The 129,849-nt window shown below is 36.2% G+C and overlaps 10 protein-coding genes, 2 long non-coding RNA genes and 1 other non-coding gene across 17 annotated transcripts; 4 read left to right on the top strand and 9 right to left on the bottom strand.

The window, feature by feature from the left end:
* Positions 1–14,694: 14,694 nt before the first annotated feature.
* Positions 14,695–15,499, bottom strand: LOC121246994 (60S ribosomal protein L26-1-like). Its single transcript, XM_041145325.1, has one exon. The coding sequence runs from the start codon at positions 15,371–15,373 to the stop codon at positions 14,933–14,935; it is 441 nt and encodes a 146-aa protein (XP_041001259.1). The 5' UTR covers positions 15,374–15,499; the 3' UTR covers positions 14,695–14,932.
* Positions 15,500–21,112: 5,613 nt separating this feature from the next.
* Positions 21,113–23,158, bottom strand: LOC121247552 (protein SHORT-ROOT-like). The gene has a single exon (XM_041145912.1). It carries the CDS (start codon positions 22,750–22,752, stop codon positions 21,295–21,297), a length of 1,458 nt encoding a protein of 485 aa, XP_041001846.1. The 5' UTR covers positions 22,753–23,158; the 3' UTR covers positions 21,113–21,294.
* Positions 23,159–36,101: 12,943 nt separating this feature from the next.
* On the bottom strand, positions 36,102–41,367 carry LOC121246870. 2 transcript variants are annotated; one of them, XM_041145178.1, is made up of 3 exons: positions 41,022–41,367; positions 39,589–40,199; positions 36,102–37,095 (listed from the first exon to the last, which is right to left on the bottom strand). In XM_041145178.1, the coding sequence occupies exons 2-3, from the start codon at positions 40,141–40,143 to the stop codon at positions 36,235–36,237; spliced, it is 1,416 nt and encodes a 471-aa protein (XP_041001112.1). In that variant the 5' UTR covers positions 40,144–40,199; positions 41,022–41,367; the 3' UTR covers positions 36,102–36,234. The 2 variants fall into 2 exon arrangements, with proteins under 2 accessions (XP_041001112.1, XP_041001113.1); XM_041145179.1 differs by having other exon boundaries at positions 39,589–40,091.
* On the bottom strand, positions 37,304–38,843 carry LOC121246871. Its single transcript, XR_005937177.1, has 2 exons — positions 38,303–38,843; positions 37,304–38,098 (listed from the first exon to the last, which is right to left on the bottom strand). It is a non-coding gene; the product is annotated as an uncharacterized LOC121246871 (long non-coding RNA).
* An 11,412-nt stretch (positions 41,368–52,779) lies between the features above and the next one.
* On the top strand, positions 52,780–58,377 carry LOC121245920 (ADP-ribosylation factor-like protein 8a). Its single transcript, XM_041143833.1, has 6 exons — positions 52,780–52,979; positions 54,144–54,225; positions 54,321–54,353; positions 54,519–54,640; positions 57,644–57,805; positions 57,969–58,377. The coding sequence occupies exons 1-6, from the start codon at positions 52,942–52,944 to the stop codon at positions 58,084–58,086; spliced, it is 555 nt and encodes a 184-aa protein (XP_040999767.1). The 5' UTR covers positions 52,780–52,941; the 3' UTR covers positions 58,087–58,377.
* A 12,020-nt stretch (positions 58,378–70,397) lies between these two features.
* On the top strand, positions 70,398–77,720 carry LOC121245919 (pentatricopeptide repeat-containing protein At5g67570, chloroplastic). The gene is made up of 10 exons (XM_041143832.1): positions 70,398–70,431; positions 72,101–72,754; positions 72,909–73,100; positions 73,242–73,323; positions 73,421–73,609; positions 73,703–73,816; positions 74,327–74,420; positions 74,497–74,654; positions 75,858–76,295; positions 76,563–77,720. Exons 2-10 carry the CDS (start codon positions 72,171–72,173, stop codon positions 77,421–77,423), a joined length of 2,712 nt encoding a protein of 903 aa, XP_040999766.1. The 5' UTR covers positions 70,398–70,431; positions 72,101–72,170; the 3' UTR covers positions 77,424–77,720.
* Positions 77,721–78,654: 934 nt separating this feature from the next.
* On the bottom strand, positions 78,655–88,297 carry LOC121247850 (telomere repeat-binding factor 2-like). Of its 3 annotated transcripts, none has more exons than XM_041146312.1 (7): positions 88,020–88,297; positions 87,043–87,243; positions 86,617–86,831; positions 84,807–84,891; positions 80,524–80,607; positions 79,730–80,076; positions 78,655–79,069 (listed from the first exon to the last, which is right to left on the bottom strand). In XM_041146312.1, coding segments are annotated over exons 2-7 (882 nt in total). In that variant the 5' UTR covers positions 87,193–87,243; positions 88,020–88,297; the 3' UTR covers positions 78,655–79,068. The 3 variants fall into 3 exon arrangements, with proteins under 3 accessions (XP_041002246.1, XP_041002245.1, XP_041002244.1); XM_041146311.1 differs by having other exon boundaries at positions 87,043–87,237; XM_041146310.1 differs by having other exon boundaries at positions 87,043–87,223; positions 88,020–88,294.
* A 1,470-nt stretch (positions 88,298–89,767) lies between these two features.
* On the bottom strand, positions 89,768–95,813 carry LOC121247848 (nuclear envelope integral membrane protein 1). 2 transcript variants are annotated; one of them, XM_041146307.1, is made up of 10 exons: positions 95,597–95,813; positions 94,690–94,906; positions 94,022–94,179; positions 93,778–93,923; positions 92,893–92,955; positions 92,715–92,807; positions 91,466–91,627; positions 91,140–91,327; positions 90,588–90,766; positions 89,768–90,487 (listed from the first exon to the last, which is right to left on the bottom strand). In XM_041146307.1, the coding sequence occupies exons 1-10, from the start codon at positions 95,691–95,693 to the stop codon at positions 90,228–90,230; spliced, it is 1,563 nt and encodes a 520-aa protein (XP_041002241.1). In that variant the 5' UTR covers positions 95,694–95,813; the 3' UTR covers positions 89,768–90,227. The 2 variants fall into 2 exon arrangements, with proteins under 2 accessions (XP_041002241.1, XP_041002242.1); XM_041146308.1 differs by having other exon boundaries at positions 91,221–91,327; positions 95,597–95,801.
* A 1,557-nt stretch (positions 95,814–97,370) lies between these two features.
* TRNAD-GUC lies at positions 97,371–97,442 on the bottom strand. Its single transcript has one exon. It is a non-coding gene; the product is annotated as a tRNA-Asp (tRNA).
* A 3,964-nt stretch (positions 97,443–101,406) lies between these two features.
* On the bottom strand, positions 101,407–104,264 carry LOC121247849 (ruvB-like 2). The gene is made up of 2 exons (XM_041146309.1): positions 103,332–104,264; positions 101,407–102,258 (listed from the first exon to the last, which is right to left on the bottom strand). Exons 1-2 carry the CDS (start codon positions 104,078–104,080, stop codon positions 101,613–101,615), a joined length of 1,395 nt encoding a protein of 464 aa, XP_041002243.1. The 5' UTR covers positions 104,081–104,264; the 3' UTR covers positions 101,407–101,612.
* Positions 104,265–115,501: 11,237 nt separating this feature from the next.
* On the bottom strand, positions 115,502–116,229 carry LOC121244987. The gene has a single exon (XM_041143251.1). It carries the CDS (start codon positions 116,096–116,098, stop codon positions 115,610–115,612), a length of 489 nt encoding a protein of 162 aa, XP_040999185.1. The 5' UTR covers positions 116,099–116,229; the 3' UTR covers positions 115,502–115,609.
* A 5,373-nt stretch (positions 116,230–121,602) lies between these two features.
* On the top strand, positions 121,603–128,469 carry LOC121247541. The gene is made up of 2 exons (XR_005937254.1): positions 121,603–121,781; positions 128,083–128,469. It is a non-coding gene; the product is annotated as an uncharacterized LOC121247541 (long non-coding RNA).
* Positions 124,934–128,469, top strand: LOC121247540. The gene is made up of 5 exons (XM_041145896.1): positions 124,934–126,567; positions 126,689–126,774; positions 126,872–127,482; positions 127,580–127,665; positions 127,749–128,469. The coding sequence occupies exons 1-5, from the start codon at positions 126,470–126,472 to the stop codon at positions 127,789–127,791; spliced, it is 924 nt and encodes a 307-aa protein (XP_041001830.1). The 5' UTR covers positions 124,934–126,469; the 3' UTR covers positions 127,792–128,469.
* Positions 128,470–129,849: the final 1,380 nt, after the last annotated feature.

Here is a 129,849-nt window from a genome sequence, read left to right as displayed (position 1 = left end):
ATGCTGTAGGGCCAAACCTCATTTGGAGGGCTTCAGTAAACGTCTGCCAACACTGAAACTATCCTGTATCAACAGCATCTTGATACCATACCAGAGCTTCACCATTCATGTGATAAGAGGCCATGAGGAAACGGTGAGCAGGAGCTGTTTTGTGATACTCGAAGTAAAGAGAAGCCTTGAAGATCCACCATGCCGGATCTATACCCTCAAAATGTGGAAACTCGAGCTCGATACCGCGCTGTAAGGACCTTCGAAAATCCGTATCACCTTCTTGTGGTGGCTTCCGATGAGCCAACTGAGTTTGGAGTTGAGTCTGCGTAACCATTATGGTTCAAATCATGTCATTCATTTGCTTCATCTGCTCCTTTAATTCATGTATACTCTGGTCATGGTTGTGTAGTATTTCTTGGGTTTGCTTGTTTGTGCGTGTGTTTTCTGTCATTAGAATCATAGGCTCTGGATACCAATTGTAAGGGTTCTGTGGTGTTTTACTATAAAAAAAATGGAAATGGAAGATAGAGTGTGTGTGTGGATCCAGGAGAAAATGAAATGGTGGACCAAGTATTTAATGAAATGGCACTGAAAACTCAGAATGCCAATAGGGTACTTCGAGGGATCCCTTAACCTCCAATGATGAACAAGTTCTCAATAATATTCCAGATACCTCTCTCTATGCTCTGGACGTACATAAAAGGGTTGTAGCCATAACAAACTAATCTAATGGCAATGCAACACATGGAAAGCCAATTAATAGAATGCAATTTGTAACGGAAAACAAATAACACAATAAACAACAAGTAGTTTTATTTATTAATAAACTGAGCTGAACGACTGGTAGCCTTCACTTGCACTTGATGCCCTTGCTTCAAAATGGTGTGCTTCATCCTTACGTTGTGTTTTGAGTTCCCATGCCTTAAACACTTTAGACTTCACTTCATCCCGACAGAACCCTAAGTGCTTAGTTCCTTTCCTCTAGCTCTCTGTGCCGACTTCATCTTCTTCTCCAGAGGGTCTCCTAACATAAACATAACCCAAACCAAAAACAAGATGGAAAATTAAAAAAAAAAAAAAGGTGCCGAGCTTATGATCATACTTGGGTACAATGGATCCGCAGGGCCAAAAGTGACCCTTCTCCACCTTTATTAAAAAATTCCTCACTTATGGCGGAAAAAAACCTTAACAATGTAACTAACTCACTCAAGAATTTATCCAAGAACACTAAAAACGCAACATCCCCAAAGTCATCACTAAACCAATTAAAATCTATGTCTTACATATGCCGTACCCATTAATTCCAACCTGTATAGCCCTCTCCACATGTGGTAATTCCTTAGACTCTAAAATCAACAAATCCTCCCCCAACACACCCACCCTTGCCAACTCATCGGCCACTTTATTCCCTTCCCTAAATATATGCTTAATAGAGAAATCAAGCCCATTCAACAAGGTCAACACTTGATCCCAAAAATTCCATAAATACCACACTGTACAAGTTTTATTCATCAACCAAGAAACCACAATCAAATAATCACATTCAATATCAATGCAAGAACATCCCTACTGACGGCAGATTTTTATTCCCTCTACAACTGCTTGAAACTCCGCTTCATTATTAGTACAAGAACCAAATAATCTTGAAAAAGCAAAAACTAACCTCCCATCATGATCCCAAAGAACTCCACCTCCCCACCAGGTCCCAAATTCCCAAATGAACTGTCATCTAAGTTCAACTTCCATCTACCAACTGTAGGTTTAATCCATCTAACACTTAGAGCTTTGATTTGCCTCAACTCCATAGATGTGATCCCTAACCGAGTCAGAACCTGCAAGTTAGCAACCACTAGCCTCTTCACCTTAGTTACTTCGGATATAAGAAATTGCACCCAATAATTAATCACACTCCACACTTGCTGGACAGATTCGCATATGCCTTACATGCGCACAACACAACACCTTTTCCACACCCTCCATGTAATAACTACAGGTATTAAACCCAACAGAGTACCAACTTGGGAATTTTTGGATACTCTAGAAAACCAAAGCTATAAGGAACTCCACCCACACCCCCTCAGTTTCTTGTTTTTGAAGGGGAACCATCAAACGCATCAGTTCAAAGCTTTCTATAGAATTGTTGAGGCTATTTTGGGGTAACAGATATACTTTTAGAGACATTTCCCAATAGGATAGCTAATTGATTCCATTTTAGGTACTTAAGCTTGACAACAAAGACTAAAATGCTTCCAAAAATGTGTAGACTGGTGAGGTGTCGGATCTCAAACATACCCACATCTAAATTACCAATTCTCCAATCCTCAAACTCCTAATGCCGCATCTTCGCATTCACTGTAGCCACACATTCAGGAGCGCGGATGATTTGCTCAAGTGAGGGTGGATGTTTTGGAAAGAAATAGGTGGTTTATTAGTTATCTTGTGTTACACATTCCCATGTCCTCGATACAATTGTGCTTAACGTGTGGGGTTCCAAAACTATACTACTTCAAGGGACTTGCCAGCCATTTTGAATCCATACGAGCTAGCGATCGAAGGACTTGAGTGTAGTAAGAGGGAATCATGAAAAATTTAAAAAGAAGATTATTGTTCTTGTAAAGATTTATTCAACAATCCCTTTTGTACATAATTCAACTAACGAAGTATGATAGTGAATATACACTGACAGAACCAAACAAGATTTGAAAAAATACAAATCTCATCTCAGAACCAAAAACATCAAGAAAACAAAACAACATCAAGAACAATAATCAAAGAAATAAAAGAATAAAAGAATAAAGAAAATAGAGAATCAACACAACCAATTTACGTGGTTTAACCCTAATGGTCTACGTCCACAGTAGAAATGGCCTCAGAGCTTTATTGATGATCAATGTCCTCCACAAAGAAGCCTCAGAATCACTTGTATTTACAAAGCCCTCACTCTCTCTCAGAAAATCGCAGTGATTTTTCCCTCCAATTGAAAACCCTAACAAACCCTAGATTCCCCCCTCTCTGTTCTCTCTCTCTGTCGAAGCCTCTCAAAAACAACAGAATGCCCAAATGACATGAATTAGCATTTACAACACGGTAGCTATGAATATATATGATAAAACAGATGCCAACACGTGTAATGATCCAGCGGCTTCAACCACTTGATACAACAGTTGCAGACACGAGCTTCTCACGTGATAACAAATAACTCAGCCTTATTAACTTCAAGGGTCATGATTTTGCCGCTTGTCTCTCATCCATTCATTCAAACTAAGAGAAACATATTAGTAAAATAAATGGCAAGAGATAAATGTATTGACACATCTTATTACAAATCTCTACATTGGCAAAACATTTATTTGCAAGGTGTTCATCAACCCTCATCATTGGCTTATTCCTGCATTGTCCCCCTAATGGGGACAGACTCTAGACTTCCATACCAACTATCGAACAAGGGAGAGATTTAGTCATCATATATGAGGGGTTATCCTCAGTTAAGACCTTCTCCACACGTACAATCTTTGATTCTATAACATCCCTAACAAAATGAAGCTTTATATCAATATGTTTGGACCTTTCATGGAAAACTTGATTTTAAGTGTAGTGTACTTTGGTTATCACAATATACTGTGATATTGCCATTGTAAATATTTAACTCATTTGCACTACCTTTTAACCATATGGCCTTTTTTATAGCTTCAGTCAATGCTATATATTCATGTTCTATGGTAGACAAAGCTACAATAGATTGTAAGTGTGGTTTCCAGCTAATAGCTCCCCCAAAAGCAGTAAACACATACCCAGTTAAGGACTTCCTAGTGTCTACATTTCTAGCAAAATCAGAGTTTATAAAACCAGTCAACTCATACCCTTTTTTCAATATTATTCCCAAAACTGAGACCTAAATTAGAAGAGCATACCAGGTACCTTAGTACCCATCTAATGGCCTGCCAATGAGTTTTTCCTGGATTCCCCATAAATCTACTAACTACACTCACAGCATATGTTAGGTCAGGTCTAGAACAAACCATTACATACATTATACTTCCCACCATGCTAGCATAGGAAATTTGTTTCATAAAGCTAATATCAAGTTCTGTTTTAGGAGCTTGATCTATAAACAATTTAAAATGCTGACCTAAGGGGGTGTTAACAGGTTTCACATATTCCATACCAAATCTCTTAAGAATTTTAGAAATGTAATTTTTCTGAGATAAGTATAGCACTCTTGCACTCCTGTCGATTTCAATTTCCATTCCTAAAATTTTCTTAGCGGGATCCAACTCCTTCATTTCAAACTCTGATTTTAGTATGCATTTAACTTCTTCAATTAAATCAGTGTCTTTACAAGCAACTAGCATGTCATCAATATACAAAAGAAGATAAACATAAATTCCTTTTTCTTCCTTGTAATAGACACAACTATCATAGCAGCTCCTTTTAAAATTGTTACTAATCATGTGTGTATCAAATCTTTTATACCACTGCCTAGGTGATTGTTTAAGGCCATATAAAGTTTCTTTAAGAAGACACACTTGATCATTTTTTATTTCATTAGCAAAACATTTAGGAGGTTGCATATAAATTTCTTCTTCAAGTTCTCCATGCAAAAAAGCAGTTTTAACATCTAATTATTCTAGATGCAAATTTTCAAAAGCTGTGTAAGCTAGCAGTAGCCTAATTGAGCTATGTTTAACCACAAGAGAGAATATTTCATTAAAGCAAATTTCTTCTCTCTGTGTAAAACATTTTGCTACAAGCCTAGCCTTATATCTGGTCTCTTCTATCCCTAGTATGCTTTCATTTTTCTTATAGATTTACTTTGATCCAACTAGTTTCACTCCTTGAAATTTAGGCACTAGAACCTATGTTTTATTCTTATTAAGAGATTACATCTCCTCATGCATGGCTAGTATCCATTTAGAGGAGTCCTTGCTAGTCATAGCCTCTTTATAAGATCTAGGTTCCTAATTAACAATCTCATCAACTACAGTTAGAGCAAACATGGTAAGTTCAGCTTAACCATACCTTATAGGTGGTTTAATAACTCTCTTTTGCCTATCTCTAACCAAGTTATAGGAGCAAATTCCACCTTGATCCATGTTCCCTGAGGTTTCTCCCTCAGAGTTACTACCTTCCCCAACTTCAGGTTCAGGTTGGGTGTTAACCTGCTCCTCCTCAACCTATAACCCTTTTAAGGATTTATCAACTTCTAGGTTTGATATATCTCCTTGTACTTGAGTCATTTGTGACTCATTAAAGGTCACATGCCTGCTCACAATGCACCTATACCTACCAGGGTCCATTTACCCAAAGTTTGTATCACTTAACCCCTTCAAGATACCCTATAAATATGCACTTTAGTGCCCTAGGTTCCAGTTTATCAATTTTTGAATGTGCATAGGCAACACACCCAAAAAATCTAAGATGGTCACAAGAGGAGGGTTTTCCAAACCACAATTCTTGGGGGTTTTAAACCCTATTGCAGAGGAGAGACACTTATTTATGAGGTGGACAACAGTAGTGGTAGCTTCTACCCAAAAGGTCTTGAGCAGCCTGAATTTGACAACATGCACCTTACCCTTTCTAAGATAGTCATATTCATTCTTTTAGATAAGTCATTCTGTTGACGGGTTTCCCTCAATGTCTTATGCCTAAGGATTCCCTGCTTTCTACAGTGCACGTTGAACTCATTAGACAGAAACTCTAAGCCATTGTTAGTCCTTAGAACCTTGAGTTTTCTACCTACTTGATTCTCCACTAAAGACTTCCACTCCTTGAATTTTTCAAAGGTGTCACTTTTATTCTTTAAGATATAAATCCAGACGTTTCTAAAGTAGTCATCCACAAGGGATAGGAAGTAACTCCCACCATTGTGGGAATTTACTCTTGCAGGTCCCTAAATTTCAAAATGGACATAGTCTAAGGTTTGTTTAGTGTTATGAGTGGCTGACTTAAAACTAACCCTCTTGGCCTTCCCATAAATGTAATCTTCACATAAGGGTAAATTGCTTAGGTTCTGGTCATTTAACAGCCCTTGTTTTTGCAATTCTAAAAGCCCCTCTGACTTACATGTCCAAGTCTTCTATGTCATAGCACAGATTGGTTCTTTACAGTATTCTGTGTAGGGGATGCTTCATCAACCATAGTTTTTCCAAGTAGTGTGTACAATCCATTTTTAATTACCCATTTCATAATAACTAGAGAACCTTTTGCAACCCTACAAACCCCTACCTCAGACTTGAAGGTATAGCCTGATAAATCAAGCATGCTAAGAGAAATTAAATTTCTCTTTAACTCAGGTATAAATCTGACTTCTCTCAAAACCCTTTCAATACCATCATGCATTTTCAGTCTAACTGACCTTATATCCATGATTTTGCAGGACTTATTATTTCCTAGAATTACATGTCCCCCATTTAACTCATTGATTGTTTCAAACCAGTCTCTGATTGGACACATATGAAAGGAACAACCAGAATCTATTATCCAGTCTGTTTTTTAGTCAACTTCACTCACAATGAATACCTTAGCACTCTCATATCCCTCTAATACCACAGAGGCATCCCCTGCCTCTTTAAGCTTATTCTCAAAGTTTTTTTTTTTTTTTCTTTCAGGACAATCTTTCTTAAAATGTCATTCCTTGTGACAATGAAAGCATTTAAAATGTTTTCCCTTTGACTTAGACCTAAATTTCTTTATATCATTCTTGCCCCTCTTCTCTCTCTTTTCTGTTTTGCCCCTAACAGACAAGCCTTCCCCATGATTTTGTTTAGTATCTCCTCTGTTTTGAAATTCCCTCGTGTGAAGTACAGATTGTACTTCATCTAATGTAAGTGAGTCTCTACCAAACATCATAGTTTCTTTTAGGCTTTGGTATGATGAGTCCAAGGAACTCATCAAGAGGATGGCCTAATCCTCATCTTCCACCTTAATGTCTATGTTTACTAAATCTAGAATGATCTTGTTAAACTCATCAAGGTGCTGCCCTATTGGTGTTCCAGGGATCATCTTAAAAGTGTACAGTTTGGTTTTCTTATGAAGTCTGTTAGCTAAAGATTTAGTCATGTAAAGATTCTTCAATTTCAACCATGTACCCGCAGCAATGTCCTCACTGGCCACCTCTCTCGGGACTTTATCACCAAGAGAGAGGATTAGGGCATTGTGTGCTTTTTGGAGAATGTCCTTCTGGACAATCTCCTTGTCTTCCTCTTTCAAGGAAGATCATTTTCTTTTCTCACCAAGGAAGGCATATTGCAGTCCATGTTGGACTATCAGTGCCCTCATCTTAATCCTCCATAACCCAAAATCATTTTCCTCGTGAATTTTTCAATATCAAACCTCATGGTCCCCATCGACTTAGGGTTTAGATACCATTTGTAAAGATTTATTCAACAGTCTCTTTTGTACATAACTCAAATAACAAAAGTATGATAGTAAATATACTCTGACAAAACCAAACAAGATTCAAAAAAATACAAATCTCATCTCAGAACCAGAAACATCAAGAAAACATAACAATATCAAGAACAATAATCAAAGAAATAAAAGAATAATGGAAATAAAGAATCAACACAACCGATTTACGTGGTTCAACCCTAATGGTCTATGTCCACGACAGGAATGGCCTCAGAGCTTTATTGATGATCAATGTCCTTCACAGAAAAGCCTCAGAATCACTTGTATTTACAAATCCCTCACTCTTTTAGAAAATCGCAGTGATTTTCCTCTCCAAGTGAAAACCCTAACAAACCCTAGATTCCTCCCTATTTGTTCTCTCTCTCTCTGTCGAAGCCTCTCAAAAACAACAGAATGCCCAAATGAAATGAATTAGGGTTTACAACAAGGTAGCTATGAATATATATGATAAAAACAGATGCCAACACATGTAATGATCCAATGACTTCAACCACTTGATACAGCAGCTGTAGACACGACCTTCTAACGTGATAACAAATAGCTCAGCCTTATTAACTTCAAGGGTCATGATTTTGCCGCTTGTCTCTCATCCATTCATTCAAACTAAGAGAAACATATTAGTAAAATAAAAGGCAACAGATAAATGTATTGACACATCTTATTACAATTCTTAACGTTGCACAGGTCTAAAAAGGGTACCATCCAGGTTGAGTGCATTGCCTGACTCAAACTGCTTGACATGTTTAAAAATGCCAGGAGTTCAAGACAAGACCGGGCAACAGCCAGGTGCACAAAGTCAGGAAATATAAAAAGTCAGAAAGTACTGGGGAAAAAATGGGATCCCACAAAGTGATGTCAGGTATTTTTTTTGTTAATGTTTTATTTCATTCATTTTTTATTTCACTCGTGCTCTCAGTTCCCCTCTCCCAACTTTCATTTTTTTATTCTCTCTCTCACTCCCCCACTTCCGCCCAGTCTCCCTCCCCCCACTTCACCATCTCGGAGCGAGCCATCCTCCAGACAGAGACCCGTTCGTCAGCTCATCCGTGCCTCATTCCTGTCGAGTCTCTGACAGCCCAAACGACGTCGCCGACAGCTCTCTACCACCGTCTCTATGTTTGATTGTTGAGAAAATGAAAGGGAATATTTTGTTTGGTTGTTGAGAAAATGAAAGGAAAATAATATTTGTTCTCTATTTAGTTGTTGAGAGGGAAAATCGCAACTTGTTCTTGTTAGGTTGTTGAGAAAATGAATGGAAAATAACATTTGTTCTGTGTTTGGCTGTTGAGAGGGAAAATCCTAATCTGTTTGGTTGTTGAGAAAATTGCAAAAGAAAATAGAGTGAATATGAGAGAAAGAGAGACCAAGAGAGAGAGATCTATTGTTCGTTGCTGGTGAGGGATGGAAACGGCGGCAATGTCAATGTCGATTGTTTTCTGGGATTGGTTTCAAAAAACGCGTTGGCTGGAAAGGGAAAGGGGGATTGGGGCTGGAAAGGGAAAAAAAAATAGCAATGCTACACAACCTTCCCAATCTCCACACATCACATTTTTTTAAAATTTTTAACTTTTTAATTTTTTTTTTTAGTTTATTCTTTTTAAACTAATTCAATTCTTCTATTCATTATTCATATATTAAATATTTGATAAAAGAAAAAAAAATTAAAATTAAAAAAAGTGTAATGTGTAGAGGTTGTGTAAATAGTAAGAGATTGTATAGATTTTTTCTTCCTATATATATCTCTGGCAGTCTTCTAAAAAGACCACACCCAAGCAGCTTTTTCAACGTGAAAAAATCTACTTGAAAGCCGGTTCTCTTCAGCGCGCCGAACACCTGTTTACATGGCAAACTGGGTCTAATTGAAAACGTAAACTTCGGTGAAGGACAGCTTCAAGTTTGAAACGAAATCCTCTCTTCTCGAGTCTCTTTTCAGTTGCATAAAGAAATCAAGTTCTTCCCCCTTTGCTACTCTCTCTATCTCGTCGCTTCTCCCATTTATCTTCTGCATCTGTTCTCTGTTGCATAAAGAAATCAAGTCCTTCCCCCTTTGCTTCTCTCTCTACTCTGTTGCTTCCCCCATTTATCTTCTGCATCTGTTTCCTGTCATATTCTAATTATTCTTTTTTTTTTTCCTTGAGTATGGAAAGGGACAACTTTTTTCTTGTTTATCTCATGGGGCTCTGGTCAGCTTGCATAAGCAGAATCAAGAAGCACTTGAAGAGAATTAGCTCTCATGATGGGGGATATGGTTTGGAGTCAGCTTGCTTGCATGATTTTCTTTTTCAATCAAGGAACAACTGTGAAGGAGAAACTCTCACAAGCAAGGTGCTGATTAGGAAAAGGAACTCTACCTCTAGAAATTTTCCTAGTACAAACAAAGAAAGTCTCGCACCTTTATAGAAAAAGAATAAACTCTTATGAGGAGTAGTCTCCCTGGCTTGTCATCAGACTCTCATCATATCGGAGGAGATTTGAGATTTTGTTGGATTTTACGTTGCATGGATGTTTAACTTAAAAATAAAAAAGAAGTGATTTGTACAAATCTCAAATATACAAGTTTCATGCAAGCCCTTGTAAAACAGTGGACATCACCTTAAAAAAGTGTAAAAAAAAAACTATTCTTTATTAGTGGAAGCCACCTTTTTACAAAAAAATTTGTATGAGAATTATCTATTTGGAACTTATACCTAATATTACTCAAAATAAAAATACACGCCAGCAACCATTTAAAAGGTGTTCGGTGTATGAGATCTCGGTATAGCATAACTCTTATAAAACTGTCAGTTTAGACCTTATCTAGTAAAAATTCATGTAGTGACTTGGATAAAAATATGCCTCTACAGATTCTATGTTGGACTGAAATGCCCTTGTTACAGATGGTGATCTAACGAATGTGCCCCTACAAGAGATCCTAGTTAGGTTAAAATGCCCCTTCCACATATCCAAGCTAACTAAAATACCCATACAACAAAGAATTAGAGGCCCTGTTTTGATGCTAAGAGTATCTCAGAATATCTGTGAATTAAGATGTTTAAGTTTTGTGTAAAAGTGTGGATCTCATTGAAAAAGTGAATAACAGCGAGTTTGGATGTATGAAATAAATTGAGATATATTGAAAGAAGATGAAAAAGTGGTGGATCCCATCAATTGAGATGAAATATGTTGTGTTTGGGATGTGGATATTCTCATCCGTACGAAAACATATGAGATGATCTCAGATATTCTCTACACCCAAACACAACAAAAAACAATTATAATCCAAATCAAACCAACCAATCACAACAAGAAATCTCTAGAACCAACTTCATCTTCATCCTTTCTCGCACTTCCCACTGTTTATCTATCATGTTCTGTGATCTTCATTCCTATGTCTTTTCTCTTCTCCTTCTAGTTCAGACTTCTTCTCTATAGAATTTTGGAGACATGTTTGTTCATCAACCATGGCACAAGCCACGATAGAGATGGACGACCACGTCAACATGACCAGATCTGACCACAGCAAGACATGCAGCGCCACAGTAGAGATAGAAATATAGAGAAACAATTGGAAAAATATCTTCACTTTCACACGAAAGACCCACGACGTTACCGTGGGTCTGAGATGAAGATTTATGGTGTATATTTCTATCATCGGCTTGATAGTTCTAAGATAGAGATTTCCATTTGGAATTTATATTGTGGACTTGATTAGATACTATTGACGATCTAGAAAGCTTTATATGCTCGAGAGCCAAGCTCCCAATGTAATTCGACTAATTTCTTCAAGGGGTCAGATACTTATGAAGATTGGATATGCTTTACATGTTCGAGAGTCGGGCTCCCATGTAAGCATTAGATCTAGTGGAGCTGATATGATTTGCACGAGCTCCCACAACCATCCTTTTAGATTCCCGAGCATGTAATGCGATCAAAGTGTTCGCCCCACGAGTGTGAAATGTTATTGCTCACCTTGGGTGGCAAGCACTCTTTACTTCTAAGTGCGGGATGAGCACTTTGGCAAACATCACTTTAGTTATTTTTTTGAATGCTTGCCCTTGAGAGGAGCACTTGTTGCTCACTCTGATGGGATACTCTTTCCTCATCTCGAGATGCGAGCACTTTTTCTTGATTAGGTTTGAGCAATCTTTAGTCGCCCCTGGGATTGGAGCAGACTTTGGTCACCCCGAGGTGCAAGCTCCCTATGCTTCATTGAGCAAAGTGCTCACCTCCTAGGTGCAAGATCATTTCAGTTATTTGTTTGAATGCTCACCCATGAGAGAGGAGCACGTTTCAGGACAAGTTTTCCAACCTACTTTCATTTTTCCATCCTACCTTCAATATCCATTTTGAGTTTATTTTGCCGTCTACCTGATTTTTCGATCCTACCTCTTCTCTTCGTCCTATACCTTCATTTTTCAACCTAGCTTTATTTTTCCGTTTTACCTTCAATTTCTCGTCCAAGCTTCATTTTTCTGACCAACCTACCTTCAATTTTTCGTCCTACCTTCATTCTCCTAGTATAGGTTTATTTTTTCGTCCTACCTTCACTTTTCAACCTATCTTCATTTTTTTGTCTTGGGAGTAACACTTTTAGTGGTCACACAACACTTTTTCTCAACACTCCATTAGGTGAGCTTTCTTAGCTCCTAGCCAAACCTTCATGCTTTGTCACGATGCTCATCTCGAGAGCGAGCACTTTCGATTGCCTTGTGTAGGAGTTGTCGTCACCCTCCCAGGCATTCGAACTATTTGTACTCACCCTAGTGTTGAGCACTTGTTACTTGACCTGGGTTTGAGAACTCTTTGCTTGCCTGGGTGCAGACACTCTTTGCTCGCACAGGGTACGAGTACTCCTTGCTTGCCCCTAGTTTAGAGCACTTTCACTTGCCTTGTGGGAGCTTCTGTTGCTCACCTTGAAGTTCAAGAACTCCTTGGTCGCCCTTGGGTCTGAGCACTACTTACTCATTCAAGTGCGGACACACCAATGGTTCAAGTAATTTTGCTCACACCAGAGTGTGAGCATTGTTTGGTCATCCCTGAATCCGAGCACTTACCTCTCATGGTGTTTCAAAAACATCACTTTTTGTTTTATTTTTCTTCAAATTTCAAATAATCTTTGTAGGAGGAACCGGATACTTGCACGTGACCTCCTACTAGTACTCTTTATAAACACAGCACCCTAATGAAGTTCTGAATCAAGTCATCTAACATGTATTGGATGATCATGAATTGCTATGCCATCAATAGACAGTTACATCACCGAGTAAGATTAAAAAAATGAAAAAAAAAACCATGAAGGATGGAGCACACATAACATATCACTGCAAAATACAATTTCCTTAACAGCAGTAAGAACAATAACCAACCGCACAGGATATTGAAATGCAAAAGAATATTTCTATTTCGTAGAGACGTAAACAATAATTGAAAAGAACGTCTAGAAGCCACAAACTTGTCTATTAGTGCCTCCAAAGAAAATACCTAATAATAACCATCGAACAAATAAGGTTGTAGAAATATTGAAAATTAAACACAGACAACTTAAATCCATATTAAGAAAGAATTCCATTAGATAATATTACTCATTGATGTCGCCAAGCGCACTTAAGTGCAAAACCCGCCTAGAAACTTGGGCACATGGCATAAAGCATAAGCACACGATTGATTGAAGTAGAGAGGGCATTTTCTTTTTTAAAAAATAACGTATAATAACAAAATATTCATAACATTTTTTTTTTTTTTTTTAAATAATGGCATCTTTGGGTAATTATCTTCATTTAATGAATTATTGTGCAATACGATATTCAAGATATGGACTAACTACATGAAATTTAGACAAAAACATTATACAATTCTCTTGTGCTTTACAAAACATATACAACCATGATATTTAATATCCATAATTAAAAGAAAGTACATGGTAGAGTAAGAATATACCCATAATGAACCAAGAAGCACAACGATTGTAGGTAGATCCCAGAAGGCAGTGAACAAAGAAGCACAAGGAACTGTAGGAATTGAGCTCTATGCTAACATAAGCAATACAATGCAAACTTGAAGTATATAATCATCCTCATCATTAATAATAGGACCATCATCATTGTCAACAAAAGACTTCTAATCCTAACACGTCCCTCATCCACTTCAAAGATATTAGTAGTCTAAACAAACAATAATAGTTAAAACATATATTTAATATTTTTCGTAAGACCTACAGAAAAGGAGTTTTTACACGCTAAGATCACAAAAAAATGCGTGCTTAAGGCACACTTTTGTAAATGTGCTTCACTTTTAGTAAGTGAATCACCTTGACCTTGGCACTTTGCGCTTAACAACACCACTTTTACCAATACTGACCAGGCTGCATCAACCACCTTTATAAACAGGGTTTTTTCCCACAAAGTACAACACGCACATGAGGAAGAATCATGCCATAGCAAGCATAAAAAAACATATGTGCACTACCGATCTATTATAGGTGATTTAAATAACCTATAATAAATTATATTACTGGTTTTTTCCCACACCTGTGTCCTTACGTTTACCAAAGACATCAACCACACCTTTCTAACCATGGTTTTTCACACAAAGTACAACACGCACACGGGGAAGAATAATGCCATAGTAAGCATAGTAACATATATACATTAATGATTTATTATAGGTGATTTAAAAAAGGGAGCAAGACCTAACAATGCAAGAATAATCTTGCTTGATAATGTCCCATCATCTATTTAATGTCTTACGTTTACCGATCTCATGAATCGACGAACTAACCAAAACAAGTTTCAGAATTGTCACTAACAGAAGATTCAAGAGACATCAGATAGAATAACCAAAAGATTCAATATCTAATAACATGCTAGACAGCGCACGACAAACCTTGGTTGAGAATACAAAAAAGTCGTTGCCGACATTCAAGACTCGAAAAACTTAAAAATCAACCAAGTACATGGTAAACAAGACCAACAAAAGCATCTAACCAAGTATCATATCAGACAATACATCACCAATTAAGGTACAAATAGCCCTCATGAATTTAAACTAAAACCAATGTCTCTCAAACATCAACTCCAAAAAAAAAAAAACACACAAAGCCATTGCATGCCCAGTGTACCCATTGATAAACAAAATCAAATCCCAATGCACATCGATAAACAAGAGAAATTGAAAAATTGATAGAAATATCCGTCCCGAAATCACAAATAGCCAACCAAAGCATCATAATCAAAAGCCATATGGTTAAGATCAATTGACTTCGCGCTATAACGGAAGCACAAAACCCACGGAAACATTGCAACACGAAAAAGAACATTATCAGCAGAAACCCAGAAATATCGCATTGATCGATAAAACATCTCAAAATCCAGGTCACTGATAGACCTAAATATCCAGACCCAACACAACAGTTAAAAGCATACTAAATGTAACAACGTACTCTTCCTCTTAGTAACCCCATCGACAACAAAACAACCTAGCTAAAACGATATAAATAAACACAGAAGAAAAACATAAATTTGTAGCCCAGAAAAATGTTTCACCATTTATTGAATTAATCGACGGCCTGCATGATATCCTCGGCGGTGAACTTGGAGCCCTTGTCCTTGTCAGCAGCGGAGCGACCCTTGGCCTTGCGATCGAGAAGGGACTTGCGGTCCTTGTCGAGACGGAGCTTAGTGATGACCACCTTGGAGGGGTTGATGCCGACGTTAACAGTGGAGCCGTTCACCTTCTCACGGGTGATCCGCTCGATGTGGATGACCCACTTCCGGCGGTACACCTGGACCACCTTTCCCTCGCGGCCCTTGAAGGTTCCGCGCACGACCTGGATCTCGTCGTCCTTGCGCACTGGCATCGACCGGACGTTGTACTTGCTCCTCAGGTCGTTCGAGAGCGGGGCGCTCATCAGCACGCGCCTCACGCTCGACGGCGCCGTGAAGTGGGCCTTCCTACTCTTGCGGCGAGAGCTGGAGACTCTAGGATTGTACTTCATCTTCTCTCTCTCTCTCTCTCTCTCTCTCTCTCTGAGGAAACGGCAGGGCAAAATGGGAGAGTCAGAGAAGCTAGGGTTTATGGGTGCGCGTTTATAGATAGAGAAAATGGTGTCGATAGGAACGGCGCCGTATAAGGGTAGGGTTGGGCAGGGTTTTGTTCCAGCAACCGAGTGGGCGGCTGTGTTTGAGCTTTGCTGGGGGCCCAAATTTATAGTGTTATTGAGCTGGGTTCTTTCTTATCCGCCCATATATCTTGGACCAGGCTTTTACTCTCACCGGCCCACATTTTGAAGAAACGTTTATGAAGAGTCTTTAGAGCACTCACATTGGCCTAACTAAATGTCAGTGTCTAGTCTTTAATGCTCTACTTTTGAACTATAGTAAATTCATCATTTTTTTTTAAATTTGGTCAGCCACTATTTATCTCTAAAATAATATTTTAATCTAAAAATATTCTCAATGGCTACTATTGGATAATTAGGTTGAAAAAATAATAATTGAGAAATAATAATTTCAAGTAAAAATTAAATTAATAATTAATATATGGAGTGTATTTGTAAAATATAAAAATTAAAAAAATTATTATTAAAATATCTAATATTATATTATTATTTTAACTTCTAAATGGATAGTTTAGCGTGGATTAACCTATCCAATAGCCAAAACTTCAACTTTTAGTCAAATTTTAGACTTGATAATAACTAGACCATTGCCAATGCTTAAACTTATATTTCATGAATATGTAGGATGCATATTTTATAGTGTTGACATGAAAAGATCATACTAATAAGAAAATTAAATCAAATATTGTCATATCACTTGTGTAAGAAGTGTGTCACTCAACATGTTAAAAATTCTAAATTATAGAATAGCGGAATCGATATCAATTCTAAGTGAAAAAATAAAATTTTTACCAAGATTTCATGAAAATTCTAAATTCAAAATTCTAGTTGTTCGACGAGCATGTTGCATGGTTATTCTTCCTTTGATTTCATTTTTTAAGATGGTGAAATATGTTACACGGTAAAAACCAGAGCATGATATCCATATCCTAATTGTTTTAGATTAGCGTCAAACAAAATTGAGAGAGAGACACGTGTAGCCAGTGACATAGTGCAGCCCCGCACCAAAAGTCCTTCCTCATGAAATACATGGGTAGGCATGATGCCCTATCAAGGCCAGCATTCAATTAGGCAAGTGTAACACCTTGGTTTACCGCTCTAATTGACAACTTGTGAGGAGCTAGTGGGCATTATCCATGGGCACCTCCTCTTGACATAAAAATAAAATAAAATAAAAAACTCAACCTTAATTTACACATAAGCAGCTTGCATAGGAAGATAGTTAATGATTTTCTTTACAATAAAAATATTTATAAAATGTTGTCATGAGGATCAGAATGCAAATGCAAAGATTGACTATTGCATATTGCAAAATATCATGGAGTTCATAATATAATTAAATCTCCATATCGATCATCCATAAATTTGAACATGCCGAGCTAGCTAGCTAGCTCATGAGTTACAATATTAATTTTCTTCTCTTCCTACATGCATCACTACCTAACTGTACATTAAGACTCACCAATAGATCTTTCATCTGATCTAAGTTAAAAGGGTTAATTTTGTTTGGAACGAGTTAGAGACAAACTAAGTGTATCCATAGTATACAAAGACTAGAGCTGACGAGACCGATCTACAACTCCACCCTATCATGAAGCACGAGACACTCAAGACTTCGTCTTCGTGCTCCTATTTCAAACCCGGTCGATACCAGAGAGATGGACACTCGGGAGATTGTTGAGTATCGGCCGATGAGACATCCACGCAGGCCAAGGCATCACGCACAACTACTCATGAGGAGATGGCTGATATAGTGAGTGCAGAGATCAGCGGACAGACATTAGCGGTGATCGAGCAGTGTGTACGGAGATACGTACTGCCATGTTTGATTTACGTACAGAGATTAATGCTAGCATCTCTGATTTACATACAAAGATTGATGCCATGTCTACGACTCATGTCATGATCAGTACTCGACTGACACAACTAGAGACACGCCTAGCTATAGTCGATAATGTGTTCAGAGAGTTGAGATTTTAGTAGTTTCTATCTTTTATTTACATTTTTTTATTTATTTTTGGTATGAACAATATTTGGTGTTTTGTAAATTTAATTTAATTATGAACTAAATCTTTTTTATCTTTTCTAAATTAATTATTGATTTTTATTATTTCTATTATTTAATTGCTAACTTTTATATAAATTAAATATTTCTCCATATATAATAAAGGCATTTTGTTACCATCAATAATTGTAAAAATTCTATAACCATTCAAACAGAATATGTCATGGACTCACGTTCGAACGTTTCTAATCTCCGTTCGAACACTTTATTTTACGTTCGAACATTGATAACTTATTAGTTTGAATGATATAATAATATGTTCGAATGATAAGTCAATGTCCTGCTAAATTTATTGACTTAACCCGCCAATTTTTCGTTCGATCATATATAATATGTGTTCGAACCTTGATTATCTTTGACATTCGAATGTGTTGTATGTTGTTCGAACAGTAAGTCAATGTCCTGTCAAATCTTAACCCACCAATTTCTCATTCGATCATATATAATATCTGCTTGAATATTGATTAACCTTGAAGTTCGAACGTTATAGTATGTTGTTCGAACGGTAAGCCAATGTCCCACTAGATTTTGTCACTTAAAGCGCCAAATTGTCGTTCGACCATATATAATTTTCGTTAGAATATTTATTTTATTTTATTTGAACGTTTTTTGTGGATATTCGAACGATTATTTTACTATGGACGAATTTTTTCATCCTTACATATACCGTTCGAACGATAAACACCTTTCATCATTTTTTAGGAAAAAAAATTTGAAATTTGTCCCTACATCTCATTTTTTGGGACGATTTTCGTTTTGTTCAAAAAAAAAAATCATCCCAAAAATGAATTTTTGTTGTAGTGAATATCTTTTGATTTGAGCGATGAAAACATATATAACATGCTATAGCCATCGCTGGGGGCTCTCGATAGTACATTTCATCTGAGTTTCTTTTTTTTTTTTTTTTTTTTTTTTTGCTTTTTTTTTCACATTTATTTTTTTAACAATTTTAAATATTTTTTTTTAAAATTCACAACATAATTAGAAATATTTTTTAATTATTAAATAAAAAATAATTAGATAAATCCCAATGGGAGCTCCAGCGGGAAGAGTAGTATTATTCATATAACATTATAGATATAGCAACAGTGACAACTAGGACCATATAAGATGATCGATGATGATATGCACCTCTCACCAAATATGGTCCCCCCGTAAGGTCTATGAGAATCGAATGGACCACGATCGATTGTGACCCACATCATCATCATCATGGAGTGGTTAATTTGCTAATATATATCAATCCAAATTAGTATTAATCTAATAGAACAATATTAATATTAATGCTACGTACGTACGTGTATTATTATTTTTCATGACTTGGCAATATTATCATGTATGACTTGCATATATATATTATCGTTGGAGTAGACAATTAATTAATTCATGATGATGCAAATTAATTAAGTATTTGTTGGAAATACGTATAACTCTATGCATTTCATATATATATATATATATATATATATATATATACACACCGCGAGCGAGAAATTAATTAAGGTCATGATCATGCTATATATTGATCTGATGATCATTTCCCTAGCTAGCTAGCTCATTAATCTTCCAGTACTACAGCACGATCAGAAACCAATTAATTAATTAATTAAAGGAAGAATTAGCTAGCTAGGGCTTGGGCTTTTCATTTTCCATGGATGCACGGCCTTGCTCGCGCTAGCTGTTGCATGATTTATCAGAAAGTCTGGAACTATTTTGCCCAGATCACACTAATTAATAATAGTACTGTTTCAACGTGTGTTCGATGATCTGTACGTACATTTCGGCCACCAGAGACGACGACTATAATGGTCCTATATATATATATATATATATATATATATGAAACTTTATATAAAAGCAACATTAACATGATCAGCTGCATGCATGGTCCTGTCAATTATTTTTCTGCTAAAAGGAAAACCAAAGCTCAAAGCTAAACAAGCTAAAGGGCGGGCGGGCCATGTAGTATATATATAATAGTACTACAAAGACAGCTCCCCTTCCCTTTAGAATAACCCACATAAAGACACACACATTCATTTAAATATAAGCTGCTAGCTAGCTACCTAAAATGTTTGATCAATAATTAAACTAAAACACGATTAAACAAATTCAAGAGGTGGATGCAGGGGTGATAAAAAAGAGCGTAAGCATGATAGCGTGGAGAGGGGGGAAGTCTCATCAAAGCGATCTAAGATATATCTATCTATATGCAAACCCTGAAACCATGCCACTGTATATTATGCCTGCCTCTCTTTTAAAATAGTTTTCTCCTCCTTCCGTGGGCCAAAAACGTCGTACCACGCACTTCTTTTACGCTACCATGAAAGTTAAATTGCTTCTGCTTCTGCTTCTGCTGCTTCTTCTTCTGGTGGTGGGGGCCTGGGCGGCCTATATAACATTATAAGCTAAGGTGGGGTTTGGAATGAGATGAAATGATTTTAAATGAAAGTTAAAAGTTAAATAAAATATTGTTAAAATATTTTTTTAATAATATTATTATTTTGAGATTTAAAAAAGTTGAATTATTTATTGTATTTTATGTAAAAATTGTAATGATGAGATTGGTTGATTTTGATATCCAAACTGAATCAAAGTTTTTCTTCAATTGAAAGGCGACTAGGGCTTTAAACAAAAAAAAAAGAAAAGAAAATGGAGATCAAGACCATGTCAACATAGCGTGCTGGGCACTGAACTGCAACCTCCTGTGTGCCACTATTGGCTAAACACCTTTTTATGAGATTCTCCTTACACAGCCCAACTCAGTCATGGCCGTCCAAAGATTCTATCACCCAAACTTTGATTACGACCCTAGCTTTTGACTTCATTAGCTATTTGTACTTTAAGGACTTGAAACTTTAAACCCTTCTTTAGCTCCTAGCTAAGATCCTCGAGCTCATCATGACATCGTAGTTACGAACCCCATATATACCAAACCCATTACGATTTTGGTCCGTTATCTTCATGGTGTTTTAGGTTTAATATATGCATATAACAAGTAAGGACCATCGATCTGAATTAATTAATTAATTAGAAACTAAAATATATATTTCGAGTGACTAACATGGAATGCTAGCTGCATTAATGTTGATTAGTTGTAGGTTAATAATATAATAGAGACGTGTGCAGGCCGCCATGATCTCTAGTCAAAAGCTGGAAAACATCCATCCAATATCTCATATGCTATATAAAATCCATCAATACATGCCACAATAACCCTATATATAATTGAGTGTTAATTAGATCGGCCTGGGCATCAAGATAATTTTGCAGATGATCGAGGATCGATGTTACTAATTGGAATACATGGTGTGCACAGATTATACACACACATATACTGATGAGAGAACTGAATACTTGTTTTATAATAAGAGCTAGAAGTACTTTGTATTCAGTCAATCAAAGTACGGATGGTTATCTTGGACTATTTTACGAAACTAGTTTTCCTTCAAGAAAAGAAAAATACCAAAGAAAAGCATCGATCTATAAAATAATACCGAGATCAAATCCCTACAAATCACAATCTACAGATCATATTAAAACAAGAGTAATGAAAATGAATTTACTTCATTTCTATTCAAATCAAGCAAATCCCTATTCTCGATCTCTTCCTTTATTCCAAATTAAAGCAAACCCACAATTAAACTCCAGTACCCCATGCACGCCCCGTTACAAAAAAAAAAAAAAAAAACTATCATACATGTGGATCACTCCCAAGCGTCTGAATCCATGGTCAAGGCTTCCATGCGCTGGCCCACACCACCGGCTGATCCTTCCACGACAAAAATATTCCGGAAACATCCGAGCACTGTGTCATCGACCAACCCTCCTTGTACCTCCTCAATAATGCCCGTACATCATCACACACTTCATCACTGTAAGAAATCGGGCCGAACCGACCCACGTGAAAACGCCGGGACCAGCTCGCTGCCAACTCGCGCCGCTCTTTCGAGTAGGATGGCGAGCACGCCACCAGGTCAACAATGGCACGTCCAGCCGCGCGCTCCAGCATCAGCCTCTCGTTGCTGGTCCGGGGAAAGCTCTCGTCCAGAGCCTCGAAATAAACCCTAAACCATCTCAAACATTCTTCAAAGCCTTTCATAAACTCAAGCCCATCAACTCCAACGTCAAGATCAGCTTCTTCTTCAACCACGGTCACTATCCTCGGCTGCAATCGTCTGAAAGAGGATACAAGATAATCTCGGCGGTTACCAATGGGTGTGATTGAATGCAAGGTGCCCACACAGTTGATAGCTAGAGCTTCATCGTCTTTGACGTCCAACTCCTCTAGGTTTAAGTCTGAGAGATCACCAGCATGGTGGACAACATTGAATTTGAATGGCACGCCCATAAGCCTAGCGAACTTTTCCATTCTGCTACCAATCTCTTTCATTACCTTTTGCACTGCGGCCATACCTCCAGAACCGCTGGACTTTGTGGCGACCACGGTGGTGAGTCGGAGATGTGGAGTTTCATCGCTGCGGGTTGCAAGGGACTCGAGTAAAGTAGGCCACTGGGTACAGTATGTGTTGCTAAAGTCAACTATATGTAACTTCGGCTCACCTTCAAGGGCTTCCATGATTGCGCCATTACACGCCACATGTCCAAACGTAGTCCACGGGCTCACCTCTTGAAACCTCAAGAGCATTTTTCTGGTTGATTCGAAGGAGCAATTTTTCTCTGATGCGGAAGCAAGAGTGCGGTAACATCTCTCACCGGAGTCTGTCATGCGGCTAAACAAGGCCTTGAGGAAGTGGGCGGCGAGCTTTTGATCGATGTCGCCGTAAGGAGAGCTGAGCTCGTTGAGCATCCACATGAGTTGTTGGACACGGGTGCTGTTCTTGTCTGCGATGGCTCGTGCGGCTTCGAGGAGTACATCGGGTGCCCACTTGCCGGAGAATTCGAAGTTAAAATCACGGGCGGGGGAGAGAGAAAATTCGGTGGGGGTACTGCTTATGTTTGTGGCGGTGGTATTAGTGGTGGTGGTGGAAGGGTGGGGTTGATAGGGATAGTAGTGCTTCGAAGAAGACGAGGAGAAGTCTTCTTCATCCATGAAAAAGTTGAAGCATTCTTCGTCTTGATCTTGTTGGTAGTGATGGTTTTGTCTGGAGGATCGAGAGCTGCTGGAGGTTCTACTGGAGTTGTAAGATTGATCAGATTGAAGACTTACTAGCCTAAACAAGGTATCCATTGAACAAACCCACAGAGATCCACATCAATAAACTGTGAGTGATCTGTTTGGTCTTTGGATATTGGAAGGGAGATGGGTTAATGCTTGAGTTTTTAACAACTGAGGGAATTGGGTTAGAGAATGATTAAAGGAGGAATCTTGAAGTTGTAATTTAGCCTAGGTTTAACTCCAAAACATAATTAGGGGGGAACCGAGTTAGATTTTGCCTACTTTTGGGGTAATCGATGAGGAATGAATAATGGGGTTGGGTTGCATTTCTAGCTTAGGTTATTATAATTTATGGGTTAGAATGTTAAATTCTAGCTAGGATGGGATAAATTGACTGCAATAGGGCCTTAATCTGTTAAAAAAAAAAAAAACTTGAAAAGTAGCGTGGACTGGCTGGTGTTATAGAATTAGAATTGTCTGACAAAAAGATGAAAAAAGATAACAAGGCCGATATCAGCAAATGGGTTAGTGGATTAGCTTTTCAATTCTTGGAGAGAGAGAGAGAGAGATGCTAGTTTTTTGAGTGGGAGCAGGCGTGCCGACTGCGTTTTGGGAGAAAGAGAGAGAGACATGAGTACTAAAGCTGCCGGCGTGCATCGTCATCATTAAACCCACCTATCACGGCCACCCCAAGCACAGCCCCACTCATATTCCTTGCCTCCTAATCCCTGCTCTCCAAACACTGCCAAAATTCCCCATACTTTTCCCCTCCTTTTTTTTACTACTATTAATATTATACCCATACATGAAATTCTCATATAATATATATTATTTTATCCAAATACCGAAATGTGCTTTCCCCAAAATCTAGGGCATGCTTTTCACCTTTTTCCCTACTCTCATATATATGTTAGTTTAGTTTATAAGCGCACTGCGTATATACTCATGTAATCTCTCACCCCCAACCCCACCCAAGCTGGTTAAACATTTATGATCTAAATAGCCCAAACATGCATAGCTAGCTAGCTCTCTCTCCTCCATTTCACATCTAAATCTCCTCATAATCTTCCTACCAAGATGCACTACAAGAAAAATAGATTTTTGTAACTATTTAATTGCGGTAAAAATACTATTTGTGATCAAAACAGATTCATTTTAATTATAAATAGTCATTTCGCTAGAATTAACAGGCCATAAATAAGCAGTTTTCTTATAGTGATGCATGGACGTTCCTGGCCTATCTATATTTTGCGCCAACCCCAACTTGAATTTTCATTTATATCTAGTTCGATCCATATCATCATGATGATCAAGCCAGGCCGGTACGTACGTACTCTTCAATATTCCATACAATATGGTAAACCAATATCATCAATTAACCCCAATATTCGATATTACTCATCATGAATAATCTTGCGGCAAGCTTGGAATGTGCTCGATGGTTGAAATGAACGCAAACCAATTTCTTGCAACAATGTTTTACCTTACCAAATGGTTTGGCATGGGATGGTTTTTGTACGGACTAAAAGCTAGATTTAATAGAATTAACATATAAAGCTAGCAAATACGTGAACGACGACGTAGAATTTATTGTTATTATTATTATTATTATTATATTTATTCTGTCGAGTACGCTAATGTATATACAACAAATTATATGTTTGTTGGAATTTTGTAGATTTCTTCTAAGCTAGCTAGCTCATGGTTTTCTTCTTTCAATCATTAGGAAAATCCCATGTTTATGCTTTTCTTCTGTCCCCTGTTGAGAAGTTGGTTCGAGGTGTTTTTTCTCGGACGCCATCATTGCTGCAGACCGATGAAGCACAGAGGTTATTACTCATCTTTCAATCCAAGTATACCGACCCAACAGTCATATGGCTGTTGCGCTCCCCGTGAAGGGCAGTTTGGTCATGACATTGGTCACTCAACTCTCAAGTACTCAATCGGAAGAATATGTCGTACGTATTATTATCTGAAGAGTACTTGTATATTCCCCGGCCCAGAGGAAACTCCACTTGCAAAACTACACATATATATACAAAGATGGATGCTTTATGAGACGGATCATTCAAATTCGTTATTAAACAACTAATAGTTAATTTTGTGATGTGACATGACTTGCTGAAATGAAAGAAATACGACAAATATATACATCCATGCAAGGACTGAATTTATAAGGATGCATGTATGCATGCATGGCTTTAATTCTAGGCTCCCATCGTTACAGCTTACTTACATTAATATCTCGTACTTGATCGATTAAATGCATGCCACTGTCTCTAACCCTAGCGAATACAAAGTTTGTTTATAAAGTAATTACAGACCGATCGACGTTGGATCGATTCTTTGGTGCGTGGTGGGTTGATTTTTTGCTGTAGTTTCTTCCTCATATATATTTATGTTGGCTCAGTGGAAGTATATATTATAACAAGATCGAGAACGATAGCTAATTAATCGGGAGATCACTTAATTGTTTTCATTTATTAATTTGTTGATCATGAGTCCCGATCGACCAATTTATTATATATGATGATGAATAGATAAAAATAAGCACCTAGCTATATAGCTAGCTAGCATGATATATATATATATATATTTTTTTTTTTTGAGGGAAGAAATCCCCAGCGGCCGGGCCCAAGATAAGGCCCGAGCCCGAGCCCACGTATAAGAACTGGGATGGGCCGACTCGGCCTAGGAGGCCCAAAAGGAAGGACACAAGGTAACAAGGCAAGAGTCCTGACAAAAGGATAGGAGACTGTGCAACCTGGCACCACTGACAGAGGTGCCCCTGACCCTGACACAACAAGACGGCCTGGCACCCAAATGGGCAAACCATCAGAGACATCCTCGTCCCTGACACTGTTGTCCCAACAACATAGGAGGGAAAGTGAGCATGTCTAGGGTCACGCCGCATTTAATGGAGCATGAACAAGCCTACTCGGGCCACGCCACATTTAATGATGCGGGAACGAGCATGCATGGCAGGACCACACCGCATTCAATGTGTCCCGAGGTCAGTATTGAACGGTGTGACCTCATAGGTGTCAGCGACAATCCAGGCCTGGCCTGACAAGTGTGACCGGAGGCAGGGGTTGGCAGGGACACGTGATCCAGTACGGAGCTGCACACCGGTCACCATCACTTTGGGGCAGAACCCCATCAGGTATAAATACCTCCTTCCTGCTGAGAAGAGGGTTACTTTCACTTTCAATACTTCTCTACAAAAAGACTTGAGTTCTCTCTCTCTTCATCTTCAACCTTGATCTAACTTGAGTGTCGGAGGTATTACGGCTCCCGAGCTCCCCCTTTCACCACCTTGCAGGGAAGTGATTGAGTGCTGCTAGCATGGAGTTGCATAGGCTCGTGAAATACTATATCAATATACATATAAATATATATACACATGTGTGCCGATCAAAATACATATAATAGAGTCCCATGTTTTGGATTGTGATGGCGATATATATGGCATCTTATAAATTACAAGTTTCTAAATACAATTAAATTAAAGTTTTGGGTTAATTTGCGATGGCGACGCCAACGTAACAAAGTTGTTGGACCAATTAAAATGAGTTTAGTAGTTATTAATATATCAGTACTAGAAGTAAACTATATATTAATTAATGTTGCTGCTTGTAATGGAATATTTGGGAGTTGATTTCTAGCAATTATGATCATCACGATGTATATTTGGGTTTATAATCTCATAATTTGTACTTATATTAATTACGATCTAATATATATAGCCTGGTCAGTGCATGCTGACCTGCACAAACTTATGTTATACGTAAATACTTGGGTGGAACATGCCCACGCGTTTGCCGGTTAACTAGAAGATTGAGCTTTGAATAGTTAATAAATTAAAAAAACAGTCATCCGGACTAGTTTTTTTGCAAGTAAATTAAATATTATTTGTCTATCTCAATTATTATTATTATTATTATTATTATTATTATTATATGGCATTAATCAAAGAGTTATTGACGTAATCAGTGGCTAGATATATGGAACAAATTATTTTATAAAATCATCATGACCTTCGATCGTATTTATAAAATCATTACAATTATTACTAAATACAAATAATATTAATTATGAAGTCGTGCAACGAAATTAGGGTTTTACAATTAATGACGTTATTAAATCCCTTTAATTAATCAACCAATGCGATGATATTCAAGAAGATGATATAGATCATGACTTTACAATTTATATGTGACGAGGCATTTACACTTTCAGAATATATGAGTTGGGAGAAGATGATGTGTCTTCACAAGATCAGCAAATTAAACCCCATGCCAACGCTTCAATGTTATATATCAACAAAACTCCAAAACTTCCAACTTGGAGTGTGGATTAAGCATAGCTGCAATAAATAAGATCTTGTTTACTTACTCAAAATCTCCCAAATTTTGTCATATTCTGACAAACACATCTTCATCCAATCTCGCAGAAGAATAGTAATACAAAAGGGGACTGAAAATCTAGACTCAACTATAGCCATAAAATCTTTACAACCTTGTCCTTCTACAAATCTACAATTCTGAAGTCTTTCCTTCAGACCTTCTCTACAAAATTGTGTAAGTAACTAAAGATATGAGAGAATGGAATTTTTAATAAATTCATGGGTCTCATCCCCTATTTATAGAGAATGAAGTGACACCATATGAAATATCACAACTATTAACTTATGACTTTTCAACTGGTAGTTACTGGCTTAAAGGTCATGATGTTTCACTTAAAGATCAAAGGGTATGTGCCTAGCCTAGTGGTCAGCAGACGCCTCCCTTGAAAAGGGAGGGCATTGGTTTGAGTCTCCTTTCAATTAAATTGATTTTTGAAACATTACACCCTATTGAAGTGCCTAGTTGGCCCATGTGCAAACACTCAAGTGTTGTGACTCTTTGGCCCATGTACAAGGCTTAGCGGGCCCAAGCATTGTGTCTATCAAAGTCCAACACTTACACTATTACCATTGAATCAATACATCTCTTTGAGATAGTGGTTTACGTAAATAAATAATAACTTATATTCAATAAATTCACATATTTAATTTTACAATCTATAATAAATATAACATGAGTGAGCTGCAAGACAATGAGATAGAGATAGAGATAGAGCCTTAGAGTGAGGGAGCTGTGAGTTTGAGAGAGTGAGGGAGTTGCATGACTAAGAGAGCGAGGGAGTTGGGAGAGTCGAGACTAAGAGTGAGGGAGTTAGGAGGTTGAAAGTGAAGATGAAAGACTAATTCTGGAAGGCTAGAAGCCAAATTCAACAAAATGGTAAAATGACGCCGTTTAAAATTGGGTAAAGGATATTTCGGTTATCATGTTCGGGTAATTAATTACTTGGCCCAACCCATATCACAAATGAATAAGAAATGTTCTATTTCTAACCCGTTTTGTTTCAAGTCAGGTCGGAGTTGGGTGTGCAATTTAAATGTGCAGCCCTAGTGGAGATCAATTGGATGGATAAGTAGATAGTTAATTTGGCATTTATAAATTAGATGATATGTAGTGTAAATCTAAAGGACATTAATATTCCTGAAATGGGACTATGCTTCATACTCTTAGTCCCATCATATAGAGGAGCATCTGGACCAACAACCAACTCTCTCACCTGATGATCAGCGAGGGTATCGAGCTCATCTATATAAGTTGATCTCTCTTCCTCAGCCGTCTCCCCATCACCCGAAGCTAGAGAATCTTTAGGCACCACGTTCGGATATGTAGTGCGTGGTTTGGGAATACCAACAAAATCAACGAGTCTATCTGCTGAAAATATAACTGAAACTCCTTTTACAAAGATCGTATATGTCTTTTCGTCATCTAGGCTGGCACCATCGAACTCTTTATAGAACTCAGAGACGATGTAATATAAGACACAAGATCCCATGCTTCGTCATTCTGATCGAAGATTGGTGTCCAACCACGATCATTGAAGACTGATGTTTCATCGAAAAACCTTAGACTCGTTCAAGAATTATCAATCCGGATAAATGATTTATTGATAACTCTTGAATTGTCCAAAGTTAACAATTTGAGATTGTAAGATTATTCTCGCAAACTATCCAACTGTATCTGTTAATGTTCGACATTATGATTTTGGTAGAGTCATCCCTTCTTGTTCTCTAAATAGGTAGTTTCGGTGATGGTGCCTCGAAGTGTTACTTGTCAGTGCAGACGACTAAACGAGCATATTTGGAGAACTATGGGAGGTGCTGCTAAAATTTTGTTCGATGTGATAGATAATAGTTTATAGGCTTGAGAATATGATCTTTCAATCCTGAATGGGGTAGGACCAACTACCCAATAAAAGGAAGAAATTGCATAATATGTTAGATACATTCTTACTTGTCGATGCCAACGTGACTGTTTGTAATAGGCTATTAGGCATGAATAAAAGTTGGATGCGAGTTAGAGATCGTTTGGGTGAGGATTACAATGTATATGCTAAAGGTGTTAAGAAATTATGGGAGTTTCCATCCTGTACAATTTATAGTGACGAGCGTATTAGATGTCCATGCTAACAATGCAAGAATTTATGTTCTCATAAGATAGACTTGATAAGAGAACATCTGTTTGTCAAAAGTATTGATCAGGTTTATACTGATTGGGTCTTTCATAACGAATCATATCCAATGTCATTCGAGCCTCCACATGAAGAAAAATACATCGATGAAGATGTATTGCCAGAAGTTGTTGGTGATGAATACGATGAGGATATAGAGCAAATGCTAAGTGACATTGGTGCTGGACTGTTTATGGATGAAGCCATGAAGGTGATATGGACACATCAAATTCAAATGATGTGGGCCATAATACTTTTGTACATTTGTAAAATGATTCACAACATGAGTTATATCCAGGATGTAGAAAGCACAGTAAATTCTCATTTACAGTTAGACTACTTCACATAAAATTCATGCACCGATTATTTATTAAAGCTGTCAATATGTTACTCGAATTGTTTAAAGAGACACTTTCAACAGAAAATATTTTACTTCGCAATTTTTATGAAGTAAAATATTTGAAACGAGAACTCGGATATGATTACAACATAATACATGCATGTAAGAATGACTGTTATTATTTTGACGAGAGAATAAGCAATTGAACGAGTGTCTCATTTTCTATAACTTGGCACTCATCATCTAGAGTCAGAAACGATTGTGTCTTGTCACATCCTACTTACTTCCAGGTTTGGAAGAGATTTGATTTGGAACACCCATGATTTGTTGAAAAACCTCGTAATGTGCGACTTGGGTTGGCAACTAATAGATTTAATCCATTTGGGAACATAAGTACTAGTCTTAGTACTTGACCAGTTGTACTTATGCCATATAATCTTCCATTGTAGAAGTATATAAAATATCCATATTTCATGATAAGTTTACTCATTCCAGGTCCGAGATCACCTAGAAATGATATAGATGTACACTGACAGCTATTAATTGCATAATTGAAATATTTGTGGGAGAATGAGGTCCTAACATTTGATTCATCAATAAACAAGTCATTCAAAATGCATGTTGTTGTATTATGGATAATAAATGATTTTTTCGCTTATGGAAACTTGTCAGATTAGAGTACTAAATGGAAAATGGCATGTCCGACTTGTAACAAACATACCAAATCTGAATAGCTTACGTATGAAAGGAAATTATGATTCATGTGTTATCGTCGATTTTTACTTGTGACCATAGATTGAGTGGAAATTTGAGGATGTTTGATGGCACTCTTGAATGGGGAACCCTCCACCATATTTTTCTAGTGAAAATGTACTTGCATAATTTATAGATGTCAGTTATAATGAATTTGGTAAAATATAACGGAAGAGAAAACGAACTGCAAATAAGTTGAATTGGACAAATAATAGTATATTTTGGGAAGTCCTGTATTGGTCGACAATCTGTTTGTAGCATAGTCTCGATGTTTTGTATATTGAAAAAAATATATGAGAGTCCGTGTTAAGAACATTGATCTCAATTAAATGCAAAAAGAATGATACATTAAACTCACGGAATGATTTGAAGAAGTCGGAAATAGGACTGAAAACGCACTTGCAACAAAATGGTTCATCTTTCTACATGCCGATTAGGTGGTTTACATTGTCAAAGAATGAAATAGTTATATTTGTGAGTAGCTAATGAAGATTAAATTACCTAACAATTATACCTTGAATCTAACAAGATGTATACGAACAAATGACTAAAATATTATTGGATTAAAAAGTAATGATTGTTATATATTTTTATAATGTATCTTGCCTGTTGGTATCTGTTAGTACTTAATGAGAGATGTACACATGACTTTGACTGAATTGAGTACATTTTTTTAAATATTTATGTGCTAGGATATTGAATGTAGAAACTTTGGATCGTATAGAATGAGAAATTGCTATAAAATTGTGTAAGCTAGAGAGTATTTACCCACCGTCATTTTTCGATGTCATGATTCATCTAGTCGTTCATTTGCCACATGAGGCTCGACTTGCAAGACCAGTCCAATATAAATGGATGTATACCGTTGAACGATTCCTTGAAAAATTGAAAAGCACAGTGGGTAACAAGGTCTGCCCAGAAGGATCAATTACAGAAACATATATTGACAATGAGTGGCATACATTCTGTTCCAAATACTTCCACGGAGTTGACACGAGGTTTGATTTGCCAAAAAGAAATTTTGATATTAACCAAGCAAGACAATGAAGTGAATTTTCTAGGAAGTAAGTATCACACAATGGATCGAGAACGCTATAGGAAAACACAAAATAGGGATGTCTTAGTCGAAGGAAGTCATGATGGAGAAAACATTGATTTCTATGAGGTTATTGTCAAAATAATTGGAATGAGATATTTGGAGGAGTTTGTGGTATATCTGTTTAAGTGTGATTGGTGGGATTTAAGCAGTCTTCGAAGGGCAAAACGCGATAATGAATTTTTTTTTAAGTATTAATACATCAAAAAAAGGTATGAATATAATCATTTTATTTTGGCTTCCCAAGCATTTCAAGTATTTTACTTAGATGATCCTAAATTAAGAAATCAACGGCAAGAAGTACAAAAGCTTTCTTCAAGAAATATATATGATATCCCTGAGACGGAGGGACGAGATGAAGAAAAAAAATGAACCCTCTACTTAAAAAGCATATCAAATGAGTCAACCCGTCTTTAACTTGTTTGTGGATTTGAGCCAGTATGAGATGATTCCATTACATAGGAAATATATTGAGGCTGAAATTATTGATGCGACAGTTGAGTAAAATGTTGAATCATCTGAAGTATCTACAAATGATGAGGGCGAATCTACAAATGAAACTGATACAGATGATTGACCGGTTTTGTATTCACATTACACATTATGACAAATCTTTTATGTAATGAATGTATCAGTATTTTGAAATTGTGCCACCGAAAAGGAATGAAGTTCGCATCTCATCTCCACATGTTCCTAACTCTCTGTCTGACTCACCACTAGAGATTGACTCTACAGAATAAGGTAAAAGTCTAATAATCATTTTGTTTCAATTAAGGTCATTCATACATATTAAATCGTTTCTAACCATCATTTACTTTATTTTTATAACGAACTAAATATTTTATAGAGTTAACAGTACAATTTCATCAAGGTCGAGGCACTACTAGAATATCGTAAAATGTGTAAGATTAAGGTTACGTTTAGATGTTGAGATGAGTTCAGTTTTTTATGAATAGTAGTGAGTTGAGATTGTTGAATGAGTTTGGTGGGGTCTACTTAAGATGAGTTTAAAATGTGTTTGAATGTTAAGATAAGTTTAGATATATTTATGGGAAATTGTAAAAAAAAATGGGTCCCACCATTATTTTATACTGTTCACCTTACAGTAAAAACGGAAATGATTTCCTCATCTAGCGCCAAATGCAACAAAGGAAAAAAAATGAAAAGATTTGGCACTGTAGTTAGGCGCACCAATGAAAACATGCAAAATGGAAATAAGTTTGGATGCCATCGGGTTTTTTTTTTTTTTTAAATTTTCGTAATAGTATTTACTATTCATAATTCCGTACTCTTTGAAGTTGTTATTTTTTCATAAATGAGTTTACGGATGAAACTCGGCTCATAGGTTTAGGTGAAAGTGGTTTGTAAGTTGTGGAGCCCAACCAATGGGTTCAAACTTGAACTGCTCTCACTTTACGACCCACATGTGTTTGGATGAAGAAAGTAGCCTAAAAGTGAAATGAACTCAGCTGCTCTATGCATCCAAACGAAGCCTAAGATTAACCATCATTTGTCTCCACGGAGGCGAATGACAACAAGCAGCTTGGCTTGTATCACATGTATGTGCTCTTACATAAACTTATGCACCTTTGACTATGAATTCATGGCAAAAAGTTACTAAAGATGTGAAAGAATTTATCAAGAAGTTTTGTTTGGTAATGTTTAAATAATTAATTTATATTAATATCATTTAATACATATATGCAAGATTTAGAATACTCTTGGTGATAATATATTTATATATATATTTTTTCAATGATTACTTCGAATTAAATTTTGGTCGGAGAGATGAGTGTAAGACTGTCGATGAGCTTATGTGTAATGCATTCAGCAAATATAAAGTGAGGTGTCATGAACATTACAATAAGTTCGTGAACGAGGAATATGCAAGTCAGCATCCTTTCCAGAATGTCAAACCTTTTGATTGGAAAAAATTTTATGACATGTTTAAGGATCCATCATATAAGGTAAATTTTTATGTGTCTTATTTATACTTTTCGCTTCCTAATATTTACAATTTCGACGTAGGAGCGAAATTCTATAAACAAAATAAATAGATCGAAATTAAAGATTTGCCATCATGAAGCCTCAAGATATTTCCATTGCATCTCTAAGAAATTGGTAATGCTATTTTATTTTATTTATTGTACATAATTTGTTATTTGGAGGCATTTTAATGATTTTATATCTCAACAAATGTCTCTTGTAGCAAGAGTCATATACCAATTATGATATGAAAAAATTATATGTTGTATCACATACTGATAGTTTTGGAGAGTGGACTCATCCCGATACTCGTAAAAATTATGTAAGTATTATAATCTGTTTTAATTAAACATATTTGAATATTTGTGACGATATTAATTCTTTTTCTTGTATGTAGGATAAAATGGTTGCTCTACGCGTTGAATCTGCGTTAGATCAAAATTCCTCAACAAGTGATATTGAAATTTTTACACAAGTTCTGGATAAAATTTCAGGATATTTGAGGAGTTTGAGTCACTTTATAAAGCCTTCTAGCCTTTTCTCATCGTCCAGTTTTGCCTATAACTCCTCCATAGCATTAGACAGGGTGAATTTTAATATCGAAGAATTGACTACAAGGCAGCATGAGTTAAAAACTCAATTGACGAAATAAGTAAACATGGAGATGCACATGAAACAGCAATAACAACAAGAAGAAGAATTTAGGAGAGATGTGCAACTTTAAATGCATATGTTTATGCAATAGTTCAGGCCTCCAAGTAACTGATTTACATTATATGTTCAAATTTTGGGATCTATTTTTGCACGAAGAACGCTAGTACTACTATTGTTTTATTTATTTAGTTCGCATTTATTAGACTAGTTTTATGTGTATTAAACAAATTGTAATGTATTTGTTTAAATATTATGTGTGTCTATTTAGTTTTTAATTATTGGGTAAAATAAAATAAACTGTTCGAACGAGAAAAAACCATTTGAATGTAATTGGAATTAAACGTTCGAACAATTCGTGAAACCGTTCGAATGAATCATCGAACGTGAACTAAACGTTCGAACATCTACCAATATGAATTTGTTCGATCCCATCATGGTCTGTTCGAATGTCTTACTTAATCCGTTCAAATATATTTTACTTTTTGACCATTAAATTGTTTGTTTAAACGTTTTCTCATGTCTATTGGTCGAACAGACTGGTATCGATCGACCACTCACGAAGGATGTGTTTGAACATAAAATACATTCGAATGTCGATTTTGTACCGTTCGAACGTGATTCTGGGACGAAATTCAAGCGTCCCGAAAAAATTATTCCGTTCGAACGTGATCAAATGGTTTTGCTCAATTTCATCTAAAAAGATATTTTTTGAGACGAAATTGATATTTTCGTCCTAAAATACCTTTTGGTACACTCTTATTGGAACGACCTTGGGACTCTTGCTTTTTGTCCCAAGAAGTATTTTGGGACGAAATCCCAATTTTTTGGGATAAAAATTGTCGTCTCAAGAAACCAATTATGTTGTAGTGGTTCAATCTAAAACCTCTTTTTAATTCACTGCATGTTCATATTATATAGCTAGGCTCTTTCATATATATGATCAATCGATCTTTGTTTGTTCACATGCAAATTAGGAGGAATGGTGGTGGTGTATGGTCATTGAAATTACAAGTATTAGAATGAGGCTGAGAAAGTACTACCGGTGAGTACTGCCCGGACTTGAGGTCCCATTTGGATGTTAAGCTGAGTTGAGATGAGTTGAGTTCTTTATAAATAGTAATGAGTTGAGATGGTGAAATTAGTTTTGTGAGGCCTACTTAAGATGAGTTTAGATGTGTTTGAATGTTAAGATGAGTTTAGATTTATTTATGGAAAGTTGAAAAAGCTTATAGGTCCCGCATGTTAAGTATTGAGTTGAAAAAGTTGCGAGTCTTATGTATAAAGAGGTTTTGAGTTGAGTGATATTAAGGCTACGTTTGGATAGTGAGAATACCTGAGAAGTGTTGAGAATGTTTATGAATAGTAGTAAAAAGTAATGAAAATGTAATAATAAAATATTAAAAAGTAGGTGAAAAGTAATGAATAGTAGAAAAGTAGGTAAAAAGTAATAATAAAGTAAAGAATAGTAGTGAGAGTACCTCAAGTACTCTCACTTGCCAAACACAGCCTTAATTTGAGAGTTAAGTATTTGAATATTAGATTCAACTCAAAATTAGATTGAATTGAATTGATCTGGATACATCCCAACATCCAAACTGGGTTGCATGCGCATGTGTGTATATCGATTCAGGATCAGGTAATGACGGACCCATCCGATCCGTCAGTTGAGGCTTATTTACAGGAAAATAGGAATAACCTTAGAAAGAGGGATGAATTGATGCTTCACTTGCTGATGATTATAAACTAGCTTTGAAAAATGGAAATGTTATATTTACTCTCACCTTATCATCCCACGATAACATATGTTACCAGGTTATCTGTATTCCCAAACAATTTAATAATTTTCCTTAATTATTGGACTAATTTTCAGCAAGATTTCAAAATGGCCATAGTCCACACGGGAAAAATCTACCCTACTTGGAAGCTAAGATTTTAACATTACCAGGGCAAAGGGATATGTATGGTACGTGTACGGTACTAACTTCCTTCACTAGGAGGGTTTGAAACTCATGAACTCATGGCTAGAAATAAGCAAATCCCGGTAATGATAATGAAAACCAGTGAAAGAATGACCCCGGAGCCATCAAATTATATGATATACATACATACCATTTAAATTTTTTTTTTTTCAAAAAAAACAAAACCAATATGTCACTTAAAACCCACTAGTACTACTCCACCCCAGAGGAAGTCTCCACTTTCTATGCCAATATATGGACACTCTTGACCACAATGGGAATCCAAAATTATAGTCAAGTGGGCGATCAACTGGTCCACCAACTATCAAAGGCAACCACACATATCTTGAGTCCCTCAAGTCAGCTGGATTCCACCGATCTGCCATGAAAATGTACGAACCCGGAAACCCTGGAAGAGGAATCACATATGTGCTTTGTGCAAAAAACGTTGTAAGCTTGAATATTTTGCTCCCTCCAACGCATGGGTTGCCCATTGTCTCCCATGGCCCCATGATTGACTCAGCTGCATGAGCCAGCGCCTCATTTGGGGCCCATCCAGTGCAACCCGATGTGATCATGTAATAAGTCCCCTGGTGCTTGAATAAAGCCGGGGCTTCACGATGTTGTCCCACAAGAATTCTTCTCATGACATCATCAGACACATCAAGATAATCTTCAGTAAGCGGTCCTATATGAAGTTCACTATTATCATCAGAGGAGTATATCAGATATGCTACACCATCATCATCTTTGAAGATTGTCATGTCCCTGCTCTCAAATCCATGAGGCCTTTTGCTATGGAGATAAGTAAAAGGACCATCTGGGTAATCACTCACGGCAACGCCCACGGAAGCTTTTGTATAATTGGCATCATCTATATGCATCCACATAGCATACTTCCCTGTCTTCTCATTGTAAATCACTTTTGGCCTCTCAAGAACGTTGGATTTGTGGAGATCATGGCTTTCATTTGTTTCTTCTGCTGCCAGGACTATACCCTCATTTTTCCAAGTCCACAAGTCCTTGGAAGAATAGCAGCCAACTCCTATGATGTCAACCTGAACCATTAAAAAGTACTCGCAGTTAATTATTAGTGCTAGAGAAGTGATATATCTGCAATCATGTGAATGCGTGCAACCAGAATATGAGTGTTCGCTTCTGACAGGGACGATTATCTATTTATAATCCGTTAACAAATGGGAAATTATTTTTGCAAATTCCTCATTTTCAGCCACAATATTCTGTTTTTTTTTTTTTTTTTTTTTCACCCCATGATATCTAATGTTAATATACATACTCTCATTGAAGCGAGTGATGTCATTACAATCATTATGATTTTCATAAACCTTATTTATTAGTGTCTCTACTTTTGAAATTTGATAATTACCATCATGTAGTACAAGGCGTAGGTGTTTAAGCAACATTTGCATGCTACAAACCACTTTTTCAGTTCCAACAACATGATAAGTTAATTGCTCCACGAATTTCCATTGCAACCCAAATGCTACAGTTTTCAGATCCTCCTTCTCTATAAGACAATATGCATCCTTCTATAGATGATCCCATCCCCACTCATCACCGTCAAATCGGCATTTTATTTTTGTGACAAGCAATGGCCATCACATAAAGATAGTTATGGGTGTTAACTCCCAAATTAGTAACCTATTAGGTGAAACTGGGCTTTATAAGTGATATTGGAGACACTTCAAACTATCTAGTCTTAATGGCGTACAGTGCAGATGTGGCTATTGTTTTCCCTAGATTGTTACATATGATATCAGAGCCACCTAGTACAGCCAGCCATATAATAATGAAGTACTGCATGACATGGCCTTGATGAGGATGCCAGGAGTCTAAAGGGGAGGAATTTGTAACTCTCCAGCACATTGGATATACGGATAATCACAGAGTGCGTAGGTTATAAAGATAGTCATCGATGCTATAAGAGGAGTATGTAACACTCCAGGCCCACACTGGAAATATGAATAAATCACATACAGTGGGTAGGTTATAAAGATAGTAATCGGTGCCAAGTCCTACATTGGCTACTTGATAGGTAAACTTTATAAGCGATACTAGAGAAGTTTCAAATTGACAAGTCTTTTTGGAGTTTTTTTTTTTTTTTTTTTTGATAAGTAAGTCTTTTTGGAGTTATAACAAACTATGGCTAACACTTTCCCTAGATCATTACAGCCCCCTACGTGAAGCTAATGTTAACCATGACCCTAATACTTCTAATCACAAGTAGTCCCAAATTACAAGTACAATCTCAAAATCGAGCTTTGCCAAAAACAAAAAACAAAATATTGCCTTCAACCAAGACCAGAATGATAAAAGAGCAAAACTTTGCACAAGATAACGTATGGTTGTACTTTCATGTTCAGATGATATGGGAAAGAGCAGGAAAATAGAGAAAACTAGCATCCACAATCATGCTAGAGACTATCATTCAGTTGGGGTGTTTCTTTATCTATTTAAGGGAAGTTTCACAGATTTGTATGCCCAGGTTCATGGCCACAATAAGCCACTTAAGTTGGAGATTGAGATTAACAAAAATATAATCGAAGGAGGTGTGTGCCAGGCTAAAAATATTATAGATAAATATGTTGACAGGAAAGAGTCAATTGTAGATAGAGATAAACAAAAATATACTTGGAGGGGGTGTGTGCCAGGCTAAGAATATTATAGATAAATATGTTGACAAGAAAGAGTCAATTGCAGATTCAAACTTTAATCACCGATAAACACAACAAGTTTGTATTAAATAGAAGGGTCTCAATCTAAATCTCCATCATCTAATACGTAATCTATAAATATGCCCAAATGCAATAGGCTAGACTAAATCTCCATCATCTAATACATAATCTATCAAATATGCCCAAATGCAATAGGCTAGACTTGAGATTTTTATTTATTTTAAAGGATATTAAAGGTGCCACATTCAGCAATAAAGAAACAGAACAGTTGAGGTCTTTTCCAGTACCAGTTGTAAGACATACTACATTCCCTAGAAATATTTAACCCACCTTTCCCTCTTAAAGAGTTGGAAGCAAATTTAGACCTAAGATCTTATCATCCATAAACCAAACTTCTAGAGTCAGTGTTGTCACATGAATTTCGAATTGAACCCATCATTGGATTTTTTTACTTTATTATGAGTCACATTTCTATAAAGATTTTTTTCTCTCTGTTTCTGTTCCTGATTATTATGTATTTTCATTTTCCTTTGGTTCGGCAGTAAAAAATCCTGAGCAACTGGAGACCTAATTGTATTTCCAACAAGTCTACTGATTCAGGTGAAAAGTTTGTACTAGGTGTTCATTCTAGCATGTGATTCGCTCTCTGCTAAAAAAAGTTTTCTCTTCACTTCTAAAAATATTAAGCAGAAGAAAAAAATTCTTTATTATTTACTTTCAGTATTTATAGAACACAAAAACAGGATGTGATACAGAGAACTAAGCTTAATGACAGAAGGAGGTATAAGAACACAGGCCGCAAGAAAGAGATCAAGGCAGATAGAAAAGGCTAATAAGAGCTTTTGAGTTACTTACCCGTGCTGCAGCTTTTTTGTGTGCATGGTAAGTGGGACCATCTTTATATTCTCCATACCAATAGTATGTCCTTGATCTTTGATCGTATAGAACACCTCCTCCATGGGCTTGAATGGGGTTTCCATCAGTGTCCAACCAGAGTCTCCCCGGATAATAGTAAAAGCTATCATTCCCAGCATCCCTTATTGGATCTATGGCAGTTTTCTGATCAGGAAAGAATATATTTCTAAGTTGTGAATTCTCGTCGAGAAATTCATCGATTAGTGTGGTTGGCCGCTTAGGCCTTCTTTTTGCTGCACGTGGAGATCTCTTTCCCTTTGGTGGGGGAATGTGAATATTTTCTTCTTCGACCTCTACAAGTTCACGGAATTGTGGGTGCTGGCTCATGTGCAATTGGATCTCTCCACCCACTTCATCCTTGTGGCGAGCAAGGGAGTATAGATGAAGCATAAGAAGACATCCCACCAAGCTCCATATCACAGCAGACGTTGAACATCTGCCCCCTGCATTGCAACGGAAAGTGGTTGGTTTCCCGTATTTGTTCTTGATCCTCATTTTCTCTTTCTTTTTTATTTATCTCCAAGATGATGCTGCAATTAAGATATTGCAACCTACGGAGATACAATAAGTCCGACCAAACATGAGTCAAAACCTTGCTGATCTATGTCTTTTTGGCGGCGTAAAAATTCTATTTCTTTCTTGAAAGTGCAAGAAAAAAAAAAATCAAAAGCAAGAATGTGATAAATAAATCGATTACAAAGGAATCCACATTAAAATTAGAGTAAATTCGCTTGGAAACAGTTCATACGCAATTCTCTTATTTTTGGATAAGTTCTTGTGCGATAATAACAACGTTATAAACACAACAGTTTATTACTAATGGTCCAATTTATAAATCTGAATAAAAATCGATCCCCACTTCATGTATCCCATAATTTTACACCCACAACGTTCTCTCTCTCTCTCTCTCTCTCTCCCCCCCCCCCCCCCCCCCCCCCCCCCCCCCCCCCCCCCCCCCCCCCCCCCTCCCTTTTCACTTGACGAACTAATGTCAAAGGATGAACCAATTCACAGTAACTAAAGCGATTCCTGGTTATGTAAAGGCCAATTAATCAGAAGATAGTTGCCTCTCTGCCAGTAAAGCAAGTAGTACGCAGCCAGATATTCATACCTTTCGCATAAAATGAAACCAAAGGATCTAAAGTTCAAAAATCAAACAAAAATCAGCGACCACAGCATATCACATAATAATTGGCACACTCGAATTGAAATTCGCTAATACACTTCAAGCCACAAAATAATAGAGATGCTCAGAAAGTTCAATTCAGCTGAACCATACCTCATTTCACAGACAGAATCAACAAAAATATTCAAAGATAAACACAGTCTCATGCATTAAATGTTGCTAACACTACGTTTATCAAACACCTTACCTGCGAACGCACGAACCACAAGTGCAGCTAAATTCCCAGACATGGATTTAGACTCTAGCGCCTCCAATAGTATGTGAAATCAGAACACCAAAGCAACACACAACGGAGTTCATTAAATCATACACTGATCCCACAAGCCCATCAGACAGATTCTACCAGGTCCCGGAACACTGTTCAAGGGTCACGGGGAAATTTTTTTTTTTGGGGTTGGGGCTGTTCAAGCTTAGCTTTTTTTGTTGAATTGGATCTGAGTCTAAGGTCGATGATGATGTATGACCGGCGACCAACGATACTATCTACGTCGCTGTTTGTGTTTGGGCCTTGGAAGGTCCTGTCGTATGGATGGATTTATCTGGAAGGCTTGTAATGGATTATAGAGTAATTTCTTCGCTCCGTCCATTCCGTATTTATTATAAGATTTTAAGTTTTTAATCCCTTTTTTTTTTTTTTTTTTTTTTTTTATTTGACAGTTGAATACGGACAAAGAAAACCAACCACAACGCTAAAACCTTTATTTATATGAAGCTATTTTTTAGAAAAAAAAAATTACGAATAAATTTACTTTAAAAAAATCGCACTCTTAACTTTTTATTTTAAATTACATTTATCCACGAATAATTTTAATTATTTTTTTAATTCAAGCATTTAAGCCAAAAATATTCAAAATTAAATATATTAACTAGTATATTAAGAAAGAAAATGATGACCTTACAACAAGTTTTACTAGAAAGGTATAAATTTCATGTAATTGGTAGTAAATCACTGATGTAATAAATATCGGTTATCAAAGGATGATGAATTCTTCTAATGCAAAAAAATTAATAAATAGTTTTTCAATAAAATAATAATTAAAAAGATAATAGATTAGACTGATCATGTATCATTTTATAAAGAAGAACTCTACTTAACATCCCACACACCAAACTCCTTTTAATTTTTTTTTTTCTCAAAACAAGTATGTGGTGTACGGATGATAAGTGGAACAACTCAATTAATTTATTAGAAATAAAATTTAAAAAAGTTAAAAATTAAAAAATTAAATTATGTATAGTGTGCGGTATGCAGTGTGGGATGATGAGCGCGCATCATGACCCTTTTATAAAACCTATATAATAAACTTGTAGTGAGTTTTACTTCTCATAATCACCACATACCACACTTCTTTCATTTTTTATTTTTTTAATAATTGTTTTATAATAATTTTTTATTTTATTTTGTTAAATTAATTGAGTTCTTCTACTCATTATCCATACCGCACATTTGGCAAAAGAAAAAAATTAAAAAACTATGTGTGGCATGTGGTGTGAAGATGATGAGAATAATTTTTCAACTTGTAGCAATTGCGACATTATTCAGTTAAGAATAATAAAATGAAGGATGTAAAGAGTTATGAGTTCTTCTAGGGAGCAGCCACTATAGCAGTACACACATTGCACACCCTACGTGGTTGCTGTTATTATTATTATTTTTTTAATGCAAAATGTGCATTTTTCTAGTTTTACGGTTTTGTTTTCTTCACCGATTCGAATTTGCCCCGTGTGAAAAAACTCCTCCCTCACCTGCGTCGTGTCCTTCCTTTGCCCATCGCCACCAGCGATGCCGTCTCTCTGTTTAGCGACACCGAGTGACATTCCTCCGTCTGCACCGCCGCCACCTAGCTCTCTTCCCTCCCCGTCGCCCGCCCATCTTCTTTTGTTCCTCCCCCATGCCGCCCCCACCTCCACCACCCGCGTCACCCATCCTAAAGTGGGGAGGGAAAACTAGATTGAAAACGAAAATCATAAGAGGAGAAAGTGGGCTTACGGGAGAAGAAAACCGTGCGACCTGAGGAGAACTCCAAAACTTACCAAGTGAGAGGGAGGCGTGTGGAGGAGCCAAGGGCTGGGCGGCGGTCGTAAGTGGTCAGGCGATGTGGAAAAACATTGAGATAAAGAGAGAGTGACGAGAGAAAAAAAGACGTGAGAGGTAGAGAAACTGGGGAACACGATCAGTGAGAGTTTACTGTGAGGAGAAACGTTGAGCCTAGGGTGTACTGTTTGCGTCTTTTGGTTACACTGGTGATTCACGACTGCTTCGTCGTGGGTCTAGAGCTGAATCAACTGGTGGCAACGTGAGTATTTTTCTCTGTTTTGGTAGAGAAACACAGAACACTCCCTCTATAAATTTTCGATCGTTGGTACGATGGAGATTAGGAGTTACAGTGATGGTGGTCGGTGCAAGTCTGCGGGGAAGCATCTCACTGTTGAGACACGATGAACGGTGGCAAGTGGCTGGCAACTTGCGTCGTTGGCGGCGGAGGTGCAGAGAGGAAAAGAGAGAAAAAAAAAATTGCTCTGTTTTCGAGGGCTTAAAACAGAGGGTCACTAGTAATGGTTTTCGATGACTTGGTGACGGTGGTGTTGGGTGCACATCGAGGTGGCTTAGGTTGCTTCCTGAACGTAAAGGCAGCTGCTAGTACGAAGAACTAAGGGGTTGAGCAGTGGCTACGATGTATGAGATGCGCGAAAGAGCTTGGTAGGGCAATTTCAGTTTCACGTGGGTTGGGCAGTGACAATTACACGACGGCTTTGAGTGGAGGGAGGAACAAAAGAAGGTGGGGGACAACGCCCGCGGGGGGGGGGGGGGGGGAGGGGAAGGAAGAAAAGAATTTCATTTGTTGTGAATTGAGTATGAGAGAGGGAAACACAATGCCCTAATCGACACGTAAGGTGTGTGATGGGATGCAGCCAAACAGTGACTGATCTTAAGACTTTTTTCAAGAGTTATTGAAAGAAGGACCCATTTGATTTGGTTGTGCATTGAAGTTTGTGCTCCAATGAATTGTTTTCTACTTACCATGCAAAGAGATCTTTGGAGGGAATGAATATGTTAAATAATTGAATGTCTGTGAGAGTAGTATGTGATCTAGATTAATATTTGTGAGTGGCATCGCACCACCGTAATTTGTTTGATGAATCTCATTCATTTTATTGATATTACTGAAACATCCATCATTAATATAGAAAAACGTCAATACAAATCAAGCTTCGAGAAATACTACTTGCTTAATAATATTAGGCACACAGTGCTGCCATACTACAATATCATCAACTTCTATGCACTATGACTGGTGAAATTTGCCTCCCTGCCTATGTCATTGAGAAGTATGTAGACTGCAATTGAGGAGATTGTGATTTGGGGGTTGGAAGGAGACCACCAGAAAAATTACCTGATGAAGGTGACTTGAAATGGGTTGAAGTAGATGGGATTTGGGTTGATGTTTAAGCTCTCAAACATCAACCCAAATGACAACTTAATTAAGCTAGCTTACTTTGAAGGAAAGTGTTGATTGCCTAGTTTTCGAGTATAGAGAGCATAAGAATAAGCATCCAAAATGACAATTTGTTGCTCTTTTAGAAGAGTCTCGTGATTTAGGTCCCATTTGGTTGCAAGACTTAGCTGAGATCAACTCAGTTCAATCTAATTTTAAGCTAAGTCTAACATCCAAATACTCAACTCTCAAATTACTAAACTCATCTCAACTCAAAACCTCCTTACACATGTGACTCACAACCTTTTTCAACTCAACACATCTTTATACGTGAGATCCACAACCTTTTTCAATTTTTCATAAATAGTACTAAACTCATCTTAACATATAAACACATCTAAACTCATTTTAGATGGGCCCCACATAACTCACTCCACCTACTCAACTCACTACTATTCATAAAGAACTCAATTCAACTCAACTCAATTCAGATCAACATTCAAACGCATTCTTAATAGTTCATCTTGAACATCATCAAAAGAAAGAGGGTGGTCTCAAGTAGCCAAAGAGAATGAAGTGATATAGGGAGAATAACAAAGGTGTAAACCACTTATGATAACGGAGATGAGACCAACATCCTCATTTGGTTAGCCTACAGCTACAATCACATGAGGTAGTTGGTGCAATCGAGTTTGACAAGAATGACTTGGGTGAAGTTGGGAAAGGAAGTGGTGGGGTGAGAAGAAAGGAGTGGGAAATCACGCGGAGAAAGGTTTAAAGGCATAGGCCAATGGCTATTGATATCATGAAAGTTTGGAAAGGAAAGGGTGACCAAGATGATCTACTCGTAAGTCTATCCTTATATTTATAGTGACTTAACACAACTTTATTATGTTACATATGAATTTGGATTTCTACAGGTAAGAATAAGTATATACATATGATGATAACTACATGTAATCACTTAGTTGAGGGAGAGAAGATAAGGAAGGTAAGTTGTTTGATGAAAGTTCTCAGTGATCGTGACAGTGCCGAGAGTCTATTATTCGTATTTATATAATAGGGTACAATTATACAATGTGTATATTACTGTTAGAGAGAGTAATCTATACATGGTAAGTGCTAGAGCTAAGACATACACAATCGGTTTACAAAGACAGTACTAGTCTTTGCTTGTGAGGGAGATTCCATTTGAGTACTCAGGTTGGTCTTCAAGCATTGATAGTGCTATAGCAGTTGGGTGTGAAGTTACCATAGTAGATGATGCTTCATTTGGTTAGTGTTCCAATTTTGATAATTTTGCCATTGGTGTTTGAATACTGTCAATACACCCCCAAAAACTATGCCAAGTTACGAGAACAAGTTTGGTGCGAATCAAAACGTATAAGACGGTCAAGTGGTTTGGTAAGAAGATCAACAAGTTGCATAGATGATGGGACATGACGGGTATGAAGTAGACCAAGAGTTACACATTCATGGACGTAGTGGTAATCAATCACGATATGTTCGCTGTAGACATGAAAAACAAGGTTAACTGTCATGTAAAAAGCGCTGAGATTATCACAAAATAATAGTGGGGAAGTTGATAACTTGACGCCCATGTCACAAAGGAGAAATGAGATCCAAGTGATCTCAATAGTAGTTTGAGCCATTGCTCTGTATTAAGCTTCAAAACTTGAGCAGGAGATAGTGTGTTGCTTTTTGGCATACTAGAAAATACAGTTGCTATCGAGAAATGCACAGTATTTGATGGTGGGACCCCATGTGAGAGGGCACACTGCCCAATCTGCATCAGAAAATGTATAAAGATCAAGTGTAGATTTGGAGCTAAAATGAAGACCAAGTTCCACAGTACCTTTTAAATATCTAAAACTGTGTTTGACCATTTTAAAATGGGCTTCTATATGAGAGTGCATAAATTGAGAAACAAAGTTAATACTATAGAAAAAATTAGGATGGATAAGAGTAAGGTATTAAAAGGCACCCACAATACTACGATAATCGGCTTGGTCAAGAAAATGGTTTGTAGAGATAAGGCCTTTGGTCTTGGTTATCATGTGAGTACCCATGGGTTTACAGTCAGTCATTTGAGCACATTTTGAAATATCGAGGGTGATTTGAATACCCAGAAAATAGTGAAGAGGGCCAAGATCTTTCATAGAAAATTGACTTCGAATAGTCGAAATAAACTCGTTAAGAAAATCAGTAAAGGAACCAGTGAGTAAAATATCATTAACATACATTCGTAATATAAGACAACCACGAGATGAATAATAAATAAATAGAGAGGAATCAATAGTGCTACAAATAAGGCTATAAGAAGAAACCTATTGAACTTATCAAACTATACACGTGGCACTTGTTCTAAACCATAGAGAGTTTTATTTAACTTACAAACATGAGAAGAGTGAGTTGGGTCGATAAAACTTGGAGGTTGTTCCATGTAGATGGATTCGTGGAGATCACCATAGAGGAAGGCATTATTGACGTCCAACAGTATGTCCTATCGGTTGATCAGGGCAAGAGTGATAACAATCTGGATGGTGATAAGAAAAGTTTTCATGGTAGTTAATACCATTTATTTAGTGGAAGATTTTAGCAACTAAACGAGCTTTCAAACGATCAAGGTTGATATTTGCATTCAATTTGGTTTTAAAAACCCATTTGCAACCAATGACAGACATGGAGGGGTCATAGGGAACAAAAGTCTACGTATTGTTGTCATACAAGGCTTGTAACTCATCAAGCATGGCTTGAGACCAAGCAGGGTGATTAAGCGTAAAGTGGACGATTTTTGGCTTTTTGGCTTTGATAGTGAGATCATGAACGTTGGCATATTTTGGATTGAGTTTGTGTATTTTGACTTTGGAGCGGGTAATCATCATGTGTTCAGTGGGACCCAGAAGGAGGTGTGGGAGGAAAAGCAGATGGTGTGGTAGGAGGTTTTGGGATATCTGAGTGAGGTGAGGTAGTGGAGTGAGGATCATGGACAGGGGTGGGAGAGGAGAGATTAGGCAACGGGAGGGGTAAATCAGTGACTAGAGGGGAGATAACAGTGGGTGCAGGTTGAGCTAAGGGGGTAACCCAAATGTCAAAAATGGAAAGAGTCGGCTCAGAGGGTGGTGGCAGTTGAAGGTTCGTAGGTTATTTATAAGAGAATGTATGTTCATCAAAGACAACATGATGAGAAATGTAAGTGCGACAAGTCGGAGGGTGATAGCACTTTATACCCACGATGCTTATCATTGTAGCCCAAAAAGGCACACGGTAAGATTTTAGGATCAAATTTGTTTTGTTTGATGTTTCAAGTGTAGGAATAGCATTTGGAGCCAAACACACACAAGGAACGATAGTCAATATAAGTCCTATAAAGTTTGAAAAAAGGTGATTGCAAATCAAAAGTGGTAGTGGAAAACCGATTAATTAAAATGGTAGCTGGAGCAAATGCTTCAACCCAAAAACGTTTCAGAACACCACCGTGGAAAAGTATCGTTATACCAAGTTCACGGATGGTACAATGATGGCATTCGACAGTGTCATTCTGTTAAGGAGCATGGGGATAGGAGAATTGGTGAATAATACATTATTGTTATAAATAAGAAGCAAACTGAGTGTTGGCAAATTCACCACCCTCATTAATTTGGAAATGTTTTTATTTTTTTTATTGAATTGAGGTTCAATATATTTTTCAAAAAGTAAAAAGGCAGAGAAAAATCATATTTTCCTCGGAGGGAATAAACTACATGTATTTAGAAAATGCATCAACCAAGCATGCATAGTAATGAGATTTCCCAACAAAAATAACAGGGACAGAACACCAGTCAAAATAAACATTATCAAAGACAACATGAGTTAAACTAGAAGAGAGTAAAAAAGAAAGTTTACTCAGTTTGCCTAATTTACATATTTCACAAATAGAATGAGTTTTATCGAAACTAGTAATTTGAATAAGTCTTTTGGATTTGAGAACTTGGAGAGTAGATGACTAAGGATGTCCCAAATGTTGGTGCCACACTTCTTCAGAGATAGTCCGGAAACGAATGGAAAAGTGAGCTTCGTAAGGGGATGATAAGGTGTAAAAATAACCATTTCGTTGTTCGGTCATCAGGATACGGTGGGTCTCCCATTCTTTAACAACAAAACCAACATCATAAAATTCATAATTATAGGAATAATCATTAAAAGGTTGCTCAATAGATAAAAGGTTTTTTGCTAGGGCCAGTATTAAAAGCACATAGCACAATTTAATTCTAATAGTACCATTATTTATATACGTGTCACCAACATGTGCAATAGCATGAGAGCAACCGTCGCCTATAATTATAACGTCAGTACCAAAATAGCGACGAAGATTTTTTAGTATACCTAGATTACCTGTCATATGGGCATATGCTCAAGAGTCTGTAATCAATTTGTTATCATGAGAAAAAACTTTTAGTGTCCAAGCAGCTAATACTTGAGGAATATCATTAGGTTGGTAAGAGTGATTAAATCTCTTCCAGGACTTAAGGGCAATGTGGCCCTTTTTGCCACATATTTGACATTTATCTCCATCGGCGGGGGGGGGGGGGGGGGGGGGGGGGGGGGGGGGGGGGGGGGGGGGGGGAGGAGATCATAGGCTTTATTTGGGTTGGACTTGTCAATGGGCTCATGAGGAGTGGAAGAGGGCCCTGTGTTATTTTCTCTAGCCGAGTGACTCGCAGGGTGAAACCCTCGACCTTGAGAGGAGAAAGGTCACTATTGTGAATGGTTGCCACTACGTGATCTGTGGAGGCCATGGCATTGTTCCACTGTCCATAGAATTCAAATGAAGAGTTAGAAATAGAATCATGGAAGGAGGTTCGAGTTTCAAACCCATGGAGAAGAGGAATGAGCTCGACGTATGACAGCATTGGAGGCTTGAGCATCGACATGGTGAAGGGTTTGTATTTGGCACCAAGGCTAATCAACAACTAAAACACATTCATCTTATCTTGCATGGGGCGTCGGATTGAAGCCAAGCTATCGCACAATTTGTTGAACATTCGTAAGTGATCTGCAAGTGGAGTTGTGGGTTCCTTCCTTAGGTAAGTCAGTTGTTGGGTTAGATGAGACTCTCGCTCCTAGATTCGTGTGCGTACGCTGCCTTGAGTGTAGCCCAAACTTGGTGGGCTAAGTCTAAGCCAACGAGGAGACCAAGGGCCTATTCTGAGAGAGTGCAAATACTCCACCCCCATAACAATTGGCCAGATTTGTGCTACTAGAGAAAAGCTATGGTGGATTATGATTTACTAGAACCAAAGGCTATGTCGATAGGGATTTCAAACTCTGGGGGTGCCGTAGTCTCAATTAGGAGATGTTCCACTAGGTCTTGGCTCTTAGCCAATGCCAATATTTGCTCACACCAGATTGGGTAGTTGCTGTTGTTGAGACATAAGGTAAAAAAGTCACCCACATTCAGAGCTATGGTGGTCATGGGAGGAAGACTCTCTTCACTCATACGGGATTTGGTACCATAAAGACAATGATAGTAAATTGTTTGATGAAAGTTCTCAATGATCATGAGAGTGCTGACAGTCTATTATACGTATTTATATAATAGGGTACAATTATACAAGATGTATATTACTGTTAGAGAGTAATCAATACATGGTAAGTGCTAGAGCTAAGACATACATAATCGATTTACAAAGGCAAGTGCTAGCCATTGCTTGTGATGGAGATTCCATTTGAGTGCTCGGGTTGGTCTTTAGGCATTGATAGCATTGTAGCCGTTGGGTGTGAAGTTACCATAGCAAAGGATGCTTCATTTGGTAAGTACTCTAATTTTGATAATTTTGGTGTTTGAATAGTGTCAATAGGAGACTGATCTTCTGTAAGATCATTATCTTCAATAACAGCACAAACGTGATATTGAGTCTTATCTTCAATAGAAGCAATTTCTTGGATAGCAAGTAGGTTAGCAACAACATGTTGTCTTTGTTAAAAAAATAAATGGACATTCAGCATATCTCTTGCATATATTAAGTCATGTTAATTATGGTTTAAGAACACGTTGAAGTGTTATTTTCATCACATATTATATATTTGTATGTGAAAACATGTATTTTGTACCATCAAATGATCATCACAAGGGTTTAATGTGTTGGAGTGGAGTCTGAGTCGGTACATCTCTACCTTTAACTTTGACTCTGACTCTGAATTTTTTGGTTAAAAAAACTCCGATTCTAATTTATCAAAGTCGGAGCAGAGCTAGAACAAAGTTGGATTTTTAGATTTTTACTCAGCTCTAGTTAGAAACAATACATTTTGATCTAGAAGACAAAACAAAACGACATCGTTCTCATTCAAAAGAGGCTTGATATTTTTGCCCCCTTGCACCATCTAAAATTTAAGGATATCAATTTTTTACACGAGCCAACACATGAACATGAAGTAGATGGGATAGAATCAAGCTTAATTTGATCATGATCCGTTAGACACAAAAGTAAATTGATCAGGTTGAGAATTATGTCATTTTCGAGTCGATTCATAAGAGTTATTCCACCTAATATAACTAATTAATTACCATTGTTTATTATAAAGTGGTTTATGAAAATTAATATACTTTAGATAAAAAATTCGAATTTCCAAAATATAAGTATAAAATAATGAATTATTTAACAATTTAATCCACCATTCTAATTATTGGTACGAGTATTTATTAAAAAATCTAGAGATTTTTCATTTAATAGTTGATAATTAGAATGGTGTCTTCATAATTGAAAATTTTGGAAAATTTCCAATTTTAGGAATTATCCATTTAAATATGTTTGGGAATAATTAATTCATTTGATAATTTATAATGGAAAATATATTCATTTCATCAATAATTAATCAATCATTATAAAAACACACTAATTATTAATAGGACCCATAACTTTTTTAATTTTCATTAAAAACTAAAATCATATCATCCTATTTATACATCCAAATATATCTCACAATGATACACACTTTTTTAAATTTTATTCAAATATTTCAACACAAATTATTTTATTACTAATATTAACAGAATTATCAATGCTCCAAAAACCTAAACCAACCTTAACCTTTTTCATCCAACTGTTTTAAACAGACTTCTACCTAAAATGATTGGAAATCATGAAGGAATATTAATGTTAAGGGTGGCTCTATAGCCACACATTGGAATCGATGGTGGATTCCGACGGTGTTTTTATTTTTTATACAGTTTTTAATATTTTTTAAGAAATTTACAACATAATTAAAAAAAATTATTTAATTATTAAATTAAAAAAAATACTGTCCGAAATCTCCATCAGGAAGAGAAGCATTTCTCTAATGTTAATAAATAAGAAAATAATTTATACACAATATTTTTTATAATATTTTACATAATTATATTTTAAATAAAAAATATTTTTATAAAATATCTTATAAAAATAATATTATTTTATAAAATTTCTTCTTTTTATAATATTATTATATAATATATTATATCATTACTCAAATAAATAAGATATGACGTGACACGCGACGTACCAGACCCAAACTTTGTCACAGCTCAGAGGTTATGACTGGTCCTGCTTTGGTTTGGTTGTATTTTAAGCATTTTCTTTTTTGTCTAAACATTATAATTTTTTTAAATTTTAATATAAAATAAAATAAATAATTTAAATTTTTTTAAATTTTAAAATAATAATAATATTAAATATATATATATTCTAGTAATATTTTATTTAATTTTTAATTTTTTTCTCAATTCATCTAATTTTATTTACGAAAACAAAGAAGATATTTATAATCTCTGTCGAACTTTGACCTGGTTTATTTTAGGGCTTTATTGTTTTCATAATTATTTTCATTTCATTTCATCTTATCTACACGTTACAATCTTTTTAAATTTTCATATAAAATAAAATAAATAATTTAATTTTTTTAAATATCAAAATAAAAATAATATTAAAAAAATATATTCTAACAAAATATTTTATTCAACATTTAACTTTTATCTCATTTCATTTACTAAAAAAAATAGGTCTTAGACCTATTTAAATAATGAAATGAAATAAGATAATTTTAAATGAAAGATAAAAATTAAATAAAATATTATTTTTTAATATTATTATTATTTTAAAATTTAAAAATAATAAATTATTTATTATATTTTATATAAAAATTTAAAAAATTATAATAATAAAATCAATTAAGATAAGATAAAATTAAATAAAATACTTTCATTATCCAAAACGGATCCATTACGACTAAACGTGACAAAGAGAAGCGCGTGGACCAATGGACGCTTAGCAATTTGTCTTTCCTACCCTGCTCTTTCTATTGGTACGTTTCACCCACTCGCTATTTAGGCCTTATATTTCCACTTCTCCGAAATCTCTTTCGCTGATTGGTTGGTGCTGGCGAAAGTCTATCAGATTGGATCCTGGCTGCACGCCTCTTAACTTTACCAATTATTCGGAGTCACCGGGATTCCTTGTTAAAAATCTATGGGGAATTCAGTGTGACAAACAAAGACGACGTCGCTTCGTACTTCGGTCTGCAAAATAGTAAATAGTTGATCAGCGTGATTCTGAATCCTTCCTTCTGTCTCGCATCGCATCTGGTACAAGAATAATTTTCCAAAGGGTCAAATTGCAAACAGAGACTCGCGTAGATCCATTTTTCTGATCATCAATGGGTTTGTGGGAAGCCTTTCTCAATTGGCTCCGAAGGTTAGCTTTAGCTCCCCCCTCCCCTCTCTCCCTCTTGAAATCTTGATTTCCTTTTTCATCCCAAAAGTTACATTTTCATATTTTGTAGTATGAATATGAAGATTAGATCAGAGGTCGATGTTTCTTCGGAATCCCTGATTTGTATTGTGTAATGTGTTCCGACTGCAGGTTTTTCTTTTCGCGTAATGATAGCAACATCTCATAGATGTCTTTCTGGTTTTCTTCGTTATTTTTTTTTTGTCTCCAACTTCAAGAATCATAGTGGAAAATCATTCACTTATTCATATTGATTTTTTCCTATGTAACTTTCTAATGCTTTATTTGGTGATTGAGCAAGAGCATTATTAAAACGAAATATGATGAACCTGGGATTGTTGAATTATATTCAAATATTACTCTTGGGCTTTAGCTGCTCAGAAAATTATGTTTCCTAAATGACACAATGGATATTCGATAAAATATGAATGAAGCTATAGGTTTAGCGGTATTATACATCGGCAGTAGTAGACCACGATATTCATATGATTAGCGACTGCGAGAATTTTCTGATTAGCTCGGTTTCCAATCAATAAAGACAGTAATTGGTCTTGCCTTCTGAACATCCTATACAATTATTAACATCTGTATCTTCCTTTTTTCTCTCCCATTTTTTTTTTTCTAAAAAAAACTCCAGAATCCAACACGCCAAAAGTGCACCTTCCATTGCTCACTAAATTACTCATATGGCTTGTGACCTAACCATCCTTGCAGGGATACGCATCCCATCCATGAATTCTAAGTTGCCCCAATCAACCCATACAACACCATCTTATATACCCACCACCCAAGGATATTCTTTTTTGCTGATTTTCCAAGTCATACATTAAAAAACCCTTATCCCCAAGTAACCACCACTTTAAAGATGTGCAAACACCTCTCTTACGTATATGATAGTTAAACTCCTCCCAAACCACCCATAGGTAATCTTTGGAGCAAATAATTTTGCATGTTGACCTTAAATAGAAATCTTTGTCTTGCGGAGCATTTGGCTGCCATTTGAATTTGGTAATGTCTTATGACAAGAATATTTGGAATCTTAAAGTCTGCTATTAAATTTTTCTGAGTGACCTTGGTTGATCATTCGCTTAGAATGAGTGGGCTTACTCGATTGTTATGTGATTGCAGCCTCTTTTTCAAGCAGGAAATGGAGCTATCTTTGATAGGACTTCAGAATGCTGGAAAGACATCACTTGTAAATGTTGTCGCGGTACGTAATCATCATATTGAGCTTGTATTAGTATTACTACTTCTTGTATCTCGGGGTTTATTCATTGAAATTCTGATTGTTGGTGTTGCTTCTAGACTGGTGGATATAGTGAAGACATGATCCCTACGGTGAGTGGCCTTTTAAATGGAGTTGTGCCCTTTTTTAATTTTATGAGTGGAGGATATACCTTTGCCAAAAGCTTGTATTTCAGTCTCTTTCAGTCAATGCTATTTCATTCTCTTACAGTTATTTTCTTGTTGGTGGTTAAATGTTTCTACCAATGCTATTTGCAGGTAGGATTTAATATGAGGAAGGTGACAAAAGGAAATGTCACCATAAAGTTGTGGGATCTTGGAGGTCAACCTAGGTTCCGCAGTATGTGGGAGCGATATTGTCGTGCAGTTTCTGCTATTGTGTATGTACAAATTTTATTTCCATCTTAGTTGACTTGATATGTTGAATAAGATAATATTTGTTTTCAAATGCATACCTTATTTATGTTTCTTCCTTTTATTATGGCTTTGTATTTATGTCTGGTTTGGATATCCATGGATGCTTTCTTGTGCAGTTTTCTATCAAATCTCATACTAATAGAGAGGATTTTCAATATCAGTAAATAATTTTAGATTTTCAAATGTTTTACACCTTGTTAATAGGGATGACAATATGTGATACGACCTATGAATCTAACATGAAACTAGCGGGTTTGGGTTTGATATAAATGGGTTTGAGTCAAAATGGTTGACCAATTAAGAAACGATTAATAAACGGGCCCGCTTAACTCGAAATTAACCCACAATAACCTGTTTAAATTTTATTTCAAAATCACTTATAAACAAAAAATTATTTAAAAATTACAATTTTATTTTTGTTGGGTTGTAATAATGATATTTCTTAATATGCTTATGCTTTTATTGTTGAGATTGTAATTCTGGACTTATGCTCATATTTGTTATTGTTGGATTTGTAAATTGGTTTTATTATAGGTTAAAATCTAAAAAATTTTGTTATTTTTTTGTTAGTAAGTAGTCTTATTATTATTTTTTTAGATATTGTGACTACTAATAAATATAGATTTAAACTTTTATGTTAATTACGTCAAATGGGTTATGTATTGACTCATTTCGAATTAATTATTAAATGGGTCAAAATGGGTGACACAACATGACCCTTTATTTAAATGGATCATGTTAGGATTTGAAGGCCTGACCCGTTTATCTTAACGAGTCTTGCTCGGGTTGAGCCATATAGTCGAATGTCTATAACTTAACACGACTCGTACACAATCCACAAACTCGAATTGCCAACCCTACTTGTTGATATTCAAGTCTTTGTTTTATATAACGTGAAAATGCCATATTAGAGAATCCCTAGGGGTTGGCTCAAGTGGTAAAGACCTTGGTCTTGGTGATATGCTCCCTCCAAGTCTAAAGTTCGAATCTTCTTGGGTGCATACAATTTCTAGGGGCCATTGGACTAGGGGATTTTCTCCTTGAATTACTTGAGGTGCACTTGGGGGAAACTTTTTGCCAAAGGCCTGTGCACCCTTGAGATTAGTCAAGACGCTGTTTTCGGACACTCGGTCCAAACAAAAAAAGAAAGAAACTACCATATTAGAGTCTCAGAGGTAGTCTCCGCATAAATGCTTGTGATAATTTGGAGCTTAGCTTTATTAGACCTATTTCTCTTGGTAGCAATATACAGCAATAGATATTATGGAAGCTCATGATAATGTATAATTTCGAAACTAAAGTGGTATGGTGAAAACTTTATTAAGGGGACTTAATACATACAACCATGCATGCTTGCATATGTACAGTTATACATGCACACTTCCATTTATCTTGGGTAGTCTAGATTTGAGAAATTCTGGAGATTCTAAAAGTTCAATTGAAATAGATATTAGTACAGAACATTTAAATATAAGAAATTATGTCTTCTACATTATTGTTGAGTGGAGGGGATAAAATATCCTAGGCCCATAAAAGGTTTCCAAGCCCAGCCCAATATGAGGGGATTTATCAGGGAGGAAGAAAGAGAGAAGGAAGGAGGGGACAAAGAGTTCAGGAAGGAAAAGGGCGTCAGGAGGAAAAGTGGAGATGTGACGTAACGAAGAGAAGATGGGACATAAAGCAAGGAAGGAGCAAAGGATAAATGGGGGTTTTTCCAGATGACTTTGGGGGGGACTTCTTCGACTTCAACTTCTTCAACCTCACGAGAGGGACTCCAGTGATGGGATCTCCATCAGAAGATAGAGCTTAGATCTCCATTATACAGTGAGGAGGAGAGACCATGAGAGACTATAAAATACGCCCTCCAAATGACCCGTGGATGTAAGCCCAGTGCCGAATCACGTAAATCTGTGTGCCCGTCTCTTATTTCCCTGCATTTATTTATTGCTCACTACCATGTATGTATGCACCGATGCCATATAGCCACATCAAACCACCACCGAGGGCTCCACACTACACCGATCGAGGCCCGAATAGTCTCAATGGGCCAGGAATGACTCTTTCTCCCCTTCCAGCCTGTTGCGCTATTTTTAGGCGCTAACATTGAGCTTGTTAAATTTTTCATAGTTTAATGAATGTGCGCTTCTATTTCAATGCTTGTATGTATGAATGGATGCATTTATATTTTTTTTCTAAGAAAAAATAATAATAATAAGAAGAGCAAGTGTGTGCATTTGATTTGTCAAATTATAACCTTTTGTTTTTCTCCTTTCGGCTATGTATCAAATTGATATGAGATGTTACTGATTGAAATGCTCGGATTGTCTCCATCAAAGCTATGTTTATTAAAACTGATGAGAAATTGAGTCATTGTGTGATACTCAATACCAGTGGTCACCCAAATTTCTTGAAGCTGAGCTCTTTCCTTTTTGGAAGGAGAACTTTCCATGAATTACCTTGGTTTCACAAATTGTTGTTGTATGAATTGTTGTCTTCACCGGTCTAAGTTAGTATAGGATTGGTAGTCCCATGATAAGCAAAGTGTCTATCCAATTAATTCTTTAAGCATGAGATGGGATGGGTGCAATTACATGGAAGACACAAAAACTTTAGAAAATTCTGAGGTTTAGCAGTATTGTTTAGCAGAGTTTCTACAGGTTCTGAGCTATAGAAATCCAAATATTCCGTTTGGTTTGCTTGTCATTCTATATTTCCACCAACATATGTTGGCTATAATGCCTTGTGTTATTTAGTAAAGTTGCATTTGAGACTTTGCTTGTGTAATCTAAAATTTACCTCCAGGAAAATGTTTATTGATCATTAACCATGTTTTTTAATAAATCTCCGGTCAAATAAGTACTTTTAATGCCTTTTTGATCGAATAAGTAATAGACCAGTGGTGTTAGTTCTTAATTTTGTTATGACTGAAAAGTTTACAAGTTGCTATAACCTGATTGTTTCTGCAGCTATGTTGTTGATGCTGCTGATCCAGACAACGTGAGTATCTCAAGAAGCGAGCTGCATGATTTGCTGAGCAAATCCTCACTTAGTGGTATCCCGTTGCTAGTGCTGGGAAACAAGATTGACAAGCCGGGAGCTCTGTCTAAGCAGGCTTTGACTGATCAAATGTAAGACATTTTCTTTGTGATGGGAACTTGCTCAAGCAGTATTCCAAGATGAGCCACTTTTGGGGTTAATGTTGAGATGATACAATTTCCATATATTAGTTTTGGCTAAAGAATGAGGAAGAACATATAGTTTCATTACTAAAAATTGCATTGTGCTTTGCAGGGATCTCAAGTCAATTACTGATAGAGAAGTTTGTTGCTTCATGATCTCGTGCAAGAACTCGACAAACATCGATTCAGTAATTGATTGGCTTGTAAAGCATTCCAAATCGAAGAGCTGAGGTGGTTTTTTCTTTCTTTTTGGGTTTATTTTGGGGTTCTGTGTCATAATTTCTCTTTGGTGGTGGTTTTGTCTTTGATTGCTGATTGTTTTATTGCGGTATTTTCCTCTGAGATGTGTAAGCTACTATATATTTATTACATTTAGGCCAGCGTCCTGCCGAGCGAATCACGTACTGCATTGATTTTGCAGAAGGGAAGACGATAGGACAAGTTGTGAATGATAAACTAGAAGGGTGTGGTTGTAACTTCTCTACATAAATTCCATGACCCGCGTTCCTTTTGAGCTATTATTAATCAATTTTAATTTTTTACTGAAAGAATACCTTCTACAAAGAAAAGAGGCCGGGTTTAGAAAAGCAACGCTCACACTCACACTAAAACATGAGACCTAAATGTGTTTGCGGCAAAGGTTTTTCTCCTGAAAATGAGTTTGAGAAATAAAAGAATTTCATTAATCTATGCAGGGATGAGAATATACGGATCCAACGATTTGATACGTTCGGCTTTCATCTAGTTTGAAGTGGATATCTTTAATCTTCTTGCAGCCAATCGGTACTCATGAGCGAATCCCGTCTGAACATTTGGATTCACGCGTACATCATACTTATTTTGAGTTCCCTTGCGTATTAAACAAAAAGGGAAAAAACTTACTAAAAGATCAGTTCATACAAACAAGTCGGGAAGTGCAAACACCCAAAAATAAGATTACATGGGATGGTGCAAATCAAACCATTACGTAGGTTTTCACATACGAATACCAAACATTGGAATGATCCATTTCTCTCCGTACAAGTTCGGCCTGAACGGTTATTTCAACGGTGGGTAAGGAACATTCTGAGCATAGAAAAAGGGCCATAGATGGTGCCAATGACACAAGTGGCAATATTGGCAAGTGCAAAGGAGCGAGCTGTTAGCAGCTTAGGGTCCAGTGTCTGGGCCTAGTTGAGGGGCTCATGTTATGTAGTCTTTTTAGCATTTTAGCTTGTGTTCATAGATGGGCTAAGAGTGTGTCCTTGGGCCGTAGCGTTATAGTGCTTTTGTTAGTTGGCCCATGGCCCTTTACGCTTTTGGCTAGTTTCTATTTTCATGAAGTATATAGACGGCATGTGGTAGTCTATGGGGGATCATCTTGTGCCGCGAAATCTCTTATACTTGTTTGGTACTTTCATTTGGAGGAATTGGGGACTTCCAATATCCCAAAGCGTATGAATCCAGTAACATTTGGATCATCTCCTTCTCTGTTCATAGTTTTCTCTATTTTCCATTGTCATTCCGATTCGGTTTATCCAATCTGTGAGGTTCATAACATGAGCTAAAAGTGCATATTTGGCCACAACGAAGGCTATCACCATAGCCAACATGGAAAAAAAATAGTGAACTAGTATTGAGTCTTGAATAACCTAGTGAGCGATCTTGTGCTTCCTCCACAGCGGCGTAAGTAAGTGGATAAGAATCGCAAAACTGAAGAGCATCAAAGCAATGATATCCGTCATAACAAATGTTTGGAAAGCTGAACTTGTCGGCAGCACTACTTGGTCCTAGTGAGGCCTTTCACTCATGTAACCATCGGGCATGGTGAAATAAGCAGTGTATGTAACTGTTGCTCACTACAAAAAATTTGACCTTTTTCCACGAGTTTTTTTTCAAGACATACTATAGTGGCAAATACTTAACCGATGATATAAAAACTGTACGTGAAAAAAAAAAAACAAAAAACAAAAAAGAGAGACCTTGCAGCGAGATCACGTTCGGCGAGCAAAAATTTGTGGGAAAATAACTTTTTGCGGCGACAAAACGCAGAATCACTTATTGGTTTTTGCGGCGAGAAACTTCTGATATTTCGTGGCGAGGATTAACCGCCGCAAATAGTTGGCTATAAAAACTAGAGCTTTTTCCCCTGCTTTCCCTCTTCTCCAGCCCGATACTCTCTCTCCATTCTCTCGAGTTTTCTGATGCCCGTTCCTAAGCCAAGCCCGTTGCCATGCTGTCGCCACTGAAGGAAGTCGGTGAGTCTCTCAATCGTCCATCTCTCTTTCTCTCTCTTCTTCTGTCTCTCTCCGTTTCTCTCACTCTTGATTTTTCCCTAATTCTCTCTCTCAGTTTCGTCGCTCTGTGTGTGTGTGTGGGAGAACATTTTCAAACTTCTTGATTTTGGGCGCTGATGTTCAGGAACATGCTTTATCCTCTATTCATGATTTTGTGGTGGATCTGTGTAGCTTTAAATGTGGAACTTACCATTAGACTGATGGTTTATTAAACTTATTGTGAGTTCATCAGGTGCAGGGGATCTGTTTCTCATTTAGGTTTTGCGATTTTTGGTTAGTTTTTTGTATCCTCTCTGTATTCATTTTCTATGGATGCTTTCTCGTGCAGTTTTCTATCAAATCTCATACTAATACATAAAATTAGAGGTAGTCACTGCACTAAATGCTTGTGATAATTTGAAGCTTAGCTTTATATGACCTATTAATTCCCTTGGTAGCAGTATACAGTAATAGATATTATGGAAGCTCAGAATAATGTATAATATCGAAACTAAAATGCAGGTATGGCAAAAACTACTAAGGGGACTTAATACATACAATCATGCATGCTTGCAATTGTACAGTTATACATGCATGCTTCCATTTATCTTGAGCAATCTAGATATGAGAATTAATTCAGAAGATTCTAGAAGTTTGAACTGAAATAGCTATTAGAACAGAACATTTAAACATAAGAAATTATGTCTTCTTTGATATTGTTGAGCATGTTAAGTTTTTCATATATAGTTTAATGAATGTGCACTCCTATTCCAATGCTTGTATGTATGAATAGATGGGTTTCTATATTTTTTTTTCTAAGCAAAAAAAAAAAAAACAAAAGACAAGACGAAGAAGAAGACTAATTATATGCATCTGATTGTTTACAAGTATTTTTAATACCTTTTAGTTGGAATAAGTAATAGATCACCAGTGGTGTTAGTTCTTAATTTTGTTATGGCTTAAAAGTTTACTACAAGTCGCTAGAACCTGATTGTTTGATCTGCAGCTATGTTGTTGATGCTGCTGATCCAAACAATGTGAGTATCTCAAGAAGCGAGCTGCATGATTTGCTGAGCAAATCCTCACTTAGTGGTATCCCGTTGCTAGTGTTGGGAAACAAGATTGACAAGCCGGGAGCTCTGTCTAAGCAGGCTTTGACCGATCAAATGTAAGACATTTACTTTGTGATGGGAACTTTCTCAAGCAATATTCCAAGATGAGCCACTTTTGGGGTTAATGTTGAGATGATACAATTTCCATATATTAGTTTTGGCTAAAGAATGAGGAAGAACATATAGTTTCATTACTAAAAACTGCATTGTGCTTTGTAGGGATGTCAAGTCAATTACTAATAGAGGAAGCTTTAACTGAAATGTTTACAAAATTCCATGTTTCAAAATTAGAATATAATGTGTTAATTCACAAAAGCCAAAACTCCCAACCCTAGAAAACCTTACACCTGCAAATTCTTTCTCCACAAAACCAGCCAAAGTTCTGATAATTCTACACAAGTTGATAGAGGAAACCCTACAGCGAGAGAACCCTACGGAGAGAGAAAACCCTATGGCACCCAGACCTGTCGCCACCCTTCACCCACCCTAACCGGTGAGTGACACCTCACCACAGTCATAGACAAGGCCGACGGGCCCCGACAACTTCACTGAGGGCAGTTCGGCGTTGGTCCTCACTTTGACGACCTAGACTTTTGCAAGGTTCTCTCTCTATTGTCTCTTAGAGTGAGCCCGTGTGTAGTGGCACCTACTACCGACGGCTCCATTGGTCGTGCAGTCGACACAGAAAGAGTCGTCGGCTTTCGACGAGTTTGGTGGGAGTACTCCGACGTCAAGATCTGTTTGTCCTGTGAGCCCTATCCGCAGCTGGGCTTCGTAGTTCTTCAGTTATGTCCCTGTCACAGATCTCTCTTTAGATCTACCTTAGATCTACACCAAAGCATGTGCTCGTATCTTTGCATAAACTTTTGACAGGAATGAAGCTTGGGAAGCCCCTGCATCTAAAATCAAAGATTTGAACTTAATATGGGTCAATTGGTGCGTTTTGGGTGGAATCAAAGGCTTTTGAGTTTTTACCAGAAGCATGGAGGTCCTCATTAAAAATTGTGGTTTAGAGGTTTGTAGCTATGGGTCGTAGTGGGATAGGATGGTTGGTGACTACAGTCGAAGTAGTATTACAGGCAGGGAGAAATTCAGAATTCATAAAATATTTATGCGAAGGAAACAGGGCATTTGTGGCTCAATGATGCTCCAACGTGCATGGTAGGTATCTAACTGTCATCGAATATGGTGGAGAAGGCCTGCGGAGTGTTGTAGTCATTCCTTAAGGGTATGAAAGTTTGGGTTGGGAGAAGTTTGCTGTTGAATTATGTAGAGCCGTGGATATGTTTTTTTCCTTTCGTGCTGATGGATCAAGGAAGGAAAGCCAGAAGATGACATGTGATCATGAATATATTAACTTGGAGTTGAAACAAAAAGACCCAAGCACAACCGCAGTGGCGAGGCAATCATATGCAGCAGCTCTGAAGATGGGTCATACTTCAGTGACTCAGAATGAGGGGAACTGTGAAAGTGGCCCCCTTGTCGTGATGCATAATTCATTAAAGGAAATGGAAACTCAGCTTGTTGAGTTGAAGACAACGATCACTTTCTTGTCTACGAAAATAGACGTGCTTTCACCTGCAGGCAACATGGTCGTAAGAAACAAGCCTAAGATAGGCTTGAATCCTTTAAACTCAGATAAAGGAAAACAGAAAATCGGATTAACCATGTCCCTATAACCAAATCCAGGAGAGTGTGGGGGGTCAAAAGGAAAACCGGGTTATTTGAGGTGGGTTCTACGTCGGGTATCGGCGTAGAGACATTCGTAATGGAATGCCCTTCGACACAGGTGACACATGAAAGATCGATAGTCGGTGTTATACCTTTGGTCATGCTTCAGTGACTCAGAGTGAAGGGAACTGTGAAAGTGGCCCTTTTGTCGTGATGCATAATTCATTAAAGGAGATGGAAACTCAGCTTGTTGAGTTGAAGACAACGATCGCTTTCTTGTCTACGAAAATAGACTTGCTCTCACTTGCATGCAACATGGGTGTAAGAAATAAGTCTAAGATAGGCTTGAATCCTTTAAACTCAAATAAAGGAAAATGGAAAATCGGATTGGCTATGTCCCTATAACCAGATCCAGGAGAGTACGGCGGGTCAAAAGGAAAACCGGGTTATTTGAGGTGGGTTCTACGTCGGGTATCGGCGTAAAGACATCCGTAATGGAATGCCCTTCGACACAGGTGACACTTGAAAGATCGATAGTTGGTGTTACAACCTTGGTCAGTGTTCTGCTCGAAATAACTATGGCTCCCACTTTGAAGTTGAAAGAAAATGGTGTAATGCCGAGGTCTGAAGGAGATGTAGGGTATGTCGAAGTTGCACATAAAGGGTTGTTAGAGGTGAAGGAACTTGCTGCCAACCCAGAATCTCCAATGGTGACCATGACCTTACCATTAGAGAGAACCAATACAGTTGTTGAGGAGGTACGAGATTGAATATGAGTTCGTCGTTGGTGCATTGCGAGGATGAATGTTTAGGACCTAGTGTTCAGCTAAGAACTATGTCTGGGGAAGGTGTTGTTATCTCTTCCTCCATTAAACAATAAAGCTGGATCATCATCGGATTGGGTTTTGCAAAAGGTTAATGAGATACAGCAGTGTGTGGGGATTACTTGTGGAGGATTTGACGACCAATTCATAGCACTACTCACTGCGATTAAGGCAAGTCACTCGCTTGAAATAAAATCAAGATTTAAGAAGAGCAGGATGTTAAAGCGTCTTACTTGAACAATCGATTATGACACAAAGAGAGGTAGTACAAGTCGAGGGAGGACTAGAGGGAAGGCATAAAGCCTTCCTCGGTCCTCGTAGGATAGTAGGATAATTCGGGTGGAGTATTAAATGTGTGGGAGACAAAAGGTTGGGGTAGTTATAGTTACTTCCTTTGCTTTGGGAAGGCATGTTTTGTCCCAATAGGACTTGATGTACATTGGATAGATTTCTATTTTCTCCCTCTTTGGGCGATGTTAATTTAGGGACTCTCTATTATGGGCTAGATATTTTTTCTTGTATACACTCAGTGTACTTGGTTACGTCTATTGATATTAATATATTTTTACTTAAAAAATTACTGATAGAGAAGTTTGTTGGTTCATGATCTCATGCAAGAACTCGACAAACATTGATTCAGTAATTCCAAATCGAAGACCTGAGGTGGTTGTTTCTTTCTTTTTGGGTGTTTGTGTCAATTTCTCTTTGAAGCCGGTTTGTATTTGATTGCTGATTGTTTTATTGTGGTATTTTCCTCAGGAAAAATGCCACTTAGACCGATAAAATTGATCAATTGTGATTTTTATTTTTTTAACTTAATAGTTAACGAAGTGATTATTAGTAAATTGATTTTGTTTTTATTTTTTTAAATGTTTTAAAATATAAAAGAAATGGTTGAAATAAAAACAAAAATAAAAAATAAAAAAGTGCATTTGCACTTGTCGGTCAGCTTTCTCGGTTTGAAATGTTGGTCCCGATAGCATTATCCTTCCCTCAAAGTTAGAGATGTTGTATAAGCTACTGTATATTTATTGAGAAATGATACTTGCAGCCATGTGTGTATAAGTGTTGCACAATTAATTTAAAAAAAGTTAATAAATACTTACTCATATGAAAAAAAATTAATTTTTTAATAGTGAATTTTACTATTTTAAAATGATTGTATGTTATTTACATACTCTATAATTATATATAGTATTACTCATATTTATTAGTGCCTAATTGGAGACTTCGGCAGTGTTGTTTTTTTTTTCATTAAATATTTAATTTCTTTCTGTTAACAAAAACAAATGACCTCAGCTCAAATAACACGTACAAACAATTTTATGAAAGACTCCTAGTCCACGAAGCAATTTATAAGTGCTTGCCTATTATAATGGCACGTTTCTATTTTAATAAGACTCCGAGTCCTGGGGACGCCAAGTCACACACAACTGCATAAATACTTTTTTACCCATTTATTACGTAAGTCTATTTCAAGTTTTTTTAATTTTTTTTATCATTTTCTTTTAAATATTTTTTTAACATTCTTAATTATTAAAAAAAAATTAAAAAATATAACTTTACTAATTCTTACTTCTTTAATCATTAAGTAAAATAAAAAATTTTAAAAAATCAAATAAAAAAAATAGTAAATGAGTTGTAAAAGAATAGTAACCCTATCATTATTTCTTTTAGAAATGCTCCTCCGATCCAGCAGTACATGCCTGTGAATATATATATATATATATATTCTATTCTATCACCCCTATCTAGGCCTTTATTTGATGAGAGACATTATTCATCATCATCACACACTTTATATATTTTAATTTTAATTTAATTTTATTCTTATTAAACTAATTGGGTTGTTCTACTTTTTATTTATACACTATGTATTTGTTATAGGAAAAAGGGAAAAAAATAAAAGAGAAGCTAACTAAATAGTAAGAATGGTTTGGATTCAGAGATGAGTTGAGATGGATTGAGATAGTTTGTGAATAGTAGAATAAAAATTGAATTATTTATTATATTTTATGTAAAAATTTGATAAAGTTGTTTTGAGATTTGAAAAAGTTGAATTGTTTATTATATTTTGTGTGGGAATTTGAAAAAATTATAATGATGAGATGAGATGAGATAATTTGAGGTGGGTTGAGATTGATTTTGAATGCAAATGAGGCTTAATCTTAGCTAAATTTTGACTATGTCTAGCTCGCAATTAGTGCTGACTAATCAAGGTTTTTATGTACTCTTCCTCCTCCAGCATTTAAAATTGGTTTGCATTTTTTGTGAGAGGTAGAAGTTCTTCATATTTGAACTAATAGTGGAATATGATTGGTATTATTTTTTTAATATATAAGCTTTAGTTCAAGGAACAGTAAATCATGCTATATTATCATATTAGCTGTTATCTATTTAAGTTCTATGCCACTCTCGAAAATAGGAAGAGGGCGTTGCCAGAGTCAGAAAACTCTATGCTTAGTTCTATGTATACACAAGTGTCTGCAACGACACTTTCGTCACTATGTTTGTTGCCTCATTTAGTTCAGCTTTCCCTTACAGACATCTTTAATGGGAATGGACTCAAGAACTCACTAAAATGCCTACTTTACAAATCTTCTAAATAACGACGACTTTTTTATAGAATCTACAAATGAGATAAATAAACAACAACTATCTCTACCTTGAGTTGAGGTTATTGAGGTTGAACCTTGTAGATGAAAATCACAACAATAACAATTTTAGTAACGAGGAAGATTTGATGCTTGTGGAGGGTTGGCTTGAATTTTTCTTAGATGCGGTGCAAGAAAAAGATCAAAAGCACATGATGTTATGGAAAATAATTCATAAATACTTTGAGGAAAACAACAATTTTGATTTTATATGTAACTACACATCTCTAATGAATTAGTGGTTAATGATTCAACAAGCGGTAAATAAGTTTTGTGGTTACTTGGCACAAGTTGAAATAATGGATCAAAGTGGTTTGAGCAAGACAATGTATGTTTTTTACCTTTTCTGCACAAGTTGAAGGAATGGATCAAAGTGGTTTGAGCGAGACAAGGTATGTTTTTCACCTTTTCTTTTATGATTCAATAGTTTCATGCCAAATGTATGTTTTGTTTAATTTGATATACTTTTTTATATATATAGATATAGAAAGGTATTATTTTTTTTTTCATGCCAAGAGTATATTTACTTAATTATATAAACTGAGGTCTACGGTGCTTTATTCATGTAGATTGGCAAGACAAATGTCATATACCGAGAAATATAAAAGAAAATTTTCAACTTTAATCATTGTTGGCACGTGTTGAGATCTATCCAAAGTGGGTGAAATATATGAAGATAGTGAAACCAAAGAAAAAACCATTGCCAAATTCAAATACTCGACTCCAAATTCAATAAATTTAGGTAAAGATGAGGATTTTCCAAGCAGCATCCTCAAATTTGGATCGACCAATAGGCCGTAAATGTGAAAAAGAGAAACGAAAGAAAAAAGAAAGAATGGAATCAGATTCTCTCATAGTACTAGATGAGATAAATGAAGATAGAGTAAAATCTTACTTATGCAAGAAGTGCGTGATTATGACAAACAGATATTTTGTCTTAGACACAAGGAAGTGTGTATTCAGAAAGAGAGGATGCTAATTGATAAGGAGAAGGTACTGATTGAAGAAAAGAAAGAAAAAGAAAGAATTATAACGATTAATACAATTTCCATACCTCCAATACTAAAAGAATACTATCTTCAACTACAAATAGAAATCCTTGCAAGTTGTGTTAGGAGAAATTAGTTGTAATGTATTCTATGGAGTAACGTTTATTTGATGTTTGTTGGCTTGTTTTTCTTGTGGAGTAAAACTAATTTTATTTTATGTTTTGAACCATACATTGTATTTGATATTTTAGGAGTCTTTTATGTTTTTTGGCTTGTTTAACTCCAACAATTGTTGATGTTTTAGAAGTCTTTTATCTTCAATGACAAATGGATGAATACATTCATACATGATAGTGCAATGAAAGATTAATAGAACCATACATGATAAAAATATTACGCGGCACTATATGATTGCCATAAGTGTTCGACAAGGTCTACTTGAAGTTAACAATGGATTTTTCTATCTCTAGCAGCATGATGGAATTGAATAAATTCACTAAATTTAGGTGTAGGGTCATTTGACTCTAGATCATGTGTGCTTTCTGCTAACTATTCATATTTTAACTCTTCATATCTGTTGTTAGCCCGTTCATTTTTAATGATCATATTATGTAAAATTATGCATTCCATCATAATATCATTGAGTGTTTCAATGTGAAAAAATTATACAAGTCCGCAAACTATAGCAAATTGTGCTTAAAACACATCAAAAGCACGCTCCTGGCTCCACATCCTTCCTTGCAGACTCTTGGACTACAGTAAAGTTTTTTTCTTGTTTTCTTGGCGAGCTGAGATGGTTTTAACAAATGTTGCCTATTGCGGATAAATGTCACTGTAAAATAGTAATTTATTGCATAGTTATGACCATTAATTGTGTAATTGACAGCCAGAGTACGACATTGAGTAAGGTCAGGAAATATAAATGATCTATCAAGCACATTTATATTATTATGAGACCCAGGTAATCCAAGAAAATCATGTCAAATCCATAGATTGTAAGAAGCTATTGCTTCTAGAAAAATTGTTAGTTCATGGATATGACCAGAGTAAATACCATGCCAAGCAGTTGGACAATTCTTCTACTTCCAGTGCATACAATCGATTCTCCCTAACAAAAATAGAAATCCACGTTTCTCACTAATTGCGAGCAATCTAGCAATGTCATTATTGTTGGGTTTCTTAAGTACTCTCAGAAAAAATTGAAACAACTGCTTTGACAAAAAAATTTAGGTTTCTTAATGCGGTAGTCTCTCCAATCTTCAACTACTCATTCACAAAATCAGTCGTGACACCAAATGCAAGCATCCTTAGAGCAGTTGTAATCTTTTGAAGGGAAGAAAAATCCAGCCTCCTAGAACCATCTCGTCTTTGGAAGTAATAAGGTTCGTGAGCTTCTATCGCGGCTTGGATATGAAAATATAGAGAACGACTCATTCGAAAGTATTTATGAGGATATATTAGAGGATTAACAAAATAGTTACGAAAAAGATTTTGGTGGGCTTGCAATCGATTGTGCTTGATTAATCTACGTGATTTTTTAGAAGAACTACGTAAGCTTGATCATTCTTCTTCTAGAACAAGTTGTCTCATTATCTCAAATTTTTCGTCAGAATCTGAATCGATAAGTATTATTTTGTGAAAAAACAAGCGATCGATTGGAAGAAAATGAAAAAAAAAAGGTTTCACAAAGAAACTTGAGTTGAAGTGAATAAAATTGTTGAGGAAATGTTATGTTTTATAGTGGAGAAATACCAGCCGTTGGAAAAATATATCCGTTGGAAAAATATGACCGTTGGAAATATATATCTATCAGAAGAATATGATTGTTGTAAAAAAAGACCGTTAAGAAATTATATCCGTTAGAATGATATGAACGTTAGAAAATTAATATGCATCTTTTTAATAACGAATAAATATTTCAATTACCATTAGAATTAAAATAAATGAAAATACCAAAATCAATATTTTAATATAATAGTGATAGGTTTAGAGAGTTTGTTATTTTGTATTGTTGAAAAATGGCTAACTAAATTTGAAAAAAGTAATGATATCCGTACACTTCCTTTACTATTGTTTTAGTACCCAATTATTTTTTCTCTTTTTGATATTTGAATGTTAATTAAAAATCTTAGAATATGAATTTCTTGCATAATCTATAAAAAAGTAAATTTAATAAACTAACGTAATCATGTAATTTAATTAAAATAAATTCAATTTTATAAAAATTGACTCAAAAAAGAAAGGAAGGCCAATTTTTATAAAATGGAATTTATTTTTAATTAAATTACATGTGGTCAATTGAATTTATTTTGTTTCAAATTATGCAAGAAGATCATTTTTTTAGTTTTTTAATTCAAATTTAAAGAGTAAAAGGAAAAAAAAAAAAAAAAAAAAACTGAACGATAATGTGTAAGATATCATTATCTATTTTTAAGTAACTTTCTAAGAGTATTCACATCCAATGTTTCAAGGCACACTTTTCCTATAATTTAAGGTTTATTTTATAGTTTTGATCAAAATATCCTATATCCCAATCCCTATTTTAGAGAAAAGATTTAGGAGATGAATTGTGATTCTCCAAATATAAAGAATCACTATTTATCTCCTAAATCATTTTTTATCAATATTTTATTCTTTTTAATATATAAAATAAATTTTTCTTCCAATCATCTACACTTTCTCATACTCATATTTGTTATAATTTTAAATAATAATTTTAAAAATAATTTAATTAATTATGAAATTTTAAAAAAATTATCATATCCACAAAAAATAATTTAAATTTTTGTTTAAAATATTCATCCAAGTAAGAATTCAAAATATAAGAAAAAATATTAAGTAGTTAAATTTGTAAATGGAAGTGAAAGAAAAAAGTAATATAGAAATATTATTTTAATAGAATAGAAAAAAAATAGGGAATGAAATATATGAAGTTTTTAAAAGATGAATAAAATTTAGAATTTTTTTAAAAAATGTATTTTTTAATTAAATTATAAAAAATTTGATAGGAAATATGATGAGAAAGCTATAAAGGCAACATTGTTGTTTTCTACAGCAGATGTCAACTGAGAGCAGTCCCATCCGGTTCTACATCTCTCTCTCATCCTCATAATTTAGAGATTATTTTAGGGTTTTGGAGAAAAACCATCTCCATCCCAATCTTCATTTTGCGGTTTGTTTATACGGTCTTTACAGTCGTTCCCCATATATGGGGAACTACTGTACATCTGCATCTCCACTTGGTTCTTCTTCGTCCCGCGAAAATCCTCTCCATCAGTTGGCCCCTCCCTCGCAACACTAACGAACGCAATACATAGCTCCATTGACAATTTTTGTGAGTTTTTTACTTCGGTTTCTTCAAAATCAAAACCGTTTCCCTCTTCCCTCATTTTCCCATATTTTCTTGGAATATCTCTCTTCTTCTATGTTTCTCTCTTCCCATTTTTCTTCCTCTCGATGCCATGATCAATGTAAGCATACTGATGGAGAGCAACTCTGTCTCTAGTGAGGCGATGTCTTCACTGTTTGGCTACCGAGAAAGTTATGGCTCACTTTCACTGATTTGCATTTTGTTTTGATTTTTGTCACTCGGATTCAGTTTATGATTTTGGACTTTGTTAGAGGAAACCGCTTCTCATTTTTATTCTTGCGTTGCTATTGATTTCTTTGTATTATTTTAGCTCTCTTCGCTGTTTGGTTGCCGATAAACACTATGGAATCGTCTACTATTTGATTTGTAATTTTTTTCGGTAGTCACTCTCGTTTAAATTGAGGTTTTGGACTTTGTTGAGGAAACCGATTCTCATTTTTATGACATGCATTGCCATTGATTTCTCTGTATTATTTTGGCTCTCTCTAGTTGTTTGGCTGCCGATAAAGTTATGAAAAATTAATTTCTGTTTTTTTAATTACTCTGTTTCTTTCATTGTTGTGTTGACTGTTGGCTGTGTTGACTGTTGAAATGCCGAGAATTTCAAGAAAAAAATCACTCAGATTTTAGGGGTTTTTGGTTTTGAGAAAAATTTGGTAGAGTTTGTGGTTATGGAATGTGTGAGGTTTTTGGTTTTGAAAAGATTTTGGTAGAGTTTGTGGTTATGGAATTTGTGAGGTTATTGGTTTTGAGGAGGATTTGGTGGATGAAGTGGTTATGGAATTTGTGGAGTTATTAGTTTTGAGACCATTTTGGTGGAGTTTGTGGTTATGGAATGTGATTTATCATTATTTATAGTTATCCATTCATTACCGTTGTATATAAGACAAAAAATATTACCGTTTGAGAGAAGATAAAAAAGTTACTTTTGAAAAAAAGACAAAAAAATTACCGTTGAGGTAGGAGTTGAAGATGTTATCGTTGGAGGTAAGAGTTCAAAATGTTACAGTTAGAAAATGTACATATTAAAAAAAAATTACTATTTTTATAATACGGATTTCGGTTTGAAAAATAATACTATATTCGATAGTCAAAATCGTATAAGTATTTTAGAGAATGTGATATTTGAAAAGAAGATAATAAGATAAAAGAGTTAGTAATTAAGATTATAAATAGAAGTGAGAAAAAAATAATAAAGAAAGAATATAAAAATATTATTTAATAGAATAGAGATATGAATGAAGAATAAGACGTAGAAAATTTTTGAAAAATAAATAAAATTTAAAAAAAAAATTAAAAAATATATTTTTTAGTTAAATTATAAGAAAAATTATGGAAACCAATGGAATGCTCTAACTGAGTTACTAACTTACTCGTCCCATTCTCGTCCCACGATTCTATCTTTCTCAGTTCTCAGTTGCTGTGCGACCGCTTCCACCATGGAAGCTGTGCAAGGTCCTCCTCTACTTCCCGCTCCCATATTTGAACCGGACACCCAGAAAATCAAACGGAAGCTTGTACAGAAGGGTGTGCTACCAACCCCCAGAATCATCCACATCTTGCGCAAGAAGCAAATCCAGAAAAACAACCGCAAACTGAATCCTCTTTCCCAGAAATCCCAAGCCACCCCACCCCTCTCCGACTCCCAGAAACAAGCCCTCGCCGAAGATTCCCACTTCCAAACCCTCAAAAACGAGTACAAGGACTTCACCAAGGCGGTAAAGGCAGAGACGGGTGTGAAGACCAGGACTTTGATGGTCGGGAAGCCGTGGGAGAGTCTGGAGAGAGCTGGGATTAGAGAGATTTCCAGTGAGAGTAGGGAGTACTGTGGAGAGAAGCTCAAGAGGGAGAAACTGAGTGAACTGAGGGAATTGTTTGAAGAGCGAAAGCGTGAGGCTTTGCGGTGGGTTTTGGATGAGGATGTGCTCGTAAAAGAAGAGTGGTTGGATGGTGAAAAGGGAGTGTGGGAACCTTCAAAACGGAGGCGCAGTGAGGCTGAGGAGGTTAAGTTTCTCGTTGACAGGTTTGTATTTAAGATTTTTAAATCCTTCCGTTTGGGGGGGGGGGGGGGGGGTGGGGAATGAATTGAATTAGCATTACGGAATTTATGTGATTGGTCTTGTTTATAAATTGGTTGGATTTTTTTTAATGAGGGTAATGAATTATTTGTGGTGTAGGCTAAGTGCTAGGGAGATTACGATGAGGGACTGGAAGTTTTCCAGGATCATGAAACAGTCAGAATTGCAGTTCACTGAGTCTCAGTTGCTTAACGTTCTTGAAGGGCTTGGGAATAAGGGCCAGTGGAAGCAAGCGTTATCTGTTGTGGAATGGGTGAACAATGATAAGGAACATAGACGTTATAAGAGTAGGTAATTTTTATTTTTTGTTTGGTTTTAATGCATTCGTATGTGAAGAATCAAAACTTTTAGAATTGAATTAGACAAGTTTTGGTGAAAAAATCGGTTGGGCATAACTTTTCGTCCTATAAATAAATTTGGTTGTCTTTGTAGGTTTGTTTACACCAAACTCTTGGCAGTTCTTGGGAAGACACGGCAGCCCCATGCAGCTCTTCGTATTTTCAATCTGATGCGTGTAATAGTCAACCCACTTTATTGGTTTTATGCATTGTGTTTCTTTCTGTATGTTTGTTTGATGTTAGTGGATGGATTCTTACTACTAAGTGATTCAGGGAGATGGCCGTTTGTATCCTGACATGGCTGCATATCGCAGCATCGCTGTTACACTTGGTCAAGCTGGTCTTGTGAAAGAACTGATAAGCATTATGGAATGCATGAGACTGAAACCTTCTAAAACAGTAAAAGCTGGGCGTAAGAACTGGGAGCCAACCCTTGAACCTGATATGGTTATATATAATGCGGTAAGATAGCATAAATATGTGACTTTTAATTCCTGACTGACATTAATCTGCATAATGATGATGCAACTTGTTCTCTTGTGAATTGTTGGCTAGGTCTTGAATGCTTGCGTTTCATCGCGCCAGTGGAAGGGTGTATCTTGGGTATTTGAGCAGTTGAGAATGAGTGGTCTAAAACCTAATGGAGCTACCTATGGACTTGCAATGGAGGTAGTTATGAATCATGGCTTACATTGGTATGAAATGTTTTGGGCATTGTCTGTGTATGTTGGAAACCTACTAAAGAAGTATATTTTTGTTTTAAAGGCAGAAAGCATCAGAAGTAGAACTAACGTCAAAAGACCTTTCTTGTGATTGAAAATTCGTGTGCTATCATCTTTTGGCAGATGTGGTGTTAATGATTTGTTTTGTGATGTAAGAATGATATTGCAGCTTTGCAGTTGTGCAATATCTGGAGGAATGTAGGCATTTGTCAAAATATACGAGGATTTTTCTGTTCCCTTTATTTGATAAACATAATAAGACTATTAAATTAGATTTCAATCCTTTAGAGTTGCTTATAAATTGTATATTTTACTTATAAAAAAAAAGAATTGCTTATAAATTGTAGTGGAACTGAGTGAGTGGTCATCTGAATTTAGGAAAAAGTATTGCAGATGCCTGACGTTTGTCCTCAAATTATAAATGCATTCATGTCTTACAAGGGGTGTTTGTTGAAAGGTCATGTTGCAATCTGAAAAGTATGGCCTTGTCCATGAGTACTTCAGGAAGATGAAGAAAACTGGGGAAACTCCAAAAGCACTAACATACAAAGGTGATTTCAGCTATTCCTTTTCTATAATCAGGTTTGGTGTTTGGTGGCTCATACAATTTTGACATCCGACTTCCAGTTCTTGTTAGAGCTTTTTGGGAGGAAGGTAAAGTCAATGAAGCTGTGGACGCAGTCAGGCATATGGAACAAAGGGGAGTGGTTGGAGCAGCTAGTGTATACTATGAGCTAGCTTGCTGCCTTTGCAACAGTGGAAGGTGGCAAGATGCTATGGTTGAGGTAAGTTTCTTTATTGGTAGACTTTGGACCTGTTGTGACTGGATTTAATGTGGTCTATTTTTTTTATTGGTACTGGGTGTCCGGGAATAGCGTCCCGACTAATCTTGGGGGTGCATAGGTTCTCGGCAAAGAGTTTCCTGCAAGTGCACTTCGGGTAATTCAATGGAAAAATCTCCCAGTCTGATGGTCCCTAGAGATTGTTTGCACCCAATGAGATTTGAACCTTTAGGCCTGGTTTGTTTTCATAAATCATCTCATTTTATCTCATCATTACAACTTTTTCAAATTTCCAAACAAAATATAATAAACAATTCAACTTTTTCAAATCCCAAAACAAAAATAATATTAAAAAATAATATTATAATAATATTCATCTTATCTCATTTGTGTAACCAAATGAGGCCTTAATGTGGTCTATTTTAATAATTTCTTATGTTTTTGTTGATAAAACTCATTTGACCGTAATTCTGCATAGTCTCGTTAAAACTCATTTAACAAAGCTTTCCCTTTTCTTTTAATTTGGTTTGATTTATGCCACTATCAACTGGGAGGGGCTACATTTGTACAAGATATTTTTTGTTAATTTTTGTTTATTGAACATTTCTGTTAGGTAGCTTTGTTAAATTTAGTTTATTGATATAATGTTATAATAATTTGTAAGTACATGTCCAATCTTAATGCTGGTTGTCTTGCCTGATCCATCAGTAACTCCCTCTGACACCGTCTTGTCATATGATTGCTCTATTCACAGCTGCTGTGAATTGTTCAACAATTCTGATCCTCGCACGTTCCTTTGGACTTTTGAAGTTGTGCTTACTGTTTTTGACTGGATTCCCCTTTTGAAATAATTCTTGTTTCTCTCTCTTTCAACTTCCAAAAAAATGGGGAGAAGGGTTAAATTTTTATGTTAATCCTCCTGCAAATTACATGAAATTTCCTCGCTCCACACCACTGTTATATTAATCAATATTATGATTTTCACACTATCTATGAGAAGATGCAAAAAGGCACCTGCACCTTCTTAACAAGTTTCTTTGTTTTTGGCTTGAGATATGGAACGGTGTTGTAGATCTATGCATTTTAAACATCATTCAAATGACTTTTGTTACAGATTTTGATGGTTGAATGTTTCTGATTTATGCTTGACCTGTATTCTTATTTCTATTGAAGAATGCTTCTCTTATGTGTAAAAAATGCCTGCAGGTTGATAAGATGAAAAAACTATCTCGTACTAGACCTTTGGAGGTTACTTTTACCGGCATGATAATGTCTTCCATGGGTGGTGGGCATATTGCTGATTGTATATCTATTTTTGAACGCATGAAAGCCCATTGTGTGCCTAACATAGGTACCATAAACACCATGTTGAAAGTTTACGGTAGGAGTGATATGTTTTCTAAAGCTAAAGAGTTGTTTGAAGATGTTAAGAGAGCTAACTCTGATTCTTACGCATCCCAAAATGGGGATGATACTGCACCTATCCCAGATGAGTACACATATAGCTCAATGCTTGAGGCATCTTCTAGTGCGATGCAATGGGAATATTTTGAGTACGTGTATCGGGAGATGACTCTCTCTGGGTACCAGCTAGATCAAACTAAACATGCATTACTATTTGTGGAAGCATCAAGAGCTGGGAAGGTAAATTTACTCCATCACATCCTGCTTAAATTTGCAGCTGATTTTAATCCCCTTGCCAATGTTTGTTATGCTGGAACTCTTCAGTTTTTCTTGTTAAATCTCAAGTCACCTTGCCAGAGATGCCACGATTACTAAAAGATGATTTTTTCCCTCTTTTTCATGTAATTGTTCATCTGTTCTTAGTACTTGCATTTTTACAATTTAAGCTTATGAGCTCAAATATGGGTGGATAAATAAATAACTTAGCACCTGTCATTTCTGATGCAGTGGTATCTGCTTGAGCATGCATTTGACACTATTTTGGAAGCTGGAGAAGTTCCTCACCCTCTATTCTTTACTGAAATGTTTGTTCAAGCTACAGCTCAATGTAGTTATGAGAGAGCTGTCACGCTGGTCAACACCATGGCTTATGCTCCATTTCAAGTCAGTGAAAGGCAGTGGACAGACCTTTTTAAGAATAATGGGGACAGGATTAGCGAGGAAAGTTTAGTGAAACTGTTGGAAGCTCTTGGTAATTGTGAAGTAGCTGCAGAGGCCACTGTCTCAAACTTGTTAAAATGTTTGCACTCTCTGTGTGGTTCTGGCACATCGAGAGCCTTCTTAAGTTCCAATGCATTGGGAAATGCGGCCTCAGAGAAATCATCCTTGTATGGCTGTAAGGGTAGATTTGATGGTTGTATTGGAGCAGATATGCCAAGCTCTTCTAGAAGCATGATGGATGAAAACCTTAACCCTGGCAAGGACACCCTTGTTAAAGATGGTGATGTCACGTTAGATACACAACCTGTTAATCATGCTACCACTAACGGAGAGGTGGATGCTGATTCAGAGGCAATCTCTGGTACTCCAAATCAAGCTTGTGGCACAGATAGAAAAACCAACCTTGTCTCCATAGGAAAGGGTTTTAATGATGATGTAACATCTGGTAGTGATGCGCCTAACAAGCTTGCAACTTTCTTTATTAATGAACACACAAATGATCATAATGGGTTGCAACTTGAAACGCTAATGGACAGGGTTGATTCTCAAAGCTCTAACCTGCCCACAGCAGACGAAGTACTGGAATCCTGGAAGGAAAGCAGGAAGAAGGATGGGATATTCTTCCCCTTTCAACTTGGCCGGAAATGAGTTAAAAGTCTCATTGTTTGTTGGACATCAGTTATAGGAGACATCGTTACATGGCTAATAGATAGGTCAATTAGCTGATTTGATGTTCAACGTTGGCAGATTTTTGTTAGGGACAATTTATAGCCATTACCGTCGCTGATGGCTTCTCGCTGGCACTAAATGGCCTGTAAGGGTAGTGGAAAGCTGTATCTTAGTTTATGTCCAAATTTGTTTGTATTCCTGTATATATTCAGCTAACACTCCGTCCGAAACAGTTTCTACAAGGGAAAATAAGAAAAAGGAATATGCGTTTCACTACCTTTTTGGCATTTTGTGAATTTTGAGCTGTACAAAATTACGAGGATTGTTACAGCAAGATGAGAATTGGAAATTTTTACACTTGCATAGATTTTTATTTTATTTTTATTTTTTGATGTCGGGGAACCTCTTCAAGGCAGAGACCTTCGGATTTATTCCTGCAGAGTAAATCATGGTCCTGTGCACCGGGGAGAGCATACCTCCAAACTCAAGGCGTTTACTACTTGAGCCAAACCCTAGGTGTTATTTGCATAGATGAGTTTATGTAGTTGCATATTGCATGGTTAATATATGTATATATATATATATATATATATATATATATATATATATACATATATCCAAAAATTTTCCACTTAAAATCAGTGTCTTAGCAACAGTTAATTCCACTCTCCAAAAAAAAAATAGTTGAGTGTCAACTCGGAAGCTGTCCATACACCATATATAGACTAACGCATATTGACAAACAAAAACAATGTCTATGGAAATAGAACACCCCCCTTGGTACGACGTCGTTGGAGAGTCATATATGTGCCCCAGACACAAGTTTCTGAGCAAAGAATCTATAGATCGATGAATAATGGCTTTTCACGATGAGAAAGATTGGCATGGGATTGCAGTTGCTACCAGTAAACCTTTCTTTTTATGGAGTCAACAAGTTCTTCCATTTTTTTTTTTTTACTCTCTTTTTAATCCTGGAAATACTAGGGGAGGGAGGCCGAGGCGTTTTGGTCCGTCTGAAATTTTTTAAGTTTATGGGACCATTTTATTCTCATTTTAAGTTCCAAGTGTGAACTCATTATTACACATTACTTTCTGTTTGATGCCATGAACTCGAAAAGCATGAATAGGAAATAAAAAATGCACGTCTCCATGCATACAGAAAGGAAGTGGTTGAAGAGGAAAACACAAATGCGAATGTGTGCACAGACAGTAGTTGATAACAAGGCTTTTATTTGGTGAGCCATGAACACAAAACTTTCTAAACACAAATCATGAAAATGATTCGTATCTTCCTGTACTCTTCCATTGTCAAAATGAGTCTCGAGGACATCTGGATTACATCTCTAACTTGGCACCCGAAGTCCCTATATGTATTTCTTAAGGTCATCTTTTACGATCATCCTTTAGTTCTAATATTTGGAAAAATCTATAAGCTCCTAATGAAGTGATCCCCAAAAAATGCAAACACAAGTCCAAGATCAATCTCTCATTTCCCACATTTACAATCCTAGCCTATACAGATATAGACATATCGGCAGAATACAGAGCAGCAAGGGTTGATGCCGAGCCCAACATATGGTTCCTGTTTCAATGATCTCAATACCCATATGTGAGTTTCCCAACATCTGCAACATTTCCAAAGACAACTAGGATTAGCAACCATAAAGGCACCAATATAAACTTCTTATAGATCAACCAGAACCACTATGTGATACCATGACAACATCCAAGTCATAAATCACAATTTTCACGGTTATTTAAAGGGGGTTAACTTGAAGTTGACTTCTATCAGAATTAAATGTTAGTTACTTAATTGTTTTTTTTTACAATTCTCTGCAAAATTTGGCATGTAGTGAACAAAATTGAGTACTGTAATAACAATACATACAAGTGGGGAAAAAGAAGCAGCATATGCTGTGGTAATATGGATCTGATGGGCATCAATTTATGAACCAGCAAATGGATGGCGGTGGGGGAGGTATCTCCCCTTGGAAACACTGGAAATCTTGTTAATCAGTGGTGCATTGGATATGCAGAGGATCATACAATTATTTTTTTTGATAAGTAATAAGATATTTTATTTATCAAAGAGTAGGCATAGCCCAGGTACACTGGAAGTATACATGTACACTGTCCTTTCCAAAATATCAGTGAGCCTTACTAAAGAGGAAACCAAGGTTTTTTGACAGGAAGCAATGCAGCACCCTAACCATAGCATCCCAAGACTCGGGGTTTGGCAGTTAAATGGCAAATATAAAAATAAAATTGCAGAGAGAACACTTTACCAAGCACGAAGTGTTCCACATTTCAATGCCTTCATTGCTGCTTTGGCAAAAACTTGTGCTGCTTCTGCTTCAGCTTCCGCTGCCTCTGCCTCCCTTGCAGCCTTTTCAGCCTCAGCGATAGCAGCTTCTGCTTCTGCAACAGCTTGTGCAGCAGCTGCAGCAGCCTCTTGTGCAGTCATACCCTTCATTTCTGACAGCTCTGCATCGACTTGAGCTTTTGTAAGAATGCTGATCTCTCTCTTTTCTGCCTCTAAAGAATCCTTCTGCCTTTCCTCCAGGAGTAAAAAGGAAGAGCTTCTTCTTTTTCCAGATGTCAAACTTGATGCCATTTTGTACTTGTGTTTTATCTGTCACCACCATAAACGGTATCCCATTCTGAATCATGATCATACTAAATATTTTCCAGTAAAATACAAACTTCTTACTCAAATCGTAGTGGACTCACACACACAAATACCCACATATGCAAATGACAAATGCAAACTTTCATGTCATTAATCAATGAGACAATAAAATTCTTTGTGCTGTGTACATCAATTTCTTTTTAAACTGTTTTCTGGAGTGCAACATTTCAGGAACATCCACAGCTACTAAAATGTATCATCACCTAACTATCTTTGTTATACAAGATTGGCCTTTGCCTTTTATTTTAGTTTTTTGACAAGTAAGATCTATCTTGATACAATAGGAACAAATGTTTCACCCAATTAGCTTAATTAGCTCATCAGTCACCGCAGACAAATGCCTCAGTGTTTACCTATCATTGTTACACCAAGACTTGAAAGATTGAGTACCTTAATCAATCTTCCATTAGCTGTCATATGCTTCAACTTCGTGGACAATAGTTTTCTTAGATTTGACGGTGCCCAGTATCGCTCCTACAAAAAAGAAGAATGCTCAGAATATTACAAACACAAGCTTTTCTGGTTTCTAGAACTCCTGAATTGTAACATGCATGGTTTCATCTAGAGTTAGGAGAGACTGATGCTTTTTGACAAAACTGAGAAACATATTACAGGAAATTCAAAGAGACTCCAAAGAAGTGGAAGATAATGTATCAGCAGCTTGATAAGAATAGTAGTATTATCTGCCCGATACCAGCTAGATGTGATGGACAACAAAAAGGATTAATACACTGCAGCCTTGATAGTTAAAGAAATTTGAAAATTGCTGCATTTAAAAAAAAAAAAAAAAAGTAGCAGCAGCAGCAATCATGTTATTACATTGGGGGAGGGACGTCAAAACCATGCAATGGTTGAATTTTCTGATTTCATATTTGACATGAATCTTATGGATATTCCTCTTGTTGGGGGTTCCTTTCATGGTCTAACAATCATGCTTGGTCTAGATTGGATGGATTTCTTATATCCCCCCTCTTGGAAGATGCATTTTCCAGATGTATGCCAGAAAAGATTACCAAAAATATGTTCTGATTACTTTCCTATATTATTGGATTGTGGAGGCATCCAAGGGGGACGAAGGTACTTAAATTTTAGAATGCATGGTTAAAAGCTGATGGGTTTGTGGAGTTGATTAGACATTGGTGGAGTTCATACCAGATACAGGGCACTCCGAGCTTTATTTTGGCAGGTAAATTGAAAGCTCTGAAGGACCTGAAGTCTTGGAATGAACAGGTATTTGGCAATGTGGAATTCCAGAAGAAGACATTATTACAAGAGTTACAAGGTTTGGAGGGTGTAGAAGTAAGGAGTATGCATTTGAGGGAAAACACCCGCAAAAGCCAAGACATCTCAGAACTAGAAAGGGTGACTCTAATGGAGGAGATTTCTTGGAGGCAATTGGCAAATGTCAAGGGCCTTGTGGCTAAGGGAGGGGGATAAATGTACAAAGTTTTTTCATCGGGTAGCACTCAAATAGGAGGAACAATGCCATCAAGACCCTGACCATAGATGGCCTTGTTTCCTTAGACCAATCAGTGATCAAGGATCACATTGCTGGACATTTCAAAGAGTTGCTTTCCGAACCATATGATTGGAGGGCTAGATTAGATGGTCTATCTTTTGAGGCAATTGATCAGAAAAATATGGGTTGGCTTGAGAGACCTTTTGAAGAGGAGGAGGTACAGCAAGTAGTTAGAAAAATGAATAGAGACAAAGCTTCGAGCCTTGATGATTTTACCATGACATTTTTTCAGACTTGTTGGGAGGTGGTGAAAGAGGATGTCATGAAGGTTTTTCATGAATTTTTCACTTTTGGGAAGTTTGAGGAGTTTTAATTCTAAATTCATTTCACTTGTTCCCAAAAAAGTTGGTGAAATGGAGACGGATTTCCGTCCTATTAGTCTTGTGAGCAGTAAGTACAAGATAATTTCAAAAGTTCTTACTAATAGGATGAGCTTAGTCATGGATAGAATCATTTCTAAGGCCCCATTTGGTTATTGGACTGTAATGAGATCAACTCAGTTTATTCTAATTTTAAGCTGAGTCTAACATCTAAACACCCAACTCTCAAATCACTAAACTCAACTCAACTCAGCTTAAAACCTTTTTACATGTGAGACCCACAATCTTTTTCAATTCAACACCTCTTTATGTGAGGGACCCACAACCTTTTTCAAATTCTCATAAATAAATATAAACTTATTTTAACATCCAAACACATCTAAACTCATCTTAAGTGGGCCCCACAAAACTTACTCTACCATCTCAACTCACTACTATTTATAAAGAACTCAACTAATCTCAACTCAGCCCAACATCTAAATGCAGCCTAAGCCTCAAAATGCATTTGCAAAAGGTAGACAAATATTGGATTCGGTCCTTATCGCTAACGAATTCTTGGACAGCAGGATTAAGTCAGAGTTTCGGGTATTTTGTGTAAATTAGAAATGGAGAAGGCTTATGATCATGTTAATTGAGAATTCATATTTTACTATTTAGGGAGATGTGGTTTTGGGGAGAGATGGAGATTGTGGACAAGGCATTGTGTGTCCATGGTTCGATTCTCGGTTTTGGTGAATGGTGACCTCGTGGGATCCTTCAACAGTTCGTAGGGGTTGTAACAAGGAGATCCATTATCACCCCTCTTATTTGTTATTGTCATGGAGGCTCTTAGCAGAATGTTGTCGGCTTCAGTTGCGGGTGTTTTTTTCTCAAGTTACTCGGTGGGGGATACTAACCATGGCTCTACCATTATTTCGCATCTTTTGTTTGTAGATGATACACTGTTATTTTGTGAGGCGGACCAAGGTATATCCAATCTTTGAGGGCTATCTAGCTTTGCTTTGAAGCTATCTCTGATTTAAAAGTAAATCTTTCTAAATCTGAGTTGGTTGCTGTGGGTAACGTTCGCAACGTAAGGGGTCTGGTCAGCCTATTGGATTGTGTGGTTTATTCGCTGCCTATGAAGTATCTTGATCATTCAAAGCCAAGATTGTTTGGGATGAGGTGCTAGAGAAGATAGAGCGAAGGTTGGCTAGGAGGAAAAAGGTTGTATTTGTCTAAAGGGGCTCGGATTACCTTAATAAAGAGCACACTTTCAAACCTTCCTACATATTTCTTATCATTATTTCCTCTCCCAGCTAGTGTTGCCTTATGGATTGAGAAACTTCAACGAGATTTTCTGTGAAGTGGACTTGGCGAGGAGTTTAAGTTTCATTTAATTGGTTGGGACAAGGTGTGCTCTCCAATGAGGGGTGGCGGATTGGGAGTTTGCAATTTGAGGGTCTTCAACAAGGCTCTTTTAGGGAAATGGCTGTAGAGATATAATTATGAGAGGAAAGCATTATGGAAGGTGGTGTTGATATTAAGTATGGGAGTATAAGGGGGGTTGGTGCTCTAATGAAGTTAGGGGGGCATATGGAGTGGGGTTATGGAAACATATCCGGAAAGGTTGGGGTCCTTCTCTAGCCACACTAGGCTGATTATGGGTGATGGTAATAGAACCAGTTTTTGGCATGATGTTTGGGTTGGAGATACGGCTCTTAAGGATGCTTATCACTCTATTTTCATAATTGCACGGGAATAGGATGCTTTGGTGGCAGATTTGAGGGAAATTACTAATGGCTCACAGCAGTGGAATGTCAGTTTCATTAGGGAGGCACATGATTGGGAGGTTGGTGTCATGTTGAATTCTTTAACTTGTTATACACACTTGGAACTGATGATATAGTGGTGGATAAGCTTGTTTGGTCTCCTTCTAGTAAAGGAAATTTTCTGTGTGCACTTTCTATGAGATTCTCACTACTCAAGCTAGTAATAACTTTTCATGGAAGAGCATTTGGTGTAAAGCACGTAAGGCTGTTTTTTTGGTTTGGACTGCATCCTTAGGGAAGATCCTGACCCTTGACAACCTAAGGAAACGTGGGTTTATCCTTATTGATTGGTGCTGCATGTGCAAAAATAGTGGCGAAACAGTGGATCATTTACTTCTACATTGTGAGTTTGCAAGGGCCTCATGGAATTACTTTTTCAGCAAAATGGGATTAGCATGTGTTATGCCGGGGAGGGTGGTTGACCTACTAGCTAGTTGGAAAGGGATCAAGGGGATGCCCCAAATTGCAGTTGAGTGGAAGATTGCTCCCATGTGTCTACTTTAGTGAATTTGGAGGGAAAGGAATGACCGAAATTTTGAGGATCGAGAGCACTCTTTGGAAGAGTTTAAGAGTTTTTTTTCTGGAAGACTTTATTTATGTGGGCCATTGTTATAGACTTTAATGATCTAATGATCTAAACTTTCATGATTTCATTGTATCCGTTTCTAATTCCTAACTAGGTGTAATCACATGTATACTTCCAGTGTACTTGGGCTATGCCTATTTCAAAATCAATAAAATATCTTCTTATAAAAAAAAAAAAAAAATTTATTACATCGTTTCTGTTCTGTCAAAAGATCATGCTTGAAAGGAAGTCATTTGCAAGTGCACTTTATCTAAGGCAAAACCAATTTATTTGAAAGAAGTGAGGGTAGGAAACGAGTTCTGCTCAAGGGAAAAAACGAATACTCTTTACAGCTTACAAGCACTAAAAGTCAAGAAGTTTGACTACTTTTAGAATTGGTTTCTGCAAGCATGATAGTTAGATGAAGTCCAAGCCAAAAGACAAGCAAGTGAAAATACCTCTATGTACAAAGCAATTGCAGCCCTATCAGAACCCCTTGGCTCCTTCAAATTGGTAATAGCCTCTAATATAAGCTTATCCAACCTACAACCAGGGAAAGGAGGTTCCAACAGAAGAAATTAATGATGCCAAGAAAAACAGGATATCATGGTTAACAGTACAAATATTCCTATATTTCTGGAAGGTTTATAAATTATAAAACCCCCATTTTAGCTGTTATATATAAGCAATATTGATTGACTGCAGTGCCTATTTCCACACGTAGGGGACAGAATCAACCAAAAAGTCATGCAACAAATTTTCCCAGCGTTATACAATATGCAGCTTAGAGACTATGTTTAAAAGTGAAATCAATTTATCAACCAATTAACTTCACTGTTGTGGGCCTCTTCCAAGAGCCAGTGTGTGAAGTGAAATCATTTTATCGTGTTATTTTCCACAAACGGTCTCATTTGATAAAAGATCTTACTCAGAGAGTGGTAGTCTTTGCTAGGGTGGCCACTTGAGGTAAAAATCACATACAAGATAACTTAAGGAAGTGACAGACTAGAATGATAAATTGATGCTGCACATGTAAGAGGATTGGGAAATGGCGGATTACTTGTTACTTAACTGTGAGGTAGCTAGGGCTCTTTGGCATGCTGCTTTTAGCCTCTTCGGATTAAGTTGGGTCATGCCTCGACTGGTGGTGGATCTTTTTCAATGTAAAGGTCAATTTGGCAGCCTGGCAGTGATTTGTCGATAATAATACCAATTTGCCTAATGCCTAATGTTGTGTATTTGGATAGAGATGAATAATTGAAGTTTCAAATTTGTGACAAGAATATGGAGGATCTTAATGATTGTTAATTTTCTATCTTTGTATCTCTGGACCTCAGCCAACTTAGATTTTTCTAGCTATAGGTTTTTGTACTATTATGACCTTTTTAATCTATCCAACTAGATGCATTTAATGTATACTTCCGGTGTACTTTAAAAAAATGTATACTTCCAGTGTACTTGGTATAGTGCCTTATTTATTTATAAAATTATCTTACTTATAAATAATTTATTTACATTTTAATACAATACAGAAAACTAAAGAATTGAGCAAGAGATCTTGCTCCCAACAACTTTTATTTGATTGATTCAATCTTACTCCCAACAACTAGCACAAGAACATCCCAACTAAGAGATCACATCAGCCATCGGACCCTCTGATGAAACATACTACATTTGATGAAATCTTTGCAGGATGTGAGTTCACAAAATTCCTGACTATGACTTTTACAAAGGCCATCAAGGATCTGACACAACTGTCCTCATTTCTCAAAGCCTCAGACCTGCCACGGGCAAGGTCCTAACTCCTTTCCGTGTCATATATGGGTGTGAGATACTAATGAAACAAATGATATTTGTAGTTACAGCAGATGTCTCCAATTCTACATCCAGTTACACTCTTCATCCCAGTAACTGGATGTATAATTGAAATGAGACATTCCCATCATCACTTGTCTACACTTCAGGAAGATTCCATGCCATAAATATATAGATCGGCATAATTTAAAAGCACCCAATATTTTTTGTCTGCCTATTGTCTTGTATTACTAGGTTTTATAGTCTTCCAAAATTATAGTAACATCATTTTTCTATAAGTAAAAAAACATGTCTATAGTAACATCATAAACATCTGAGTAGGAATTGACTACCATATGAACTTTAGATCAGCTAATTTACGAATGAGAATTACTCAAGTATAGGTCACCGATCACGAGTATACAAGTTTTACAGGGATAATAACTGCAATATGATAGTCAGAAGAGGTGTAACCTTGCAAATGGTTCCTTTGAATCAGCAGCCTGCAATGTTCCTCTAGAAATTGCAAGAGGCTTAGCATCAACAGTTTCAACATCATTCTGAGGTATAGTGCTCAGAGACTTAGGGTTATCATCAAGCTTGGGGATTGGTAGATCCCTTTTAAGTGCAAGTTTGGCCTTCTGCCTGGAGCCCCATATCGCCGTCACATTTATATTTCTCCATTTATCCTATCCAGAATATATGATAGTCAAAACTAATACATCATAACACATAATTAGAGATTTACAACTGAGCCTAGGACAGAGCTCCTAATTTGCAGATGCAACAAACAGAAGCACTGTCCATTGGAACCAGTACTAGAGCTTCATAGCTGAAAGTGTAAATTACACTTTCTTCCATAATAGTTGAGAGTACTGTCTGAAGGTCTAAAATAGATACCTTGAGATCCACATTTGAACGTAAATGTAAGATGCCACTGAACTCTGGGTCTGTTAGTATCGTCCGCCATTTGCCTGCCCCGTGTTTAATGACTCCTGCTTTAAGAGCTGCTTCTTCTTCTGCTGTCCACTTTTGCTTAGGAGCACCCATCAACAAACCCCAATTCCTTCTTGAACAAAACCTATACAGTTTATCCTGTAGCTTTTCAGGACCCATGAACAGAAAACAGATAATCAAACATTGAATTGAAATTAATAAACATATACAGAAACCCAACAAAAAATAACTTGAGCACAAAATTCAGTTTTTTTGAGTTGTACTAAAAAACACCCCCCCCCCCCCCCCCCCCCCCCCCCCCCCCCCCCCCCCCCCCCCCCCCCCAAAAAAAAAAAACAAAAAAAAAAAGGAAAAATGAATGATAATATACATCATATGAAACGAAAAATAAAACCCAGCAATTTAATAGCTTTATGTGATCATCTCCTTCTACATACATCATGTGATCGACTATAATACCATCAGCGCGGACCAAGTTTCAAGAAGGCCAAATATTTTATTGTATTGCTAGTAATATGTCAAACCCATGTGAACAGGGAACCAATTCACAAAAACGTTAAAGAAGCATCTATCCCAATCCTCAAATAAACTTCAAATATTCACACAAGCTACCAATACACACGTGCTCCTGCAAAACCAATTCATCGACTTTTAAGTTGATGAATTATAGCCAGCAAATATTAACTTATTTTAATGACTAGAATCAGATTTTAATGCAAATCGGCTCAGATTGTGATTAACCCTGCAAGTTCATACATGCAAAACAATGCGAGATAGATCCGACCGCAAAAAAATGCAAACAACATAAGAAAGCGGAGTGACTAATCGACTTGATGAAATTTTCATCAGCATGATTTGATTGACGTAAGGAACAGGCCTCAAAAGCGGCGAAAAACATACACAATATAATCCAAATGTACCTGTGAGGTTTAAAACGGAGGAGTTGAGGAGGCAGAGGTGTAGCGGATAAAAGGAATTACTATGGAGGGAGGTGGGTTCAGGTGCTAATAATTTAGGATTATATCCCAAAGTTTGCTCGAATTTTTGTAGACTCCAGTCGACGGAATACAGGATTCGGACCCGGAGATAATGGAAGAGATTACGGCATTTGTGTTCTTTTTTGGCTGTTCGTTGTCCGAGAGGAAATACAAGTAGTTTTGGTGTTCTTTTAGAAACAGCGACCCTATATTTTCTGAAATTAGGAAAGGGGTCAGTTTAGGGTTTTTCGAAATGAAACTGTGTCCTGCCTGTATAGAATGATTTGCATTAGTGCCCCTTAATTGTGAATTTTATTTTTTCATGTTATTATGGTTTTTGACTAGATATTTATTTATATTTATATTTATTGTTCTGGTGCAAAACTTTTTCCAATGTTCATGTACTGGTGAATCATCTTTTTATTAATGAGGTGAATCAAGTCATATCACGAGTCAACACCAATTTTCATATATCAAGGATTCTAGATAAATATTTAGTTGTTGTCGAGACTTGGAATATTATTATATTTCCTATGGAAATGAGTATCTGTCCATCATCCAGTTTATCCAACAATGAAAAATGTTACATATACTCACTTTTTCATATTATTTATGCACTCTATTAATATAGACAGTTATTTTATATTAAAAAATTAATACAACTATTCATATTAATAAAGTGCATAAATAATATATAAAAATAACCAATTTTTATTATTGAATCTATATTAGCACACTGAATTTCATTGAATGCTTTACTTTATGGGGAGTTTCATTTTGAGTGTCATAAAATTCCGTACATGACACTGGTGTGAGATTAAAGTCTTGTTTATTTTTTCAGATGAGATGAGTTGAGATTAAAATTAAGAGTTTAATAAAATATTGTTAGAATATATTTTTTTAATATTATTTTTATTTTAGAATTTGAAAAAAAATAAATTGTTTATTTTATTTTGTATAAAAATTTAAAAAAATAGTAATAATTAGATGAGATAAGATGAATTATAAAAATAAACGAGACCTTAAGGTGCTGTGTTCTACTCAAGATCTCACAAATTATCTCAAACTCTCCATGTTCCCTTTCCTCCTTGCATATAGAGTTGGTTTTTTCATTAGGTCCGGTTTGTATTCGCAACCCATCTCAACTCATCTCACTACTATTCATTACTAATCATCAACTTTAACTCACAAATTTCATTACTATTTACAATACATCTCACTACTATTTACAATCCATCTCAACTCATCTTCGAATTCAAACGACACCTAAAAAATGCTTTGGGTTCCCCAAGAGTGTCCGAATAAATTTTTTTTTAACTTAGTAATTAAGAAAGTATTTTTTAATGATGTTATGAATTTTTTTATTTTTATTTTTAAAATGTTTATGATAATTAAAAAATACATTAAAAAAGGAAAAAATAAATAAAAAAACACAAAATACATTATTCGGTAAACTCATTCAGGCTACTTTTTCGATGGTGGTGGCAGGTCTCTTTTTCACTACTTTCTCAATGGAAAAATGAGGCTCAAGTGGAAAAAGGATCGAGGACATCTCCTTCTGAAAAGGAAAAAGGTCAACCATGATGAAAATAGAATGGAGGTTGATGAATTATGCAGCAACCTTGAGACTATTGAACTAATAATGCAGAACGATCGTTTTAGGCATTATAAAGTGTAAGAACTTCCCCCTCTCAAATAATATAAGATTTCATTCATCACATTTCTATTCTCAATTACATCCTGGGTATTACAGAAACTTCACCGAGTAGTGGGTCCGCTGAGGTTATTAGTGTTGAAACAATATACCAACCAATCCGCACCTGTTCAACTTACCCTGCTTGACGAAGACACAAAGAAAAAGGACAAGTTAAACACTGTCAAAACATCGGCCTACATAAGTACAGATCCTGATAGTTAATTGATCCTCTCCAAACAGGTATCCAGAAACAACGTGATACTCTGCATAACTATTGGCACAATGTAATATTACAAGATTGTGACAGATCCCTATTTTGTGCCAGCATGGATCTTATTCAATTCCACAACTAGAGTTGGATTAATTACAAGACTAAGCTTGGCTTTTCTTTCTGAACTTCGTGGCATCTCTGAATGCCTTGTGTGTGTTGCCTACACAAAGAACATGACAGCTGCTTAAAACCAAATGAGCCATTTCCGACGCTGCACAGCCCTACCTTTGTTGGGGTTTACGGTGATTCTTTCTGCATTATCAACAAGCCAGTTGCTGAAATCAGGTGATGACACAAGTTCTTCCAAGGCATTCTCCGTAGAGTCTCTAGTGAACATTTCCCACTCAGCCTTTGAGAATTTTTTCCTTCCAGGTGTTGTATGGAATGTAGAAGGGTACAACAACTCTGAATCTGATAGCTGAAAAGGCAATGTTCTGGAAAAACCTGAAGGATAGAATAGAATTTGTCAAGAACATCTGCAGTGGGTAACAGTCACCATTTCCTTTTTACTAACTATATCAAGCATAAAAGAGATCAATTAAACCTCGATCGGCAGAATTGCATGGAGCCAGGGTGAAATTTTTGGTTTGGGGCTTAAACAACTTATTAGAGCTATCATCACCCCGAACATTGTACAAATCTTCATTATCTGAGTCTCCAAAGGGTGAATAATCAGGAACTCGAGTTCTTTTCCGCTTCGTTCTAGGAGATTTCACCATATTTCTGTAGAAGTATTCCACAGATTGAATGCATTACAGATCACAGGACACAGCACAAAACAAAAGAAACACTTACTCCATAAAAGAAAGAAATGAAACATGCGAGATAAAGTGCAGATAGTTTTTTTACAAGTCTAATAGTGTAGATAGATAGTTTAGGACAATTTATTATTCCTTAGAGCTCAAGAGGTTCAAAAACACCATGCAAATATGTCGGATATTTTTTCCAGGCCACAATAGCATACCGTCTTTCAGTTATTTGAGAGTAGGAGCAGAGAATGATTATCCCCTCCCCCCAAAATCAGCAAATTTTTCTAACGGCATGTCAACATTATCATAATTTGGAGATAAGTGTCAAATATATGAGTGCCAAAAACCTTAATGGATGAAATGGAAGTAGATCTTGAAATCCTGATGATGGAAGGTAATCGTTAAGCTCCGGAATTGTAAAATCATACTTGTACAAGCGACGAAGGAATCTCAATCTACAGATTCTCCTTGATAATGATGAGACCATTATTCCAGCTATTAAAGCTTCAGCTGCCAGAAGAGGATCTACAGAACTCTAGAAAGCAACACACTGTCAGGGTTGTTACCATTTCTTTGGAAACAAGAAGCTTATATGTAATTAACTGAACCATGGTTTTACTATATATTGGTAGGGATGAATAAATTTATTTTTCTGGGGTCAATGAAAAGAAACCTGAAGAATCATAATGGCAGCCAAAATACGGATGGACCAAGCAACAAAGTGAGACGTGCTTATATCAATCGATCCATCTTCCGTCAGGACAAGCTTGCGGACTACCCAGAAGCCCATCCACGCTCCAGTCAGAACAACAAAAGCCAGCAGAAATATTGTCAACTGCAATTCATGGTTTTGAAAAACATTTCAATTTCTTAATTTGCTAAGCAATATCATCAGTTAGTGCTAGGTCTACATAGAGATCTTAATAAAGTAAACTTACAAATGACGCGGCTTGATGTGAGATGTTAGATCTACTTTACAATAAAAAGAGTTTTACAATCTGATGTCTCACATCAAGCCACACCAGTTTATAAGTTCACTTTTGTAATATCTCTGTATAGCCAAGCATTTCTCTTAATATAACGGCCATTTTAATTAAAAAAACCTAAATAAAACAACATAAACAACAATAATCCAAACGAACACAAAGAATAGTGGTTTACTTTTACAGTTTCAAGTGAATTAAAAAAAATCTGGTTTTAATTTTCAAACCAAATATTACATACACGCCTAAAGAATACTTTTTTCCTTTTAGAAAGTAAAGATTTATAAATTTCAAGGATGACAGTTGAAAACAAAGAAGAGAAATGAAGACGGATGAGATCCAAAGAGGATAAGACCTTAAATACTATTTTCTACATAAACCTCAAGAAGGCATTCCATTCAGAATATAATTTAACCCCCTTTTTCTTTTGGGGGAAAGGGTAGAGATATCTGTTTATTTTATCAGTATATTCCAAATGTAGGACTGCCTAAATAACTTAAAATATCCACAATTAAATAAGTTCTAACAGAGGTTTTGCCAAGCTCTCAACTGAAACTAAATAATGCTCATGACGTGTCTGTGCTTTAACTTCTGAAGAAAGCTAGATCATAACTAATTTGATTTGGGTTAATAAGATTTATCCCATTTCCACCAACTTCTCCGCCACCAAAGTGAAAGCCAAGGCAATAAAGCTAAACTAATAATTTATGTGTCCAAGTAAATAAGCTAAATACATAATGAAATCAAGGGACAAAGAGGTAGCTCCTATATACTAGGAAAATGCATAGAAGCCAGAAAATTCTTTGTTTCTAATTAATCATTCATGTGTACGACTATATCAAGGCCTTTTCAGCAAAGAAAAGAATAACATAAAAAAAGAAGGATGCAGATGCAAGACCCTGAAGTTATTCTCTCTACCTAGCATATTTACATACATACAGGATAGTACATGTCTTCACTGATTCCTATCTCCATAAGTATTGAATGGCACAATCCAGGTAAGTATCGGAGGAGGAAAGATCCCAAACCAACCTGTCAAAAAGATTTTATTTAAAACATCTTTTACATGTAAAAGAAGAAGGGCAGGGAAGTGAGTTGAGTTAAGGTTGATACCCACAGCAGATGAGTATATAAAAATTGCAAGTGAGCTCTTTCGACCAGTCGGTAGAAGCTTCATCCCCTGTCAATAACCAGAAAGGATATTCCATATTACAACTTTTGTTGGTTGCCATATGACAATACCAGGAAAAGATAACAAGGTAACATCAATAAATTTTTTCCAGATTAAAGTTAGAGACAGTAGTTATTCAAAGCCTTGATCCAATAAAGAAGCCGACATAGATGATAATACAAAATTTCCTCCATACAAAACTGATAAGTGATAAACCAATTTGACCAGAAAAGAAATGAAATGATAAAATCGTATACGAACATTAAACAAACTCAATAGTGAAATGAAATACCAAAACTGAAAGCAAAGCATATACAAGTTACAAACATCCAACTGAAACTGGAATCCAGATAATTCTTTTTTTTTTTTTTTTTTTTTCCTGTTAAGTAAAATAAACTTTTATCGAAACAAGTAAACAAGTGTTGCCCATGTACATAGGGAGTATACAAAAGAGAACACCTATCACAAGTTAGGAGCTAGAATGCAAGAAAGTCATCAGAATCCAGCATTGCCTAGATAACAGCACTAATGCACCGGATCTCATCGGAATCCAGACAATCCTTTTTGCCCAGTTAGGAAACCCACCCTAGTAACAATACAGTAACAAAGATGGAACAACAGTTTTAACCAAAAGGAGCACAACAAAGAAGAAGGATGAATGGCATCATAGTGGATATCATTATATCCATATCTATATATATCTACCTGTTATGTAAATTCTTATTTGCAAGTCCAGTAAACCTTAATAGAAAATTCAGTTTATATTTAAACCTTAAAAATTGCAAACGGAATCCATATTATTAATAGTAAAGGAATGAAAAGCTATCTTACCTGAAAAAGGATTATCAATATTACAAGGATGACCCCGATCGAGATTGCGCTTCCATAATAAAATATCAATGAATTGCTCAGAGAGGATGACAGGCTCATCAGAACTATGCCCAGGATTAAACATGTTATGCGATATGAAAAGAGTTCTGCCAAAAATAACAAAACAATCAAATAGTAATTGAACACCTCACTAGCAAGAAAATTAGAGGGAAGGAATGTATCCACTGATTAGACAACAAAATACCTTCTTCAATGGACACCTCAAATTTTTCTAAGGATGAACCAGTAGTCCGTATGTCTAAGAGCCTGTTGTCAAAAGGTGACATGGAACGAACCCAAGAACCCTTAGTAACTTTCTCCCACTGACTTTGAGGGCACATCCCTATCCCTATAGACATATTCCTGCAAAGAGAAAATACTACTTTTATTTAATAACCAAATAATTTTAAATTGTTGTTATATCAGCAAGTCTAATTTTGAACCACTTAAGAATACATTTGGGAAGAAAAGAAAACATTAATTTTTAGGTGAGAATTGAGATCGATGGGCACCTCATAAAAGTAACTTAATTCTGCATTGTGCTACTAAACTTAAGACATTAGTCTATAATATTAACTTATCCGACCAACTCAAATATTCTGTTATTTGGGACTGTTATTTCCAACCAATAACACTCTTCAAGACATGTAATTCCCACAAATTTCAATCATGGATATAAATTGTCTGGTAGATTACTTTATCTTAAACAAATACAGCATTGCTGCATGAATTCCAACTTCTCCGAAGCAGCAGCGAATACATGATCATCAAGAATATGCAATTCTAGAACAGTAAACTAATTTTCCCAGTCAGTCAAATCAATCACTATGTTTGGAATGCCAGGTGTGAAAATCACATGATACAATGACTCACCTATGGAAACAAACCTCAATATTCTGTAGAAGAATGCTTGGATCTTTTTGCGATATATTCACCTTCACCAAGTGGGCAAATTTTCTCAAATTTTTAAGCCTTGACAATCCACGGATATGAACTCTTTCAACGATCGCTGAAGTATCAGGCTTCAAACCTGGAGAGTTTTTCATTGGCAGACCGCTAGATAGCTGCAGCCTAGTTGATTGACCAACAACTGCGAAACCAAATTGATAACAGTAGACGATCACTGTCTATCTAAATTCTCAGAAGCATAAAACCAAGTGTTTACTCCAAATGTTCCTTATATGACTCTCATTCCCATTAAAGGTTCACTTTAATTTCCATTAAAAAAATGAGAGAGGGAGAGAGAGGAAATGAAAGGAGAATAGCCTATAACAAGTTCCCTTATTGAGTCTATTTAAAAATGTTCCATTGCACATTTGCATTCCCTCGTTGCTACCAAGAACCCAACAGCGGGCACAGCATCCAAACTTAATATTAATTTGCATCAAATAGGACCCAAAATTGAACACTTAATTCTCTTATATGCCTTGGCATAAAGAAAAGAAATAGAATAAATCATTTACATTCGTAATGCTAATCTTCGCTACCCAATATTCAAAAACCATCAGAAAAATAGAATTCTTGCTTTAAAAAATTCGCAAAAGGAACTAACTATAAACAGAAAACTTGTAATGGTTTTTCATATTCTATGTTCACAAAGTTAAATCTTTCACTAACTTTTGCTGACATATTTCGTCAGTTTGTCCAAAAAAGGCCAGAAGCATATCAGAATTATGACTAATTTCTGCTTTGAATCACTAAATACAATTTCGGAACCCTAAATATTGAGAATGTCCAAGGCACAGCCAAATTCAACGTGTAATCGAAGAGAGGAGCGTACCCAAAGAACTTTCGGTGGCTGAGGCCCGACCCGAAATGGCGAGAAAGAGCAGAAACAGGATACGGGCGAAGATCCGAAGGGGTTTAGGAGAAGCCATGGTTTCTGCAGGGAAAGGTAGTCGTTGAGAATACGGTAAAATGGGAAGGGCAATTCTGCTATTTTGCAACGGAGCTACCTCGAATCGAGCCTTAATTGGGCCTCACCGACTTTATTATTATAAATATTTTCTTGGTACTCCCCCCCGACTTTACTTGTTTTTAAAGGAAAGGAAAATTCTGCATCATACGGCACTGCAAAAATAATCGATATAAAGATTTATTATTAAAAAATTAATTAATTTTAATATAAATTTATTTTTTTTAAAAAAATTATACGATGTTGATGTATTTTAAGACCCAAAATATCACTTTTCTTTAAAAATAGAGTTTACAAGTTTTGAGCATGTAAATTAAAAAAAAAAAAAAAAAAAATGAGTAAAACTTGTATAAATCATTATTATTGTTAAAATCAAGGCGTCCTAATGTTTATAATTGATTTGTCGAAATGATTGTTCTAGTTTTTTGCAGGGTTTTCTCGATTTTCCTTTTTAAACTGAGCGAAGAATATGAGGAGGGTCTTTTTGAAGATAGCTTGAATGCAAATCCTTAAAAGCCATGTTCGATAGACAATTTACTGAGAACTACATCCAACACAAACACTAGCAAGTCCAACACAAGTTGCTATTTGTTGGGTACTAAGTCGGAATGAAAGTGAGGGCCCCTATTAGTGCTTTCAAGTTCCGACCTTTGCGATGCTCTGCAACTGCAAGGCTGGCCTCCATTGCCATAGTGCCTACCCCACGCCTCCTGGCTCATGCTGCCACCCCTTCCTTTCCAGATGTTGTACTTCCTGCTCCATCTGAAAAAATTAAAAAAATTAAAAATACAGAGACAGGCATAGTCGCATAGCTTGATTAATCAACCATGTCTGTCCTGTCCATGTGAAATCTCAGCTTCACTTCTTGTAATTTCTCTGTTCTTTCTTTGCAGGAATTCATGGTGACTGTATGGCAGATAATCTACAATATAAAGAAGAAGCCAATGTAGTTTAACAATGTTTATATGCTCTTTTTAAGCCTGTAATTGTGATTACAGACACAGAAAAGTACTTCGAATTGTTCTCCCACCATATGTCAACATTAAACTTCAAGGTTGAAGAATGAAATTTCTAATAAAATTTCTCACTCACTGCCCATTTCCAATCAAGTTGAGAAAACATAAATCCAATTTTACCATTTCAGAAGCAAGCAAAGATACAAAACCTACATCTGCACCTGTTTCGTCACTTTCTATTAGAGATTTCCATCTTTGTGGTTTCAATGCACACTGCTCGATCACAACCCAATACCCCCCGTCCCCTTCCTTCACCCCCCAAACTCCCTCAGATAGAATTCTGGAAACAAAACTACCTAAAGCCTGCATCTGGTTTAATTGTTGCTTCACTAAGTTCTTCAAAACTGCCAAAGGGAGAGAATCACCAGAGAATCATCCGAACGCATGCAAACTCCACAAGCCAATGTAACCCACAGAATCATCCGAACCAAATCCCCCAGCGCCAATGTAACCCGCATATGAATGGGGACCCGATCGTCAAGACGCAAAGTGGCCCCGTTCTGATACTCATGGTGACACGAGCATCTCACCTCGCCTACAATCCCGGGTTCACCGCTGGCTTTCTGGGAGTCATGAAAATCAGCGAGGTCACGTAGGAAAAACGTACCGGTGACTAAAAGTAGCGCCGTTGCCGGGGATCGAACCCGGGTCACCCGCGTGACAGGCGGGAATACTTACCACTATACTACAACGACTCGTTGATGCAATTGAAGACTCAGTTTTTATCTTAACTCATAGAATATATATGTATTAAGATTAAGATGCTCTCTTATCCAGTTTTTGGAGTCTACATTGAGAGTAAAAGATACATGATGTGTGATATTTAGCTCATTTTATAGCTTTGAATGCTTAATAGAAAAGTTTTGTCAATCGAGGTTAATAAATCAAGCTGCCATCTTAGTGTACTGCCAATTATGAGGGCATATTTGCAAGAAAGTTAGAGAAAAGCATTATCTTCAAGAGTTAAATATGTTCTCCACCAAGTAGTTTAAGCAGATTGATACAAGGATGTTGGAGGAGAAGTGGTAGATGAAGAAGAGAATGGGTTTAGTAGCAAAGGAATTGCAATAGGAAGATGGTTTAGATTACACAGACACATTCAATCCTGTTATTAAACCTGTAACTATGCGCATTATTAAACCTGTAGTTCACTTTGATTGGCCTTTGTGCCAATTAGATGTTTCCTTGTATGTTCATCTCAATGAGGAAGTTTATATGGAGTAGGCTAGGCTTGCTACCCGCATGGTGCGGGGCGGGGGGTGCCCTTCCCCGCACCCCGCCCCGCACCATGCGGGGTTGGGGATTTTCCCCCCGCCCCCCGGCCCCGGGAGGCGGGGTCCCCCGCCCCGGTGCCGGGGGGCGGGGGAAAAACCCCCATCCGCCCGCCCCCCGCCATTATGTTAAAAAAAAATTTTTTTTGGTCTAAAAATATTTTTTTAGATCAAAATTATAATATATTTTAAATAATAAATTAAAATTTATAAAAAAATTTAAACTCATTAGAGTTAGATTTTGGATTGATTTGGCCTCCTAGGCCAATCTTTATATAGGAGGCCAAGGCAATACAATAGTCATCCTTAAGCAATGTAGGCAATTGGCTTTATTGACTCTGACCATCCATCTCTTGTTTACGAACTAAATAAAGCACTCTATAGTTTGAAACAATCCATTCGGGCTTGGTTTGACAGATTTTCACAAACCTTACTTAGGTTTTATGGAATCTAAGCTTGCTTACTCTCTTTTTGTCTTCCACTGTGACGACATAAATGTGTTTCTCTTAGTTTTAAGTGTATGACATTATAATTACAGGTAGTAATTTGCAATTTCTATTTCTTCTTACCTCATGTCTGAAGTTTGAACCTGCTCTTAAGGACTTAGGTCCTTTGCATTATTTCTTGGGGATGAAAATTGTTGATGTCATGTTTTGCAGCCCGAACAGTTCCACAAAACCCAAGCTCCTTGGTCGAGGTCACTCTGATGCTTAAGTCAATAGATAGTTCTCTAGTGACGGAGAATGAAATATAGAGCAAAGTATAATAGTTATGCAGGTTAAATCGAGAGTTTCCCGTAGGAGGGTTATCCCTTATTTATATCTGATTTGGGCCCTTCCGTTGAGGGAGATAGTGGCGTGACAGACGCCAGGCCTGCCACCACTCATTCTCTATCGCCTTAGTGGGTGACAGTCTGCGGCCTAGCGGGAGATTGCACCGTGCTTGTAGTCCTACGTCTGTCTGGCCGCCACTTCTCTGTCATGCCAAGAGGTGTTAGATCGTGGGAGAGCCATCCTTGGCTCGTGGGATGCTCCGTCGCGCACTGGATTCCCTGACATTGACTTGGGTTGGCTCGTGCCTTGGATCCGTGACTCTGGGACCGGGTGCATGCCGATGGTGTGAGTGTCCGGCTTGGTGGTTAGACTTGTTAATTTGCCTACCCCTGAAGTGTTCCTCCCGATCCTCTCGGGCCTTGAGTCGACAGGCCAATCTTGATTGGGCCTGTGCTCACTTCCCGATCCTCTAGGGCCTTGAGTCGACAGGCCAATCTTGATTAGGCCTGCGCTCACTTCCCGATCCTCTCGCCCTGGGTTCCCAATTCCCTCTGAGGTATAATTTCGTATCTCAGGCCCTCCTGCACTGTGTTGGGCACTCGGTCTTTGATCTTGTGGCCTTGGGTTTTTAGCTCCCTTACTCTGGCCCGAGCTTCGTGGTTGGGCTTTTCTAGGTTCGGGCCCTTTTGGGGTGGGCCTCCCCTCACAAAAATCACCTATGATTCATCTGTTGTTATTTTGTCTCAATCAAAGTGCATTACTGATTTACTACATCGGTCCAAAATGGCTAGGGCTAATCCTTGCTCCACCTAGGTTGTTTCAGGCTCTAAATTATCTCAGCTTGTAGGTCATGATCCTCTTGAAAATGTGACTGTCTATAACAAGTTGTTGGTGCATTACAATATTGCACTCTCATTAGATCTGAAATTGCTTCCACAATGAACCATCTTCGTCAATTTTTTCAGTCTCCTACCACAGCTCATTGGTTTGTTGCTAAGCAAGTCCTATGTTACCTCAAGGGCTCTCTACTTAATAGCTTGTTTTTGCAAGGGCTCTTTCCATCTCAATGCCTTTTGTGACTAAGATTGAGCTGGTCTTATTAATGACAAACAATCCACTACAGTTTTTGCCATCTTTGGGCCACGTATGGTCTCCTTGTGTGCCAAAAAACAACCGATGGTCTCTCGTTCGAGTATTGAATCAGAGTATTGTTCCATGGCTATTGTAACTGCTAAATTACATTGGCTTAATATGCTGCTGTGTGGCCTTGATACCCACCTTTCCTCTCCACCAGTGCTGGGGTGTGATAATCTTAGAATTTCATCCTTGCAGCAAATCCAATTTTACATGCTAGGGCTAAACATATTGAAGTGGATTGTCATTTCATTCACGAGAAAATCCTCAACAAAGATCTTGTGCTGCGTTTCATTTCCACTCATGCTCAGCTAGCAGATGTGTTCACTAATGGATTAACTTTGTCTCGGTTCCTTTTGCCTCAATCCAAACTCATGCTTCGTGAACTCGCCCATGTTTGAGCGGGGACGTTAGTGTTTTATCTGAATTAGTTAAACATGCTGCAATTGCTGACTCAGTTTCATCCACTACTGCAAACTCTTCCCCTGGCACAATTACAAATACATGATGTTATCAAATAACAAAACACTTACACGATATTTAAAGTTTAAAGTCATTAGAAGTTGTATACAAATAAGATGGTAATAATTAGTTTCAATGAATTTCTAAGTCATTGGTTTCCAAATTTGCACTAATTGATAGCTAGGCAAGGGTGCTGAAAGTCGGATTGTAGCTGATTTATGGTATATTCATCTTGTCCAAAATGTCAAGTCTTCACCAAAGCAAAAATGCTTTGTCTAATTATTTCTCATCCGCTGACCACAGGAAGCAGAATATTTTGGTGTTCCATTACCAAACAAATTGAATTTGGACCAAATTAACAAGTGGTTGTGCTTTTTTATGACCCTTAATTCCTTCCGCCAACATTGAATTATTAACTATCATCCAGTTTCCAATGACAATGATTCGTCAGTGTTGACAGTCTCGTGGCCATATCCATGTGATGTCCATACAGACCATACCCAAAATTAGGCCAATAATATATATAAATGGCCATGGACGGGAACTAATGTCGTTGAACAGCAACTTGGTTCCAAGCCAAAGGGGAGAAGAAATTTAGTTTTAGATTGTGACTGAGGAGTTCTTTCCCTCTGTGTTAACACCTCAAAATTATTATATGAAACTTCGTCAATAAAATTTATTTTCACGGGATCTCTTTTTGATTAAAACATTTCTCTTTCCTATATTGACTGACATATGGATGAGCGGATGTTTCTTTAACATACAGAATCGCCTGCTAAGCAGCCATATGGACCTTGTATCATGCCTGAATGACATTAACATATGTCAATGTTTCTTTCTCTTCTCCGATAGTAGCCGATAAAATGGATCCCGAAAAAAGTTCGATACGGTCCAAGTCCACTTCTGGTACTGGTAGTAGCATTTTCCAGGACTCCAAGACTATTCACAACTTTGTGAACTTTTTAAGGGATCATGCATCCAAGTGATCGCCTCATTTCTGCTTTTGTGGAACGCCAAAAGAGTCTAATAGCTAGATCATGCATACTATATGTCCACAAACAAAACGTGCAGGTATACAGAACAAGCATCTCGCCATACAATTGCAAGAGCCTCTTACAAACATGCTGCAGATACTGCACCCAAAAGATAAACTACTCGGCCTGCACATAGAAAACTAGCAAACACGGATGAAAAAAAGACGACCAATTTTAAGTCAAAAACAACTTCAGGAAACCATTGTATTGGCATCATCTTCGTCACCATCTCCAGTTTCATTGATGTACTGGTTCTGAAACTCTATCAAGTACTGTGTTGATCTCTTCACATCCAAAAACAGATGATAAACCCGGTTAATGTCTTCCATCTCCACAATCTTTCCCTTCCGCTTCAGGCAAGCCAATGCAGCAGCTGTAATGAGATGAATGGCGTATCTCAATGATGTTTCTACCCCAATTTTGGTCAACAAACATTTTGCCTCTTCAGACATTTCCACATCTTCCTCTTGGCACCTGATGTCTAAAATCTTGCGGATTTCATCCTCTGTGTAAGGCTGGGTTGTGATAATAAGTAGGCGATCGAGGAGATCTATTGGAATCCCGTGTGGGGATTTGTAATTTGTGCCTCGGATTGTGGTGATCCCTCTGTTTGTAGCGACAACTAATATGGGAGCCATCTCATTCTCCAAAGCACGATTCAGAAAAGAAAAGCATTCAATGTCAAGCATGTGCACCTCATCAATGAAGAGAACACCAGGTATCATCTCTGCCTTCCCTTCCTCTCTCCACTCAGCCACCTTTGTGTCAATTTGTTCCCTCACTTCTGCACGGATTTCACCAGTATCACCGGTGAAAAGAGCCAGAAATCCCTGTGTCCTGAAATTGATGGATAAGACAGTCAGAGATAAAAACAGGAAAATTAACCAGCAGCCAACAAGAAGCAACACCTTAGCTTGATCTATGGTGGGAAAAAAGAAATAATCTTCAATACAACCAGTTGTCAAGAAAGCATCTAGCCAAAAAGAGAAGACGATAACATGAGTAGGCATGTTCTCTTATAAAGAGTAATAAGTTCTACAATAAATTGAATTCTCAATTTCATTTCTATGATTGCGAGATTCGTACTGTTTTACTTCCAAAAGAAGCTAACATCCTCTTTCTTCCAAAACACAGATGCCCTTAAATTTGAATCCTTATAATATGAGCATATCAAAGCTTGATTTAACACTAAATAAGCGGCAAAGCAATTCAAGAAGCCAAACTTGAGCTCTAATCACTTAACCGCAGCTTGTTATTCACCACAACTGTGATTAAAACTACGTCAGGTATCAATAAAGCTCAATAGGCATAGAATTAAGACTTAAGGCCTTGTTGTTTTCACAAACATTCTCATCTCATCTCATCTCATCTAATAATTACAACTTTCCCAAATTCCCGCAAAAAAAAAAAATAAACAATTCAACTTTTTCAATCCCAAAACAAAAATAATATTAAAAAATATATATTCCAACATCATTTTATTCAACTTTTAACTTTTATCTCAATTCATCTCATCTACGAAAAAAAAAAAGAGGCCTTAGTTAAAGAGACCAGGTACCCTTGTTTATCTTAATTTCGAGAGTAGGGGAAAGAAGTTTTTCGCTTCTCTACCTAGAAATAATACAGCAAACAAAATATAGAGTGCAACTGTAGAAATTCAATGGTGGTTATGGCCGTGGTAAACAGAACCAACGGTACAACAACGAAAGCAAGCAACAGGGCAGCCACCAACATAGGCTCAAGATTACATGAAAATTCATTCTAACGAAAATTGATATAGAAAAATTCAAACAAATCTAGCTCTGCACAAGAAAACTTCTTTTGCTTCTCATTTTCATACTTATGATAATACCAAAGCATCAAACTTTGCACAAGACACCTTCTTCTGCTTTTCAAAGAGCACCACTTACCTGCTATTGATGACATCGATCTCGTGAAGCGTTACGCAATGCACGACTTCCTTACGCTTCTGGAGCTCCCCATCGGGACACTGCACGAACTTGGTCTGGGGTCCCATGGCATCGTAGTCCCTGGATCGAGAGAAGGACCTCCCGAGCTTCGTGATCTTCCCGGAGGCCTTGTCGATGGCGACGACGTCTCCACTCTGTACCTTCTCCTTCCCCAGCGCCTCGATCATCTTGGCGCCCAGATCGTACACGGTTTCCATCTCAGTGGTCTTCAGGGTGAGCTTACCAGTCTTGGAGGCTGCCCCGGAGACGGCCGGGCGGTCGATTTGGATCTCGACGACCTCGCCTTCGATGACCTCGGTCTCTTCCTTAATGCGCACGCCAATAGCCTTGCGGAAGGCCTGCATCAGGGCCTCGGTCTTGGACATCTCGAGGGAGAAGAGCTCGCTTCCGGCAAGCATGGCGAAGGGGGTCTCAAGGCCCAGTGACTTGGCCATGCCCATGGCGATGGCGGTCTTGCCGGTACCGGGCTGGCCCGCTAGAAGAACGGCACGGCCGGCAATCTTGCCCTCTTTGATCATCTGGAGGATGACTCCGGCAGCCTTGCGGGCGGCGGCCTGACCCACCATGCCCTCGGAGACTTGGCGAGGTTCAAGGGCAGAGTCGAGACCCAGCCCACGAATGTGGGAGTGTGCGCCAATGCGCTCTATACGGGTTAGGTCTCGGTTCTCTGAGAGTTTCAGCTCCGCCATGACTATTGTATGGTGGTGGGAGACAGCGATGAGTTTAGGGTTTAGGGGTTTTCTAGATTTGGTGAATGTGAAGCCAAATCACTCACTCTTTACTTCCCTCGCGGCTACCACGCAGCCTCCGCTACGCTCGGTGAGTATCGAGCGGGCCGTGCACCCATTTTCTATTTATCCGTCAATTAATAATTATTTATTTATTTTTTTGATGTTAACGATTTATGATTGTTTGGATTCGAAAATACGATGAGATGAGATGAGTAAGTTGTGATGAGATAATTTTTTAAATAGTAATAAAATTTTTAGTTAAAATTAAATAAAATTAGATAAGATGAGATGAGATGAGATCACTTCTAAATCTAAACAGATTATAATAATTTTGATTCGTCGAAATGGATTCTTAATGGTTTTAAAATGCGGTGTATTTTTTCTTGCAATTATTTCTACTCTTTAGTTTTTATTAGTCTTTTATTTCAGTCGGATTAATCTCCACTCTTAGAGAAAATTAAAAACCCTAAATTATAGGGCAGGATATATTTGTTTCAAATGTTAAGATAATCAATATTTTGAAAAAATGATTAAAGGGCCCATTCCCATATTAATGCTGGTCCTGTTGCAAGGGATACTAACATATGAAAATTATTCCAGTGTAGGATTCATGGCCCAAGACCACACGATGCTTGGTTGGGTTTGCGTGTTTCATTCCAACTTGTTGATTCCTTGATTGGGTTAATAACAGTGGATATCACTCAGCAATTCAAATTTTTATTCGATTCCAATAAAACCCTAACTTGCAGTCTATGTGTTTGTTAAATTGTTTCTTAGACTTTTTTTTAATTCAGAGTTTGGTTGCATCAATTTTGTGTGAATCTATTTAGATACATAGAGTTTTTAATTTCAATATGCATAGATTTTAATTCTCATTAATGTTTATATTTTCAAAATAAAACCTAAAATTTTCGCTGAAATGCAATCGGATACTTGCATCTATATTCCCCACATCCTCTGTACATATTCCATAATTCATTCTTTAATTTTGTAAACCCTTGATCATATATAAAACTCAAAAGACAGCTAGTCATTTTATCTTGTAAGTAATTTTTTTTTCTTATACATTTTTTTTTTATTGTAAAATTGGAGGCACTCATTGTCTTTGAGGAAATGACCTTGGAAGCTCACCCAATACACTAGTTATGCTTTTATACTTGGAGGCATTAATTGGTGAGTATCAAATTTTTGGCACCATTGTCAAGGCCAACTGGTGAACAATATAGTTTTCCTTGCAGGGGTTCTCTAAATTTTGTGAACCTCTTCATAGATTGAGTAACATCTCTTCCTCTGTATTTGATTTAATTGTTGTCTTGCATACTCTCTTATTATTCACTTAGTTTTCCCTCTAGGGTGCATGTCTGTTTGGACCAGAGACCACACATCGCGATTGGTTAGGACATATTCACTCTCATCCACCAAGTCTGCATCTATATCTTTCGAGATAATGGAAATAATAAAACACTAAGGTCTGGTTTTAGTTTATAAATAAAATGAGATAAGATGAAATAAAAAAAATATGTAAATAATAGTGAGATAATTTGTGAAAAGTTGTGAAATGATTTACGTTAAGATTTTTGTAAGATTTTGGGAAATGAGCGATAAAAAATTAAATAAAAAAAATTATAAGATTAAAAGAGAGTTATAATATAATATTTTAATATTATTTTTGTTTTAAAATTTAAAAAAATTGAATTGTTTTTTATGTTTGAAAAAGTTAAAAAGTTGAAAATTTTGAAATTCAAAAGCGTTTTTATGATGGATTTGTGAAACTAAACCATGCCTGAAGTGTTAAGTACTTCAGGAATGGATGAAATGGAAAGACTTGTTCCTGGTCATGTGTAGGAATTACTACCAGAATGCATTTTCCTTGAATTGTTTAAAAGTCATTAGAAGATAAAATCTTTGAACTTGGAATACTAATGCTAATGGGGAACGTCCCTAATTAGTTGAATAAAAGATAATTAGTAGGATGAATTAAATCTAAACTACTTATATTATTATTATTTTGCACAGCCTCTACAAATGCCATAGTTTTTTAAGGACCATGCTTGCTAGATAGAAGCAAGTGGGTGATATACTATTATATATAAAGTCAAATGGCATTGGATCTATATAGAGAATTTGGTGTACATCATTAAATGGTTATTGCCCGTGTTGTACGTCTCATTTATAAATTGACTATCACTATATATCATAATACTTATTACTTAGTCCAATCCACAAAACAAACATCACATGTCACTCTTACCGACATATATAATCAATAGATATATACAGATTATATATATATATATAAAGTAACCATCTAATATTTAATTAATCAGTACTAGTGAACCCAATAATCAAGAGAATGGTTCAGAAAAATTACTTCATAGCGCGATTTACACAGCTTTCCTTAATTAAGAATATATGTGGCCAACAAATATTGATGATCAAGTACATTAGGTAATTATTAAATGAACAAGTTGAAAATTTAAAATTGAAAAATATTTGTATTTGAGTGATATTTGAGAAGAAAATTATGAGAAGTTTTGAATTATTAAATATTTTAACATGAAATATTAAATATAAAGATATTTGATTTTATATAATCCATGACATTAAATAATAATAGTTAGAAAATGTATTTCTCTCATTTCAATTCAATAGATAATCTGACCTGAATATGAAAGAATAATCACCTAATAATGTTACTTCTGAGTATCTCCTGATGGTTAGAGACATAATTATGTTGTAAGTAAGAACCCTTAATTCTCTTAGTGCTTAAATAGATTTCTGGCCATCATGAAATCTAGAGGTATTTGTGTCATACTATAACTCATTAATTAAGTGATATGATTTGAACTAGTATAAACCTATAGAGATATGGGTGTGTGGGACATCGAGTTTTAATAAAACTCTTTCATTCTCCCACTTGACCTATATGCCCATAAAACAACATTTTCCGTTCATGGTTTATTACAACAAACTAACCATATTGTGCACATTTATTTTCAAAAAATATTCCTACATCAAAGTACATTATACGAGCTTTGTAATATCAATGTTAAATCAGCTACCAATGCAAATCATGACAGTCCTCTATTATATAGCCAACAAAATTTCTTCCATGTACTACAACACTTATAACTTAATTCAACATGATCTTTGATAGGGACACTTAAGGTTTAACCTGTAATGACTTGGATTCCAGTTCATGTCTATTTTAGACATCATCTTATCATCATTCATCAACAATATTTAATGTACATGTAAAATGGAAAGACAAGATAATAGAAACAACCATATAGCTATATCTCAATGTCCAATAAGAAAATACTCAGTATATCAATGATATTATTAACATGTTCACATGAGGGATATACGCATAAGACCCATATTTTCAACACATTCTCCAAATTGTAATCATGAATGCAATATTGATATATTATATGATTATTTTGTTTCTGTACCTTCTCCTTGACATTTAGTTGTTTAAGATTTCACTAAATATATTATTTGGAAAAAACTTGTATGAGGAATTATTGCAATAGATTCATAGCGGCTTGACTATAAAGTTGAGAATTTCAAGTTCTAAAATAAATTTTCTCAGTCATATATCATATACTGTGGCCTTAAGGTATGCCAAAAACTCAACCTCTATTACACATGAAGTAGTAAGAGATCTGCTTTATACTTTTCCATAAAATAGCTCTACCAGATAACAAAATACATGAAAAAAGAGATAACAAAATATATAACCTTAATTGTATTTTCTATTATTAGAGCAATCACATAAAATAGAGCATGAATATATGGTTACCTTTATAGTATCAATTCTTCTCAAGACAATAATATATTATTTAATTTCTTGCAAATAACATGACACCCTTTTCACTGATTTTGGGTCAAACATATTTGGGTTACTTTGCCAACAATCAAGGATGCCAAAACTGATATTTGGCCTCATACAAGTTTGTGCAACTATTAAGTTCCTCATATAACCAACACATACATAATTTCTTTAACAACCTAATCAACTTTAGAAAACTATAAATATTGAGCATGTCACAATTTATTTTTAAATGTCTATTGATTAACAATTCTTCATCCAAAGTCTCTCAAAACTCTTTTTGAAACTTTATAGAGACAATCATAATAATCATTGTCTTGGTATTAAAATCTAATCTCAATCACGAAAAATGTTTCACTCATAAATTTTATTTTTAAAGTTTTTTATAAACAGAACTTTAATGTCATACTACAAATCACGATTTTTACTGGCCAAAACATCATATACATGTATGACCATAAATGCAAATATACTCCCTCTGACTTTCAGGATATATATCAACAATAAATAATTTCATTAAATTTAAAACTAGTATTTTTATTATCAAACTTCAGATACCATTCTAAAAAAATATCTTACCTAGCCATTTTGTTTGTTTCTTGTAGACTTCAAATTTTCACTCTACAATTATTTGTACATCCATTTAATGCAACTCTAAATCATAATGAGCTTCTAATATTATAGTGATCCTTAATGAGTCCTTTCAAGTTATTAGAAGATCTCTCTTTCTAATCAATGCTTATTTCTGAATAAAATCATTGATTACAAGTTTGACTTTATATTGTTTAACATTACGTTTAAAGTCAAAATTTTGTCTCGACTGCCCATTTACATTCGACTTTTTAGACTTTTCAGACAATTGGATGAAACTACATACTCTACCCTGATTCATGGATCACTCTTTTATGCATCAGATTTTTATAGAATTGTTTCTTTCTATAACATGTGAGAAAATATATGTGAATATTTATTTGCTTCTATGTTAAATTCAAATTTTGAAAATACACTAATAGCCTAACCAAATAACAAATCAAGAAGATTGCATGAGATTACATATTCTGATGCCTGCATGGCCAATTCTTCAACAGTGTTTCTCTGATGAAGTGATTGATCATTTGTTTGTTGTTCCTTGTTATCTTAGAGATGATCATAAAAAGGAATTACAAGCATTTTCGAAGATACAAGAATGTACTTCCTCAACAATCACATATCTGATTTTTACGTTCCATTTTTCCAACCTTAAAGAATTTGACATTTCGACTTTCTTAATATTCAGACTATGAATAGAACAATACAGCCTATATCATTTGGATCTTCCTGAGTAATCATTAATGTACTCATTAACTATTATATAATTCAACTAACTTTCATTTGGATTGTAAAGTCTTACTTTAGCTTGACTATTTATACATATATATGCCTTAAATCGGGTATTTTATCAATCCACAACTCAAAACGAGTCTTTAAGACTACTTACTATGAACATGGTTTAAGATATACAACATTGTATTCAAGAGTTTTACTACAGATTTCTCCAAGAAGTTAGAGAAATAGGCCAGGATTATGGCCTGACTCTTAATATTTTTCATTGTATTCACTACTTCAATTTAATGTGATGATTTTCACCTTTCTATCTAATTGCATTTCCTCTCTTGAGAAATACCTCAAGAATTGTAAACAACTTGAGACTCCTCAGTAGTAGATAAATACATCCATATCATAAAAATCATCTATGAAAATGATGAGTATACGAATCCTCTTTGCTTTCCTAAAATTTAAGAATTACTAGATATAGCAATGGAAACTAGAACTTACAAATTGTTATTGGTTATCTCCCATCTAAAATTGATGAAACATCATCAACTCAGATATATTTCTTTCAAAAAAAGGATAGAGTTGTGTGGATTAAGGAGAACTTAAGTAGCTTCACTCTTAGATCAACTTGGTAGTGAATTTGTCATAGAATTGAGGAAAAGACCTAGGCAAAAGCAATTTGGATCATTATATGAAAAATGGTCTATGTAACAGCCCAGAAATTCAGTGGATGAATTTCTTTAGACCTTAGGAGCGTCTAGAGTTGTAATCGAGCCGAGCCAGTCTTTGGCTTACCGAGCTCGACTCGATTCAAAATACTCGAGCTCGAGCTCGAGATTTTTATTTATTCTTTATTCGAACTCGACTCAGTAAGCTAAACTCTCAACTTGAGTTTGAGCTCAAGCTCATCCCACAAATGAGTTGGAGTCAAGCCAATTGTTTATTTTTTTTTTAGTTTTTTAATAAGATTTAATAATTAATAAATTAGATAAATAAAAAATAAAAAATTTATTCTTGAATTTGTACACCTAACAAGTAGAACCTCTATTGAATTATAAGATTTTAAAAATTTATAAATAATTAATTTCTAACTAGTTGATATTTATCCATTATAACAATATATTATATGCCTACATTTATTATTAATATATACACATAATATGATAATATATATCTATTTCATATGTAATTCCCACATATTGGTATATGAAATTATTAAATCTTATCGACTAATTATTGTACAAATTATAAAATATAGCTATGAAATATATTCAATATATAAACATAAGTAATTAGGTTACATATTATATATTAATTATAAAACTGTTACGCTTATATTATTAGCTAATACATATAGTTGTATGTATATTTGTCAATATATGAATAACCTTTAATTGAGTCAAGCTAACGAGTCGACTCCAGCATAAATAGGCGGGCCTTAACGAGCCTTAACCGAGTCGAGTCGAATTTTGTCGGGTATGTGTCATTTACTAATCGAGCGGGTATCTACACTCACGAGCGATCTATTTTTTTTTTCACGAGTTGAATTCAATTCGAGTTTAATTGGATTAGTACCGAACAGGCTATTGAAGAGAGTGATTCATTTACTGCCCTAGGAGCATCGTGAAATCTCGAAAAGATTTCACAAATCGAGCGACTGCTTAGGTTTTAGCCTGTTAGCATAATTAGTTTTCTACTTGCTATAGTGGCAAAAGTCCTGTTTTATTTATTTGTGGTACTTAAAGAGTATAAGATTGAGAAATGGTTTGCGCCATTGGTCTCAGATGAATATTTAGGATTTTACGATATAATAATACGTTTTTCATTTTTTGAATCGTAAGTGTTTGAAAATTCATTCTGATGTAATCGAGGCACTTAAGAGTCAAATTTTGTGAAACTAATTGCACCACTAGACTCGTAAAAATATTTAAGATTTTATGGTGTAATAATAATTCACAATTTTTTAGGTGAATAATAACACCCGAGATAGCGTCATAAGGCAGCTGGTTCAAGCGATTGTCAAATCACTGCGTGGAAGGTCCAAATCCACCTAGAATCACTAGGATTGCTTCTTGGATGGACACTTGGCACATTCCTAGCCATTCATTGGAATAGTATTAGGACATCCGTCACTTAGTGAATTAAGTGTGATGGATTGGATGCAAATCAAGCCATTATGATCATTCCACCTTTGCAAATACTACTACATCCAACCAAACACCTTTTGACCAACCAAAAGAGGATTTCAACCCTAGTTAAATCCAAAACCATTGGATTTTAATTGAAACCCTAAAACTCTAATGATGGCCATAACCCTAAACCACAACTTTAAACCCTTTGTGGCTTGGTTTTTTTTATTAAGTATTTAATCACTTAGATTAATCACTTTCATATGTTATTAATCACTCAATTTTTCACTCATGCATCCTTAACCACTTTATTATATCTTAGTAATCATATTGGGCCTTGAAAATTTAGATTTGCACTTGAACCCAACCAAACGCCCAAAGTGAAGCCCATGAAACCCCAAAATTGAGTCCATCAATAAGGCCCATCTTAGGCCCACCGAAAGCCACCACCATGGGAGGGTTCTTGAGAAAATTTATTCCCCTTCCCAAGGCCTAGATAAGGGCTGATGCCACCACTCACTTGAGCCCCAAATAGTCCTTTGATGGAAGACATAAAGGCTACAAGCCAAAGCCATCCACTTGGCTAGAACTTTTTTGTTGCCAATTGCAACTGTATAGCCCTTTGTCCCCCTTATTTGGCTGCCTACCTCCCATTCAGAAGTCATTCAGTCACCTATGTCAGCCCTACACATTTTATAAGTCTTTCCTTGACTTCCACACTTCATAATTTATATTCACAGTTCTTTTTCTAGAGAGAACCTAAAAGAGTCTTCAGACAATTTTTGTAGTTGTTCTTGCTCAATTTGTTTGAAATCTTTCTATGTCGATTATTCTGGAACTCTGTCATATATATTGTTTCTATTTGAGTCTAGTTTCTAGATATAATATGTGTAATTTTTCATGGTGTTTTGATTAGTGAAAAGTCAGTTTGAGCATACAAAGATCATGCTGGGCGACGATCAAGCTTTTTACATGAAACTTTGATTTTCTGATGACGATTTTGGTCAAATTTTTGTTAGATATTTTTATAAGGAAGATTTAACATTAATATGAAAGTTATGTTTGGATTTGTTGCTTGTTAATAGTTTTTATAAAGAGTTTTGCATGATTTTGGAAATTTGGAAACTGGAAGTTTCAAAACAGTTTGTGTTTTGGGAAAGTTGTAATCTTTTGTTGTAGAAACATGATCTTATGGTCTTGATATTCATATATGTTGTTTTTAAGACTTTTATCTATTTTTTAGGAAGTTATTGTTGGAGAATACTGATTTTGATTTTAATGGAATAAATTGTTATGCAAGAAACATTTCAGTTAAGAAAAAAACATGAGGCTCATGGGTTTACTTTGTGTTTTTATGAATTTCTTTTCCATGTGATCCTATATTTGATGCTTAGATCAATTTCAGAATTTGAATATGAGGTATATGATTTTATTTCTTGAAAGTTTACTTCATGAGAAATTCGGATTTAGTGGTCTGGACAAGGCTGATTAACCCATGGAGGAACGAAGAAGAACTGATAACCACGATTATCTATTTTCTAGATGCCACTTTGTTCGTTATACAATTTCGTGAGCAGCTCAACATCTATAAGAATAGTTTTATTTTCAAACTATAATTAAGGAGCTCTATCTCTAGTGTATATATCGTTACAGATCTTTTGAAAAAGTACTGTAACTTTTAGATAATTGATACCATGTGATTATGTAGTATGCCTATATTATTTTGGGATATGTTATATCTAGTACATAGTATTACTAAAAAAAAAAAAATATTCGCTACGAATATTGCATACTGTTAGATGCATAATAGGTATATTGCATCTTTAATTGTCATGTCATTTTCTTTTCTAAATCAAGAAAAGAGCCAATGGGTTCATTGAATGTTACAAGACCTGGCTTATTGTCAAAGGCTTTTATCAAACTTCTGAAATCGACTATGATAACACATTCAACTTAGTAGTGAAGCCCATTACCATCAAAACAGATCTCTTGCAATTTCATCCAGTTGGGTATACGCCAACTTGAAATAAAAAATGCAATTTTGCATGGTCACTTACATGAAGATGTCTATATGACTAGGCTCCTAGGTACTCAAATCCATCTTGTCCAGACTATGTCTGTCATCTACACAAATCTCTAGGTTCAATGGTTTTCATTACTCAACAACAAATTATTACAAATGAGCTTCAATGGTTCCAGGGTAGACACATCCTTATTTCTTCTTAAATCTGGATCAGATATTATTTTTCTATTAATTTATGTTGATGACATTCTAATAACTAGACCCAGCTCAACATCTCTTCAACATATAATCACTACACTCCAGATAGAGTTTGCTTTAAAAGACCTTGGGCTAATTCATTACTTTCTGGAGATAGAAGCTCAATATCAAATTAATGATTTGTTTTTATCTTAGCAACAATATATCCAAGATCTGCTCCAGAAGACAAATATGCATCAGTCTAAACATGTCTCCTCCCCCATGTCCACTACGATGAACCTATCCCAGTTCAAGGGTGACCCTTTTAGTGAACCAACACTTTATCAAAGCATCGTGGACTCCCTCCAATAATATCTCTCCTTCACTCGTCCAGACTTATCATTTGTAGTATGCAAGGTTGGTCAATATATGCAACATCCAATGAAGAAATACTGGAGTGTAGTTAAAAGGATCTTGTGTTACCTTCGCCAAACAATGCATCATGATCTTCTTCTCCGTTACAAATCCTCACATCAACTCAGTGCTTTCTCAGATGTCAACTGGGTTGGTTGACCCGATGACAGTCGATTGGTTAGTGGCTACTGTGTTTTTTGGGTCAAACCTTGTGTCCTAGAGTTCTCGAAAATAACCTATAGTTGCCCGGTCAAGCACAGAGACTGAGTAATATCAAGCAGTTGCTAATGCAGTTGTAGAACTCATATGGCTCAAGTCATTGTTTTGAGAGCCGAGCATTCATATTAGCGATCCACCTGTACTTTGGTGTGACATCGTTGACGCTATTTACTTAACGACAAACCCAATCTATCATGCTTGCATGAAGAACATTGAACTTGATCTACATTTTGTAAGGGAACAAGTCTCACAAAAACTACTAGCAGTGAAGTTCATCTCCAACAAAGAACAAGTTGCCGACACATTCACCAACGCTCTTCCGACGGCTCGATTCTATACACTCCACGACACTCTCAACATTCATGCAAAAATACCGTTGTGATTGAGGGCGCCAATAGACCAGATTCTAATCAATCTCAAGGTAAGAATAAACACCAACTCAACCATCTTGAAAATAAGGATAAGAAGGAGAAAACAAAAGATAATCAAGAAAGTCACAAATTCAAACTAATATGTTGTAATCATGATAATGTTATTGATAGAATGATTGTGACATGTGATTTTGTGATACGAAGCATTATAAATATACATGAGAGAGTATGTTTGTTATTGAAGAAAACAATATTGAAAATCAAATATTTGTTAAGATTCTATAATATATGACGTACGTAGACTTACTTCATAAATTAAAAATGTTGAAGCAACAAGGGAGAGAACCATGCATGCTTTAAAGCCACAATTAACCCAACTCCAGCTAGCTACTGAATCAGCCCGGCCAGTACGTAATATTTGTAAAACATGATGAACTCAGTACTTCCTCATCAACTTTGGCAGCCAGCCATTATTCTACTGATCCCTCAATCATTGGCAGTAATTATATACTAATTACTACGGAAACTTGTTACTTTAATTACTTAATTTGCTATATTATATAATCTCCAGATCACAAAAGTTTATCAGGTGCACATGAACTTTTCGCTGTTTTTACTGCTTCAATGTCATTAATCCTTTTCCACGTTTGATTTGTTAGTTGCTCTCAGAATCCCGCTCCCTAATTGAGCAAGCCTAGAAAAATCTCTAACGTGCACGTCTGTACATGATTCTTTAATGTAAAACAACAAATACCGAAATTCTGCATTCTATTGATCCCCAGAATCATTTTCAAGTATTGTATTTAATTTGGAAACAATAATAACGTTGACAATGTCACATTATAAACAAATCCCAAAGACCCAAACAAGAAGGCACTCTAAATGCATTTTTCGAGTAAAAACAAAAAACAATGATTAGGAACAACAAACTATAAGATCATCAAAGGAGACATATATATAATTAGGAATTTTAATTCCCTTTTTTTCTTTCGCTATACTATAATCTTAAAACACTCTACTTCTCCTAGCGACAGCGTGGCTTCTGCTTCTTGGATACACATCTGCATTGACCTTGATATCTTCTTCAAAATCGCAGGGCTCGTCTTCATCGATCCTCCCAAAAGCAACACTGCGGCTCCGAAATACATTACCAGGTGCAGAGCTAGCATGAGTTGCTGGAGAGTTGCCAACGGCCTGCTGTCTTCGAAGAAGATCCGCCTGAACTTTATTGCCAAGGCCCCTAGTAGATGCAGCCCTCATAAGCTCCCTGAAATCTTCATTGTTGTTGCTGGATCTGGAGGAGTTGGTGCTGAAGCTCTTAGGGAGAGTGGCTATTTGGGGAGTGGGGCATCCCATGGCCGTGCCGTATTCAAAGCGACCCGATAATTCAGTCATGCCTTGGACGTAGAATTCCCTGATCTTGATCAGGATTCTAATGGGTGCCTTCAAGTACCGGCTGAGTCTTGTATCCTTGTTAGCCGCGTTGTTGCCCATGTTGCAGGCTAGGCCAGGTTCCAACTTAAACAGTTGATAATTTTTGGCCTTGTGAGAAAGCAAGAAAAATGAAGAGGAAGAATGGAAAAGTTGTAGTACTTGCTACTTAACGATGGAGCTAGGGAATTAGAAGTTAGGGCAGAGGTTGGATAGATAAGATGGTGGGTTTATAGGGGCTTAAATATATACGTGTATATATATATATATGTACGACGTTGGGTATTTGCACTGATCATGAGCTAGGGTATATTATATGGATGTATGAAAGCGATGGAGAGAGAGAGATCAAAGAGATAGGGTTTGTTTTGAGTACGGTCCAAATGGCCATTAGAGGCGACTCAAGTATTGGATCGAGTAAGCAAGATTAATATTAATTAATATATATATGAATTGGTCAAATTAAAGTAAAGAATATTATATATTATAATATGGTTGGAATATATATTGAACGAAAGAGGCCAGGAGATCATCATGCGACAATTAGACCCCTTCAAAATCCACTATGGTAAATGTATCGATGTATGCTCGCTTATAATTAAGATATATAGTTAATTAGATGATGATGATCAGAAACAACCAAACAGAACATCATGAATTGGATCGAAGAAGATGAAAAATAGAAGCTATGCGCGCAAATTATTTAAATATTTAAATATTCGACCTGTCGATGTTGATCATGACCGAATCGCATGGAATCTTAATATATTTTATCTTCTTATATATATATATATATATGATCTTGTACACAAACTTTTGTCGATTATGAAAAGAATTAGCTAGGATGAGTTTTCAATGCTTAAGAGGAATTAATATAGATGCAAGCTAGCTAGCTAGGCACCCAACCATTTATTAATTAAGTAGTATATATCATTAATTAATGTCGATGATGATTATTTTAATCCTGATAATTAGAACTAATTAATTATATGTATAGTATATATGCTCATGTTTACTGGTATACATGAAGATCAATTCATGAATATTCATGTATTGTTGCTAATTAGTGTGAAGCAACTTTCTAATTTCTTTATGATAATTAGTGTGGTACCGTTGAAATTGACCAGGCCACCTCCTTAATTAATTAGATGGACCCGATAGAAAAAGTCAACAATTTAGGTGGATGGAAAAAGTCTATGTTAATGGTCAACATATTCCAACCATCGATCGCTAGCTTTCAGTACTTGGCCCCTTCATTAATTTATGGATATATATTGAAGGGCCCCCGGTGATCAGTCCCATGCAAGCTGTACTCCAACTTCAAGATAATATAATTCAAATTAATATGGGATAATTGAATTAAAATACGTACGAATTACTACTCCAGCTAGGCTGGCCTGCATGATGCTGCATGCTTGCTAGCTAGCTTCAAGAGCAAACAAATAATCATGCTTCAAGAGCATGCCATATATGTTTGCTCTTTTGATGATGATCAGTAGTACTGTCCGATCGATCGAACACCTTTGACTTTTTTTTCTAATCATTTTCTAATTAATTTTTGTAAAGCCTGATAGTTTTCAGGTCTAACATGGCATCCTAGCAGAACATGCAATTAATTAGAACACAGGATGTTAATATAGGATGTATTCATTGCATGTAGTAGTATTCCAAAGCCCACTTTATAGTATGCGCAAGTACAGCAGAAGTTTGAGGACCTACGATTCAGGAAGTACTCCGGCCCCAAACACCGATCGATCGAGGAGTCAAGTTCTTGATTATTATTATTAAATAATAATTGTTCTATAAACAAAGATTTTAAGGCTCACAGATTTGTAAATTATATTTTAAGGTCTGAGTTTAGGCCCATCACTAGCCCAACAAGAAGATACGTATCCTAATTTCAGACTCAGACATGATCAGTACCTCAGCCCAAAGCGCATGCATAATCATCTAATTTTACTCTTTGCCTTTTATCTTTGACTACTTTCTACTTGCAAGTCGCGCCAAGTGAAAAATATACCCTTTAAACTTTTTATGTGATAACATTTTATTTACAAGAGATCTAATTTTCCAGCTTTCTTTTACATATGAATGTTTGCCTTTTTTTTTTTTTTTTTTTAATAAAAGATTGATCTCATTACTTTCAAAGTAACAAAGAACGAATACGTGGAGGAACAACCTCCAGTTGAATGATCTCCTCAGTGAGGAGTAGAGCATTTTTAGCTAATACATGAGCTACATTGTTTGAATTCCTAGGAACATGCATAATTGACCAGTGAGACACCTTTCCTAGTAGATGTTTTACATCTCTCATCAATAACCCAGCTGAAGTCCACTTTTCCTGATTGCTTTTAACTGAGTTGACCATTGATAAGGCATACCCTTTAAATTGCACTTTTTCCAACCCCAGTTCAATACACAACATTGTGGCTTTAAGGATTGCAAGTGTTTCACCCAACTGAGGATTTAGAAAAAACTCACGAGCTGATCTTAGTGTAGTAATTACTGTTTCTTCTCAGTTTCTGACTATAACTCCTATTCCAACCTTGCAATGGACTTTGTCGATGACAACATCCCAATTAATCTTGTATGTATCCTGTGGAGGGGCTATCCACTGGTGAGCAATGCTAAGATCATTCCTAGGCAGACCTTTACCCAGCTAATGAGAGGATTTGAATTCTGCAAGCGCTTGGTGAGCTTGTGAGGCCAGAGTGAGGGGAGGTGTAAAAACCTCTTCAAAGACATAGTTATTCCTTCTCTTCCACAGATGGTGGGCTATAATTGCAATTTCTTCTAAATCCTCAATTTGCAAGGATGAAGAAAGTTTCCTCAAGAGTTTCAAGAAGGATATTTCCTCAATAGAGCATTTTTGTAGTCTTCTCGAGCATGAGCCCCATACATCTTGAGTTGACCTACAATTCCATAAGATATGAACAACAGATTCTAACTCCACACAACAAATAGGGCAGTTAGGAAACTCCACTACTTTTCATTTAAATAAGTTCAGTTTGGTGGGAAGAGCCTTATGAATAACTCTCCAAAGGAATACTTTAACAACATTGGGGACCTTAAGCTTCCATACTTTTGACCAGAAGTCATCTGGGGCAGTACTTCTTGAGGGTTGACCCTTAATGCTTTCCATAAGTTCCACTTGAAGGTGATAGACGCTTCTAACTGAAAATTTACCATCAACAGTGCATCTCCATGCTAGCTTATCTGAATTCTTGATTAGACTAAGAGGCAGTCTATTAATGAGCTCACAGTAAGACTCTGAGAAAAGTTCCTTTAATAAATGGATGGTCCATTAATGCTATGAATCATTGTCAATCAGATCTCTAATAAGAGCATCTTCTTCCAATATCCTCACTGGAGTTTGGATTCTGAATGAGGATGGCTTGGGAACCATTTGTGTTTCCAGATCTTGACTATTTCACCATTGCCTATTTGCCAGAGCAAGCCTTCCTTTAGTAGTTACTTTGCTACCAAGATATTTTTCCACAGAAATGATCCATTATAACCAACTTTAGCATTGAGGTAATCAGAGTGAGGGAAATATTTGGCCTTCAGAACCCTTGCTGCCAAGGATTGTGGGTGCTAAATTAATCTCTATCTCTGCTTAGCAAGTTTTCAAAATTCCTAAAGCCCAGCCCACCTGCATTCTTAGCTTTCCCTAGTTGCTAAAGAAAATAGAGGTTTTATTCCTATTCAGTCTCTAACCTGATGCCTGTTCATAAATATCAAGGAGCTTGTAGAGCCTACTCCATTCTAGAGAGTTAGCTTTGCAGAAAAGGAGGCTATCATCTGCAAAAAAATAAATGGTTAATGCTTAAGGAGCCTCAAGCCATTGGAATTCCTGATGTATGGCCAAAAGATTTAGCATTGTTCATAATAGAATTAAGAACTTTTGCACAAAGAATAAAGAGGTAAGGGGAGAGGGGATCCCCTTGTCAGATTAATCTAGAGGGCTAGAGCCTTCTCTGAGGGGTCCCATTTATGAGGATGGCTTAGCTAACTGTAGATACACACTACATCATAAGTGAGATCCACCTTTTGTCAAAACCCATCTACTGCATGATAGCTTCCAAAAAACACCACTCCACTCCACTAGATCATATGCCTTACTCATGTCCAATTTCAGAGCCATAAAGCCTTCTTTCCTACCTTGCATTCTGGTCTTTATAGTGTGTAAAGCCTCATATGCCACAATAATATTATCAGAGATGAGTCTGCCTGGGATGAAGGCACTCTGTGTTGGGGAAATGATCACAGGGAGAATTAGCTTCAGTCTGTTGGTAAGGACTTTTGCAATTACTTTATAAGACACATTAAGAGGCTAATAGGGCTATAATCAGAGACCAACTTTGGATTCTGTTTCTTTGGAATAAGGGCAATGTAAGTTTCATTTAACACTACAAGTCCACTCCTAGAGTTTAGAAAATCCTTAATTGCTACCACTATATCATTGCCAACAGTGTCCCAATGATCTTGGCAAAAGGCTTTAGGGAAGCCATCAAGTCCTGGGGAGCTAAGGGGGTTCATCTCAAAGATAGCTTTTTTGATCTTTTGAGTAGTGAATTCTTTGAGTAGTTGTGAATTCATCTCATCAGTCACTGTTTTTCTAAGATGAGCTATGTTGTCTAAGATGCCTTGGGGTTCAGGTAGAAAGCCTAAAATAGTTTACTAACTTCTCTTGTTGACTTGCATTAACACCTTCTTCATTAGAGATAATATGTATGGTATTGGATTTCTTTCTTTGGTTTTCACACGAGTTAAAGAATTTGGTATTTCTATCTCCATCTTTTAGCTCCTTTGTTTTGTTCTTTGGCGCCATTTTAGACCCTTTACTTCAAGAAGACTTTCCACTTCTTTCTGCAACTCTTTAACAAACTCAGAGAGTCCCTCTTGATTCAACCTTTGCAACTCCTTAATCTTCTCCCTCTTTTAAGCAATTAGCTTTCTTATATCACCATGGAGGGATTTACTCCATCTGACCAAGTGCTTTTGGCATCGAACCAATCATTTTCTAATGAAATTAGAACTGCTAAAATAGTTGGGAGTAGAGGTCGAAGCTTGCTTAATGATGTGAGAACACTTTTTCTGTCTCGACCAGCTAGCCTTATATCTGAACATTCTCTTCTTAGAGCTGCACGCTCTAATGGAATTGGCACAAGAGATAAGCAAATGATAGTGGTCAAAGCATTGAACTGGGAGAACATGGATGTTAGTGTGTCCATGCAGAGAACTCCAAGCTTTATTCCCAACCATTCTATCCAGCCTCTCCTTTGTGAATTCTCTACCTTCTCTGCCATTACACTAGGTAAATTTAGAGCCTTCACACTACAAGAAATGTTGTTTTTTGCGGCCATTTTTATTTCCGGCGGCTGTATTTTGGACACAAATTATAGTGTTTTCTTGTTCCTTTTTATTGTCTCTAACGATGTGGCAAACTGCCGCAAAAACTACCTTATTGTGGCTACAATTCATAATCGCAAAAAAAGTATGCCACAATTGCCATTTATTTATTGCTGGAGCTTTTGTGGCGATCAAAAGTCACGGCTAAAGAATTTTGGAAACCCACATCGACGGAAGAAACCCTAACCACATTACATTCCTTATTATCCCTAATCTATCCCAACCCCAATAGTACTCTCTCTCTCTCTCTCTCTCTCTGATCTATGAAATTTTCCTGTCACCTTGAAAAACAACATCAGCCTGCTGCGGCGTCGTTGCCTCCTCGCCGGTCAAAGTAAGTGTCACTCTCTTTCTATTTATCAATCTGTCCGAGTCTCTCTCTCTCTCTCTCTTATGCTCACTCTTTGATCTCTGTAACTCTACTCTAGAAAACTCTCTCTCTCTTTCATCATTAGGCGGCGGCACCTTGTCCTTACAATTGCTCCTGCCTGTTAGTGCGCAACACCTCTTTAATTTACTCGATCTCTATTTTAGTTAGAAGATCTCTACTTCAATTTTTTTTCTTTGTTTCTTATCAATAAGTTGCATCTTGATTTAGTTTAGTATAATCAACAAGGCAAATTCCATCTTATCAATAAATTCCATATAGATATAGTTTGAAATACTGTTATCGTGCCAAGCAAATTCTAGTGGCTGAATTGGCTAAAAACCTAATAAATTCCATATATATAGTCATCCTTTTGCAAAATTTTTGGGATAGCAATTTGAGTCTCCTAATCCCTATAGAAATATTATTGGGGTCTTTCAATAGGTTTCTCCTTCAATCCAGCAGCTACTTCCTGTGTTATTTTTAACTTCCCCCTCTTTCTGCATTCAAAATTAGAATGGTTAATATATAGGTAGATATAATTAATTATGGACATGGATAAGTCTTATAAACCCAAAGTTGATTATGTTATTGTGTACTTTGTTGTGTTATTGTCCACATAGTAATTGATAAGTTATTCTCCACATGGAGAAGTCTTATATATGTTGCATGTCCTGTCCACACACAATAAAGAGATATTGTCTCTCTCTTTTGGCGGTTGCACATGAAAGTGCAAAATAATTAGCACTTGTTTACACACTAGTTTTGATCTCAAGTATAGCTTAGAAGAGAAATTTATTCATATGTATTGCAGTTCATATGAATGAATCATTTGTCGAAAATAAATAAATAGTCATATATGTTGTGATATGCCAATGCAAGAATACATATTGGCAACACTAGCTAGTAAAACTGGGATTTTTGTGCCCCATCAAATTAAATTACTCCTTACTACGGATCTAATTTCTTTTTTGGGATTTGTCTTCCCACTCCATTTAAATATTTTACTTATGTAGTAAGAGTTCTATGCTGCCATGATAACCTATTTGGGGGGGTTTTTGAACTCTGAGTACAAAGTATTCATTATTTTGTCAAGCCACACCAATATTGATTAATTCATTTAAATAAATTAGTGTTTAAGTTTTTTCTGCTGCAATTGCTATCCGGGTTTGGTTATCTTCTTTCTTTGGCTAAGCTCCTTTTGTCGTGATGAGTAGCACTCCCTACAATCATGGTTTATATGATTGTAAAGAGTTTTGAAATCATGAATATTTATCTTAGAAAGAAATCTAAGTAATTCATTACCTTAATAAGCTGAAGTTTTCTTCAACTAATGGTTGTTTTGTATGCTTTAAAACTTCATTATTCCAATGAATGGTGAGGTGAATAGAGTTTATTATAAATCTTGGTAGATGATTTCTGGTAGAGTTTGACCTATATCATAAACCTCCATGCATGATTAAGCTGAGCGGATGTTCTTATAAACTAGTGTATCATGGTTTATGCACTTGCTAAAAAATAAATCACTGCTAGTGACATCTAATGGTGTCCTTTAATGCATAGATTCATGTCTTTGAAGTTGGTGTGGAAGAACTGCCCTTAATACAGATACAATTCTATTAGTAATTCTTGTTGCAATATAAGCTAGTAAAGCATATATACAATTTGTATTTTGGTTGGGTGGATTAATAGAAATTCCAATTGTTCTCTGCTTATTCAATTCTTTGAGTGCAAATCCATTACTCAGGTTAGAGTCGAGCATTTTAGTATTTTCAGCAGAATATCATGCTATGTTCTAGCTGGAACACTTAAATTATTCTTGCCAACTACGTACTCAACCTAAGCAACTAACTTGGTTCCTCGGGTTTATTATAGGAAGTCCTAAATTGTGGTTGTGGATAAGTCTTATATGTGGTGTTTCAAATGACGTCTAAACATTATCTTTTCTATTTTATTGTCCACATCGTAATGTGACTATGGGCCCCACTAAACCTTTCTTTATTGGGTCATTGAAGCTGATATACTGGTAATTAACCCTTATTTCACCACCTTTTACATCCATACACTTTTAGGTACACAAAATTATAAAAACTTGTGGTTTTCAATTATTACTTATAATGAAGGTCTAATATGAAGAATGATTGATGATATGTTTTTAAGACAATTGAATGGTCTTAAAAATGTCCATTTCTTTCGTAGATGGACAAAAGTTGGATGCATATCACCGATAGATTTAGATCAAGCGAATATGCAAAAGGAGTTTCAGAATTCATCTCTTTGGAGCAAGCCCATGTAGTCGGCCAAGACCAAGTACGTTGTCCATATAAAGGCTGCTCAAATAATTTCTTCCTACCCATAACCGAGGTAGAAAGGCATTTGTTCATTACAGGCATTGATCCAAACTACACAACATGGACATTTCTTGGCGAAGAGGAAGTTTTATTTTCTAGTGATGATGACGATAGGCATGATGCTGAACATGATGATGAATTCATTGATGATATTGATGTCATGTTAGACGACATCCGGGCTGGTTCACATTTTGATCTTCATTCAACGACTCATTCAATGTTAACTCCTCCACATCGGTCGACACTCAGTCAACCTTGTCATTTGAGCAACTTTTGGAGGATGCTCGTCATCCTCTTTATGAAAATTGTTAGAAGTATTCAAAACTTTCTTTTATTGTCAAGTTGTTGCACATAAAAACAATTGGGGGTTGGAGTGTGAAGTCCTTCGATATGCTTCTTCAACTGCTAAAGTCAGCTTTTCTCAATGCTCTCTTACCCAACTCATATAAGGAGTCGCGAAACTTGGAGCGGGGCCTAGGCTTTAATTACACCAAAATACATGCTTGTCAAAATGACTTCATATTATTTTGGAAGGAAAATGAAGATAAAGATGAGTGCCCTAAATGTAAGGTCTCACGTTGGATAGACGACCGAAGTAAGAAAAGACGAATTCCTCAAAAGGTTCTACGATATTTCCCATTGAAGCCAAGGTTACAACGATTGTTTATGTCACAAAAAACAGTAGTAGATATGAGATGACATAGAGAAAAGCGCGTCAATGAAGACGGTATTCCAAGACATCTTGTCAACTCTGAAGAGTGGAAGACATTTGATAAAGAGCATGCTTGGTTTGCCAAAGATGCTCGAATGTTAGGCTTGGGTTAGCTAGCGATGGTTTCAACCCTTTTAACAATTTGAGTAAACCTTATAGCATCTGGTCAGTGATACTTGTCCCTTACAACTTGCCCCCCGTGGTGTTGTATGAAAGATCCATTCTTCATCACTTCACTTCTTATTCCTGGACCAAGATCACGTGGAAATGAAATTGATGTGTATCTGCAGTCGCTAATTGATGATCTCGTGGATCTATGGGAAAATGGTGTATACACATATGATGCAGTGGTAGGCCTTATATTCCGATTGCATGCAGCTTTATTATGGACAATCAATGATTTTCCCGCATATGGAAACCTCTCCGGATGGAGCACTAAAGGAAAAATGGCATGTCTAACATGCAATCAACAAACTGATTCTATGTGGTTGACATATAGTCGAAAGCATTGTTATATGGGTCATCGTTGATTCTTGCCACTTGCCCATATTTGGAGAAAGAAAAAGAGTCTTTTTAATGGCAATGAAGACCATCGGTCCGGACCTACACCATTGTCAGGAAAAGAGATACTCAATCAACTGCAGAATATTCCAAATGAAACGTTTGGTAAAACTACCAATAAAAGAAAGCGTACCACTAAGGAGTTAAATTGGACAAAAAGAAGTATCTTCTTTCAATTGCCGTATTGGTCCACTTTAAAGATTAGACATAATCTTGATGTGATGCACATTGAGAAGAACATATGTGACAATATCTTAGGAACTTTGATGAACATTCAAGGAAAAACCAAGGATCATCCTAATGCACGTCGTGACCTTTCCAACCTAAGGATAAGGAATGAGTTACAACTTAAATATGATGGAGATAAACTTACCATGCCACCTACTTGTTTTACTTTGCATGGAGCTGAGAGGTTAAGCTTCTGCAAGTGGTTGAATGATGTGAAATTTCCTGATGGCTTTGCTTCTAATATATCTCGATGTGTTAGCCTTCCTGATTGCAAGATTTTGGGAATGAAATCTCATGATTGTCATATCTTCATGCAAAGACTACTTCCTGTAGCTATTGCAAAATACTTACGACACGATGTTAGATTGGCACTTACTGAGCTAAGCACATTTTTTAATAAATTGTGCACTAGAACATGTAAGCTTGATGTCTTGGAGCGACTTCAAGCTGATATCACCCTAATTCTGTGCAAACTTGAGATGGTATTCCCACCCAATTTTTTTGATGTAATGGTCCACTTAGCCTATCATTTGCCACGTGAGGCCATGCTTGCTGGGCCGGTACAATATAGGTGGATGTATCCTTTTGAGAGGTACCTTGGTAAATTCAAGAGGTATGTTAAGAATAAGGCGTGCCTAGAAGGTTGAATAGCAGAAGCCTATATCCATGTTGGATGCTTGAATTTTTGCTCCATGTACCTCCATGAAGTTGAGACCAGGTTCAATCCACAAGAAAGAAATGTTGATGGTGGAGGGACTAATGTACAAGATGGACTATATGTGTTTCAATAAAAGGTGCGACCCATGGGTATGGCAACACGTCATCAACTAGATGATAACCTTTTCAAGACCGCTAAGTGGTATGTGCTTAATAATAGCCCAGAAATTGAAGAATACCTCAAGTAAGTATATATGATAATGCTGTTTTGTAGGTGTTTAAATTATGATTCTTCTAACATTTTACGAATTTTTTTTTTTTTGCTGTTTTGCTTTATATACTCACCCATTCTAAATACTTTATAGTGAGCACTACAACAAAGTGAGGGAAGTCCACACAAATAACGTCGATCGTTGCCATGCAGCTAAATTCCCAACTTGGTTCAAGTCCAGAGAATGTACATACAACAATACACTTGTTCCCGTTCAGAGTTTTACACTTACTGGTTTTTTGCAAACCTTAATGCTTCTCCCTCTTTCCACTTGCGCAGATCCAAGATCTGCGTAAAAATAATCCGAGTGAAGTGTCTGAAGATTTATATGCACTAGCGTGTGGTCCTGAACCTTGGGTTGTGTCATACTCTGCTTGCATCATGAATGGCATAAGATTTCATACGAGAAACCATGAAGAACTTCGTCGCACTCAAAATTCTGGTGTTTTGGTTAGTGGTGAACACCAATCAGAAAGTGTCGAATTTTATAGTGTTGTAAAAGACATTTTGGCATTACAGTATATGAAATGGCGTCATGTTTACTTATTTGAGTGCCAATGGTTTGACATTGCTGATCCCATTCGAGGGATACGTGTGGGTGAGCATCTTATGAGTGTTAATATGTCGAGATCATGGTACAAGGACGAGCCTTTTGTTTTGGCATGCCAAGCTTCACAGGTGTTTTACCTACAAAATACAGGATTGGGTAGTAATTGGTATGCGGTGCAGAAGGTGACAAACATAAATGTTTATGACATTCCATCAAACCCATTAATAGAAGACGATGAATCTGATTCCAGCGACATTGATGTTTACCAAGAGGACAATGACGGAGATGCTTATATACCGGTCCAAGTCGATGATGATGGACTAGTTAGTCCATTGCACATGATTGATGTAGACCCCACACATATGGATGCGTCCTTACTAATTGCCCACTCGGATCGCAGCAGCCAAGAAATACCTTTTATCAATGATGATGAAGAGGAGATATGTTCGGATGATAGTTCCAACTCTCTTGGCTGCACAGGTGAAGATCTCTCCACTGATGATGAAACAAACTCGAATTGGGTAATAACTGAAATATTCTGAGTTATATACACTTGCTACATGTGCATATTGCGTTAATTATTGTATTGAAATTCTGGTTGTAGGATTAGCAGCATATCAGAGAGTCCCTTTAGTTTGCACTTATGAAATATATTGGTAAGTATGATCTTCAAAAGGTGTTGGAATTTGTAATAATTTTTTTTATGGGTTGTCATATAAGTACTGGTATGGTTTAAATATTCTGTACAGAGGGCAACATGCACAAAAAATGCATGATCTTCCAGGGGAAAAGATTGCCCTCATTCGCTACTTCATCTGGTATAGATTTTCAATGCCAACATTATTTCAATTTCTATTTTGCTGTATGGGTTTTCTAATAACCATTTGAATGTTTGTTGTTCTCAAAACACTACAAATTTTTATATAGGTGTGGGGAAGAAACTTGGATGAGCTGGATGACCACTACATATGTTTGTTGTCCTCTATTTTTGCGTCTGACCTGGATGAGCTAAAAGGCATGAAGAAGTCTGAAGTAGCTAATGTTGAAGGAGATGAAGTAGCTAATGTCTGAAGTAGTTAGTTACTGGAGGAGATGATTGAAGAAGTTTGAAGTAATTAATGTAGTCAAAGTCCAGTACTACATGCAGTGATCCTGCTGAACTTTTTTTTTTTATTGTAAAATTAATGATGATGGATGACTTGTGACTGTAATATTTTTTGGAATGATTAAATGACTGTAATGAAGAAGTTTGTACTACATGAAGTGATCTTGGTTTAACGACAGTAATATTTTTTGAAATGATTAAATTTTATGAAGATTGATGACATTTGGTCTGATAGGGTCAAATATTGAATTGATTGCCCTGTTATCCACAGAATTTTGTACAAATCTTTGGGATGATAATCACAGGTGTTAGTGTTGACTCTCTTGTCACCAAAAAATCTATGTTGAATGATGGAGGTGTTGTTAATATAAATGATGAAACAGTCTATTGATGTTTTCTAGTTTTATCATATTCCTTAGTTATGATTATAGGAACCAACATGCTATAATCAACATCCATCAAATCTTCATCTAGAGATTGAATTGAAGAATCAAACCAAGGAATACTTCAACTAATAATTAATAGATGCTATTAAGAACTTTTCTCTATTAGAGGATTATAATTTGGTAATATAATCATCCCCAAGAAATGTATTTTGCCTCATATGTTGTTGACTGTAAAATAACTAGAGAAGATGATGCTATAGCTCGCTTGATTTGTGTTATAAGTAGACCATTTGCAAGAACACGATATTCAATTTTTTTTTTTTTTGTTTTGTTTTGTTTTTTTTTTTTTTTTTTTTTAACATTTGAATGATTCTATTTCCTCAACCAAACATCCAAACATCAATTTTAATTATTGGCATCATCGACTTATGCAAATAGTTCAATCACAAAGATAATGGTGATTGAAGTTGGTATTATATAGACCTTGATGTATAAATGAAATTCAATTACTTAACATATTAAATATATTGACTTCATCTAGTATGGTTTTAGAGCAATCTATGGTTCACTAATAATTAATAGATGCTATTAAGAACCTTTTTCTATTAAAGGATTATAAATTGGTAATATAATCATCCTCAAGAAATGTATTTTACCTCATACGTTGTTGAGTGTATAATAACTAGAGAAGATGATGCTATAGCTCTTTTGATTTGTGTTATAAGTAGACCATTTGCATGAACACGATATTCAATTTTTTTTTTAATTTTTTTTACGATTCTATTTCCTCAACCAAACATCGAAACATCAATTTTAATTATTGTCGTTATCAACTTATGCAAACAGTTCAATCACAAAGATAATGGTGATTGAAGTTGGTATAGACCTTGATGTATAAATGAAATTCAATAACTTAACGTATTAAATATATTGACTTCATCTAGTATGGTTTTAGAGCACTCTATGGTTCATTAATAAATATATATGCTAGGTATGAAAATAATAAACCCGTCCAATGACGGAGTATTCAATATTCTAATATATGAGTGGTTCTACTCTGACAGAAGAAATTCACAGAAAAATCTAACGATAGTGTAATTTTCTTTTTGTTTAATCTAATTTTTCCCTTTTTATTCAAACATTTTTTAAAAACTTTGTAAACATTTTTAAAAAATGAAAATAAATCACAAACTCAGTGAGCTACACTTTTTCAT

This window comes from Juglans microcarpa x Juglans regia, chromosome 1S (assembly GCF_004785595.1).
Source record: "Juglans microcarpa x Juglans regia isolate MS1-56 chromosome 1S, Jm3101_v1.0, whole genome shotgun sequence".
Taxonomy (NCBI): Eukaryota; Viridiplantae; Streptophyta; class Magnoliopsida; order Fagales; family Juglandaceae; genus Juglans; species Juglans microcarpa x Juglans regia.
This window is presented reverse-complemented; position numbering and strand designations above follow the sequence as displayed.

Excerpts from the sequence above, each read along its gene's own strand:
- LOC121246994 (XM_041145325.1), bottom strand. The coding sequence starts at position 15,373 with ATGAAGTACAATCCTAGAGTCTCCAGCTCTCGCCGCAAGAGTAGGAAG.
- LOC121247552 (XM_041145912.1), bottom strand. The coding sequence starts at position 22,752 with ATGGATACCTTGTTTAGGCTAGTAAGTCTTCAATCTGATCAATCTTAC.
- LOC121246870 (XM_041145178.1), bottom strand. The coding sequence starts at position 40,143 with ATGAGGATCAAGAACAAATACGGGAAACCAACCACTTTCCGTTGCAAT. Across the intron at positions 37,096-39,588 it reads ACAAAAAAGCTGCAGCACGG|GTTGACATCATAGGAGTTGG; the intron begins GTAAGTAACTCA and ends TTAATGGTTCAG.
- LOC121245920 (XM_041143833.1), top strand. The coding sequence starts at position 52,942 with ATGGGTTTGTGGGAAGCCTTTCTCAATTGGCTCCGAAG. Across the intron at positions 54,641-57,643 it reads CGTGCAGTTTCTGCTATTGT|CTATGTTGTTGATGCTGCTG; the intron begins GTATGTACAAAT and ends TTGTTTCTGCAG. Across the intron at positions 57,806-57,968 it reads CAGGCTTTGACTGATCAAAT|GGATCTCAAGTCAATTACTG; the intron begins GTAAGACATTTT and ends TGTGCTTTGCAG.
- LOC121245919 (XM_041143832.1), top strand. The coding sequence starts at position 72,171 with ATGGAAGCTGTGCAAGGTCCTCCTCTACTTCCCGCTCCCATATTTGAA. Across the intron at positions 74,421-74,496 it reads AAAAGCACTAACATACAAAG|TTCTTGTTAGAGCTTTTTGG; the intron begins GTGATTTCAGCT and ends TCCGACTTCCAG. Across the intron at positions 74,655-75,857 it reads GGCAAGATGCTATGGTTGAG|GTTGATAAGATGAAAAAACT; the intron begins GTAAGTTTCTTT and ends AAATGCCTGCAG.
- LOC121247850 (XM_041146312.1), bottom strand. The coding sequence starts at position 87,192 with ATGGGTGCTCCTAAGCAAAAGTGGACAGCAGAAGAAGAAGCAGCTCTT. Across the intron at positions 86,832-87,042 it reads GTTCAAATGTGGATCTCAAG|GATAAATGGAGAAATATAAA; the intron begins GTATCTATTTTA and ends TATTCTGGATAG. Across the intron at positions 84,892-86,616 it reads TCAAAGGAACCATTTGCAAG|GTTGGATAAGCTTATATTAG; the intron begins GTTACACCTCTT and ends CCCTGGTTGTAG.
- LOC121247848 (XM_041146307.1), bottom strand. The coding sequence starts at position 95,693 with ATGGCTTCTCCTAAACCCCTTCGGATCTTCGCCCGTATCCTGTTTCTG. Across the intron at positions 90,767-91,139 it reads CTTCCATTTCATCCATTAAG|AAATATGGTGAAATCTCCTA; the intron begins GTTTTTGGCACT and ends ATACTTCTACAG. Across the intron at positions 90,488-90,587 it reads ATGCAATTCTGCCGATCGAG|GTTTTTCCAGAACATTGCCT; the intron begins GTTTAATTGATC and ends TCTATCCTTCAG.
- LOC121247849 (XM_041146309.1), bottom strand. The coding sequence starts at position 104,080 with ATGGCGGAGCTGAAACTCTCAGAGAACCGAGACCTAACCCGTATAGAG. Across the intron at positions 102,259-103,331 it reads ATCGATGTCATCAATAGCAG|GACACAGGGATTTCTGGCTC; the intron begins GTAAGTGGTGCT and ends CATCAATTTCAG.
- LOC121244987 (XM_041143251.1), bottom strand. The coding sequence starts at position 116,098 with ATGGGCAACAACGCGGCTAACAAGGATACAAGACTCAGCCGGTACTTG.
- LOC121247540 (XM_041145896.1), top strand. The coding sequence starts at position 126,470 with ATGGGTATGGCAACACGTCATCAACTAGATGATAACCTTTTCAAGACC. Across the intron at positions 126,568-126,688 it reads GAAATTGAAGAATACCTCAA|TGAGCACTACAACAAAGTGA; the intron begins GTAAGTATATAT and ends AATACTTTATAG. Across the intron at positions 126,775-126,871 it reads CCCAACTTGGTTCAAGTCCA|AGATCCAAGATCTGCGTAAA; the intron begins GAGAATGTACAT and ends TTCCACTTGCGC.